Source organism: Catharus ustulatus, chromosome Z (genome assembly GCF_009819885.2).
Source record: "Catharus ustulatus isolate bCatUst1 chromosome Z, bCatUst1.pri.v2, whole genome shotgun sequence".
Taxonomy (NCBI): domain Eukaryota; kingdom Metazoa; phylum Chordata; class Aves; order Passeriformes; family Turdidae; genus Catharus; species Catharus ustulatus.
In genome coordinates, this window is record NC_046262.2 from 25,959,813 (window position 1) to 26,103,991 (window position 144,179).

Sequence of the window (144,179 nt, forward strand, 5' to 3'; positions counted from 1 at the left end):
CAAACTCACAATTCTACCAGTATAAACATTCAGTCAACATTCAAGAACTGTCAAGACTACACCACAAGAATTAAGATGCTTTTTATATATCCCATGATGCAATAATTCTCTTTTAAATATTAATGCTGTTTCAGAACTTCTCTCCTCACATTGCACCCTAAAAGGCTTCTGCAAATCTCTGCGCTATATTATGCATTAGGAATATGGTTTATTTGCTTTAAAATATACCATGAGAGAACTCACTGATACAAAAGACTATTTTGTTTATTCCTGTACTGGTTATTCCTGCCCTTTTAAATTATTTTCCTTGCTGTCATACCAGATCAGTTCACATCTGTAAAAAATATGTATTAAAACAAATATATACAAAAGTGGCATCCTAAGCTAGTCCAAGGTGAGGTGGAGTGGTTTTATTTGGTTAAAGGGGCTTTCTGTAATTTAAGAAGTTTAGTTAGACCCAGATTTTAGTTGTTATGCTACAGTATCATTTGGGTAGGTTTTCTAGTCTACAAACTTTTACATGTCATTTCTCTGAAACTCTTCCTTAATGTTCAAACACACTTAAAATTAAAGCAAGTTTGGGTTTAAAATAATATCCCACCTTGCTAAATGTTGGTCAAGGATGTTCCCTTTCAAAATTAAAGTTTTTAAATTGAATTTTACTAATTTATATCAGAGTTATTAGTTGAGAAGGTATTTTTGGTTTGCTATGGAAGAAATGTAACATGAAAGCAAGTTATCACATGCAATTTTGATCAAATTGAATAAATGCTATGTACTGGCATTATCAAATGTATTTAACACAGTACATGTCCAAACTATGCCTCACACCTAACCCACTAAAATTTGCAAAGCCAAAAAAGGGGGAGGGGAACAGAAAACATGCATGTGATCATGCATTGAAAAAAAAAAAAAGTCTAAACTCTATAAACAGCATTTATAAGTTCACACTCACACAGTTCAAACTTCAGTGCAATGGCTAAATCATTCAACAGTCAAAGAACAGAACCATGCAAAGAAGAGCAAGTTCTTAAAAAAGTCCCAACTAAAAAACCCAAAACAAACAAACCCAAAACCAAACCAAACCAAAAATAACAAAAAATTCCCCCAAAACCCCAAACCAAAACCAAAAAACAAACAAAAACCCCCACAACGTCCTCCAAGACCCCCCAAAATACCCAAAACTAAAAACCAAAAACCAATCAACCAAAGGAAAAAAAAAAAGAAAACCAACGAAAAAACAAACCAGAAAACACCAACTAAACCAAAAACCGTTATCCAGTATCCATTCTGCAATGCAAAGGTGAGAAACTAAATCTACAAAAAGGCTGTTATGGCTTAATTATATTTTGCAGATTAATAATGCAGCAGTTGAAAAATGGAAAGGTGTGGCTTCACCTCTGACCAGCAGAGTTAAAAGTCTCTCCATTTTCCTTTATCATCATGGGATACTCTTTAGGCAATCTAAATTAATAAAGACTTGCCACTTTCAGATGGACACAAGATCAAGTGTACCAGTTAGGATTTCACATTCACAGTACATAAGAAAATACACATGGAAGGAAAAGTAAAGCGTTAACTTAACAAGGATTTATTCACAGGAATACATGTAAGTAGAGAAAAAAAAAACACAACAGAAAAGCTAAACAAATGAAATGAAGAGGATCCAAACCAACTTTCACTCTGTAGCTTTAAACTTGCACCCTTGTGCATTTAACTACATCACAAAGGGCCACCAACATGCGCCAATACAGTGTAGATACCCTGCATTACATCCATTAACTTAAACATCTCTTTAAGATCATGCTTTGAACAAAAAGAAAGCGTAGAAGGTAATACGTTGAGTGGGAATAAACACAAATATAGCAATCTTGTCATCAACTTCTACAATTGTCTTTACGTGCCAACTAACATTTATGCAGCCTTTAACGGGTCTTACCATGTAACTCATTTTAGAGATTCTGATAAAATCACTAGTATATAACCATGCAGAAAGCACATCACACTGACAGCACAGAGGCAAATATTTTGCACAGCTATATCAGCTTTCCACATTGTGCAGGTTACACACAATACAATATCAATCTTATTCTTAACAGATCCTAAAAAGGTATTTCAAGGCCTAATTGTTAACTACAGTACTTTATATCTATATTCTTAATAAAAATAAATTCCACTGAATCTTAGAAAGGAATTTAAAATGCAGGGTTATATTGAATTGGTAAACTGCAACACAAAACTGGCGCAACATAGGTAAAATGTATACCAATTTCACTCTATGTGATGCAAGCATGCTACTTCCCACTAATTAAAATTACTTCTGATCACTATGAGCCAGAACGCATGCCTGAACCTTAAAACTGCAAGTTAAGATAATGCCTTACTCTAGAAATCAAAACTAACAAAGTACAATAATAAAATCATATCCACTACCTTGGTTGTTTTTCTTAATGTAAAAATTAAGATGTCAATCTTTCCTTTGCAGTGTCCCTCTCCTTTACCCCAAAAATGAAAGGAGTGACTTATTTGGCAGCTTGAAGGTTGCTTCATTTTGTCCAAGTTAACCTTTATTATTTTACGATGGGGTTTCTATACTGTACACTGCAAGTGCCTGTTCCTAATACAGACACAAACTGCATTTTAACTGTACTAACTTCGTTTGTGTAGTTCTTCATTAACATGCAAATACCTAGGAATCCCACCAAGCAGGATGAAATAATGTAGAAAACCCTTACTTAAAAAAACAGAAAACAAAAAAGAAAGCCTTTTACTGTTTGTGACCCCCATTCTTAGGTTTCCTTTATTGTGCGCAAAATATTTTTCCTCTTTACGTATCCCTATGGTTCAATTATATGGTTTCTTATTTTGGTATAAATCCCCACAATATTCCAGAATGTGCTGTTTTGTGACTAGATTCTTTTTTTTTTTTCTTCTTCACATCCAGTGCAGAGGTGTAATAGGAGACAGATTTCCACCCACAAAGGCTCCAGATGTTAAAACATTTCCCAACATCGACTTAATACAGTGACGGCAACACCTCCCTCCCGCCCCTCCCAGTAGGGTTGGGATTGTACTGTATTCCCTACTGGTTTACCCTTCCCCCCAGTAAAGGGTAACATTTTCCCTGGGTGCAGAGGCTCCCTCATAGTCTCCCAGACTGAAGGACCTGTAAAAGGAAAAGATAACAGTATAATTAAATCTTTGAACCTCTGGCATATAGGTAAAGATCTTTTTCAAGCACTAAGTGCAAACCCCTAACTTAAAATTGGATTTATGCCTAATGCTCCCTTTTAAGTCTGTTAAGAAACCAGACCATTTGTATCAGATAAATTATTATTCATGAAACAACAATATATGCTTTGAAGCTACACTGACAGTTCCACTATTATGCTAAACTTAGATTTAAGATAAAAGCATCCTATATATTCTAATCAGTTTTTCCATTTTTAGCACAAAATTATGAGACAGTCATGATGTTGAGAAAGAGTATTAAACATATCTGCAACTTGCCTAGAAGCTTCCCTTTTGAGTGGATTAAACAAGATTGCTATATCTTCTCTGCAGTTGAAACTGGATTTTATCCATTTATTTTATTTTTTACTTTGGTTTGCTTTTCATCAAGAGGAGAAAACACCCTCATGTCAGAACTAAAATGCCCTAATTGATAAACATGTAGCTGCTTTATTTTTAATCCATGTTCCGAACAAGCATAAAATGCAAAAAGGATTTTTTTATGACACTGACTTTGAAAAAGTCTTAGGCTGCCTTTTAAATAGTTGTCCATTCCAACACTAAACAGAACTGCATGACTCACTCTCATAATTTCAGTACACAAATTCTACTAGAAGTACTAAATTTGTATAAAGACTAATAGAATAAACTCAATTTACTCTCTTTTTTGCATAATACAATAATCTCTTCACACAGTATCACACATGGGAAATTTGCTCTCTACAGCATATACAGGCAGCACACAAAGCAAGATGGTATAATAATAGAGATACTCTGGAATGAGCTTTCACTGCTCTTTGTCAAAACTGAATCATTCTCCACATGGAAGTATCTAATAATTCTGAGTTGGCACACAAAATGGAACATGGCAATAATAAATATATCAGCCTCCCCCAAACATAAAACTTTACAGTTACTGCAGTTAGTAGCATAGCATTCTTTATTCAGAGGAAAGATAATTTAGTATGTAGTTATGAGGCCATTAGATTTCTCATTGCTACTGTGTTAGCAAACCTGCTTTCTTATCCTAGAAGAGTATTTCCACTCTGACCACATCTGCCATCTGTTAATTCATAACATAGAAGCTAGTCTGTGTCTTTTGTACGATGACTTGAGGATCATATTCATCACTTTGCTTATTAAACTTGAACAGTTTTGCTATACCCCTACACTTTCAACTTTCTTCATAAACTAATGTGTGTATCATAGACTCACTTTCTCTCTCTGTAACAATAAAAAAACCCATAGCTGAAGCTTTTGCTACAGTCACCATAATTTAGGTATACTGTCATCCCTTCTTTCTTTCCTTCATATACTAAGGAAAGATACCTCCTCCAGCGTAGCTCAGCAATTCTAGACTGATGAATTAATTATGCTTCCTATGATGCAAATAGGGAGAAAGTCCCAGTTCTCCTTGGCAAGCAAGACTCATGTGCTTACCTCTAATTATGGGACTGCAGCTACAGTGCATGAGGTTAAACTCCATAGTAAGCTGCAAGGCGCTCTTTTAAGGGAAGAGGAAACTGGTCAGAGAAACGCCTCCAATTCTCATCCCCAACTTGATTTTTAAATCCATGAAGAATCTACAAATGAGAAAGCGGAAGCCAAAATAAGCAAAAACCAGAGGGTACATTATTTACTAGCCTCATACACAGTAAGCCACAAACTGCTGCATTGTACATCTGGCAATCTGAATTCATCAATATCATACTGTAATGCTACAAAGAAGCAAAGGAAGTAGTGTTTCTTTAAAGGTGACATAAAGAATATAGCTACCCAAAGAAACTAGCATATGCATACGTATTTACATATATTTTTAATAGGCAACTTAAAACCTAGGGTTAAGCCATTTCAGAATGTTTGTTTATAATTCATTTTTCATCCATCTGTTCATCCATCCAACCATTCATCCATCCATCCAATCGAGTTCATATATTTTAAGACTACTGTGTTTGTATTTATTTTTTAATAAATGGGAAGCATGTTGTAGGAAGTTGAGTTAAATGGTAGCCACTTCTTGAATGAATTAATACCTGTCAATTTCTAGCAAAAATATAAAATCTTTGACAACTCTGTTTTCTGCATGGAACCTGTAAGACAACTTCGCTAAAAATGAAGCTCTTAAAACTTTCTTTGTTTTGAAAGAACAGGGATCCACAGTCAATGGCAATCAAAATCCAATGAAAGAGGAAAACAAATAATCCACAAGTTCAGTCTGGACCTTCTGATGTAATAAACTAACTGAAAATGAAATTGCAGTATCAGAAAAAATCTTAATATGCTATCTCTTAAAACAGCAAGTAAAAGCTAACCATTAGAAAGGACAAAAGCAGACAAAATTACCATTGTGCATAGAAAATAATACCAAGAAAATCTAAATTGTTTTGCCTTTTTACACTCAGTGTAACTGAACTGTGGAACATATCCTCAATGTCCTGGTTTAGGGGAAACTTGGTAGGAAATTTGGTAGGAAAATTTGGGAGGAAATTTTGGAGAAAATTTAAGCTCATGGTAACAAGTTCACGCTCAACACATCACTGTCAAGCAGAGCTGTTTTTAAACAGATGTAGTGTTAATGACTTTACATGCAACCAGTTAATTTATTGCTTCTCCCTCTCACAAGCAGGCTCTTTTCTAAACCCAAAGAGTCACATTGACCAGCTGCTAAGAAACTACTTAAAATTTAAGAATGCTCAAGTAAGACAAAAGATTATGAGTCAGATTTTAACACTGGCAGTTCATCTATTCATGCTCTTGAAAGTATTTTCTCTTCCAGTTCTAGTACTAAAAATGAATAAATAAAAAGTCTTGTTTCTTTCCCTTTTTCCTTAAAGTCATAATTACTGCATGAAGAAGTAGTCTAAAAACCCTGCATGCCATCACTGAAGAAAGCTTTTTCTCCTTCCCTAAAACGCAAAACCCACAAAATGACTTTAAAATTATTTGCTTAAAAAAGCAGGGATGTCTTTATGCCAAGTGACAAGAACCACTCTGTTTAATTTGAATGCATTATATCCTAAATGGATAACCTGGAAAGAATCTGAAAAAGAGGAGTTTACCCTGCTGAAGGACTAGTGCAAAAACATGCAGTGAGACTGCTTTGGGTAATCATCACAGACTCTATCCAGGACCTCCCTTTGAGTTGTAATTCCTGTTTCATTCTGCAGATGAATACTCATAGATGTATGATCTTTTCTAGAACTAATTTTCCTTGGAAGGAGGCCAGTTATCTGAGAGACTAACTAGGACAGTCAGATTTCTGTTGTTGCTCTTAAAGATGGGATAGAAAAGTTCTAGCTTCTGATTTGATGCTCACATATGTCACTGAATGAAGAAAAAGTGACAATACCAACCCATGATCCTAATAAGCACTTAAGAATATGCTCCATTTTTTACTTTAAGAATATAACGAACCTTACTTTTGACACAGAACTTCTAAAAATGGGGATTTCACTTCAGAACTTGTGAGGTAAACCACTTCTCTGTCTCTCTCACTTTTTTAAAAGCTGAAGACGCTAGAGCTAAAATACAATATATCAAATTCTAGGTGGGGCTTTTTTGTTTTTTACTTACTTAATACAAGGCAAAGAGTCCTTTTTTTTAAAATTCTACTGATGGTTTGGTAGAGTGTAACCGTATGTTAGTTTCCTGAAACTTATTCAACCAAGAGGGATTCTGAGGAGGATTAAGAAATTTATAATTTTCAGTGGAAATTAGGAGAAACAAAAAAGATATCACTGGGATATTTTAGATTTGAAACTTATGTATGTCTCCAAAATAAAGTAGCCATCTTTGTGGCAAAAAATAGTCCTGAACCATATAACTCTCATTTTCTGAAAAGAAGTCTTACATGTAGTATAATCTCCCCTGTCCTTCTAAATGCAGGAGAAACAGAGTAGGCTGGACATTATGAAAAGCTGTCTGAGAATCATTATCCCTTCAAAAAACACCTCAAGTAAAATTCTCAACTATTTCAAAAAGTTTGCAATAATCCAAATGCATACAAGAAGATACAGATTAAAAAAAGAAGTCAGGATTGCTTTGTCTGACAATTTATGACCTTGCATGAACCACAGAGGGCAGAGAAACCTCCATGACCACAAACACAGAGCTGGCTGCAAAACAGAAAGAAAGAAACCAGAGGATGTAAAACAACCTTCACTAGAATATACTGTTATCTTAGCAACCTTACCTTACAGAACATGTCTCGAAGATCATCTTTTGGGCTAATCCATGATGCAACAGCATCACAAAAAAAAATAAAGTCCTACAAGATTAAACAATCATATAGGTTAGAAATCTCAATTTATATATCTGAAAACAATGCTTAATGTTCATTCTGTGAACTATGGCTGGTCTTTGATCCTAATTTACAACTGCCTTTGTTTTTATGTATTTATTTTCCACTTAATTCAGACAATGGTAAATTATTGTATGCCTAAATGTTCAGCAACAGAAATTGCTGAGTGTCTTAAATTAAACCACAGTGAAAACAACCCCAAGTCTCCTCTCTGCACCATACTAGTACAACTTTAATTCTTTCAGTACATGTACAACACATGTAAATGCAAGATCTACTTACTTCAGTCACAAACAACAAATGCATTTCTCACAATTTCCAGTTAGGGAAAAAACCTATTTTATTTCTTTAAGTAGTTTTTTACTGGGACACAGACAACATTTCTCATATAGGTTCAAAACTAAAGCCACCTCAGAATCCCTATACTCCATTCATCTGCTGTCATGCATTACCTCCTCCTACACCAAGAGAACACCAGTCTTAAAAAATAATTTTGCTAATGCATATACAATAGGAACTGAGGATGATGACTAGAAAGATGAGTTAATGAAATGGGCCCTTATTTAACCCCTCTCTGTAAACTACATGAATGAACAGACAGTAGAAGACTGAAATGTAAAGTACAGAATGAGGCCTAAATGAAATCAACTGAAAATTTCAAAACAAGGTAAACTTGTGTTTCAGGAAAAAGAATTCCAGGCAGAGAAAAGGGAAAGATCAGTTTTGTTTTCCTCTTAGAAGATATTACATGGATACAGCTTTACTTCAAAGGCATGAAGACTAAAGATAAAGTCATATATTATTCTTCAATCGTACCATTTATTTTAGAGATGCATGTTCATTGTCACATTGACTATTTGAAAAGTTTATCCAAAGTTGAAACAGAATCTTCCCTACACAAGGAACAAAGGGGTGGTTACTGGTTTTGCTGTTTCTTGTTTTAAAAACCTACATCTGGAAAACCTACATCTGGAAAATGGGTGTAAGAATGTCAACTTTTACCTTATATTTGCATATAGATCCTGACCACAACCTGACAGAAGTATCAAAATACAGTTATTTTAATCAAAGTTCATTATTTACATATGCATTGCCAGTAAAAGACAAAAACTGATTTTAACAATACTTCTCCCCTTTCCTTTTTAGATGACAATTACTGAAGCATCGTGACACAGATCATTCACAATATAAACATTTTTGGCTCCTTGACCTCAAAATAAAGCTACATCATGTACTGCAAGGAATCTCCTCAAGGTTAACCTTTTCATACTCAACATACAGCTTTCCCTAAATTTCACACAAGTAAAGAAAAGTTAGCATCTATTCATATGTCTTACTTGGACTACTCCACTGGGGTTGACCGTAATCATGGTACATATCCCACGGAATGCTGAATCCTTTTCCTCATTGTCTCTTATGTTTCGCAGAGAGGTGCACCTAACGAATTGGAAAGCAAAACTTAGATAAGTCTATTACTTTTCTTCAATCAAGTCAAAGCTAGATGACAGTATCTGATGGAATAAGTCACACTGATAAAACGATCTGAAACACAGTTTTGAACACTTAGAAAAACACTTATTGCAGACAGTTTTTACTAGCATAATCCCATTAGGCATCACCTCCAGAATCTGGCTCTTTTGTTATACTATAGTCAGAAAGTGTGACCTCTATTCCATTAAATACAAAAGAAACATATATCTGAAATACTTACAGAAAATATCATTATTAGAAGCAGAACATAAAATACTGTCACAGTATGAATTATGTCAGATACCACTTACAGAACAGTTATTGAACTTTAACAGCAGCAAGCAAGCTATTTTATACGTAACAAATCTATAAACATATATTCCTTACAGCATTTCAAGCCTCAGACTGAGTTTTAGGTAATGCACAGTTTAAATTTTACAATATTTGCATGCACTGTATTATCATTCTGGTGGATTTTAAAATGCTCTTTCATAGTCAAGCTTTAACACAGCAAGCATGTGACAATCTTATCCCATGCATAAATTAGTCGTTAGCCACAACATAAAGAATACATGACGGTGCTACTAAAAACTCACAAACCTGATAGGACAAGATTAGTCACATGGTTGGCAATGATTAAGGATTGAGATTTTGTAACCAACTGAAAATATATCTAAAAGTGAGATAGAGAGAAGAAAGAAAGAAAGAAAGAAAGAGAGTGAAGAAAAATGAATTAAAAAAAAAAGATTGAATAATACACACCAGGGTCTTATAAACTGCTGTAGCATGGGGGCCACCTCTTGAGGACAAACGTAACCAAGACGACCAATTGTTATTGCTAAGGTAACGCAATCACGGTTATACACCACCAAACGCCAACCAAGACATGAGCAAATGAGGGGGGAGGAGAAAAAATAAAGAAAAAACAACAAATAACTCAGAAACAGAAACCAACAGAATCTGTGTATGATAATAAACATAAGATTTCACCAGTGCTGTTTATTACCACCCCCTAAATAAGAGGCAGCAACATATATGGTATACTCTCCAAGGTAAAAGAAAAAATTAAAGAAGTGTGAGAGAACACCAAAAACACAATTATAAATCCAAAGGCTTTCTGATGCAGCTGTCATTCTGTCCCTCTTTAGAGTAATCATTTATAATAAATTTATCTCTACACATCCAAAGTTTTTATTGAAATGTACTAGAATGGATTTTTTTTAAAAAGGAAATTAATAATTTTCAGTTTTAGTATCAAGTATTCTAAAAATGTTATTTTATCCATAGAATTCAAGATTTTTATAGACCTAATCGACCAGTAAAAATACGTTTCCAAACAGGAAATACACGGAATTATAAATGGAATATATTGTGATCTGCCTGAAAATCCTAAATTGCTGGAACACTTTCCAAAGATTAACAAATGTTTGACTTCTTCATAATCTCATAGAGAATTTAATTTAAAATGGTTGCTAACTCAAAGCAACTGACTGAAGAACATTAATTATTTAATCCTAGTATTTCTCCTGCTCATGGAAGTTTTACTCATTAAACGTACAAGAGTCTGATTTCTGATACCAAAACATGAGGACACATGAAAAGCAAAATTGCTTCACCACGATTAGGTAGTTTGATTCTTTGTTCCGAGAGACAGACCAAAGAAAGTATCATTATGCAAATGTGTTTTAATGGTGTTTGCTCAACTCACGAAAGATTAATCTTTAGAAAAAGGAGAGGGTGGGAAATAATGTATCAGAATTACTTGAAGCAAAATACATGAATAATACTAAAATCCAGCAGATTTGTATGAAGCAGAAAAAGGAAACCTATGTTCAAGGGACATACTATGCAACACTCTAACTAACAGGCATTTGTGAACAGTTTCATGAAACATGCAATAAAGCAGATGATGCTTTTTCAAATAAAAGTTTGGTGTAGGATATACTAGCAGTCTGAAACATATTACTTCCATGTGATGCAGTTCACTGTTAATGTACTGGTGTTACTCAATTTCCACATACAGTGTCTAAAATTTTTTAGTATCTTACAAAACTTCACTGAAGTTCAAATGAAAATACAGTTTTAAGTTTAATCTGTAAATTCTTACAGCTACAGCCTGAGCAAGGAACAGAAATCTCAGTCAAAGTGTGCTTTCACAACTGTTTTCACAATTAATTACACAGCAAGCTACAGCAAAACCAGTAATATTCTTGCACATACTAGCGGCACACAGCAAAATATCCCACAACAAACTTATAGTAAGTACACCACACTCAACATTTATTTGCAGTTATCCATTCACATTTAAAATAACTATTAAGAGAATTAAAAAAAACCAAAACAGTGTTCAGATGCTTCCAAAAATTCTCTTAACAATGATGGAAGCATACAATTAACTATTGAATGCCTCTCAGTTACAGGTATTACACATCCATCAGTGCAGAGGGAGGGGAGTCAGGGCAGGGGTACTAAAAAGCTTTATTGTTTTACTATTATAGTATTACACTATTACACTATTCCATGGTGTATTTCACAACTAGGTATTTGACTCAAAATTTTCTTTTCAAAAAGTAGTACCAATAAGATGCATAAAACTAGGTAAATTTTCCTTCAAGTTCACCTTCCATACTAAATGAGATAGAGGGGCAGACAAAGTGCAGCTTTTAAGTTTAGAGAATACTGAAGGAAAAATATGCTTTGAAAAATCTCTCTCCAAATTATCTCTTGCTTTGCTCAGAAAGTATAACCGTATCATTGTATTTGCATCATATTCAATCACGTCAGATACAGCAACTAAACTGTTGTAATTGTAAGATGTTGTGATTGTAATTTTCTTACAAGACAATTTTCAAACAGAAGGAAAAAAAATCCTCAATTAGTAAACCAGCAAACAATAAACCCTTTGCATTATCATAAATTTTTGCTCAAGTATGGAAGGTGCTTTTTATACCGGAACATGCCCTCTATAAATGCAAAAGAAACAAGCCTCAGAAATTCCAATTCAGTAAGGCATTTGGGAATTAATCCCAATTTAGAATGCAAAGACAGAACATAAAAAATGCATGCCATTATTAGAATTCTTTTCAGGAATTTGTTATTAAGTGACCAGGTAACAGAAATTAAACAATTTCAGTTATGTCATGGTAAAACTGCCATCACAGATCTAGATTTTTGTGCATGATAATGTAAGTGTATCTTAAAAAAAGGGCACTTTTTAATAAATTCAATGAATTCATTGTTTTCGATATGCCAATTACATGTTTTCCAACACTAGACATATATATACAGTACACATGTAAGGACATGCACACATCAAAATCACTGAGAAATTAAGTCTTAAGTGTTACTGCATACATTTGTCATACTTAATACATAAATAAATCCAGAAGAATTATAAAATAGCTAATAAATATATATAATGAATGTTATAAAAGGAGAAAGCAATTAGAATCTAGATATATGATTTGCTGCAAGACTGAGACTTGTAAGAGCTTGTGCAAAACAGAGCTGCTTTTGCTTATAACAGCCAAGTACATAACAAAATCAGTTTTGGTGTAGTTCTATGTAATTTCAAAAAACAATTATTAAAAAAAATCTTCTAATTCCCTTCACCATGTACAGGTTGTTTTTTGGGTACCTGTGTTCTCTAACAACGTCTTTGGTGTGTTGGGTCTGTTAATTATTTCTACAAGCTGGTGCAAGACCATTGGAATATAAGGCTGCATTTCTATACCTGAAACAACAATTTTAAAAAATCAGAAGAAAATGACCATTAATATGCATAATGTACACAGAACATGTACACTTAACTTACTAACAAGGACAAGGATCACAAATGTAATATAAATGTTAACACAAAGGTATCACTTAAAAAAAAATTCACCCCAAACACCCAGACAAATAATTCTAAATGTGCAGAGATTTAAAGAAAAAATGATATCTTACCCATCTGGATAGAGATTTCTCCAATTGCCCAGGTGGCATTGTTACACACAGAAATGAATTCAGGGTTTAGGTTGGTTCCCAAAATTGGCATGAAATCAGCTAGAAAGAACAACATTTTAAAAACTCATCACACAATATAACCATCTTGTCCCATTACTTTAGGACTGTGAGGGGAAGAAAAATGGGATGTTTAAGAAAAAGATAATGTAAGCCTACTTAAATACTTGGAAAGTGCTACATTCAAATTAACAAGAGCTATATTCCAGCTTTATATCAGATTAACCTGGAATTTAGAACATAAGCAGATAAATGTAAATATTTTCAAATTATGCTTTTAAAATCGTCCTAATAGTGTTTATCTTTACATAATTTTTATGTAGAAATCTTCTTCTCTCCCTCCCTTGCTCAGGTGAGAGAAGAGAGGAAGAGAACAAAAAAAGAGTTTTATCATATGGCTGAACATTTCTAAAATATCACCTGGAAAACCATTTAGCTACTCTTGAAAATACATCAAAGACTAGAAGGCAATCACATCTTTGATTAAATTTAATATTTGATCAAATTTTAAGAAAAGTGAGTCAAAAAGGTCATTATAACATCTGCCAAATTAATTTTAAATTCCAAGCCTATCCAAGCATTCATTTGGCAAGTGCATCTCAACAGTATCTGTAGGAAGAAAGAGCTAATATTGTGGAAACGTATCACTGATGTTACTTCCCACAGAAACAAAAAACAAAGTGGAACCCATGTTCTAGCCCATTTTTTGATTTATGTATTGCATATATTTTTACTTTAAATAAATTCTAGTAGAACAGAAAGAGCCATAAAAATAAAGAAGAAAAATAAACTTCTACACTGTCCACAAAAATAGGAACATGTTTTCTTAACATACAATTCAAAGGACTAAAGACTACAGACTCTTCTTGATAAAGGAAAATTACTATGTACCACACCATAAAAGGGCAACCCACAGAACAGGGAGCATAACAATGGCTAATACAACCTCTTAGACATTTACAAAACAAGTTATTAAACATGTAAAAGAAACATACCGATGCAAGGTTTAACATGCTGAAAACATGCCTTTGTCAGATCACCTAACAATGCAAAAGAACTCTGCCGTACCTCAGGCATTTTGTCCTAAAGGAAGGAAGAAAAAATTTACAATTTTAGAAGAGTCTCTGATTCTCTGAATAAAGAAAACGTGTGGATCAAATACCTTACTCATCTCACCTGCATGCACTGATACATTAGTGTCAGGATATTGCTGCGAGCCACTAGCTGTTCAATGTTGCCTCCAAGTCCTTCAGCTAAACCACTGAGTAAATCAAGAGCCACAATCATGAAATCTTTATCTGGAGCCTCATATTGGTCTGGCTGAGCATTATGCAACTGCAAAGTACAAAATAAGTACACATTTTCAAAATTACACTAGATTTTCTCAGGAGTATGCATAAAGATGTTGCAGAACTGCACCTTCATTTAGATATTCAATTTCCCTCCACACCTCTAATTTTATAGTTAACACTTCGGTTTAGCACAGTAACATTGGAAGTTATAGCAAAATACCATGGCTTGTGCAAGTGTCTTCTGCACCAAATTTACACAACGCTGGTACACAGGTTCACAGTATGGAAGAAAGCCAGATTGCAAGGCAGTAGCAACTGACGACAGGCACTGGAATTAAAAAAAAAAAGAGGAGAGAGAGAAAGCAGTCACTACTTTTCCTCACATCCCTGAAGAGTCTTTTACTTGGGAGAGGCACTTCGGAAGGTATTAGGATTTTAGGTACACCAACATGTAATTGATTATGTAAACATAACCTAGAAAGGCGGTACCGATTTAGCTGACCCAAGGCAACTATCAGCAAGTTGTTATTCACTCCTGCATATGCCAGTTGAGAAAATCTCAGCAGCAGCATCTTCTTAGAGGTAGCCAAGAAAATGCATACAAAACCAGTTACAATAACTCAGACAACACTTACACTAAGCTGCTGTATCTTGACCATGAACAAGCCCTAAGAGTTACAAAACTAATTTTTCTAGAGGTGTTTTCCTCTAGAGGTGCTTCACACTCGGCAAGTACAGAGCATTAGACTACATGGCCTGGTTCATACCTTCAGCTTGTCTGACAACAGTTTTAATGGAGGGATGAAGAGAAAGCAAGGAGAGAGAAGACAAAAATAAAAGGAGGATTGAACCCTTTTTTTTCTAAAAGAATCCTATTAAAGAAAACACTCCAAAATGGCAGAAAAAAATCTAAAGGACTTCTGCTAAATCTAAGGACATTAATTCAGTCATAGAATTTTCTTACCATGGTCAGAGTAGTTTTTCCCTAATGGAAAATAGCTAAAAATGTCAGCTTTTATAGTCATATTTACTAGGAGGAACACCTTAAGTAAAAAACATAATTTCTAAATAAGTTGATAAAAAATATTCACATTTAAACATTTACCTCTAATAAAGGGAAGAGATCTTTATCTTCATCCTTCAGCATGTTCCACTTCTGGATTAATGGAGGCATTAGCATCTGAATATATTCCTGTTTAAGATGAAAATGCATCAGCTGCTAAACATTTTACTGTATACCTCTTTATTTCAAAATTAAAAACTAACTGAGATATATTCGACTTTTTCAAAAAAAAGGGAACAAACAGCTATACTGTAATTCAATCACTGTGGCAATTCACAGAAATATTTTAATACTAGAATTTACAATTTGTGTTTGATATTTTTTCGTAAAGCACATAAGTAACTTTACAAAGGGAATCTCTTCCTCCAGGTTTGGTTTCAGCATAGTTGTCTGGGTTATCCATCTGACTGTCACAAGGTGTACAGAAAGCATTTCTATATTTACATCGTAGATCTACACTACACCTGCCAACTACTTTTCTCAACCATCTTTGACTGCCCTGATGCTACAACCCTATCTCCATGACCACAAGTTCTGAAACGTGTTCCTAAAACTAGCTATCCACAAAGAAAGTAATTTCCTACCCCTTCAGAAGGAAGCACTTAGCTCTTCTATATGAAGCTGGCTTTCTTGCCACTGCACATCCACAGTCACAAGGACATTAAGCAAGGCAGCTCTAGAGTGCTGTTGCTTGCAGAAGGTACCCAAAAGCCAATAGATTTTTCTATGTCCAAAGGTACAAAATTCTAACTGACTAAAGAAAGTCCCACCCTTATCAGTAGCTGCCATTTAGCTTCCCCCTAGTACTCTGAAATGTCAAGGTGGCCAGGCTCAGAGAGAGACTGAAAGACAGGTCCTTTGATGGTGTGGGGTCCAGATGGCAAGTAAAATACCATGGAAATGACTAAAATATTTTTTTTCTAGGGCACCTGTGTCATTTGAAGTGCTATAGAGAAATAAAAGAAGTTTCAATAACCATCATAAGATGTAAATATATGACATGTACATCTAATACATGTACTCTGAAAAAAAATCCCACCACATTTGCCTGTGTATTTATTATCTGTGCTTTGTCCAATGGAGTATCTAACTGATATCTCCTCTGAACTAAAGAACTTGAAGCACAAATTAAAAAACCATGATGAATAGCTCATTTCACAAAACTCCACACATTTTTGCTTTACTCAAGATGGCAAATATTTATGTAGTGGGAAAATTACATATTGTATCTGTAAGCATGTAGCACTAATAAAAGGTACACTGAAATATCAGCATCTCTAGTTTATAACATGTAAAGCACACAACAAAAAACACTGAACAAGCTTGTCAAATATGTTAAGTCCTTCTACAGAACATAAGGTATACTCACTGGTTTATTTAGATGATGACCTACAGAATCTGCAAGGGTTCCTATAGCATCATAAAGAATGAGCAGGTTTTTATGCTGGTATTTACTAAATGCGAAGACCAAAGTGTCAAGTATATATGCAAGGTAAGGAACAAGCTCTGTACAAGCCTCCTCTTCTAGAGTAGCAAAGGCACTGAAGGACAATAAAACAAGTTAGTACCTTGGAAATAACAAAACAAAACAATCCCAAAGTGCCCTATTTAACCTATTTCTATTTAAAGGCAGAGCTATATTTAAGTCCTCAAATTCATGTAAGACGTGCTTCCAAAGAGGTAATACTTAAATAACTTTGATATTTTTTGACTGAATACAGAATCACCCATAAGGATGCAGCTCTCTTATTGTCAAGAACAAAATTTTAAAATATTGCCATAAAACTCATTAGGGATACATGGAAGCCCCCACCCAGAAAAAAAAATCATTAGCAGGAAAGCTACAATATACTAAGTAAAACAGAAGAAACCACAACAAAACTGATTATTTAAGTTAAAAATCGACCACTATTTTTAAAGTACACGGTAGCTGCACATAGAGATTTTGGTAATGCTGTGCCAGTACAGTGCAAACATCACACCTATTAGCTGTTCACTACATAGAAAAAGATATATAAAGACATATAAAAGATATATAAAAACTAAGAGCAAATACAGAGGATGAACAGTTTTAGCTGCTCATGGTCAAAGTACACATCATGACATCATGGAAATTTTTCAGCTTGCCTATGCAGTGTTTCAATGGCAGCATCAAGAAAACCCATCCAAAATGAAACAAAACCAAAAAAGTACCCCCACACCAGAGACACTCCTTCAGAGAAACATTAACGAAAGGAAAAAATTATGGAGCTATTGAAGATTTACTAGCCTGGCATTGTCAACAAGATTATTATTAGCTTGTCTCTGCACTAAAATGCATGCATCACTGCATGAGGTGAACAATTCCTGTGTGCTACCAAATACAGAAATGCAGTTTAACACAAGAGAACTGTGAATTCCAAATGGCTAGAATTCCTACTTTATTTATTTAACTATTTATTTTTTATTTTATTACGAAGTATTCTTTCAGAAAGGCATACAACTTGAGCAAGAAAATGTATTTAAGTAAAATATCATTCTGTCTGTCACCAACTAAAAAAGTAGTTTCTTGAAAGTACTGAAGTGAATGTTAGACATCTGCTACCACACAAAAGTTAGGAACAAAACCATACAATATTCTGTGACCAATCTTCAATTTGGTAGACATAAATGATATATGCAACTATTCAGTGTTGGGATTAAGCTGTTTGTTGTGGTCCAAGAAGGTTCACTGTATTTCCTTACAATTTAAAAAGCTAGTAAATATGTTTTGACTTGTAACAACTCTACATTTTCCTTATAGTGAAGTCTCCCAGTTTATTTTTAGCCACAACAATAATTCTAGCGAATCCCTGCTCTAAAGAAAGTATCTCAGAACATGGTCTAAGTCTCATATTGGACTTATAATTAAAAACCAAAAAAATCAGGTGTACTGTAATTTTTAATATTTCCATTCTAGATTTCCTGTTTTCCATGGCCGATTGCACATCCATTGCAAGCACCATTGCATGGTGAGGTTATTTAACTGCACCACAACACAGCTGTGTTCAACTAAATGCAGATTTTCACCCATATTTTGGAAAAGGAAGGCTTGAAGAGAAGCGGAATATATTCCTTTGGGGATGTTTTTGGTTGCTTCTTTGTTTTGTTTGGTTTTTGGGCTTTGCATTTCAGTTGTTTTGGTTTTTTTTAGTAGAATAAATAGAGAAGATGTTAACGCTACCCAAACTTGCTGCAAGGATATATATTCCTTCTGAGCAAAGCTTAGCCCAAGAACGCTGAACTAATCACTGTCCTTAGGCACTACTGATAATTGGGAGAGGCTATTATTACTATTACTATTACTATTACAGTTATTACTATTATTATTATTATTATTATTATTATTATTATTATTATTATTATTATTATTCTTACATGTTTCAGGTGTTCACAGGCATATGTAACTGTTTCTTGAAGAAACATTGAAAGCTTGCTGTGTACATTTCAATCTGACAAAAACTAATTTGTAAATTTTTTTGATGCACAAGGGGATACACACATTCCCATTCAATTATGTTGTGTCCGCTAATTAAGCAATAATTTTTTTTTTTTTTTAATAAGAAGTAGACAAGGGCAAGAGGGCAATGTTACCTCCCAACATCTCGTTTCAAGAGAAAGATAATATTCCTTGAAATAATCATCACCAAAAAGTTTTGGTAATACTGAGCTAAGTATAAACAGTTTCAGTAATCCAATGAAAGGACAGCTTTCCACTGTAATCAGTACTGTGTTCATTTTTCAAAAATTCCAAATTACTGGTCAATGAAATAGCATATATTGAAAATAAGTGTTGCAAACAGCTAATTTAGCACAATAAATTATTTAGGTTGGTGTTTTGCATACTCTGTAAACAAAGTGCACAAGAGAAATAGATGTTAATTTTTTAATGCTATTACAATTTGGCCGAAAATTACATCTACTCCAATTTAAGAGAAAGAATACATTAAGAGCTAGAAATGGAGTCACACGTTCACTGGTAAGGGCATGAAATAGCTTCCCATGGGAAAAAAAACTAGTGTCATGGATAGTGATGTTTGCTTAAGCTTTGGCTTACCTGCAGGCAGCTTCTTGTACTCTCTTGTTGCTATCCAAGATACGCTTTAGCAACTCAGTCATTAATGGCTTCAAGTATGTGTCTGGGGGTTGACTAACTACCCAGTGTGCATAGCGACTAAGAGTCCAGCATGTAATGGAGCGCACAAGAGCCTTTTTGTCAGAGAGGCACTGAATAAGGTGAGGGATTAGCTCTGGAAGATATGGAATCATACCCTGCATGCAGCCTGGAAAGAAAAATATAGCTATTGCAGTACCAGAATTAATGAAAAATTCCATATTTTCCTTCTCTATCACACAGGAACAAAACATGCAAAGTTTAAAATTTTATAAATCATTTTACAAGTATTTTAACAAAGCAAGTCTACCTAATTTATATAAAGTTCTAAAAAAACTCCTTACAAAAATAGTATTATAATATTGTATAATAATTAAATTTAAATTATTAGATAATAATTAAATTTTCAGTTACAATTACATTATTTTCAATTACGTTTCCACTTCAGTACTTTCCCAGTCTCCAGATATTCTGCCTTATTGAATGTAGTATACTAACTACATCCAAATAAATTTTCTAAAGTTTAAAGTTGCTATTTCAGTCTACTCAGAGTAAGCAAGAAAACGCTAAGCAGAGAAAGATAGTCTTGACAATAAATCATCACATGTAAAAGGATTCCTTAAGAAATTCAAATTTCTTGGTTTATCCTAAAATCATACCAATATTGACCACAAATAAAAGCTGTACCCTTTAAGTCAGCAAGGGCAGTAAGACATTGAGATTTGCCAGAAATACATAACTTCCATCTTGCTGGACTTCAAGCTAGAAGCAACTAAAACTTTTCCAGTAACAGCAAAAAAACTACGTTCATTAGACAGTGAGGGAAAAAAAAGATAATCCAGGCATGAACCCACATCTACTTCTTCAGCTTGCAAAAGGAACAGAGATGCTGGAACTTCAGACAAAAAGCCAAGCAAGACTGTGAGTAAGTAAAAAAGAATGGAAATGAGCCTATTTTAATTGGAGGACCATCCAATTAAAATTTAATTGGAGGACCATCTATCTTAGTGTACCAAAATCACAGGAGTGGTCTCCATTTCTGAAAACACTTAAATCTAAGGCTAAATTTTATTAAATATTTATTTTCTATGAAATCAAGGCAGTATTTTGAGAGACATCAACACCTCTATACAGCAAAGTTTAGAAAAGGAGAAATAAAAGCAATTATGTAATCTGTTTAGCCTCCCAAATGTGTATAAGTTTGAAAATGAAAAATAAAGTAACTGCAGTCACCTATCAGTAGATGAAGAGATTAATCAACAAAAGCGAACCAGCTAAGAACATATACTTGCTTGCATTAGTAAGTCCACCCAAGCTACTTTAGAAACAATTTAAAAATCAGCAACGTGATATGAACTGTTGCCTTACCTTCAGCAATTGCACCAAGAACAAGGATACCAGATTCTTTCACTACCCACTCAGGGTGGAAGAGCAATTCCTTCAACAGTGGCAAGATGTGTGGCAGAAGCTCATCACGAAATACATTAGCTAGGACATCTAGAGCAGCAGCAGAACATTTCCCTAAAGGGAATTAACAGTGATAATCTCTGCTTATTAAACAAACAGTTATAGTTAGGCAATATAATCCCATTTTTAACTCTGATTTTCAGTGTATTTTCAGTGCACTAGGAGGGAACATAGTTTCACTCCATTACAATACAGAGGGATCCACTATGCTCCTGTGCAAAACCACAGCTCTTAGAAAGCCTTTTTTATTATCCTTCTTAATCTGCCATAAAGAATTGCACTGGTCTCATTAGTAAGCAATGCTGCTAATTGTCAAGCTATGCTGGTGCCTCCTCTCTGTTCAAATTGGAAGTCAAATATAGAACACTGGATACAAAATAGGGCACAAAATTCTGATTTTCAGATAATACAAATTGTCTCAAATCGAGATAATATATGTCATTATAGATTTCTGAATTATTCTACTCTTTCTCCTTTAGGTCATCATTCTTGAACAACTTCAGCTTTCTCACAGTTTTAATCAAAACCGTGCATCACAGGGCATCTTATATCATTTGAGCTTTCTCAGAAAATGCATATTTAATTCTGCAATGTCTACACAGAGCAGTGACAAAACAGTATTAACAATAAAAAGCTTTTTTTCCAAGATGCAACTTTACAGAAACAAGTGTATTTGCACTCATATTTTCAACAACAATAATTCTTCAGATATGTCTCAAAATTGTTTAACCGTAAGCCTGAAGTTACATTCACCTGTTGTGAAAACTTGTGGCCTTGGAGAAAAAGACCCTATGTGTCTATGCCCACATCTCAAAGCATTATTCCACAAGGAGTTTTTTTGCAAAGCAAATTTAAATCAGATTTTTCAGAATTTCACCATTTTCTGACACTGAACTTAAAACACAATTTGTGGTGTTTTCTTTCCTCATTAACATAGCCTACTACTGTACTATGACCCCCACAAGAGGTAACCCAAACTCTGGTTTCCTCAGAGCCATCTCCTACCTTCACAACTAAAGTACTGTATGAGAAGCAAATTCCTCAGAAAAAGAAATATCTGTAATGACCAGAGGTAGTAGAACATTCACATGGGAATAAAAAACAACCCAAACCAAACACAATCCAATTTTAGAGGGAAGACTGAAATTAAAAAAATATTACTAAGCTTGCCCCAGTTATAAATGTGCAAAGCTTTTTTTCCCTCTCTTTTTAAACTGAATTTAAACAAGTGATACAGCATTTTTATTACTTCATAGAATTAAAATTTTAAGTCTCATAGCTCCATTAAATTGCATCAAAAAAATATTTGCATCTTGATCTGCCACATTCAAAATAAACTTACAGATGGATAGCTTTTGCCAATACAGTTACAAAGTCAAAATGTCATCTCTAATGCTCCCCCCCAAAATATCCACCAACTATGTCAGCAGGTAGTTATTTTTGTTGTCAAAAACAAAGCCTTGGCATTCCTTATATACAAACTCCTCTTTTTACTCTGGTTCTTGTATTATGCAAGCAGCTGTAGTTCAAAGTATTTCACAAATTACTTCAACCTACTTAAATTCCAGTCAGAAATAGTATCATCATCATCAAGTTCATCATCATCATCGTCATCATCTTCAATACCATCTTCTTCATGTTGCTGAGCCACTGTCTTCGACCGATGAAAACGAGGCCTTATATCCTGTTCACTATCTGGAATAGCTTCGTCTTCTTCAACATCCCCCTGTCATCAAATTGTTTTATTAGATAAACTAGTCCAGTTGTATTGCTTAAGGAAGTTAACAATGTAGTTTTAGTTCAAGATTTTTTAAGTGTATAAAAGATTCAAATGCCACCTGAGCTGCTCAGCTAAAAAATGCTGCTGTTTCTGTGTTCCACTGCTGCATTTATCAGAAAAGCAATAAGAAGATACAAGCAAGAGGTATGCTCACTCCCAAAGTAAATTTGTTGTTAAGAAATTACTCAACGGGAATGAAATAGAAAGAAAAGATTGAGAAATTTTGATACACAAGACATATGCAGTGATGGAAAAAGCCATGTGTTCAACCTAGAAGCATTATAATTAGTTCTGAACATTTTTAGTGCTGCTTTCTTGCAGCAGTTCATGGTAATAGTATCACAGCTCTGCCTAAATTGTGTAGGAGGGGACTGGGGCTAAGCAGGAGAGCCACAGATTATTTTCCAACATGGCACCAGTTGCATTTAGTACTTGGAACAGCATACCTTGCCCCAGAAAGCTAATTTTCCATGCTTGACATGGTAGGCTAGGTCTGCCCATTCTCATCTGAGTCATTCTGATTTACAGATCAGAACCTAATCAACTATTCCAACAGAGTAAAAGAAACCGATGCTCACCTTCAACAGAATAATATCAATCTCTGAATATTTCATACCATTTACCAGCACAGGTATCAGCCTACAAAGAAATATTTATAAATATTAAAGTAACACATAAAAAAGCAAACCAGTTTTAAGTTATATGGGCCATAATTTTGGCTGCAACCCTCATCTCCCAACACAGAAATAATGTAGCCTGGTAAAAAGAGGTATTACCTAAACCAAGTTCCATATCATAATATTCATCAATACTTTCTAATGAGAAAAAAGTGTTATTTCAAACAACAAACTTTTAAATAGAAGTAGCCGAATGGCACAACTGATAAACTTATTCAGAAGCACCTTTCAGAAGCTACATCTATAGGTTTTCAGTAAGAATTCTAACTCCCATAATATGCATGGTAAGTGGACTCTCACCAAGAGTACTTATCACTTTTTACTTGTCAATGAAGACTCTACCTCACTACTGTAAAAGATGGAGGCCTAACTTCATTAAGCTCTCCTATCACCTCATGATCACTTCAGTAAGATAATTCCTCAACATTGCAGAAATCTTGACTAATCCATAATAGGATTTACTTAACTATGAAACAGGTTATGGTTTTGGGGCTCCAACGGTAAGATGTATAGCTAAAAAAGTCAAATACTTCCCATCAAATCATGTTCACCACAACAACAACAACAACAAAAAAATCGTAAGAATATATAAGCCAAATGAAACTAATAATAACCATAGATGATGCAGCAACAGTGACAGACTCAATCTTCTATATTCTGCTATATTCTGCAGGTGAGTATTGTTTTTGAAGGTATCAGGCTTGCTGTAATATTCACACACTGCAATGCCCCATTACGTTCTAAGAATAGCAAGTATAAACATTATCACCATTGCACTGGTATTTCTGCAGCATGCTTTGTGAAGCATACATTTTATGAGAAAGCCTGAAGGTATAAAATGGAACAGATGTTAGAAACCACATGAGTAAGTTTTAAGAAGATCTTGTCCCACTGTTAATTTAATATACAAAATTTTAACAAGCTTAAAAATTTTGACAAGCTATATAAATAGCTCCCTAGTCAAACAGGACTCACCAACAAATAAGCTGCTTTAAACACACATGACATTGAAAGATCATGGGGGAAATGTGACGTGACTTTTATAAATTTATTTGTCTAGCAATCTAAAAGCTTTTTTTAAAAAAATGAGTATGATGCTGTTGCAGTGTCAAGGCTCATGTAGGCCAAAAGAGATTTAATACTAGTAGCTATTAATTATGTGGTGTGTGTTGGGAACTTGTACTACGTATTATCATTCTTTTGCTTTTTTAACTACAAAAGGAATTAAATCAGACCATTTTGAAATTTAAAAATAATTTCTCATAACACTTATTCTCCTAGTTTTAACTCCTAGTCTTTCTCTGCAACAGTACACATTTTAATCAACTTTTTAATTGGATAGGAAAACCAAAATTTTGTCTTCTTTTTTTAATTACTTCACATCTACAATGCCTATTTTTGCTGAGAAGGTGTGTCTCTTCTGTCACTCTGTTCTTCCACTCAAAATCTTGAGACAGCTCTCTCCTTATTTAAAAAATCTCCAATGCATATATGAAAAGAAAGAGTATTCACATGCTGGCCACACTGAAAAACTAATTTCCTATTGCAAAAGATTTCAAATTAGTCTGGAGGAAGTTGCAAGCACTGCTGCAGACAAAAGGATATTTACATTACACATATGGATATTTACTCCCATTCAATCAAAGATTTATGTCTTGAGGAACTGGAAAACTTTCTGAAACTTTGAAAAAGTATGCTTCAAAACTTAAAGTGCTATCAGGCTGCAGAAGTATGAAGGAACAAATTGTACAGGGTTTCTTCAAATTTAACTTGTAACAGTAATTGACACAAGATCGATTTCTAAAGCCAAGTCTTGTCATTTTGTTTTATGCTCTTTATAAAATGACGAACCCTTTGCATGGCTACGCACATTGAAGCACTGCAGAGATGCCTATATAAGCAGTAGTCAAGAAGACATGTTTATGGTACACTAGATATTATGGATAATGTCACATGGAACTGTTCACCGAAGTGCATTTTAACATATCTTTGCATTAATGTGAAGTGTAAGAGCTTGTTAAATTTGATGTAAGCAATACAGTAACACAGTTACAGTAATTTCACGAATACAAGCTGCACGGACTATAAGCCGCATCTCTGGGTGTTGGCAAACATTTTGTTCTTTGTCCATAAATAAGCCGCACCTGAGTATAAGCTGCTCTGTTGTTCACAGCGAGGACCCGCACGCAACAAAGTTGCCAATTAGTAACAGAACCGCGGCAGGGCAGGGTTTACTGGTTCGGCTTGGGCTGTGCAGGCTCGGCCTGCTCGGGGCTGCTGACGGGGCCAGGTGGCCAGCCCGGCACTGCCGCTCAGCGGGGCCACTCGGGGCCGGCCACCGCCTCTGGGTTTGCTCGCCCTGGCCTGGCGCTGTCCCATGGTGGCAGGCAGGGACGGAGCCCCCGGCTCCCGTGGTGGCGGAGGCGGGTGGGGACAGAGCTCCCCGCCTCCTCCCCAGGCCACGGCAATGGCGGCACGGGGCCCCCGCCTCCTCCCTGAGCCGCAGTAATGGCGGCACGGGGCCCCCCCGTCTCTCCCCCGGGCTGCGGCAGAGGAGGGAAGGAGAGAGCTCTCCCGCCTCTCTCCCCGCCCCCCGTGCTGCCTGCAGGGTGCCAGGCTCCACCCGTGGTGCAACAGAGTAACAATTTGTAACAATCGCAAAATGCCGGCTTTTACTAGCAGGTGCTCAGCTCGGCACCCTGGCTGGCACTTCTGAGGTTGTAAATGTCAGAAAATTATTCACATATTAGCTGCTCCTGAGTATAAGCCACATTTTCGGTGTGGGAGCAAAATTTTAGTCAAAATGGTGCGGCTTGTATTCGTGAAATTACTGTAAATTGTTTCTGGAGTTTATTGGGTCTGAAACCCTCAGCAGTCTTTTCAATTTTACTGTGCACAAGAACTCGCTATGGAATTCTTCTAAGTATACTGCAAACCATATACAGTGTCTCTAAGAGTATCCATAAACAAATCAACTGAAATTTTAAGAGGTCTGTCTCAAAATAAATATGAGTTTATACTTATTACTTCTCAATTAATAAGAAGTAATCAGGTACTACTAAGTAATTCTTAATACTTACTTAGTAAGATGCCGACATAATACCTCTTTACAAATCGGCTGTTCAGCCAAAGTGAGCCAAAATTCACATGCCTCCAAAGCCACATTTTCATCTTGGTCCTGGGTCCTTTGAAGCATGTACTACACAAAATAAAAACAAATTACTTGTAAAAAATAGAACACTTATGTTAGAACTTTCTCATGAGTAGCTCAAAGTGCATCTCAGCAATGTAAAATAATATGCTTTACCCTGGTTATGGTCAACACACCTTAAAAAGTAACAGCTTCAATTTGTGTAAACTGGGGCAGTTTCAGTGCTAGTGCTAGATTTTTGACATAATCTTCGCACTTAAGGTCAAGCAATGCCTGGCTTGATCTCAGCCATTTTGGGATAACTGATTTAATGAACAATAAACAACTGCAATACGCACTGCCTGTCCAACCCAATGTCAAGTTGCAATTAGGTAACAATAATGTTTTGCAATCTAAGTCTTAAAGGGAAACAAAGAGCCAGCAAGTGCAAGAGCAACACGCCTGTTCTGAGGAATGCTTTTTATTTATTATTTCTGCAATGTCAAACAGAGGGATCTGCAGAACATGTAAGAAATGAGACTCACCTCAACTATACTAATCATATGAGGAAGCAGGCGATCCATCCGAACTTCCAGCAACATTACCAGAGCACGGCAAACATTTTTGCGTACTTCAGGTTCCTCATCACCAGCCAGCGCAAAAAGATTCTGTTGGAAAGTAGTAACAGCTGAAAAACCTCAATTCATCAAGTTCAACTTGTATTAGAATTGACATTACCAGCTGACTAAAGAGATGTACTTCTGTACATGCCCAATGCACACCTCAGAATACTATTTTATTTTTTAAAGACATATGGGTTAGCAAATTAACTCTTCAGTCTCTCAGTGTATATTTTATACATAAATATGACACTGTGTATTAACAAAAACAATGACACTGTGACACAAGAACAGTACTTCTGGATTATTTTTTCTCCTAAACATAAATTGTACCAATATGTAAAAGAAGCAAATCAAATACCCTACAAAACCCAGAACTTTCTCATCCACGTTCACTATTCACTATTCAGTAATACTACTCAGACAGGCAGACAGGCAGGCCCAGTGCCATACACTTCTCAGGACAGGTAAGAGACAGACTGCTGCCATTACTTTTGCACCTTTACTCAGTAAGAGCTTTCCCTACTTAGGAAAAGGAAACATCTTTTGAAATACACCTACTTCTTTCACTTACAAAGTGGTTAGCTCTGAGCACAAGCATACAGTGAACTTCAATCCATGGGGACTGAAGCTAAGAGTGGCCAACGAGAAATAGGGAGTTTAGGGGCTATTTATCTTGATAAATCAGATAGGTGATTTGACTTAAACTCCAAACAAGAATACACACCCACCTCAATAAAAGAATCTATGTGCAACATAAGAGCTTGAGTTCTGCTGATGATAAATTGATTGACGCATGCCACTGCATGAGAACTACAAGAAAAACAGTTAAAATATACGTTTCACGAGTTAAAAACATTTTTTAAAGTGCATACAGTCATCAAAAGCATAACCCAAACATCTTCATAGGCAAGAGAGAACAAATCTCTGCATCTGTAGCATTACCAAGCAAAATTATTAAACTACATTTTAAGTACTGCCTTATACTCTGATATACCTAATATTTGAAAATAAAGTACTCAGTAAAGAAGCTAAGATGACTACAGCTGGAATATTTGTTCTGAATAGCATGTATGCTCTTTATGAGCATATTATGACTGTGATCTTCTCAGACAGTAATAATTCCATATAAGTCAACATGGCAATATTTTAGGCTGGTCTTCGTCGTTGTGAAATATGCAACCATTTTTGTAATAAGTTTAGAAATCACTGAGACCAGAATGTGTTCACAATATAGACGTAGCTTAGAACAAAAACACACTAATAGCTGGATACATACCAAAACACTTTTGAAAGAAACATCCTAAGAAATAAAGCACTACTCATCTATTCCATTTCATGCAAAGTCATTACTTATAGGTCCTTCTCATTCTCAGACGAAAGTCATTCTCAAGGCAGAGGCACAAGGAAAAACTTTGAATACTCATTACAGTATTCTTACTACTATATCTTCAAATTTCTATTCTGTTTAGACATTTCTTGGAAATAAAACATAAAACATAAAACACTGAAAGTTGTCTTTTGATAGATTTAAAGTATTGCACTACTAGTTCTTTTCATACCTCAGCACTATGTACTGAAACTAGGCTGTGGGTGGGCAGGTAGTCTGCTTTAAACTTGAAAGTTGTTTAAGTGTCAAAGCCATGAACATAGCAGCACAGGAAAAAAGTGAAAGACTGCATAGTGTAAGGTAAAAAACACGTTTTTCTGCCTCTCTCACAACTCCAGAGAATTATTAAGTTCATCTTTTCACAAGATCAAATTCACTCTTTGTTTCATAATTTTGTTAGTGAGCATCTTTTATAGACAACTTTCTAAATTATATTAGAATCTTATAATTAGTCTTAGTCTTCACTATCTACTACTTTCAGCAATAAAGAAATGCCACCTTAAAGCTGTCAAATATAATTTTCAGAGAAGATAAAACACATTTCACAGAATCATGAAGAAGCATAGAATAGTTGAGGTTGGAAAACGCATCTGAAAGTCATCTGGTCGATGCCTGGGCTCAAGCAGGGCCACCTACAGCTAGCAGCCCAGGCCTATATACAGCTGGCAACTGAGTACAGTAATTTCACGAATACAAGCCGCAGCAATTTGACAAAAATTTTGGTGGAAACCTGGAAGTGCGGCTAATACTCAGGGGCGGCTAATATGTGAATAATTTTCTGACATTTTCAACCCCAGACGTGCCAGCCAGGGCGTCAAGCCAAGCACCTGCCAGTAAAAGCCGGCATTTCACGATTGTTACGAAGTGTTACTCTGTTGCCCTGGCTCCCTGCAGGCAGCACGGGGGGTGGGGAGAGAGGCGGGAGAGTTCTCTCCTTCCCTCCTCTGCCACAGCCTGGGGGAGAGATGGGGGGGCCCCGCGCCGCCATTGCCGCGGCCCGGGGAGCCGGCGGGGGCCCTGCACCACCATTGCCGTGGCTCGGGGAGGAGGGGGGGAGCCCATGCCGCCATTGCCGCAGCTTGGGGAGGAGGGGGGGAGCCCACGCCGTCATTGCCGTGGCTCAGGGAGGAGGGGAGGGGGCCCGTGCCGCCATTGCCGCGGCTCGGGGAGGAGAGGGGGAGCCTGCGTCGCCATTGCCGCGGCTCAAGGAGCCGACGGGGGCCCCACGCCGCCATTGCCGCGGCTCAGGTGGGGGGGGGGGCCCCGCACCGCCATTGCCGCGGTTTGGGGAGGGGGGGGGCTATGCTCCCACCCTCTGCTGCCGTGGCGGGAGCAGGGGGTGCTCCGTGCCCAGCCGGCGCCGCGGCGGGAGCGGGGCGCACTCTCCGTGCCCGGCCGGCGCCGCGGCGGGAGTGGGGCCAGGGCGAGCGAACCCAGAGGTGGCGGCCAGCCCCGAGCGGCAGTGCTGGGCTGGGCCACCTGGCCCCGTCAGCAGCCCCGAGCAGGCCGAGCCTGCACAGCCTTAGTTGAGCCAGTAAACCCCTCGCCATGCCACCGTTCTGTTAGTATTTGGTAACTTTGTTGCACGCAGGTCCTCGCTGCGAACGACAGAGCGGCTTATATTCAGGTGCGGCTTATTTATGGACAAAGAACGAAATATTTGCCAACACCCAGAGATGTGGTTTATACTCAGTGCGGCTTGTATTCGTGAATTTACTGTATCTCCAAGGATGGAGACTCCATCACCTCTTTGGCTAACCTGTGCCAGTGACTGGTCATCCTCCCAGTCAAAAAGCTGTTTTTTGACATTCAGAAGGAACATTCTGAGTTTCTATTTGTGGCCACTGCCTCTGGTTCTGCTACACGGCACCACTGGAAAAAGCCTGGGCATTTTTCTTTTTCCCTCCCTCTCTTCAAGTTTTTACATATGTTGACAAGTCCCAACTGTCTTGGCCTTTCCCGATATGACCTTTTTCTGAAGTCTTTCCATTCTATCCATGCCTCTTTTGCACTGAACAGTCCAGAACTGGACACAGTACTTTAGGTGTGATCCCACCTGGAAGATGAAGGGAAGGACCACCTCCTTTAAATTAGCTGGCAATACTCAAGCCCAAGATACCATTAACTTTCTTTGTGGTAGGGGCACTCTGTTGGCTCAGTTCAGGGTAAAAGCTTTGTTCTTTGCAATGAATACTAGCAATAACAATTTAATTCTGGAATTTTTCTTCTCTACTATTATTTTGGAGGGATTAATACAGTTTTACAGTGAAGGGATGATGAATCCATTTAATTCCAGTTGGAAGTTCAGTTAAATGCAGAATTATTTCTTCTGTCAGAACTCAGAAACTTTTGTTAGCAAAAGAATTTACATTCTTCCATTGTTGAAGCCATTATGAAAGGAATGTAAAATTGTTATTTCTTATCAGAATATCAGAGTTCTAAGCACAGCACTGAATTTTCTGTAATAATATGCAAAAACTTAAAGAAGCTACAGCAATTTCACGATTATAAGCCACAGCAGATTGTAAGCCACACTTCCGGGTGTCGGCAACTTTTCGTTCTTTGTCCATACATAAGCCGCACTGCATTGTAAGCCGCACTTTTGCTTGCAGTGAAGTAACCAATTTGTAACAATCACACGATCGCGGGTTTTACTGGTAGATGCTCAATTTGCGAGCTCCGCTCCCCACGTGGTGCCGGCAGGAGCCCCAGCTTTTGCTCACGTCATGCCGCCGGGCTCTCCCCCGCGCTGCACTGCCGGCGGGAACCCTGGCTTTACCACGCGCCATGGTGCCGGCGGGAGCCCGCTCCCCCCGCCACGCAACAGAGTAACCAATTTGTAACAATTGCGCGATTGCAGGTTTTACTGGCAGGTGTTCAATTCACGAGCTCAGCTCGGCCTGCAGTTCGCACTTCTGGGTTGGCAAAATTCATAACTTTGTCCGTAAGCCGCACTTATGGGTTGGGAGCAAAATTTTAGCCAAAAGTGTGCAGCTTATATTCGTGAAATGACTGTATTTGATTTTCAGAATCATTGACCAATTATATAAAGCAGTGAGATTCTTGTATTATGGAAAAAAACATGAAAATTACAGATACATGGAATTCCTGTGGGTCTCTGCAGGATCATTTTAAAAAGCTAAGCAGGTTTAAAAATGATGTAGAAAATAGCAGCCTTGCTGCTAAGGTAAGTAAAATTTTAACAGGCAACCATAAATACAACTCATAAACCTACCGTATTTTTGGACTGCTGTGCTTGAAGAACTGCAAGAATTTAGGTATCATGATATTGAGTGGCCGGTCCAACACATCACTATCTAAAATTTCAGCAGAATCTTCACATATCTTCTGAAGAGCACCAAAAGCGCCCTGTTTAAAAAGGAATAAACAAATAAATATCTTTTGCATTCTGAAGAAAACAAAATTTTAGATTTCATATAGTATGGTAATTTCAGCACAACAAAGTAAATGCAGCTAGTTAATATTGTAAATGCAGTTAACAAACTAATGAATAAATCAAAATACTCTTAAAGGCATTTTATTTAAACCAGCATCTGAGCATCTGTCAGCTCTCAAGGTGGAAGATTCAGCAGTAACTAAGTGATAATTTTAGTTTGATTTGATGCTCATCTATCCAAATATATTTCAAAGAATGCTTAAAAGCTAATTTTTATTTGAGAAGTAAGTAGAACGAGACAGAAGTATCCAAATCAATTGCATATATAATTATATTTCCTTTGATAATTCACGATGGGGCAAAACAGAGATGATGGTCTATTTGAGTTTCAAATGTGGGTTTTTATTCTGAGAGAAAGAAGCACCAAAACACCACACAACGACATGGTATCTTGGATCATTAGTCACCACTGAGGTTCACTTTATACAAAAATGTTTCACACTTTCATGGGGACATTATCAAGTACAGTAATTTCACGACCATAAGGTGCACCCAACTATAAGGCGCACCCCCAGGAGTTGGCAAAATTCGCAACTTTGTAGATCAGATAAGGTGCACCGGACTATAGGGCGCACTTTTTTTTTGCAGCGAGGCTCCACCCCCAGCTGCCCCTGCGCGGTTGCTGGACGAGGCCCTGCCTCAACCCGGCAGCCATTGGCCCCTGGGCCCGCCTGTACCCGGCAGGGTCAGGGCATGCCGGCCGCTGCTCCGTGCCGCCTCTCTGGGGCCGGGGCTACGGCTGCCGCCCCTCTGTGCCACCTCTCCGGGGCCAGGGCATGTCCGCTGCCCCTCCGTGTCCCCTCCACGGGGCAGGGGGGTGCGTGTAGAGGGGCTCTCCCGCCTGCACGGGGCTGGGGTGTGCCTCTGGAGGGGCGGCTCTGCCTGCATGGGGCCGGGGCGTGCCTCTGGAGGGGCCATCCTGCCTCCACGTGGCTGGGGCGTGCCCCTGGAGGGGCCATCCTGCCTCCACGTGGCCGGGGCATGCCCGTCCCTGCTCCACCCCGCCTCCACCTGGCAGCCATGGCCCTGCCGGCTCGCCCCGCGGCTCACGGCTCTCACTTCCGGGTAGGCAAATTTCTGAACTTTGTCCATCAGATAAGGCGCACTGGACTATAAGGCGCACTTCCGGGTTTTGGGGAAAATTTTAATCAAAAGGGTGTGCCTTATAGTCGTGAAATTACTGTAATTCAAATGGTGGGATCACAAACTTCATTTTTTTATCAGACATTGCTTTATATGTTTTCTCATAGTTTAAAACTGTTACTTAGTTATTTCCCTTCATACAGACTATACAAAACAGTTCATTTCACCTTGATATAGCAATTGATCACTTTTCCAGTTTAAGTTACAAGAACAATGAACTACTTTTATGTAAGACAAAATTCAACATCAACTTAATGATGCTATAGGTGCCTCAAAGATTAGGCATCACGGAGCAGTAATTTCAGGAGACTTCTCAGCTGAGATATTATGATTATCCATCTACAATCTTATTCCACTTTCATTATAATCTTCTAGTTTTTGTAAATCTCCTTACCTCACAGGTATTGTAATCTTCAGAATCCAACAGGCTGCAAAGCTTTGGCAAGAGTTCAGGCCAATTCTGTAACTCCCCTTTTGAGGCAATGGTTGTTATCAGAATGCCTAAAAGAAACAGAAGAACGGAGAAAATGAGATCTAACATGCTTTCATTTGCTTCCTATCATTTTTTTCCCTCTCAAATATCTATAGAGCTAAGAAAGTTATGGTTTTGTAAAGGACTGGCATGAATAAAAAGAGGAAGTACATTTAGCTGCAAATGTTACTTGTGGGGTTTTCAAAAGCCCAAAGCTGGGTTGCTCTGTCCTGCTGCCATGAAGGGCTCAAACATTAGAAATCAAGCACCAACTAACTTCACTTAAGAAAATCATAATTTATAGCAGTTATATATCTGTACAATTTATAATAAATAACACAGCAGGGCAGCTTTGGCTCTAAACTTACTAAACACTGTACAAATCTGGACTTTTAATAAATACAGAGTATCCACCTCAAATCACCTCTTTTTTACTATGATACAAAAATATGCGTGTGGGAATCTGTCATTCAAGAAACTTACAACCTAGTGATAAATTACATGTTCACAGCTTCACTGTATTTACACAAAACATTAAGGACACATTCTAAGACCAAGATACCTACTAAGAGCTTAAACATTATGGTAGGTCATCCAGTCAGGAGCTGTGAGAGCCAGTAAACAGACAGGCCAAACCAAAGAGTCACTAATTCTGTTTCCAGCACATACAGAAATCCTGGGGAAAACTAATTAGGTGACAGGAACAGAGAAGGCTACTTATAAACTAGGACTGAATTTGTATGAGTCCATTTTGCCTCAATGCAAAATGTAACAGCTAGCACAACCCTTTATCCTACCAGCAGTTGCTTTGAATGAATATGAACTCTACTACAACTAGTAATCTCCCAAGCAAAAAGTGATGAGCTACTCACAATATCTCATTTTTCCTTGGAATAAATGCTAAAATTCTTGTTAAATACACAAGAACAGAGGGTAACATTACAGAGCAAAGGACATTCTGGACAGGACAAATAGTAACTAATAGATATTTTGCATTATTCCTTTGATGCAATATGCTGGCTCTTTTCAAGGTCCTAAAACTGATTGCACAGGATTAAATGATCTAGCATGCAATTCAGACCATATATGTCATTATAAACTTTCTGTAGATGGTGCCTTGCCTCTGTAACTCCTGAACCTAATTTTGAACTCCTTAACTTTAAAAATCTGAACCTGCTAACAAAATTCCTCCTTAGAGAGAATTGTTAGCTTTCAATCTCCACCTGCAGTGAAGTTCTCCAGTTCCTCAACTGCTTTCAAATACAGTAATTTCACGAATACAAGCCGCATAATTTTGACTAAAATTTTGCTCCCACACCGGAAATGCGGCTTATACTCAGGAGTGGCTAATATGTGAATAATCTTCTGACATTTACAACCCCAGAAGTGCCAGCCAGGGTGCCGAGCCAAACACCTGCCAGTAAAACCCAGGATTTCGCGATTGTTACAAATTGGTTACTGTGTTGCGCGGTGGGTGGGGCCAGCTCAGCGTCACTGTGCGGGGGGAGGGAGGGAGGCAGGGGAGCTCCCTGCTTCAGGTGGGGGAGAGGCAAGGGGCTCTGTGCTGACATCCCCACGGCTTGGGGAAGAGGAGGGGGCTCCGTGTTGCCATCCCCGCGGCCCGTGGGGTAAGCGAGGGGCTCCTGCCCCCGCCTGCTGCGGCAGGAGCAGGCAGGCTCTGCCCCCGCCCTCCGCTGCTGTGGCGGGAGTAGGGGGTGCTCCGTCCCTGCCCACCGCGGGAGCAGGGGTGCTCCATCCCCGCCTGCCACCGTGGGGCAGTGCCGGGCCGGGGCGAGCGAGCCCAGAGGCGGCGGCCTCGCCGAGCTGGGCCACCTGGCCCCGTCAGCAGCCCCGAGCAGGCCGAGCCTGCACAGCCTTAGCTGAGCCAGTAAACCCCGCCATGTCGCAGTTCTGTTACTATTTGGCAACTTTGTTGCATGCGGGTCCTCGCTGCGAACGACAGAGCGGCTTATACTCAGGTGTGGCTTATTTATGGACAAAGAACGAAATGTTTGCCAACACCCAGAGATGCGGCTTATAGTCCGTGCGGCTTGTATTCGTCAAATTACCGTACTTAAACTACTTTCCCTGCTTGCTTTCAATCACGAGCTACATTAACGTCCTGCCTAGACTAGAGTTCCCAGAAAGTTTCAAGAACAGTTGCAGACACTTTCTAAAGAGATGTATTTATATCCTGGTAGATATGTGAGTCCCTAACAAATGCAGCTTCAATCTATATTTCAAAATTAGCACATGGGGTTTTAAAACTTGTACCACAGGTTAACAGCACAGAGAAAATACACTCTGTTACTCATTTGGGGACTAGAATAAGACTAAGCTACGTAAGGATAAAACAATGTGCAGTTTGGTCTCAAGTCACATGCTCATTCTCCTCAGCTAGGTGACTTCTGAAGACAGGATTAATCAGTTTGCCTCCATCAAGGTACCACCTTTTGTCTGATCAGCACTAGATGCTAGAAACCACAAAGGAGAGTGAATTCTACATTAAATCTTCTGTGATGCCATTTTGATGTACTTGCTCATCTTGCTCTCAGAATTCCTGAGATGTTATTTGCAATTGACTCATTAAATTGATGGTGCTTGACCCACAAAAACATGTACTCATCAGAAGGAGTAGCTCTAATCTCCACCTGTCAAATCATGCTAAGAAGGCAGTCTAGGTAGGTTAGTAACATCTTTACACCTCACTAGTACCAAGAATCCAGTGGGTACCGAACCAAGGTCAGACACCTACAAGGATCCAACAATTCAAAGAGAAGGGTGCCAAACACATGTGAAACAGCAACACTTATGCAAGTATGCAGTTCATCAGCTGCTACTCATCTTCAGAGTTGATAATGATCCTAGTAATCCCTGCAAGTATCACTTAAAGGTGAACAATAATTGAGCTACTCATCCACAAGCATTTCCTATCAGGAAAAATTAAAGAGTAACTGTTAACAAGCAACTCCTACCTCTCTAAAAAAGAACAGACAGAAAAGCAACTTCACCTTGAACTAAGCAAAAAGAAAAAACAAAAACATATTTTATGAAAGATATATATCAAAATTAAGTATTTACAAAATCAAAATTTCATGTAAAAATAAAACTTCTCACTGGAACAAGATCATCTTTAAGATCTCTTCTGAGACCATTTCATTATTTTATGACACTATGAAGCTCTGTACACCACACTTTACTGTTTTCTGACAGAAGCACTTTACATGACTGCCTTATGCATAGTTTGATGACTCCCTGAAGGGATGTGCATATGTCTGCATATAGGGGGTGGGGTGTAGAAAATCAGCTAACAGAAGCATTTCACTGATGCAATCAGAGTACTGCAATAGTTCTTAAGTCAGACCTTCATCGTGTTCCTTTTTTAGGTACATAAGCTGGCAGCAAGCTCAATTTAAGCAGATTCAAATAAACTTATTCAGTTACATTTCAAGAAATATGAACTGAATTGCTATATCACTCCTAAGATAACAGGAATCTAAAGTATGACACCTTTATACTCACAATAAAGAAAAATTTAATTGAAACACGGTAAGGTTGTGACAATTATGAGAAACAAAACACTTTACTAATTTACTGACTCCTTATGTCCCTAGTACAGCTCTCACTCTTATCAGAAACATTTTCAGTATGCAGAGGATCGCATAAGAACAAACTTACCTACAGTAGCTCTAATTAAGGGGGAGGAATCACCAATGTTGTTCAGACATTCACTTTTAATGAAGTCAGTTACCCCATTTGGAAAGTTGTGAAAATGCGCTTTTACATTATTCTTCAAGATAAGACCACTCAAAGAACGTGTTGGCTCATCTGCAACAGAAAGCAATTACAGTCAATCTTCAGTGAGCTCACAGAAATAAAGCAGATTTCCAGAATAATGCCACAAGATCAAAGCTTAATATATATAGATATTAATCTTCATTTCCTTATCTCTCCTTCCAGCTACACTCATCAATTCTCCTAGCAAACCTTTTCAGGTTCAGAGTACACAAATTGGTCACCAACCATAAAAAGTTCAATAAAGGTAGTGCCTAATTCTGCATTGGGGATGGGGCAACCTTGGATGTGCAGACAGACTGGGGAATGAGATGTGCCACTGGGAAACTGGGAAAGCAGTGCCACAGAAAGGGAAGTGGAGGTCCTGGTTGATTGCAAGTTAAACATGAGTCAGCAGTGCCCTGGCAGCCAGGAGGGTCCTCTGTGTCTTGGGGGACATCAGGGACAGCACCACCAGCAGGGCAGGGGAGAGGATTGTCCTGCTCTGCTCTGCACTGGGGCAGCCTCACCTCGAGTGCTGGGGGCAGCTCTGGGTGCCACAACAGCCTAATGTAAGGCTACAGAGGGTCAGAGGAGGGCCATGAGGATGGTGAAGGGCCTTGAGGGGAAGCTGTATGAGGAACAGCTGAGGTCACTTGGTCTGTTCAGACTGGAGGACACTGAAGGGAGACCTCACTGAAGTCTACATCCTCTCCTTGTGAGGGAAGGGGAGGGGCAGGCACTGATCTCTTCTCTGTGGTGACAGTGACAGGACCTGAGGGAATAGACTGAATTTGTGTCAGGGGAGGTTTAGGTTGGATGTCAGGAAAAGACTCTTCACCCAGAGGGTGTTTGGGCACTGGAACAGGCTCCCCAGAGAAGCAGTCACAGCACCAAGCCTGAGAGAATTCAAGGAGCATTTGGATAATCTTGTCAGCCACATGGTGTGATTCTTGGGGTGTCCAGTGCAGGGCCAGAAGCTGGACTTGGTGATCCCTTCCAACTCAGGCATATTGTGTTATTCTGTGATACACTATTTCTGTTTATTCAAAATTAGAATATTGGATTACAAGCTCTACATTTTAAGACAAAGTTTGGAGTAGGCATATAGACAAAGAATAGATCTGAAGTCACATAATACAGGAAACTCATTCAAGACGTTTGTCAGCCAAAGACATTCAGACATTCTGACTATACTGATAGACTTGCTGCAATACTGACACTGCAAGGAGCTGGTGACAAACCCAGTTTCACACAGTAGTATATGGAAATAATGTAAGGACTGTGCAGTAAAATCACTACCCCTACTCCCACATTAATATAGTGTTTGATTTTAATACGAAGTACAGTACTTTAATCCCTTTAAAAATTAAAAATGCTGATCTATTAAATTAATAATAAGAGGAGGCAGGAAGAAAATCTTTAGACAATGTTAACAGCAAAGTGTTACACAGTATGAGCTATAAAATAAATACAATCAGAATTGACCTGAATTGAGTAAGATTTTAAGTTCAGGCAACAGTTTGAGTTCTGTTCACCAAGTTTTCTCTAAGTTACTGGGCCAAGTAGAGGAATGCAAAAAGAACAGTCTAGATTTTTCATTTATAGTGGGATAGATTCATGTTTTCTTCTTAAACAAGGACACGAGTAACTTGGCATTTCAACTGAGATATGATAAAAATGAAGGACCTAAATGTTTTATGTAGAAAGGGTTAGTTTACAGTATAAGCAAGTGTAAATTTACAGTCCACAGCAACCCTAATAGCACTGGAAAGCTAATTTTAATCAGCATTTTAGCCACTTGTTGAATTTTTTCCATTAAGTGCTCATTTGGGCAAAATAAGGAATTCATTTGTGCCAAGAATTAGTCTACACATGGATCTACTACAGCTCTTCAAAACTATTCCTAACCCAACAGAAATAAAGATAAGCAAAATAAGAGATACAGCTTTCAAATATAAAGCACTTTCAAACTAAAGCTACTGCACCACAACACCAAGACTCTCACAACACTGCAATGTCTAACTGATAGCTGACTGATGGACATTGGACACCTTATACCAGTTAGAAGAGAAACAGAGCTTTTCACAAGAAACTGGATTGTTTGGCTGATCAGAAATTAAAATCCTTTTTAATCAACTGATTTTTGGTGCCAAAAGCAGAATGCCTTCACACATTTTTTAATCTTGTCTTCTATATCCATATTTCAGTTCTTTTAGAGAAGCATTAGCTAGAATGGTCTGGAACTACAAAGGTATTGATATAGGAACAAACACACCCTTTAGAATTCAGGAAGCCACTCAATGAATATACATTTGAGACAATTCTACTACTTTACCTACACTATATGATTCAAATACCAACTTTTAAACAACATGAAAAATATACTCATTTCATGTGCACAGCACTGCATTTGCCAGTATGGGATAAGGAGGGAAAACAGGGTTTAGTACTTTAAATACAAAATTAAAGATTGTACGCATGGACAAACTTCTCTCCATCTCACAACTTAGCTGTGAGCTGTCACAAGTATTACTATAGTTACCTGGCAAGTCAAATCAAGTAATTTTGAGATAGTCTCTGAATTAAAAGTACAGTAATTTCACGAATACAAGCCGCACCAATTTGACCAAAATTTTGGTGGAAACCCGGAAGTGCGGCTAATATTCCGGGGCGGCTAATCTATTAACAAAATTCTAAAAGCTGCCAACACGGAAGTGAGAGCCCGCGGCAGCCCCAAGCCAAGCTGGAGCCCGGCCGGCCCCGGCAGAGGTGGGAAAGCCTGGCAGAGGTGGGGCCAGCAGTGTGGGGGGCGGGCGGCAGAGCCTGAGCCAGCAGGGCGGGGCAGGGAGGGCGGCAGAGCCTGAGCCAGCATGGCGGGGGAGCCCGGGAGAACTGGGGCTAGCAGTGCAGGGGAGCATGGCAGAAGCAGGAAGGCCGGCGGGTGGGGCTGCCTGGCAGCGGGGGAAGCCCAGCAGAATCGGGGCCAGCAGCGTGGGGGAGCCCGGCGGTGCGGGGGCCTGCAGTGCCGGCCAGGGCGAGGAAACGCGGCGGCGGTGCAGACGGGAGGGGGCGGCCGGCGAGCCTGGTGGCGGCGGCGGCAGCCCGCCGGCAGGGCGAGCGAAAGCGGCGCTCGCGAAAGCGCCGCTCGGCGAGCGAAAGCGCCGCTCGCGAAAGCGCCGCTCGGCGAGCGCCAGCGCCGCCCGGCGAGCGCAAGCGCCGCTCGGCGAGCGCGCCGCTCGCGAAAGCGCCGCTCGCGAAAGCGCCGCGGGGCGGGGCGGGCGCGGGGCGGGGCGGGCGCGGCGCGGGGCGGGTGCGGCGCTCGCGAGGCGCGGCGCTCGCGAGGCGCGGCGCAGGGCGAGCGAAAGCGGCAGCGGGGCGAGCGAAAGCGGCAGCGGGGCGGGCGGCGAGCCCGGTGGCGGCAGCCCTGCCAGCCGGGCGAGCGAACGCGGCAGCGGGGCGGTGCTGACGGGAGAGGGGGGCCAACGAGCCCGGCGGCGGCGGCAGCACCACCCGGCCAGCCCCGCCGAGCCCTGGTGCTGAGCTGGGCTACCCGGCCCCGTCGGCAACCATGAGTGGGCCGAGCCTTCCTGGCCCCGCCCCGAGCCAGTAAAGCCCGCTATGCCGCGATCCTGTTACTAATTGGCCAATTTGTGAAAGCTGCGCACGGATTCTCGCGACGAACGAAAGTGCGGCTACTATTCGGGGTGCGGCTTATCTATTGACAAAGACAGCAACATTGTCGAGGCACCGGGGGTGCGGCTTATAATCCGTGCGGCTTGTATTCGTGAAACTACTGTAAAATCTTCACATCAATTCTTGCACCAATAAGGTATGTCAAACTCTGATTGCTTTACATAATCATCATCCATTGATCAGTACACACACCTTCAAGAAATTCAGTCATTGGTAAATTATTATGATGATTTAAATCTGTGCCTGGGGAGAAGAGAAGCCAAAGGAGTCCTCCTTTAACTTCCATTTAAAATTTCTGCAAATCATAAAAAACCACTGTCTTTAGCAGCCACAGACACGAAATACAATAATTACTGTAATTCTTTATCATCTAGCACTATCTTCTTGGTGTCAAAGAAATCAGCGACAACCAAAGCTGATTAGAATATAGTAGGCTAGTCACTACCAGGATAAACTCTAGAATGAAAATATTAAAGACTGCATTATGGAAAAACATTAATCCATTAGAATGTCTGGCTACAGCTACAAAAGGGACAAGGCAACAGCTTCATTTCAATCAAGTAGAGATACACACATTATTAAGCTAATTTTGTCAAAAACAGATACATTAGTCAACCAGTTTAGACAAAAATGAAGGTCACATGAAGATGAAACTTCAGGACCATTTTTTTTCTTCACTAACTATTCTATGGTATGTAGCAGTATGAACTATCATTAAATCTATTCCTTTAGCCAAGATAATAGAAAAACTACTCTCCATAGAAAGTGATTATCCCACGTATCTGCAACAAAGATTCCACAGGACTCGTAAAGAAAGTGGATCTTTGACAAATGAAAAAGAAGCTACAAAATGAGAAAAAGAAGAAAAATTTTTAAAAAAAGCAAAATCAATTATCAACAGGTTGAGAGGTGACAAGCAGAAATCACAAAGAACTTTGTCTCAACCACTTGAGACAGAGAAGTAGCCCAGAATCTGATATCCAAGCATTAAAAAAAAAAAAAAAGAAATAATGCTGCATCTTAAAATTTTAGTTTGAGGAAAAAAAATCAGATATGACTGGACAAGGCTATTTATGAAATCCAGGATGTTCAACCACTTAACAGCTACACCATCAGAAGATAGCAATATTGATCTGGATGGAATTCTTGCTTTAACACCAAAATTACTGAGTAACACACTCCTCTGTCTTCATAGGTTTTGTGATTAGTTCTGTCAGCCATATGCTTCTCCTATCAGAAAAGCTCACAGTCTAGTCTCCTTTTGTCTCAGTCAACTTGGAAGTATAGAGCTGACAAGAACGTATAGTACAAGAAAAAGAAGGAATGTAAAGCAGACCTCTGGCATTTGGTATCATCTTCGGTGCCAAATCAGTTCATCAGTTGAAGATTCCTCTCTCACATTGCCTCAATTTAAAATAAAACCATATAACAATTATTGTTTGTTTCTCAGTAAATTTTCAATTATGTTTAAAATTCTTATACTAGTTTCAAATTTTAATAACAGACAAAGCAAATGGATGCATAGCCACATTACACAAATTATTTTAGGGTTTCTGCGGTGCTTTTAAGAACCAAAGTGCGTCCTCAAACAGCCACATTTCCTCTATTGAGAGTTTGTATGACAAAGGTTGCATATGTGAAAGCAACAAGGTTTTTACAGACCACCTGCAAGCCCAGGTAAGCATATGTTTCATCACGCCTTTTACAATCATAGAATAATTCGGGTTGGAAGGCACCTTAAAAAGGTTATCTCATCCATGGGCAAAAACATGTACAGTAAATTCACGAATACAAGCCGCACTGAGTATAAGCCGCATCTCTGGGTGTTGGCAAATATTTCGGTTTTTGTCCATAGATAAGCCGCACCCAAATATAAGCCGTTCTGTCGTTCACAGTGAGGACCCGCGTGCAATTAGTAACAGAACCGCGGGAGGGCGGGGTTTACTGGCTGAGCTAAGGCTGTGCAGGCTCGGCCCGCTAGGGGCTGCCGACGGGGCCACGTGGTCCAGCCCGGTGCTGCCGCTCGGGGCCGGCCGCCGCTGCCACTGGGCTCGGTCACCCCGGGTCGGCGCTGCCCCGCGGTGGCAGGCAGGGACGGAGCTTTCCCCGCTCCTACGGCAGCGGCGGTGGGCGGGGATGGAGCTTTCCCACGCCCGTGGCGCCGGCGGCGGGCGCGGACAAAGCACCCCGCCTCCTCCCCGAGCCGCGGCAATGGCTGCGCGGGGCTCCCGTCGGCTCCTCGAGACGCGGCAATGGCGGCGCGCACTTCCCCCCCATCCTCCCCGGGCCGCGGCAATGGCTGCACGGGGCTCCCATTGGCTCCCGGAGCTGCGGCAATGGCGGCGCCCCACCCCCCCGTTCTCCCCGGGCCGTGGCAATGGCGGCGCCCCCCCCCGCCCCCGTCCTCCCCTGGGCTGCGGCAGAGGAGGGAAGAAGAGAGCTCTCCCACCTCTCTCCCCGCCCCCCGTGCTGCCTGCAGGGAGCCAGGGCAACACAGTAACACTGTAACAATCGCGGAATGCCGGCTTTTACTGGCAGGTGCTTGGCTCGGCACTCTGGCTGGCACGTCTGGGGTTGTAAATGTCAGAAAATTATTCACATATTAGCCGCCCCCGACTATTAGCCGTACTTCCGGGTTTCCACCAAAATTTTTGTCAAATTGCTGCGGCTTGTATTTGTGAAATTACTGTAATCAGGTTTCTCAGAGTCCTATCCAATCTCATTTGGAATGCTTAAAGGGATGAGGTATTGACTACTTTCTAGGCAACTTGTTCCACCCACATTGTAAAATACTTCTTCCTGACATCTAATCTAAACCAAGCTTATTTTTAAAAAAATCATTACATCTTGTCCACAATAAACCTGGCTAAGAAGTTTGTCCCTGTCTTTCCTATAGGCCCTCTTTCAGGTACTGAAAAGCTGCAATAAGATCTCCTCAAAGCTTTATTTCTTCCATGCTGGATCACAGCAGCTCTGTCAGCTTTCCTTATTGTAGCGGTGTTACAATCCTCTGATGGTCTTTGTGGCCTTCCTCTAGAACTGTTCCATGTCTTTCCTGTGCAGTGTCCCTGCTTTCACTGTCTGTCCATTTCCTTGCTTGCTAAGAGTTCTTGCAAACTCTTTAGTTTGAAGAGTAGGTCAAACATAACTTACTAGATTGCTAAAATAACTGAGTGACTGGGATAAGAACATTTGTCCATTCACAAGCTGTGACATAACGCTTTATGAGTACTGTTATATTTTGCTGTGATATCTTGTGATATTGGCAACATTAGATGTGAGGGTGACATTTTTCCTAAGGGAAAACTGCCTGTCTGTCAATCTCCACCTTGAAGCTGTAAAATCTTTTTTCAGAAATAAACTGTCATTCAGTGTTTTAATTATCAGTATGGATTCACTATATACAAACTTAAAATGTGAATTGACAATGACTAATGTCACTGTTACACATCAAGATTAATGATATGTTAATAAGACTGACAATTACAAGAGATAAAACCAAAAAAGTGAGAATCCCACCAGAACTGTGTAATATGAGAAGCAGAAAATGAACAATTTCTTCTGGCCTAATATATAAGACTACAGCACAAAAACAGCTTCACAAGCTTCCTAGCAGAAAAAAAAAAAAATCCTGCTTCTTTTTTTTGATACTGGACTATGCCTTAAGTGTAAAACTTTTGACTTAATATGGTTACTATCACGTCAGGAGTGGAGTGATGGTATTTCAAAACATTCAGTGTATGTCAACACATAAATGACCTTGAAATGTAGTGACTAGACTGAAGTTAATCAGTGCTCTCCATTGACTTCTGTGAGTCATGGAAAATAATTTAACTCAAATGCCTAAGCCTAGGAATGTCTGTAAGGCACCAAAATAAAGCTGGAAATGTTCTGTTAATACTGAGTTTTGCATATTTATTGAATAGTAAATTCAGTAATTTCACTATTACAAGCTGCACCTGACTATAAGCCGCAGCTCTGGGTGTTGGCAACATTTCGTTCTTTGTCCATATATAAGCGGTGGTGGATTATTAGCTGCACTTTTGTTCGCAGCGAGGATCCGCGTGCAACTTTCACTAAATTGCCAATTAGTAACAGAATTGTGTGATTACGGGGTTTACTGGCTCGGTCTCGCTTGGGGCGGCTGTCAGGGAGTGGCCCCGGCCCCGCCTGCCGCTGCCACTGGGAGCAGGGGTGCGGCATGCCCGGCTGGTGCCACCGGGAAGAGGGGCATCCCCGGCCGCCGCTGCTGGGAAGCCTGGGGCTGGGCAGCGCTGATGCTGTATTGCCACTGCCCCGCTGCCTGTGGCCGGGCGGGCCTCGGCTCGGGGCTGCTGTGGGCTCGGACTTCCGGGTTGGGAAATTTCCAAAATTTGTTCATATATTGGCCGCTCCCGAATGTAAGCCGCACTTCCGGTTTGGGAGCAAAATTTTAGTCAAAATGGTGCAGCTTATAATCGTGAAATTACTGTAAGTTATGCTTCTTAAGATGATGCTGTAAATAAAATTGACCCGTGGAGGAGTATTGAACTGCTGACCAAAAAGAAACTTGTTGGTTAGAACATTTGAATCTATGTGGCAAAATTTTGGTAGCAGAGTGGGACCTGGAGAGGTGACTTCTCCGAGAAGTTTCATGAAGTGTCCCCCAAGTTCAACAGAATGAGTGCCAAATGGCTCCAAGATGGACCTGCTGCAGGCCAAGGCTGAGTGGCGGGAAAACAGCAGAGGAGGAAGCGCCCATTTCTTCACTCTCAAGACAGGACTTGAGGAAATGGCATCAAGCTGAGTCAGGTGAGGTTTAGGCTGGATATCAGGAAAAGGTTCATCACCCTGAGGGTGGCTGAGCACTGAAAGAGCCTCCCCAGGGAAGAGGTCACAGCATCAAGCCTGAGAGAGCTCAAGAAGCATTTAGGTTACAGTTTCAGGCACATGGTGTGATTCTTGGGATGTTGTCCTGTGCAGGGCTAGACTCGCTGATCCTGATGGGCCCATTCCAGCACAGCATATTCTATGATCCTCTGATTTAAGAAAGAAAAAAATCAATATGCAAGAACAATTACAGCCAGAGTAGAGAGAGAATATGCAAGAAAAACAGCCCCACAGATATTAAGGTAACTGAAGGAGAGGCAGGACATGCTCTAACTGCTGGAGCAGAGATTCCCCTGCAGCCTGTGGTGAAGGTCATAATGAGGCAGGCTACCCCACTGCAGCCCACGCAGGTTCATGGCAGAGGAGATAGCCACCTGCGGCCCATGCAGGATCCCACACTAGAGTAGATGGATGCCTAAAGGAGGCTGTGACCCTATGGGAAGCCTGCACTGGAGCAGTCTGTTCCTGGAGGACTGCACTCCACAGAAGGGATCCACATCAGAAGAGTTTGTGAAGAACTGCAGTCTGTGGAAAGGACTCATGTAGTAAAAGCTTGTGGAGAATTGTCTTCTGTGGGAGAGAAGCTCTCACTGGAGCAGGGGGAAAGTGTGAGTGCTCCCCCTGAGGAGGAACAAGTGGCAGAGAGAATATGTGGTGAACAAACAACAGACGCCATTTCCTGTCCCCCTGCTTCACTGGGGGAGAGGAGGTAGGGAAAAGTGGGAGTTAAGTTAGGTCCTGGTGGAAAGGAGGTGTTTTTAAGATTTGGCTTTATTTGTCATAACCTTAATTTGATCTGATTGGTCATAGAGTTCCCCAAGCCTGTGACAGTAATCGGTGAATGAGCTCTCTCTGTCTTTATCTCAATCCAGGGACTTTTATTATATTCTCCCATGACCAGATGAGGAGGGGAATTATTGAGCAGCTTTGGCAGGGATCTGGCATCCAGCCATGTCAACGAACCACAATTAATTTTGGGAGGTTTTGTATTCTAACTAATAACTACCACATGTCAATCAGAATGCCAAATTCTGTGTATCTCTACAGACTTGAAAAACCAAGAAAAGGTTAAAGAACTAATCTTCTGGTTTCACTTCTACTTTCAGCTTCTCTATCAAATCTCCACAACCTGGTTGTCCCAGCACTTTTCCTCTCTCTTGTAGTCTCATGTGTTGTCTCCTGATTCAGCAGCTAAATCAGGCCTAGAATTCTATTGAGAGCAGAATAATTTTTAATAGGAAATAGGGATTTAGCATGATGAAAACATGATTCACTGCAAGGCCTCAAATTATACAACAAATGTGGGACAGTGCTATAGTTTGAGAACATTTTTAAAATAATGTCATGTCTCTGGCATTTACTTTTTGAGGGTGGGAAGGAGGATGACAACATGGACTTTTGCACTTAGTCAAGTGCATAGGAAAAGGAAATTACGACGTTTCCAATGGAACTTGCTTACACAGCATCTGGCAGTGAATGAATACGGATTTAGAGTCATTAATCTATCTGAAGAAAGTGCCTCGTCAGATGAGTAGAGGTTTTGTCACTATCTGAATATATCAAAGGTGAATCTTACATATTAAAATGTGTGATAATCTGTCATTTGAATAACTGTTGGTACACAAGGATTACTTGAATGAGTAAATTAAGGCTGCGTTATCAAAATGAGCAGTTCAGAATCCTATTCAAATTGCTGAGAATTGGGAAACACAAAATACAGGATACAACATTGGTGTTGAACAAGGCGCTGCACAGTGGAAATTTTGATTAGTTTTCCTTCTGTCTATATCCTATAGGTATAGCTTAATGAAATTGTGTGCTAGTATACAAGTGTAAATGTTGGTCTAAGACAGGACTGCTTTGTTTCTCTGATACCCTTACCAGCCAATAAAGCTTCTCCTACAATGACCACTTTATGAAAGGAAAACCTCCTCCTTTTCATTTCCTAAGTCTGTACTCAGTGTGCTTCCTTGTTTTGCTTTTTTATTCCCTTAATTCTGGCTGACTTTTCTGAACAATATCATCAGACTTTTAATTAGCAATATTAGGATGCACTCTAATCAGAATATAGTTTTGGCACTACTGGAGGTGTTCTTCCTAAGCAGACGTGTATCTAGGTAAAATAGGAAATAAAGAGCACAGACCTGCTTTTAATTCAATATACTTTCATATATTTAGTATTTCATTATTGTTATTTTTTTAGGACCTTAAGATTTTCACTCTTTTTAAAATTTTGTGACACAACAGTTCTTACCAGGAAGGTTAAGAGTACCAGTGAAAACTAGAGTTATCAGAGATGCTTTGCTGAGTGACCATGCTGCTCTTCTGAGCAATTATAAGTCCATTTTCAGTCTTTTTAGTTTCCAGTTTCTACCTATGACTTCATCAGTCTTCTTTAGTTATAGGGGAATGAATGAGGAAAACTGGGAGGTCTTATAATTTTGCAATGTTCAAAGCTCCTGAGATTTACAGCTTGTCTGTCCTGTTGAATCTACACTTGCTTGAACTGCCAGTATGTGACACTTTAGATGAAGCAGACAACTGTTGTAGGGCAAAGAGGTTACAAACTCCCTATACAGTCTGAGTGCAGACTGCAGTCATTGTCACCTGGGATTGAGTGCCTCCTTAGCAGATTTGCAGGTGACACAAATCTAAGCAGTGAAGTTGACACAACAGAAGGAAGGGATGCCATCCACAGGGACCTGGACAAGATTGAGAAATGAGTCCATAAGAATCTCTTAAGGTTCAACAAGGGCTGGGCAGTCCCAGATATGAGTACAGACTGGGAGAAGAAGCCAGTGAGAGCAACCCTGTGGAGAAGGACTAGAGAATGAAAAGTTGGACATGAGCCAACAGTGTGTGCTTACAGCCCACAAAGCCAAGATCCTGGGCTGCATCTAAAGCAGTATGGCCAACAGTGAGAGGGAGAGGATTCTCTCTATTTGCTCTGTGTTAGTGAGACCCCATCTGCAGTGCTGCATCCAGCTCTGCTGTCTCCAACACAGGAAGGACAATAACCTGTTGGAGCAAGTCCAGAGGAGGGCCACAAACATGATTAGAGGGCTGGAATACCTCTCCTGTGAAGACAGCCCGATACCTGGGATTGTAAGGGGTGGAGAAGACAACACTTTGGGGGAGACCTTAATTGCTGCTTCTCAGTACTTAAAAGAGGGAGAGCGACTTTTTTCATTGACAGATAGTGGTAAGACAAGGGAGAAAATTTTTAAAAGAAACGAGGAAAGACTTAGATTAGATGTTAGGAAGAAATTCTTTAATCAGAGGATGTTGAGGCACAAGAACAGAGAAATAGTGGATGCCTCATCCCCGAAATTGTTCTAGGGGTAGATAGGGCCCTGAGTGATATAGTGGGTGGCATCCCTGCCCATGGCAGGGGACTTGGAACCAATCTTTACTGTCCCTTTTCTACCCAAACCACTCTATATTTGATGATTACGTAACTCTGTCATGGCACAGTTGCTCCTGAATGCGTGTTGAAAGCCGAAGGCCTGAGCTTGGGAGATACTGAAGAGTTTGTATTATGTTATTATAAAAGAAGAAGAAAGGAGTTTAAAGCACTTTGCAAAAGCAGTAGTAATGCTTATCCTATTACTGGCATTAGCACGAAACTGTGGAGTTAAGATGTGCCTTTCCTATGGACAGTAAAGATACTCAATTCTGATGCTGGTTAAACATACTGTGGATATTATTATTTTTAGAATTAAAAGTATTTGGGTTTTTTCTTCTAGGTTTCACTCATTTGTGACATTAAAGGAAAGACGTTTTAACTTGTACATGAGCAGTGGTAATAGGCATTCCTTTATTAATGCAGATTTGGCTTTATAAAAATGTCTGGCTAGTCAATTGCATCTGGTCCGGCACCACAAGATAGCATACTGAAAAGCTTTATCATCTCAATGTTTCATGGTAAGTATGCTTTCTGAAAATCTAGAAAGAAGTGCCGATACTGCTTCCTAGGAGCCTAAATCAGACACCAGCCTACAGCCTTCCGAATAGGAGGCACCTCTGAACTACATTGAATCAAATACTGCTTGGTGAACAGAATCCATTTAAAAACACCAGCAACACTTTTGCTTTCTGTAGGGAAACACCCCATAGGAATGTTTGATACTGGCATTTTAAGTACATTTAGGTGTGATGTAAAAAACAAGCAAACATCACTATGTATGAGTTTGCTTTTCAAAAAAGCATACAAAGAAAAATACCCATTGCAGTAGACTACATTCAGCTTGTAAAGAAACATTAAGGAAAGGCTTAAACAGCTGATTAAATACCTCCACCTTACACTTAAAGATTTATTCTAAGGCAAAACAGATCTTATTCAAGACTACTTGAACTTCAGACAATGACATAGCAATTCTTTCCTTGTATGAGGTCACTTGGTCTGTTCAGCCTGGAGACACTGAGGGGAGACCTCACTGAAGTCTACATCCTCTCCTTGTGAGGGAAGGGGAGGGGCAGGCACTGATCTCTTCTCTGCGGTGACAGTGACAGGACCTGAGGGAATGGACTGAATTTGTATCAGGGGAGGTTTAGGTTGGATGTCAGGAAAAGGCTCTTCACCCAGAGGGTGGCTGAAGAGGTAGAGGCTCCCCAGGTAAGTGGTCATAGCACCAAACTGACAGAGTTCAAGAAGTGTTTGGACAATGCTGTCAGCCACATGGTGTGATTTGTGAGGGTATCCTGTGCAGAGCCTAGAGCTGGACTTGATAAAATTTGTGAATGAGTCCCTTCAGAATATTCCATTATTCTATTCTATCCCTTAACACATTTAGGTAACTCAACTATTAGATTTATGCATTGATCAGTAGAAGTCAGTCTCTTTGTAATTTTTCTTGTATCTGAACTTCTGAGAAAATGCTTTGCTGTTGTAAAGTAGGACACTATTTAGGGTATGGAGCATTTTAAACTGCTAGGCACATTAATCTGACTTGATTTCTGAATGGTAATGCAATCAGCTTCACTGTTTGACAATTATTTTTGTACATTTAATAATGATGTGGAGGGGGACTGCACTGGGGTAGCCTTTGTTTTAACAATTACAACTCCTGACTCACTTTTCTGGATTAATCCTTCTCATCAAAGATGTCTTCTTGAAATGGGTAGCTGGCAAATTGACATGTAATCTCACATCATGGCCTTTTTCTTGCTCAGCTTCAATTATCTTTCAACACTGACATGCCAAGAAAGATCCTAATGGAATGTATTCATGAAAACTGCTCTCTGGATCAAGTTGAAATTTCAAGACTTATCAGAAAACATTCACATCAAACCCACATGACCATTATGGATTTCAATAATATTTCATAAAAAGGTGTTTTGAATTATATGTGCAAAACTAGATTAATTATTAATGTCATGATTACCAGAACATGAATTACCACCTGTGAAAAGTTCTGTTGAAACAAAACCTTGGAAGAGGAGGGAGGGGAAGGAGTGGGGACAGCACCTGTCTTCATGGTAATGTTCCAGATCAAAGTAAAATGCCCTGAATGACTAGATCATCACATGAACAAGTCCAAGAACTGCAGAAACCATGTTCATCTACCTTCAACTGGTTTGTAAAATTCCAAAGTATTTTGGAAATAAGTTCAAAAGACCATCCTTAAAGCCTGTGACAAAACCAGTACTAAAGCAGTGTTCTCAGTTTCAGCTCATTCACCTTCAGAGTAAAAGATCATTTTAAGGACTCTGATCCTTGACTGCAATAGACTTACACCACTGACTGTGACCAATCAATCCACTGAGATAACACTCTGTGGAGAATAAATACCAAGTTTGGATGGGGTGAAGAGTCAGCCACTAAAGCACCTTCACAAGATCACAATTATGTAACTGCAACAGAATAGACAACTGCAGTTACACAAGCCAGCAGAAAGTACCAGGACCATTATGCACTTCTCTCAATATTTTTCCATGAGCATAAGGACCTGCTGAGAGCCCAGCAAACAAGGAGGGGGGGTGGAGGGTGGGGAGATGAACACGAACTTTAAAGAAATTATGCAAAACTAACTATATCCCCTTGAATAACAATGGGCATCATTTGATAATTTACTGCAAGTCACATCCGTCTCCCATCACAAAGTTCATGATCCTGTTTGAAATAAAAGTGTGGTGTAATTCTGGACTAAAACTAAGCAGAAAACACCAGGAAATTGATTAAGTTGTCCTACAACAGGACAATGCAAATTAAGAAGTATGCTATTTCTGTCTTTTTTAGAGTAGAGGGAGAAAGAAATATCTTACATACACTGATTTACAGAAGACATGAACAAAACAAGTTTTCATACAGGCAACTTTGGAAATTTCATCATTACACTCAACAAGGCCTCAAACAAACTCAGTACTTCTGCTTGCAGTATGAAATGTCCATATTATGAAATCTAGAGGCTCTGACCTGCCTCAGGCTTCATATACCTTGGAGAACTGCCTCAATATACCTTAAGTAGAGATTAAAATGGGTCTTAGCGAGACAGTAAATAGGCTGAAATGAGGAAAATAAATTCTTCTACTTTCTTTCAAAGAAACATACTTGGACTAGGGATGCAATAATGCAAACCAGGAAAGGGGGATTTAGATGCATGGCTTGGATCAAAGAAGGGAGGCCGTAGTTCAATGAAAAAAACAACAGAAGCAGGACTGATGCTTTCATGTAGCAAGTAGGCTGTTTCAGTCAACCACACAAAATCCAAAAATTAGAATCTGAGAAGCAACATGCATACAAGACTCAAGAAAACAAATTAAAAGAGAATACAGAAGACTACAGGATTCTGAGCTCACTCAGGGAACACTGGAAGAACAAAACCACAAACCCAACACTAAGGATAAGGCAGTGTCACTACATTATCTGTGATGTTTTTTACTTTCCAATCCAAGAAGGAACAACTACACTAACAGTGCCTACAAGTAATATTTTCATCTACAGATAAATTACCAAGACAACTCTTTTTTCATTCAGATTATTCTTCAGTTAATCTGGACTCCATCTTACCTATCTAAGGAGGGTATCTAAGCACTGTACTTTGTGGGAAGTACACTAGAGATCTATATCCTAAACTTTAATGGCTTGAGATCTTACTTTATTTCATCAGCCTGCCTACTGTCTAACTGAATGCTGTTTCCTTAACAAGTTTTATACCGTGATTATTTTTAACACTGGGGTTCATCCAGATTCCCAACCCTATCTTTAGAAATGCACATTAATTTTAAAATAATCAAACCTCAACAAACAAAACTAAAACCTGAAACAAACAACAACAAAAATCAAACAAAATCCAAACAAATAAAAACCCCACAAAGAAACAAAAAGAAATCAAGCAAGAACAAAAACCAACCAAACCCCAAAAAAACCAAGAAAGAAATGAAGTACTTAAAGCACAGGCATACACATGCTGTAGCAGTAAAGCAGGCCATATAATTTCACTGATGAAATGGCAGCAGGGCATTCCTGCTTCCAGGAAGACCCAAGCTTAACAAGCTTTGACAGGGTCCAGAAAAATTTAAAAACAAACTCAAGAAAACCCCTACTTACACAGAGGGTTATCACAATAGGTCTTAAACCATTAAGTCACAAGCATTCAGAATCAGAAGCCTGATGGAACTAAGACTAGAGGAAAAGAAGGTAGCAGTTTTTTCAACTGAATAATAATGGTGCTAGAACAAAGCATATTTCCTACACATAAGGTTTACCTAAGTGTCTTAAAGGCAGGGCTCAGTGAAAGACAGTTTTGTAAATGAAGGGTTTTCCTGAAAAGTTAATTGTCCACGGTGGTGTAAGACAGATCAAAGATAACTTGGTGCAATCCTCACTGCAGTAGAATGATACTATTTAACATACATTTTAACCAACCAAATGACAGGAGTTGTCACCTAAATGTATCCTTAAGACTCATTTTCTCAGCAAAAGTTTCAACAGTAGCAGAACCTGAAACAAAGCTTAGTTCCATCTGCATCCAACCCAAAATCCTTTTCTCCTCGACTACGAAAACACCTTAATTTTTATTGAATAAGCTATCAGAGTTGTTTTAAGCCTCTTTTCACTATTCGTTCTGCTGGAATAGTACGGACATAATAAAAACATGAACTTCTAACAGTATGAATATCTACGCTTTGGTCTGTGGCAAGGCTGTAAAGAGAGCCAGCCAACAGGACCTGCTTCAGGAGGGGAAAATAAATGAGAATGCTTTCTCAATAGTACTAAAGACAGGTATCTTCTGGGATGAGTCCATCCAAGTATTGTAACTGCTGATCAGCAGTTCTAACAGTCTCATTACCTTACTTGAGCATGAGGAAAGTGAAGGGCTGTTAACTGGATTCAAAGCAAATCCAAACAACAGTCTTCTGCCATTTTTCATTAGTTCTACCTAAGCAAGGCAACAGATTTTGAATATTTAGAATTTAGAAATTTGGCAAACATTTTGAAAAATACCAGCACCAGACTTCGTTATGGTACCTCCAATATTTTGCAAATTCTAGAAATAGAAATACAAAGTTAAAAAATAGTTGCTTTGGACAAAATGTTATGACTCAAAAAATGTCATGATGCAGGACAACAGCATCACCAAAGTAACAGATGCTTTTAAACAATCTCATAAAACACCTGATGTATTTATGAGAGGTATCAGTGCAATTTGATCCAAAACATCTCTCCCTGGAAGGTAGTTTGCTACTTCTTCCCAACTTGCTTGGCCCCTCAACCTGCTGGAACCATCAGAGAAAACAGCTTTACACAACCATTTTGTAACAGCTAGCATCTCCTACTCTTTATCAGATTCTACACCGGTCGATGTTGTTAAACATAAGGAAGGGAAAAGATGACTACTGAATAACTGAAATAGTTGTGTTAAGAAGATAGATCTTCACACACCACTAAACACCAAACATCTATGACAATCTGGAACCTCAGGCTCAAATGGTGAATGAAGAATGAGAAATTAGGAAGTTATGTAAGTGTCAGAAAACAAATTCGTGGACAAAAATTAAAATTGAAACATCCTTCTTGTCACACCTTTTGTACAGATTCCATATCGAACTACTGGAATTGCTTTGCTTTACATTTTTCTGGTAATAGTATAAAGGACATGGTATCTACCCTACCCAAAAATTCAGTATCCTGGCTGACCCAAGTCTTTAAAATGCTCTCAGACTTAAGGTACTCCACCAAGACTTTATAGATTATTAGGTGACTTCCTACACAGAGCACACAAAAGCATTAAGATATACTCTAGCCTTCAAACAGGAAAATATACTTTCATACTCCTGTTTCCCTCCTCCTGAAGTAAGCTGATACAACCAAAACAGTACATAAAACGTAGACAAACGTTCTTGACAATTCTTTGAACATTACATGGCCACACATAAGTAAAATCTTATTCAAAGGGAAAAAGCAAGCATTCACAAACAAAGACATGAAACATCAAATGGCAGAAAAAGCACTATCAGCAGAACACTAAAGGAAAAAAACCTAGAAAATGACCCAACCAACCAAACACGATTACAAACAAGCGTGAAGAAACAGACATGCTAAAGCAGATCTTGAAACAAATTTCCTTTCTCTATCAAAGATGCCTCAAAACAATAGCTGTAGTACACTGAGAAGACAATCTTTCACACGCCCTGGTCACAAAGGAATTGGATACATTTACCAGCTGGTAGAGGCTATACACTATGCCATATACAGTCTGCACTGTAACGTCCATAACAATAGAACAACATGATTGATTTCTAACTGTATTTTACTACAATTAAATCTTCAGAATTAAGATTATGACAGACATCTTTGGGCAACTCTAAATATGTAGTCTTCAAAATATTTAGCAGTCTCATTACTATGGAGATAATTATCATAATTGAACTCAGCAGTATGTTTTATAATGTATATAGTCATGATTCATCACAGTTATGCCACAACTTTACTGCAATCCAATACAGGTATGATGCGCTAACATTTCTCAAAGGTGTCATAGGCCGTTTAGAATGGATTCCATTTTAAGGCTGATACTGCAAGTACCAATAAGTTATCAAATTCTTTTCCCCCACAAAAACCACTGAGTGCATAAGTGAATTCTACATGACTATGGACAGCTCAACCAATCAGCAATGTGACTAGAGTCAGCTTTCTATTTCTGTGAAGTGAAATAATACTTTTTGTTTTTAAGGAAGAAGAAAAGAAAAATACAACTGTCATTATCTCAAGAGCTTACCTTCAGACTTCAACTTTGTAAGAACAAAAATCAGGTAGTTGTTGAAATCTGGATACTGATTAAGTTGTTCTAGTTTCTGAAGAGAGAAACTGTCAAGGAAAGTTGAATCTTTACATACAACATTTAGAGCTTTCTGGATAACAGATCGTTTTATTTGTTATGCACAAACATCACTCAAAGCAGTTGTGACTGTAAGCTCACGAAATACAGAGCGTGAGCAATCTAAAAACAGTTTCTGTCATTTTCTTACTGAAGCAATAGCTTTTAGTTATGGGGAAGTCTAAAAAATAATCCATAGACAGACATAAAAATTAACACATCCTTAAAAATATCTGTAAAGCCGTATCACTGGAACAGACAGCTGAACATTACCAACAACTGTGTAATCAAATGGATCAAAAAGCATCAAATATTCGAAGAAAGAACAGAAAGAGCAATATTTAACAGAAACTTAATGGGAAAAAATTGGTCTAAGGAATGAAAACTAGCTCTTAGACCACTTTTCTTAACAACTTCTTCACCCACTTAACTTTCCCTTTCATATTCCATGAAACATACAATAAATTAGTTTGAAAAATATCTGAAACCGTGTCAATTCATAACTTTACTAACAAAGGGTTTTAACTAACCTGTACTTACCACTTAACTATATTTGACATCTAAACACCCAAGCGTGCTAAAACAGCATCATAAAGAAGCAGCATTACAGAATAAAAACACAGCTTTTTTGATTTTTCTGTGAGAAATTATGGACTAAGTACTTTAAATTTGAAACCATGCTTGGACATTCTATTAAACAGCATCCTAGAATACAACCAACATCACAATTTTGTGTGTGTGTATAAACAAACAGTCTCAAAGGACATGCATAATATTTTTTTTTCATTATAGGGCATGGCCTGTCAAGTTGTATTAGACCATTTTCCCAAACTGATGTATAATACACTACTAAAACTATCCCACTTCTTTAACCTATACCAGCCAACATATAAGGACCTACTGAAAAGCACATGGCAGAGAGTTTTTGCTATCACTTAAAAAGAATTTCAAGTATCAGCTGAAAGGACTTTTATTCAAGTTCTATGCATCATCAAGACAGACAGCATCATTTATACTGCACATCCTGCATATATATTGCTACAGCTCAATAAGCAAACCAGATGTAATTAGTAAAGCTTTAAAATGTAATTTTACACTAAAGCTACACTATAAACACTGTTCCTATAAACATGTTGATATTTTATACACTAAGGAGCATCGGTTTAAGCTGGGGGCATTATCAGAACACTAGTTCTTTAGACTCTTCTGTACAGGATTTTTCAAAGAAAGCAATCATATTTTTAAAATTTAGTACACAGCTGAAAGAACAAGATGATCAAGATGAAATCAACCTTCACCTTTCAGACAAGAGTAGAGGCCTTCCTGATATTCACTGCATTTGCTACAGAAGTCTAGAAGTGGAGCAAATTTGACTTAAAGTTGAACACTTAATAAAAATACATATAGGCACATATGTTCTCACCTATTTAAATAAATTCTGTTGCCTTCTATGGAGACCTTCAAGAAAATGCCTTAAATAAAAAGAGATCCAGATAACAAACTCATATCCTTCACAGAATTTCAGCACTTCTATAAATTTCAAAGCACTTATGGCTAGCTCGAGGAGCAGGAAACAAAAGATGAGGCCTTTATTTTTTAAGGCCTATGCTTCTATTAGTCTTAATTTAAAGTTTTGCTTTCTCAGTCTTTTCTCCTTAAAACCTCGCTATTCATTACTTCTACAATGAAGAGTGACTGGAGAGGTGGGGGGGGGGAGAAAGGGGAAGAGGAGGGGCGAGGGTGAAAAAACCATCAATCCGTAACACCAACACCAAATATACTGCAAAGCAGTACAAGAAGCCACATGCTGTAGAGCTCCCATTTTTCGTGAATTTTGACGAGCCGAGTTTCAGGATCAGGCTTCCAGGCAATAAAAACATCCCCACCACGTACCAAAATGCGCAGTGTCAGAGCCAGCAGGCCCACGAGGTCGCGCCGGCAGCGGCTCTGCCAGTGGCACTACCCCCACCAGCTACGGCTTTCACCTCGAATCCCGGCGCCAGATTACTTCGAGAGGTCCCTGCTCGCCGCCTCTCTGCCGCGGGGACGGCAGGCACACAGCGCGGGGCACCCCGGCCCCCTCGGCGGGACCCGCTGGGCCGAGGGCCCCGTTCCCGCCCGGCCGCCCTGGGGGCTGGGCGGGGGAACCCGAAAGAACGGCGGATATCGGCGGAGAGGCGCCAGATCACAGGCTTTGAAATTAAATATATTTTAAAATTTAAAAAAGCCCTCTACGGCCAAACCCAACGCGGCCCTTGTCTAAGGGATCGCAACAGGTGCCCAGTGCCCGCCGGCTGAAGGCGGCCCCGCGGCCCACAGGCCACCTCGGCGGTTCAAACGCCGCGCCACGGCTGCCCGCTCCGGCCAGGGCTCGGCCCCCGCGCTGCGGCGGCTCCGCGGCCGGGCCGAGCAGGGCAGGCCCGGCTGCCGCAGCGCCGGCCCCGCGGCCGCGTAGGCCACGCTACCCCCGCCCGCCCTCGGCCGCCCCCGGCCCACTCTCGGGGCTCCGCAAGCCTCCGCCAAGGATACTTGTTGCACGGCTCTCTGCGTGGTGGTGTCCGGGGACTGGGACTCCTTGAGAAGCTGCAGGATCTGCTGGAGCCCCTGCTCGTCAGGCTTCCACTCGTACTCCATCTTGGCTGTCTGGAAAACAGCAGACAACAGGCGGCCGCGGTTGGCGGCACGGCAGGGCCCGGGCGGGGGCGGGCGGAGATGAAGGAAGGCCGGGCCAGGGAAGGGGCGCGGCAGGGACCGCTTCGCTCCGGCTCTCGTGCCCCCACGCACCCCAGCAGTCGCCGGATAGACGCAGGACACCGACCTGCTCCCGCTGCCTCCGCGCCGAGCAGAGACTGAGTCACGACGAATTTGTGATCCGGCCCGAAGAGCCGCCTTGCGTCCTGCTGGGTCCTAGCGCCGGGCACGGCTCCGCCCGCCCGGGCCGCCTCGGGGCCGCCGGCGCCGCCGTCCGCCTTTCCCCGGTGCGTCCCACACTGCCAGGAGCCTGCGGGCGACAGAACGCGAGCACATCAATCCTGGCCGACGGGAAACGGGGAGCCCACGCCGCCCACCCGATAACAGACAGAAACCTCCAGCGAAATCGACAGGCGAGGGGCGAAGGGGCGGCCAGGGCCCGGCCCGGCCCTCTGGGATAGCGCCCGGCAGCGAGTGCCGAGGCTCCCGCCTCCCCCACGGAAGAGAAGTGCGGGCGCGAAACCAGACCCCTATGTCAGGAACCTGCTGCACCTCTACGTTATCTGGCTGAGTGCTGAGCAGATCTCAGAAGTTCAAAATTCCACGCGTAAAGAGGGAACAGGACGAAGTACGCAGGGAAGTAGGGGAAAGCTGGGGCATGCAAACTCCAAGGAAACTGCTTTGAATACCTACTCTCTCTTAAACTTAGCCCCAAAATATATAATATATCACGGGATCACGGGAGATCTCGAGTTAAAACTGACTCGCTATATATACATACATATATATATAAATAATATGCATTACAGACATATGCATGTATGTATATATGCAAAATATGCATAACACCTGTATGCATGTATGTATATAGTTATTTTCATATATTATACTAACAGAACAAAGAATACATGCATAAGAAAATGAAAGCCAGTATTTCCCTGGTTTTTTATAGCCTTTCTTTTAGCCACTGTAAGCACTTTACTTGACATGAAAACTATTGCTTCTGCTGCAGCACAGAACTCAGTTAAAACATTGCACATCTCAACTGTTCAGAGGCACTGAGGACAGGGAACAATACTGATTCCTAAGGGTGCATCCCAGATAATTTGCTATATGGCTCTTTGTCTCACCTCCCCAACATGGACTGTCCAGTCCAAGGTGCCAAGAAGTGTCCTTAGTGTCCTAACTGTTCGTCAATTACTATGCAATGCTGTTCTTGAAGGAGACAAATCAGTATTGTATTGTCTCCAACAAATCAGCAAAATGAGCCATCATAGGCAAGAAGATGGGTAGTGTACTTATACTACACATGTGGGTAACAGTGAAAGAGACTTTTTGATGAACCAGGAAACAATGCACATTAGAACAAGAAGTAGAGAAATATGCAGAGAAGTATGCTGCATAATAATAACAAGATAAAATCAAGGGAGATAACAAAAACAGCTTATAAAAATACAAAACCAAAACCCAGAAATTAGATGTATTTATTAAGGTCTTCTATTTTAGAGACTGCTGTAGTTATCATAGAACGTTTTGGAACACTACAAAAGCTGAGCACCTCTTGAGAGTTTACAGCACCCAAACAACATGAAGTCAGCAAGGTTAAAAAAAAAAAAAAGTCATAAAGACATGCCACTACTTAGAAGGAAAGAATAGGCACAAGAGATTTTTCTGATTAGGGTGAATTTCAACTCATTTCCCTCTAGTACAGGAACATGTCAAAAGAAAAGGATTTTGATCCAGACCATTAAAACTGGATGTTAATGGCTCACACTGTATGGGCAGGAGAAATCTTTCTGGCATGCATGCATAGCTGGAACAGATGAAAGCTGAAGTCCAACAAATCAGAGAAGAGCTAATGTGGGCCTCATTCACCTAACCATGCCTTGGCAGTAAGTTTGTAGAAATTTGGTATTTCTCTGAGACTTCTGTCTGATATCTGTCAAGTTTGTTTGAACTTTATTAGAGCTTCAAAAATTACTATTCAGAAATTATGGCACAAGGATATATCTGTCTAATATTATCTGGAAACCAAGTGTGCTAAAGAAGAACAATATTAAAGATGGGAAACAAGGAAAGAGATTAGAAAGGAGGACTGAGAGACAGAACAGGAAAGAGCAGGCAGAGAAGCATGCCACGGATCCATAACTAAGAAGAATGTAGGTTTCCTTTCCAATAATGTAACTAGAATTCAACCCTGCTAAGAATTTCCACTTCTGCAGTGGAAAGGACAGAAAGAAGCCTTCAAATTTAAGTATGAATGGGAGCCTCTACAGAAGACCTCTAGAGCAGATGTCTAAGTGCTTTACATGATCATCCTCCAAGCCAGGTAAGAATAATTTATGAGACATTCTGCAAGATAAGGTGTCTCCTTCAGTATCTATATATGAAATCTGTATGAAACCTGAGAAGCAACTTCTCTCTAGTCCTCCAAATTATGTAAGGAAGCAGAAGTCAAAATAATTCAACTGAGACAAGAAAAAAACCTTCATGTTGAAAGCATTACAGAAAAAATGCTTTACATTTACATATCTATATGCTTTGTCTTTTTTGTTTTCTGCTACCTGTTTTCCCCAAGCAAGACTCTTCTTGTATAGAAGGGAAATCAGAATGAATGTCAAACAAAGTACCCAAAGCATGAATGCTACCTTCCACAACAATGCAGCCTGGTTCATCCCACTGGATTAGCAAAATGCACCAGAACTAAATTTGACACAGTTCATCTACATATGTTAAGATTACAGAAGTTCTCTAAGAGAGAAGCCTTGCACAAATGCTGAGGAATATTTGATTAATCTGTTTTCCAGACTTCAGATGTCATGCACTAACCACAGTCCACTGTTATCACAATGTGTAATATTGAAAACAGACAAAACAATTACATGTCCAAACACTAACCTATACCTTGAAGATATTTCTGTCTTCACAGACCTTGCACTTCTCTACTTAAGTGTCCACACGAAGGCTATAAAAATCTGTTTTCTTGACCTCTTCCATTTCTCTCCCAGAATTCCCCATTAATTCAGGGTGAAATGACACATACCTAGCATACAAGAAAACAGAAGAAATAGCTACAGTATCTACTGCTGCTAAATGGTTCAAAATCCAGTTTTTTAGAGTAGTAGCTGAATGTATGAGACAGGCTTCTTGCTTCTTCCCAAAGTGATCAACCCAACGTCTTTTCTGCAGTGTCCTTACCATCACATTAGAGTGCATTTGGTGCTAGGTGTTTTAATCCCTCCTGTTGCTTTTCGTTATATTATAAACACATACTAACAGGAACTTGGACTGGAATCTGGTTTCTGATGAGCAACATGTATTAATTGACAGTTGATACTCAAAACACATATAAAGAGAACGAACAGGAGATTCATAATAGAATACCCATCCCACCACAGTCTCAGTGGACTTACACCTACAAAAGAAACACAGAACTGGTGCAAATCCCTCCCAACAATCAACCAGAAAAGAGACTGAGATCTGCACTGCTAAGAAGATGTCCCATCCCTCAAATGCCAGACTCCAACCTGTGCATTTGGAAACAACAACTTGTAACTGCCAGTGTTTTTGCAACTAGTTTCAAATAATTACTCTCTAATAAAAATTAATTCTCAAAATTGTCCTAATTTCAGAACTGTTAGACAGCTTCAGCCACTTTACCCTTTAGAGGATCTTTCCCATTATTTAGTTTTATTCCATTAGTAATATTGGAATTTTAATTTTAAGAGAATTCTAATAGCAATTCTAATACCTTCTTGTCATAAAATCCAGGCATCTTAACTGGTAATACTGGTATTTAATGGCAAGCATTCAAAAAATTGCTAAAATCCAGCCTTCTGAATTTCCACACAAACTGCTTACACAGTTTCTCGGCATAAGATTGTATGCTCAGAGGAAATAACACATATTCCATAATAGCTTTCTGTGTAAACCCTTTTAGGTCAAGCTAAGAGTGATGTAGATTAAGCAAAGCAGAAAAAAAAGCTCTTATAGCACAGAATAAATGTGTTTGTGTGAAGGAGATCATGCAGAATAGCTACTGCTATACTCTTTTGCAACGCCTTGTGCCTGGAGACATGCCTTAAGCTTTCACTTTAAAAAATTACTGGTAGTCCTTACATCCCACCTATCAAATAAGCATCCATTCTAAAACATTTGGTGAAGTCTGAGTTCAGCCATAGGATACAAGATTACACAATTTATTACACAATTAACTTGAATAGTCTTGTTTGTTTTTAGTTTGACACTGTGAAGCACCAGAGAGGTTACTAAGGAGATTATATGAACAGTTTGAAAGGATTTTGTGTTCCTGACTGAAACGTCTACGAAATTAATTTTCCACTTTTCCAGAGCTGATTAGCTGATTTATGATATAAAGATTATTTTAAACAGAAGCCCAAGCAAACTTTAGAACATATTTTTAAGATGGAATCTCAACATTATTTTGTATTTGTTTTGAGTTGCATAAAAACAGGAGACAGAAGAGGCTGTAAGCTTACCGTTTTCTAACGCAACACTAACCAATTCCACTTTTGCAAGTGTATTTCTATTGACGGTAGAACTGCGGTTAAGACTGGCATAAAGGATATTAAGTTGCCAAATGGAGTGGAATCTTTTCTTAGTAACTAGGGTTGCAAAAAACCCCTCATTTTTTAGCAGTTCTTCAATGACACACTGGATGACAAAAGGCCAAGACAACCTAGCAGAAGATAAACCAAATTTAAAATGATCCATCATATAGTCATAAGCCTTGGACTAAAGAAAAAAGTTTTGTGGAATGTACCAAACTAAGAAAATGCTTCATAGGTAGGGTTAGGACTATCTTAATAACTTTTTTCCTATCTAGAGACAGAATTTATTCTACCTCTGAGGAGCAATTTGACAACTACATTCAAAGCAGCATATGTATGGGCTTTCAGGTAATATAATTTCAGATTCATGTACCATTAACTGACCTTTGTTTCCTACTGCTATTCATTTTCTCTGGTCAGTAGGTCTAGGAGCAGAATAAGAAACTGAAGAAACTGAGAGAAATGTTAGCTTTCTACCCTCCTGATACAATTCTAGCTAGAATTTCTTTTGTTTTATGTTGTGTATGAAACTAGGAATTGCGTATGTGTACAAATATTCCCATCATAAAACACCTCGTAATGAAGCCAAACTCAAATTTCCTAGAGCACTGTCATTTCAATATTCAAGGCAAATCTGTGATGTGATTTGCTGTTGGTGGAACTCCCATCAATTTGATTATAGACTTTTCCAGAGCATATCTACAGTTACAATAACATATCTGCTCATGAAATCTGTTACACTGTCGCCTGCGGGAAAAGGAGAGTTGTTCTGGCTCATTGTTGTTGCAGTCACCATCCATGATTTCATGGCTTCTCTCAAAGGTGAGAAGCAGTATTTCTTTTTGCAGATAACGTCTGTAAAAGCCTGCACTGTGGAATCCCACTGAACAGGTGAAATAGTATTCAGGAAAACTGACAGCCTGTAATTCCACCCTACTGACAGAAGCAGATTCCCTCTTTATTTAATGAATACCTCTGCTTCTCATGCATCAAATGACCATAGAGGAAGGAGCACAGCAGTACAGTTCCATATATATGAAGGTACAAAACCATGACACCATTGCAGATAAAATGGATGACTGGCCTCAGCACACACTAATATTTCTTGTTTTGCAAAACAATTAAGAATTAATTCACATTAGGATAAGAAACACCAACGTACAGCACAGGCTTATGTACAGGAGTCAAACTCAGATCTCTTACTGTTCAAGGGTTAAATTAGACACATAACATTTTTGCAGAGACAAAAACCTGCCAAGCTTTCACCAACTAGAACATCATCACAAGCATTTTGTTTTCAAATTTTGTTTTACCGGGATGGAACACCATTCTTATAATTCATGAAATGTCCAGCTGAATGAAATAGTAGACAGTGCAAAAATTGCAAAGATGTCCATATTTAAAATGCCTTTGATCAACTAATCTAGACAAGGACAACACACCATCTCTTCAAATGTACCAGTATGAATGGACAAGAGGAAATGTCCTTAAACTGACATGGGCAAGATTCTGATATTAGAAAAAAACTTTCAGTGTTAGGGTGGTCAAACATCGTAACAGGTTGCCCAAGGAGGTGGTGGAGTTGCCACCCTTGGAGGTGTTCAACAGGCATGTAGACCTGGCACTGGGTGATGTAATTTCGTGTTTTAGGAGTGACAGCGGTAGTGCTGGATGGATGGCTGGACTGGACAATCTTTTAGGTCCCTTCCAGTCTTGATGATTCTAAGATTCTATGATCATTCCATTTCCACACGTAGAGACACTAAGTGGAAAAATAGTGTGTGGCAAATGATTTGCCCCACTGTAATCACACATTGGATACTAAAATGGCAGTACATGCTTTTAATGCTGGCAGTCAGAAAGCAATCTAAAACTCAATGGAGAGCTGTTTGAGAAAAACATCACCTCATGAATTTGTGACAGAAAATACCAGATCAATCAGCTGAAATCTTAAATGGTAAAGGGAGTAAGTCAGTGTACAAAAGATGAAAGGCATCACTCTTGAGAGTCCAGTCTTACTTAACCTCTACTGTCAAATTTCATGTCTGAAATCCAGCATGAGCTTTTTGCCTGCTTAAAACTTTTTAAAGCATGATTAGTGTCAAGTGCATATGAACCCTATTCTACGCCCTCCTTAAAGTATAAAGCAAGACTTCTTTCTCTGAGCTGTGGGAGGCAAAGCAACTGGTATCTGCTGGAGGATTTTTGTTGACCTTCAGTTTTTCTAATTGGCAATTCAGGCTTTCCCAGGATGCAGATAAAATCAAAATGATATACAGCTTTTGAATCTGTTCTTCGTGATAGATCAGAACACAGACTTTCGAAGAGATCTGAGGAAAGTAGCAGATATAACTTAAAAAATAAGTTATGGCTGAAAAAAACCCATATACATGGATGGGTAAAAGGCTGTGAAAAAGAGACATGCAGTCCCTCAAATTCTAGCACTTTTTTTCAATTATACATTCACGTCTATCAACTAACAGAGATTAACAAAAACAAAGACACTAAAAGATGCATGATTCCTGTTTTGACTTATTGCATGGCTGAAAAGGTGGTCCTAGCCCCTGCAAATCTTGGAAGCCATACAATGAGAGACTCCATGCTCTTGTTCCTCTCACAATGGCTCAGCCAAGACAGACAGGGCCTTTGTGTGAGGCCTGGTGGCATAGGTATGTGATAAACATCTGTTGCTCTTCTTTTACAAAAATGTTTGCAGAAAAATCATTCCTGCTACTAAAACCAGCAAATGTAAAGGAGATTACACCTCATCATGGGACAGTGCTGAATTTGGGGCAGTTCTTGGCCCTGAAAAGAATACATTTTTATTTAAAATTAAGCTATTCACCATTATTAAAAAGAATTAATCTAAGTAAGTGGTGATGTGTTTTTAATTTTGACAAAATCTGCACCATGATGAACCAAGAATACATCATAGTTCTCCAACAGTTGTCAATATGTAGGCACTTATAAACCAACCAACAACACTGTCTTAACACCATAAACAATAATTATACATTAGAGGGTAAAAATTAGGAATCTCATTGAATATGAAAGAGAACTTGTAAAGGTGCTGAAGACCTTTTGCTAGTAGAAAGAAGTAGCAAATACAAGTCAAACAGCATACTTATTAATAAGTATGTTTTGATGCACAAATGAGGTAAAAATGATCTATCACAGAAAAGAAAAGCTAAATTAAAACCAAATGCAAACATTTAAATAATTTGGCCTCCCAATTTAAATCATTAAAATTAGGTATTTTACACTGTTTAAATCATACCACTGTCTTTTCATAGTATGCACCCACTCTAAAGAAAACTCAAAATACTGACAAGTCTCCTCTGGAAAGCCCATCAGGCATAATTAGGAATTCAGTACAGGGTTCAAGGCAAAAATGATACTGGGAGCCTTAAGACCTGATTAATCAGGATTAGGTTTTATTTTTATTTCTTAGTAAAATACCTTGCATCCCAGGATACACAGAATTCAGCACCATACACTCACCTACTTTCCTCCCAGTCTTTATGTGAAAACTTTATGTGTTTTAAAACCTTTACACACAGAACATGCACTAAGACATGCACCTGTCAGTGACACTACAGTGACACTGTCTGATCTGTTAGTGGTGTCAACACTGGTGGTTTGGTGATACTTGCAATACTGACAGCAACAGTGCTGGCTAAACTATCATCACTGGTCATTGTAATAGAATACCAGTGTATTTTTCCCTGCATAGCTGATGAATTTCCTCACTGCAGTGAGTGGCTTATCTAAGGTTCTTAAGATGCTGTTGCCTCAAGGAAATGGCAGTATTTCAGTTTTTCTTAGTCCCTGTGTGTCTCCAGTGAGCAGCTACCTGTCCTGCAGAGGGATTAATGGGGAGAGTCATCCATGAGCTGGCAAGTACACAAGCGGAAGATCTACAAACCTTCAGAAAGAAACTGGAATTCTTATCCAGTGAGTCTGAGTATAGGGTGTTCTCTAATCTCTAATGTCAGATAAATATTCCGAAATGACATCCTTGTGGAAAAGAGTGAGGAAATAATTAACGATTTGGAAAGGAGCTCCTTCCAAAAGAGAATGTGTTCATCAGTGAGAGCAGTCAACTGCTTCAATCATACATATAAACAAAAGGATAATACACTACCCACCCTGATCAAAGAAGCAAAACTTTTAGGTAAATAAGCAAATAGGACTTACTGATCTTAATGAGAATGCTAAAGAATGACTGCACACCGCTTTTCAAGCCTCAGGTGAAGAAGGGAGTAAAAAACAATGATGGATAAAGGCACCCCCAAACTGCATCTATATACATAATGGAATTTGCTGACATGCCAAAAACAATGTTTTTGCGTTCTCTGAATATCAGTATTTTCAGATGATAAATAATTATATGAGTTGAATGTATGATTCTTTAATACAACAAACAGCGATGATCCAAGTGCTTCAAGATTAACTTGGCAAAGATTTTGTGAGACAACTACAAAAGAACAGAGAAATGTCTGTCTTATTAAAGACAGATTATTAATACAAATTTAAACAGTATTACAAATTCCTAAAGAAAATTTCCATGTTTTATCTGACCAAAGCAATAACACTGACTGGATGTTGTGGCAAGTAAAGCAGTATAATCTTAGGAGTGAAGACTATTTCAACTAATAAATGCACAGGGAATATCTAACAGAAATCACCAGCGGAAGAATGCTTCAGCTTTTTCAGTTTAAGCATATCCAGTCCTATTCTAAATGCTCTTGGATATAACATCTGAAGATGAGGTTTTAGAGAGGTCTCAGACGTCCAATTAAACAAGATATTCAAGTTGCTCTATCTTGAAGCCAACTGACATTAAAGAAGAAAACTTTAAGAGTTCTTCTACACAGATCTTCATGGCCTTTTCCAGCAATGAGTGTTATGAGATCACTGACTAATTACAGGTAGACAGTGGATTTATACTGTCTAGTAAAAAAATAGTACAAATACTGGAAGCAATTTAAAAACAAAAGTAAAAGAGTTTAATTCTTACTGTATTCCCTCATTTCTAGCCTTGTTTTTTTAAAAAGTATTCTTGCAACCATAGCTGTGAGATCAGTTTTGAAGCAATGTCAAACCACCGTAAAGGAAATTGCAAGGCAGTCTGAATGCAAGCAATTTACCTTACCTACAGCTTCTGTACAAAAGTGGCTACATAGCTGTTTCTGCACAAATATTGTTATTTTACAGATGAATGATCCCATAAAATTCTTTGGGCAGTTTAATGCAGCCTTAATCAACTTGGTACCAGCCTCCTTAGCAATTCTTTTACCTTTCTGGTTAAAATGCAGTGTTTCAAGAAAGAAGAAACATTAGAAACCAAAAATGAAATTGAAAGTACATTATGCATTCAGATTAGAAAAGTGACATAAAGAATCTGAACATATAAAAATGTACAGTAATTTCACGATTATAAGGCGCACCCTTTTGATTAAAATTTTCCCCCAAACCCGGAAGTGCGCCTTATAGTCCGGTGCGCCTTATCTGATGGACAAAGTTCAGAAATTTGCCTACCCGGAAGTGAGAGCTGCGAGCCGCGGGGGGAGCTGGCAGGGCTGCGGCTGCCAGGTGGAGGCGGGGTGGAGCAGTGGCAGGCACGCCCCAGCCCCGTGGCGGCGGGACAGCCCCTCCACAGACACGCCCCGGCCCCATGGAGGCGGGATGGCCCCTCCAGAGGCACGCCCCGGCCCCGTAGAGGCAGTATGGCCCCTCCACAGGCATAGTCTGGCCACGTGGAGGTGGGACAGTCCCTCCAGGGGCACGCCCCGGCCCCGTGCAGGCGGGACGGCCCCTCCAGAGGCACCCTCTGGCCCTGTGCAGGTAGGACAGCTCCTCTACAGGCACGCCCTGGCCCCGTGGAGGGAGCACGGAGGGGCGGCGGCCATAGCCCAGCCCCGGAGAGGCGACACGGAGTAGCGGCGGGCATGCCTCGGCCCCGGAGAGGCGGCACGGAGCAGCAGTGGGCATGCCCTGGCCCCGCTGGGTACAGGCAGGCCTGGGGGCCCACGGCACCGCCCCTGCCAGGTACAGGTGAGCCCACGGGCCAATGGCTGCCGGGTTGAGGCGGGGCCTCGGCCAGCAACCGTGTGGGGGGAGCTGGGGGCGGAGCCTCGCTGCAAAAAAAAAGTGCGCCTTATAGTCCAGTGCGCCTTATCTGATGTACAAAGTTGTGAATTTTGCCAACTCCCCGGGGGTGCACCTTATAGTCCGGTGTGCCTTATCGTCGTGAAATTACTGTAATTACATGAGGAATTTGATTGTAATTCTTTCTTAAGTTGTAAATTTTTAATATTTTAGTAATTTAAATACTTATATGTTGATTTGTGAAGGATATAAGAATGTATTTGAATCAGAGACTAGTTGCTGTGATCAGTTCCTTAGTCTAAATGATACATAGGTAAATTAATTCCCTTAAAATGCTACTAACAAAATAACCAATACAAAACAAAAAATTCAAGGTTTTCAAAAGTTTGGTTTTCTTTTCCCCTTGTCCAAAGATAAAATAAACTTATTTAATGGAGAAACTGTAATTTAAAATAATTCAATGTGCATTAAATGCACAGGTCATTTAAAAAACTGAAGGCCACTTAAATACATTTTTAATGAAAACCAGTTGCAAGTCACTTCACGAACTCACTAAATAAACTTGTTGGCATTCTACATATCATCTAGGTCTTAAAAAAGTAATGCAATCAGTGAAACATAAAGCTATGAAGAGTTTAAACTATAGTCACAGGTGTAACTGCCTATAGCCAAGAGAATAAATTAACATCTCTCCCCAGTATAACAGTTCTTATACATGATCACAATGCAGAACATGGGCTTTTATTCCTGCTAGTGATTTTATGATCCTCACCTTGAGGATCAATTTATTGATCTGCAGCATGCTTTCTCATGTGATGCCCTTTAAAACGTATAATGCAAAAGGTATTCCAAGATACCTTCTGCCCTTTTTCACATTTTATGTGGAAATTTTCCTTGGGTGAAATGTTCACAGTAGTCTTAAGTTTCTCTCATACTTCCCAGTCTCCCTGTAGTTCCCTACTGTAAAACATTTATATTCTGTTTTGCAACTCAGCTATAAATCATACATGGCAAAAGGCTGTTTTGTTACACACCTGACATGTTAGAACCTCATATGTAGAGCTTTAGGGCACTACCATAAGTAAAAATTAAATATAAAATTTTATATTAAATTGAAAAAAAAAAGGAAAAATTTAAAAAAGAAAAAAAAAGAAAAAAAAGAAAAAACAAAAAAGGTGGGAAAAAAAGAGCTATTTTCTACATAATAAATAATTTTGTCTATTTAACACTTACAGAAATGTGAACAGGACAGCCAAACTTCACTCAGGTAAAAATTTGTTTGCCTCCTTTCAGGCTACCTGTAACAGGGCTGATGTAATTAATCTGCATACTACTGTTGCAATGGAGTAATGACTTTTATTATCTTATATTGATAGCATCTTCTGGAGAACCCAAAGACTAAATTGCAATGAAAATGTTAACTACATCTAACCCCTCTGAACTTGAGGTACCTCTTTGTAAGCTCACAGAAGATACTCAAAGGGATGTTGCAGAGCTCAGAACCATGATGCTCTTTAGGTTAGAGAACATAATGAAACATTAAGTTTTTTTAAATCAACCATTTTCTGTCAACAGTTGATCTACTTCCATTCCTTTTCCAAGAGGCTCCAAAAGCATCTCTGCTTCAGACATGTATGTGGTGTCTGTTTTCTCACACACAAGCAAAGAATGCAATTAAGTGAGTCTTGTGTTCTTGTTAATGCAATTCCCATTTGTCCAAAAGCTTCCATTCAAAGCTCATCTTGCTTAGTTTTAACTACTTTTCATGGACCAGATTCAACAACTGAAGCTTCCGTCTCTTATGCAAAATTCATCTATTTGCATTACACTTAATGGACTGCAGTCACTCCTGATTTCCAAAGACATGGCTCGGGGCTTGCCTGCACAAGAAAGAATAATTTATTATAATTTAATGTTTTTTTCCCCTTGATAAATTGACTCAAGCAAAACTAATGTAAAACAGACTGAAATATCTGTGTGTATTTTTGCACTGATTTAGCTTTTCTATTAGAAGAAGCAGATGTGTGCTTTTTAGCCTCTGATGAAAATTACAGTAATTTCACGAATACAAGCCGCACGGACTATAAGCCGCATCTCTGGGTGTTGGCAAACATTTCGTTCTTTGTCCATAAATAAGCCACACCTGAGTATAAGCCGCTCTGTAGTTTGCAGCAAGGACTCGCGTGCAACAAAGTTGCCAAATAGTAACAGAACCACAGCATGGCGGGGTTTACTGGCTCAGCTAAGGCTGTACAGGCTCAGCCCGCTTGGGGCTGCTGACGGGGCCAGGTGGGCCAGCTCAGTGGGGCCGCTTGGGGCTGGTCGCCGCCTCTGGGCTCGCTTGCCCCGGCCCGGTGCTGCCCGGCCGCAGTGGGCAGGGACGGAGCACCCCCCGCTCCCGCCGTGGTGGCAGCGGGCAGGGGCAGAGCCTGCCTGCTCCTGCCACGGCAGGCGGGGGCAGGAGCCCCCCGCTTACCCCACGGGCAGCGGGGATGGCAGCATGGAGCCCCCTGCCTCTCCCCCACCTGAAGGAGGGAACTCCCCTGCCTCGCTCCCTCCCCCCACACCGCGCTGCCAGCACTGAGCTGGCCCCACCCGTGGTGCAACACAGTAACCAATTTGTAACAATCATGAAATCCTGGGTTTTACTGGCAGGTGCTCGGCTCAGCACCCTGGCTGGCACTACTGGGGTTGGAAATGTCAGAAAATTATTCACATATTAGCCGCTCCTGAGTATAAGCTGCATTTCTGGTGTGGGAGCAAAATTTTAGTCAAAATGGTGCGGCTTGTATTCGTGAAATTACTGTACTCTTGCCTTTCCATGCCTAGCTACTACTGACCTTTTTTCGTCATCTATAAAAGAGGTGGCCAAAGTGCAGTGCAGATGCCACTTATGCCTGCTTCCACACCGCATTCAAAACTTAACTGAGCCACAGCTTCTGAGTCTCACTGCTCCTATACAGCCAGCACAGCAATGGCCCCCTGGCTTCCTTAAAACCTGTGGGAAAAGTTAGGAACTACTGCAGCCACCACCCACATTCAACATAATGAATGTTTGTAACATTCAACATAACGCTGTCCCCACCAAGACTGCACTTCTGGTTCAGGAAAGAAAAGAGGACCAAGACATGGTGAAGTAGGAAGAACAAGATGAAGGAGGTACATGCATGCAGGGGAAGCCAACGTTCCCCATTTCCCCTTCTGGAAGGCGTTGATATGGGTATATGGAAGAGAAATGATGTGACTGAAGTCTGAAATAATATAGAATAAACTTTTATGGGTGCAAGAATGGATAGGAAAGCTTAAATGTGAGCACTGGACTGTAATCCTAGATTGAATGATAGGAACATGCAGTAGGGAAGGTGGGAGAAGAGCCATAGATGAGGCTCTGATTTGTCATGGTTGAAAAAGCATGTGACACTGGATGCCAGAAGTGGCTGATGATGATCATATACCTACTGAGTTTGGGAACTTCTGGTCTGTACTTTCATACCATCATTCCTGCAAGTGTGTTCTTTCTGAACTCTAAGACAGTAAGTTTTCTTGCATTTTTGTACCACCTAATACTTATTTTCTATTCTCTGCTGAAAACATCTTGTCTTGCCTATCCTTCTTTCATGCGTAGCACTGACCTAATACTTAAACTAACGCACTTAGTGGCAGACTCACTATAAGCAGCACATTTTCAGTGTTTAGGGGTTTCTCCCAATGATTTATAGAAAATGCTCTACAAAATTACTTAATAGGAAAATAATTTAAGAATAATTTTCTGTTCTATAGTCAAGGTTTAAAACTAAAAAATTTATTTTAAACACAAATTCTATTTGATTTCCTGCCTAGAGATTTGACTTACATAGACAAGGACATACACACTAGATGTAGACATATACACAAACTCAAAATTTCAAATGCATTCAGTACACAGGAAATTAACAAACAATTGTTTTTAAATTGTTTAATTTTAAATTTAATTGGAGGTTCATTTTATATAGTTACTAGAAAATGCCATATTCAAAGGCATCCATGTATACACACATAAATATGTACAGTGTTTGATCATGTACATGACAGATCACATACATAAACCAAACAGTGGATCTACACAACTATATCTCTTTCAATGAGAAATTAAAAATAATTTCAGTATGAATTCAGTATGTATGTACGATACAGCTATATTAGTATCTTTCTGTATATTATTATTATATATATATATATATACAAAGCATGCAATAAAAACATTGTATAGTATATATTTGAAATCTATCAATGTATGTAGAAAACCTACCTCAACTATCCAAATCAATACTATAAAACAGTGAGTGGAAAGTAGTGGATTCAATGATTGAAACATCGTACTGTTTCTGTACTTAAATGCTTGCAGAGTTTGGAACCAAATTAATGGGTAAAATTAATTTCTGTGATCAAAATTGATCACAACTACAACATATCAAGGCATGAAAGTAATGGAAAAGCAGTCCTACCCTTTCAAAAACAAAGCAATGAAAAAATCCTCCCTGTTCATGTTACCAGCACAACTTGATAGTAATGCGTTGATCAGGGCACATCAAGTTCACAAACCTGTTGAAAATTTTTCATGACAAAAACCTGTTTTGTGACACTGACAACATCAGGTCCATGAAAGAGGATCTTTATTATGAAGCCATTTCAAAGATAAAATGTCAGCCTCTATTTCAGCTCCAGTCTTTAACTGGAAAGATTCTGAACATCAGCTTTGATGGAGGAGGATTGTACTTGGCCTTCCCTCCATCATAGCATCATGGTGTGCCTGAAGAATGAACAGGATATATTCTACCGCAGCTCTGCCAATCTGCTGAACAGTTCTGTGCATACCTATCACCTAACTATAAAAGGTTTCAAACTCCATCCCTGAAGCTAAAAATTAAGCACACATACCTGCTTTATTGAATACCCACATACAAGGACTCCTAAACTTGGTTCTAAATAAATATAACAGAAAAGTGTGTCAGATAATCCAGTAAAAGTCTACATTCATAAAGCCATTATTATGTTGTTTTAACCTCCCCATCACAAGACATAGCTCAGTTTAACAGCTGTGCTTGCACCTATATTAGTCAAGGAAATGTGTCATTGCCTGTATCCAAAGGTAATCATGGTCCTTAGTCAATACTCATTCTACCCAGCGCTCTCCTCCTTTAATACAGTCAATAAACTGCTTTTGTAACCCTGCTTTTAGAGTATCATAACTATTCTTTTGTCTTATCCCGCTTTGAGTATAAGCTAACTAAATTTGGAAAAATGCATTCTGAAGTAATTTCGATCATACAGAAACTTCCCAACTGTAGGCACCTTTCCTCCATCCTCCCACATATCACTTAAAAATAACTACACTTCACACAGCAGATGTAGAATGAAGACTTATGGGCTCAGCTTCCAATTCCATCAAAGGTTCATTTTAAGAGTTCAGGCATACGACTATTTTTTGTGCTCAATTACTCATTCACAGAAGGAACACAAGTCAACTTTTTGTTCAATGTGTGCTGTAAGGATTTAATCACACCTTCGATATATTTGAATGCCACATTAAAGACCACTTAACTATGCAAGAGAAGAAGCAAACAGGCTAAGCAGCTGTGGTGGCCTGAATACATTGCAGAACAATCCTCACAGTAGGAGGATTTCTCAGGTCTTGAGCAGAAAGTCAAGTGAGAGGAATTATAACCTTTACAGCAAGGAGATAAATATCTTGCAGACTAATTAAGCCACTTGTACCAACCCAGAAAGCATTTCTGTCCTTTTACAGTCACCCCACAGAAGGTTCACAAGTTCCACTGTCAATTTCCACTGTCAATGTACCTAAATTAATAATCTTCCTATGCAAACGAATGCACTAGATAAACACGAGATTTCTCGCTTCTCTACTATTTCGGAATAAAAATTTAAAGCCCCACCTATGCAAATCTGTACAGGAGGGACCCCACGCACGCCAGAAACCACGGTGGGAAATAGGGCCACGTTCCTCTATCCTGAAGCGACTTTCACTTTCCGCTACAATGCTGCAGAGACGGCGCCAGCCAGGACACCGGGAGGAGCCGGGGGAAACGAGGGGCGGGAAGGGGTATCTCGGGGGTCTGCCCGGTCCTCGGGTTCCAGCCGCTGCCTGCCCCGTCCGTCCGTCCGTCCGTCCGTCCATCCATCCATCCATGCATCCATCCATCCATCCATCCATGCATCCATCCATCCATCCACGCATCCATCCAGGTAGGAGCGGAAGAGGCAGCCCACGGCCGGGACCCCACGGCTCCCCGCCCAACAGTGGCACGGAGGCCCCCGACATCGGCCGGGGCATGCGGCGGCGACTGCCGGGCATGGGATGCCCCAGCCCGCCCCTCCCAGCCCGGACACGTACCCACACCATCCCAGAGCCCGGCGGCAGGGGAGTGGCGAGGGGGCGGCCCGACCTCTCCCTGCACAGCTCCTCGCGGCGCCGCTCCAGCCCCTGAAATGGCTGAACAAAGGGAACCTCGCTCGGCCGCCGCCGCCCCTCGATTGGCCGCGGGGCGGGGCCGGGGGCGGGGGCGCCGCTGCCCCGGTCCCCCCGGCAACGGCGGGCGCGATGGAGGCGGCGGTGAAATGGCCGCCCGGCCCCGCCCGGTCTCTCGCGGTCTCGGCCGCTGCGCCCCGCGCCTGGGCTGCTCACAGGAATCCTTTCCCCTGGGCCCCGCCAGGGTCCCCAGGCCGGCCTCCCGCACCCGCTCTACAGCAGGTGTCTGACGCGTGCCAAAAATCATAGACAATAAAAAATGAGGCTAAGGGCTAGTCGGCAAAGGTACAGCACTTTGGATCTCATCTTAGGCAGTGCAAGTTCACACGTAGGTCTTCCCAATGGATTGTCTGAATGGACTGAGAGCAGCCCTGTGAAGAAGGACTTGGTGGTTCTGGTATATGAAAAGCGGGACATGATCTGGCGAAAGTGCGTTTGCAGCCCAGAAAGACAATTGCACGCTGGGCTGCATAAAAAACATATGAGCTCAGCAAGCTGAGGAAGGTGATTCTTCTCTGGCTTCTATACCCAGCTCTGGGCCCCTCACCACAGGAAAGGCATGGACCTTGGAACAGGTCCAGGGGAGAGAACTTCCAACCCAACCATTTTATTCTATTATTCAATGATGTGTGGCCAACTGTGGTGGCAAGAAGACCACTGCATATTCATTCATGGCTATGGGCATCCCAACTAGTTGCAGTAGCAATCTCTAATTGTGCTTCAATCCTATCTCCTTGACTGTAAGCACTAGCTACCTTTTTATTAAACAATGAAAACTGATGATTTTCACCCAATTTCTAAAGCTTATAGACCATTTAGAAGAGCATGTCCTTGAGACAAACTCAGCTGGTAACTTTGCTTATGGTCCCATTGAGTGTCTTCTGCTCTTGGAAATACATGGGCTTATCTCAGTCCTTGTTTAAACAATCCTCTCAGTCTGCCTCTGAAAGGATACTACTAGGATTTCACAACAACCAAAAGCTTTTGACCATGTCTTCCATAAAGGGGGCTGCTCTCCCAGCCACTTGTCTAAGTCAGCAGTCAAATGTTCTTGTGTAAGTTCATTGTTGCAGAGCAAAACTTGAAAACACATCTGGTCAGAACACCAGAATTTTATACTCATTATACATTCATTGTCTATTACCTAAATTTGTTTATTTTCATGGGATTTGTCTGGTAATCTTGTAAATACCAACACTTCAGTACTATGTCTGGATCTCCTCATCCAGGAAGATCTGATATGTGCATATTCAAAAGGCTTCTTCCATCTGTTGAAACTCCTGCCCACAGTCAAATTAAATACTAGTTATTTTCCTTGAGTCTTATTTTACTCTGTATTGTTCTGAGCAGATTGTAATACAGTTATACGCTGAATTGTAATTTATATCTTAATCCTTACACCTGCAACAATCACTGTAAATTCATTATCTCATAATAAAATCTCTCAGCTAACAGGAAAGTGGGTATGTGGGGCTGTATCTTCCAGTTCACCCTTCCTGAGTACAGAACATATATCCTATAGCTTTCTTCCTCCTTTGCCAGCAATCTGCTGGCGAAGTCCTGGCCTGCTTTCCTCCTGAAAACATTATGTGTGATCTGTGTGATCTTCCTAGATGCCCAATCCTCTGTTATTCTCTTCCTGATAGTTTTCAACCTGTTGGTCAGCTGCAGTCAAATCTAATTGATGCATGAGGGTCTCCAAAAGATAACAAAGTTCAAGTCTTGAGATAAACAGGAGGGATACAGATATAAGAGAGGGACTGTGCTAATGAGGAAATGTTAGAACTAATCAAAGGAAGGGATAGTTTGTGCCTGTTTGATATCCTGCCAGTTCGTCAGTACCAACATACTGGTTGGTCCAGCCCACACACGTAATTTAAAATGAGAGTTGTAATACTGTTTCTGGCCCAGCTGTCTGCCCAGAGATGTGGGAGTGAGCTCGTGCTAGCAGGGTTTATTGGGTATGGAAAGGGGAGCTACAAATACTACAAATACTGGTACCTGATATAGGTATTTTAAACCAGTTCATAGGACAAGAAAGCTACAAAAGCAGCATAGTCCACTACTCAGGTATTACTCTACAGGGGACAGAGAAGCCATTATGGCCACACTGCCATTGTGCATCACGCTCTCCAACAGCTGAACTGCTTTTTTGGTGGCATAATTGAAATGATCCAGGCCCAGTGTGTCCTTCCACTGGCTAGAGATCAAGAGATGGAAGAATGAAAGATAAGATCTACCTTTGCCTGACTTTACCCAGATAAATTCAGGTTACTAACTTCCTGACAGCTTTGTGATTTCTTTATTTAAATAAAAGGAAATATTAGAAACAAACAATGCATTTTCAGTTAGCTAGACTTCATTGAAATACACTTTCAGACCCGATGCACTAGTCTGCTGTATTTAAACAAGGCAAATAAAACTATAAGTTATGTATCCATTTCACTCTAGTGATAGATTATGGCAGAGTATGTTTAAATAGTTTTGTGTTCCATGCACACTTGGTATCATCTGTGAAAGGCATGTTCCATACAAATGAAGGTCCTGGTCCATTTCAACTGCTGATTATGTTCTATCAACAAAATGTGAAGGAAACAGGTTATTGCAAAATTAGCATTGTCTCCATGTTTACATATGTGAGCTGAAGTCTTTTGGGATGGTGAGGTACCTAGGTATTAGACACAGCCTAGTTACAATAGCACATAGTAAGCCAGAGCTAACTTATCTCTTTTCTGAGTAAAATAATTTTGACTGAGAAAGCCAAAGGTCTGTGCTAAACAATTCCTAAATTTATTTGAAACCAGCTTAGTCATGTCTGCATTGCACTGATGATGCATTATACAGCCATACCTTTAATTTTTTTAAATTTTAGGCTGCCATTCTGTCTTTGTGATTGCAGATTGTTTTTAGGAACAGACTTGGCTATTTTCGCTATAATTTGTTTTCATTTTATGATTTTTAAGCACCTGATTTTTCTTGATAGGATCAAGCATGGCAATTTATTATCTATAGGCATGGAGATGCACCATCTGAAACTGCAAGGGTAGTTTTCTTAGTAAGAAAGGAAGCTGTGCAGTTCCCATGAAAATTTGCCCTCCAGCTTACAAAGCATGACTTAATTGAATTTTTGGGTTGCTATACAGAGGAATCAGAAACAACCCGAGGTACTCTACAGATGCTCTAAATGTGTCCTGTAATTTTTCTAATTTTGTCTTCTATTTATAAGTAAGTGTAAAGTTAGGATTGAATAAAATCTAGAAATTAATGTAAAGGTGTTTTGATATTTGCATGAGTTTGCAATTTTGAAAGCAGCGAGTGGAAGAGGTATTGCTGGCCAATACATATCAGAGATATCATTTTACATACTCATTGACCATGTTTCAATGCTAATATCACTGTTTTGTTGATTGTTAAAGCCAAGAGGATGTGTTTTAATCTTTTAACATGCATGAAGTTATGAGTGCAGGATTGTGATCCTTATTCAGGTCAGAGGTGGACAAGAACTTGGCTTTGGGCAGTGTGATTGAATTTGGTGTCACAATGAAGATCTGTAACATGGAAATTGACAAAGTATCCATCAGGATTTTTAGTGGTTTCCCAAAATGGCCATTTGACAGCAGTGTTACCTGCAGTTTTAGATCTGCTTAGATTGGAAAATAAATCCAGCATTTGTTCTGGTCTTTCTTGGTTATCTTGCTCAACTAAGTATGTTCTTGGGCTCTGACGTCTGATTAATGTACTGTAGTACATTCCTTGAAATTCCTTAATATGTTTACAGGTGAAGGCTGGGCATCTAATGGTGTAAAATGTGTGACTCTTCCCAAAATATGAAGAGAAGGCATTTGTGCATATTCTTCCCGGTAAAGTGATGTTTCTTACCTTTCTTACCCATCTGATAATAGAGCTACTTCTTCTGGATGCCTGATATTCTATCTCAAGATTAATTTGAAAGGAGGAAAAGAGTATGAATTTATCTTCTATTTTTTTTTCTTTTTTTTTTTCCTCCCCCAATCAGCTTCTGTATACTTTTTGTGCTTTGGTTTCTTTTTCTATCCACTTTTTCCAAGGAACCCAGTTACTGTGCTACAGCTGAAGTTCTGTGGGCACTTTTATAGAGGCCCTTTCTGAGAGCAAATGAAGAAATGCTACCTAGTGGTGCACCTGTGTTTTACTGCTGCTAGACTATAGAGACAAAAAACTGTAGGGAAATCTCTACTCCATAGCAGTGTGAATGTTGCTAAATTGTGTTTTCAAGGCTTTTTTACAGCCTAAGTGTGGGAGGGTGAGAGAGAATGAGAGAATAAGAGAGGAAAAGGAGGGAGGGATGGAGGGAGGGAGGGAGGGAGGGAGGGAGGAAGGAAGGAAGGAAGGAAGGAAGGAAGGAAGGAAGGAAGGAAGGAAGGAAGGAAGGAAGGAAGGAAGGAAGGAAGGAAGGAAGGAAGGAAGGAAGGAAGGAAGGAAGGAAGGAAGGAAGGAAGGAAGATTTAAGTAGTAAATTAATATCTATATATTCATGTGTAGTTAATTACTATCGAAAATAAGACAGGATTTGTTCAACAATATGCAATTTACATATTTTGGAAGCATTGTAAGATGATAATCTTGTCCAAGACAATGTCACTAAATGTGAGAAATACATGATCTGCTGGTCGGAGAGAAATAACACAAATTACTTAATTGATTTCATAGGCATGATTAATTGATATCACAAACAAAATTTGGAATAGATTTTCAGTATGTGCAAAGTTATAAACATAACTATTTCCTGGTTTGCAAGAGACTGAAAATATCACTGCTATTTTGCCTATTCAAACAGTATTTCTTTTAGCGAAGTTCATGAACTATCTCCATTTATATAGGGAGTCACTGTTAAGAGAAATTACATATTGATTTTTTGTGTTTTGTCATTGCTTGTAAAAATTTGATTCACTTATTTTTAGCTAAAAATATACTTTCAACCACATACTGGCAAGATGGTGTTTAATGTTAGCTGTTGAGATCTTTTCCAATGTAGTTTCTATTTTGTATCACTACAAAGGAATAAGCAGCTTTCCTAAAGGTTTTGATTCATAATTAAAGATAAATTTAGCAGTAGCAACTAAAGCTGTTATTGCCTGAAGCAACCTACACCAGCCATTTCTCAGAGATTAATCATAGCATGCCAAGTACATTTTAAGAGGAATTTAAAACATAAATGTTCTGGAATAAATGTCAAATTGTATTGATTATAATGTGTTTAAACTTTAAAACAAATTAATTATATGCTTTAAGCATGTAGTTTCACTGGGCTGGCTGAAGGTCAGAAAGGTTAGAAGCTGGCATGTTAAATAAATGAATGGGAAAAACTTGTAAAGCAGGCCATCAACATGTAAATCAAGGTCAGTAGCAGTTTCAGACATAAAAAAACTGTTATCATCAATCTAGGTATCATTTTTAACAGAAAATTGTTTATGAACATGTTCAGAAATCATCATATTGTTCTTGGTTGGCCACTGAGGTTTTTTCAGTGGAACTCTGAAATCTGTTTGAAATTTTATGTTTCATAAATTAGTTTGTCCATCTGGAAATAGCAGGAATTCTGAGAAGAAATCTTTGGAGATATCTGAAGGAGTTGAATGAGCTGCATGATGAATGTAATCTGTTGTCACTATGACTGCATTATTTTCCAACTCCTTTGCCATGAGCTTAGACTACTAGACCAGCAGAAAAGATATAAGTGCTTACCAGTCAAAGATTTGTTTGTGGGCATGACAGAATTTACGGAGTTGTGTATAGACACAGGCATAGTCCTCTTGCTTCTCTCCTCCAGGAAATGGAGGCAACAGCAGTAAAAGGGTGCTGAAAATACCTTTTCCTCTTTTCAGGAGCAGCACCAGCGACTATATTAACCAATGGTGAAGGTCTGTATGTGGGTTATCTCCAAGATAGTTGTGCTGGAGATTTTAAGAAAATATTATGAGAGGTTAAAAATTGGCTAACCTGAGAAAGATGGAAAAAAAAAAAGAAGAAAATAACTAGAATTAATTAGTGAGGATGTCAGGTGGGTATCTAAGATTTGTGAGCAGTGAAACTTGGACTAACAAGGACTCAGAGAAAGAAAACACAAGTATTGCCCGGTCTGTCATTTTCCTTTTACTTTGCCTAGTTCTTTCTTATGAAAAAGTGTTCTATAACTTAATTTGATACTTCTTGATTAACATTTTTGTGAATTGTTAGAACCTCTGATTTCAACGGAGTTCAGCAACAAGACTATTAATCTTCAGTGGTTTTGTTTGGGTAGGATCAAGTTTCAGGTTAGGATTTTCTCATGTTCTCAGTTACTTGCTTCTGATGATTAAAGTATTGCATTCAGAATTATGATGCATGACAACTAATAATTCAGAAATATTTAAATTACCAAGTTTTGCAATTCCATGTCATCTTAATGGAAAACTGTATAGAAAATGGAGATCTTCCATGAGATTTTGAAAGGCAGGTTATTTTATTGCCCATTTCTATAATTATTCAAGAGAATGGCTGTGGTAACAACAGGAACCAAAAATTATTATGCCTCACTTAAGTTTAGTTGAAAGATCCTCCTGCTCATTGCAGGAGTGTTGGACAAGATGACTTTTAAAGACTTTTGGACTTCCAATCGAAACCATTCTGTGATAATATGAAAGTACCACTTTCCAAATGATGAAGTATGGAGTGTACTTGGTGAAGCTATTTTGGCCTGGAGAAGCAGCCTGGGTGTTGCATTGTGCTCCTTGGAGAGGTGTGCTGGGAGCCAGGATGCTTCCTGCCTGCCTGGTCAGCCTGGCTGGGTGAGAGTTCTTGTAGCACCAGCAGTACAGCTGACAGGGAAAAGGAGAGGAGGAATGGGATGCTGAATGAGAACTCTGCAACACGACTAAGCTTTTGAAGAGTGTCCCTGGCTAAAAAGATTTTGGGGAAGAGTGGCCTAGAAATTGCAGAGGTTATTGGTTTGTGTGATAACTGGAACTCCCACACACAGTGCATTGTCTTTGGCATCTAGAGTGAATACCAAATACTTAAAAAAATTATCAGGGGTATTTTCAAGGTTCTGGATACAAGAGATATCCAAGGACACACCTGTATGTTCTCCTAAATGTTCTACTAAAAATACAGACTTGCCGTATTTTTCTCAGGTAACATAATAATTGTATTTCTTTCTCAGAACTCTGCTTAATAAATCTTCATTTCATAAATCAAAAAAAAACCCAAACCATAACATTCCATCTGTAGACAGGCCAGCTAGATTTGTGCCAGTTTTGCTGTCATTTGTGTGCCCTTTTATATATTATGCTGCATTAAGAAGAAATACAATTACTGAACCATTAGGATACATGATCCCAAGTACTTAGCCATGATGACATAAAAATAGAGGAATCAATTATCTGCATTCCAGTGTGTCATGTTTGTAAATAACTTAGTATTGAAAGTTACATGGCAAATGTTACTTTCAAAAAGTGTAAGAACTATATTATCAAATATGTCAGTATTACAAACTTAGATTGCTATTTTTCTGTTTAAATTGTTGGAGGTTTTTTCTTGTGTTTACAAATATAAAGAAGAAATTATACGTGTTTCACAATTGCAATTGAAAATATATTACAGTGTTCGAGTCATGGTTGGGTCTAGATAGTCAGGAAAGTTGTATAGTAAATATAAATTTATGACATAGTCCTTAAAAAATTCTGACTTCATCAAAGGCATTGGCAGCATTCCCACATTTTATGGACTGCCAGGATTTCACTCAGTGCTCAGTGTAGACCAAAAGGCCGAAGAATTTAATTTCTCGAGGGCATCAAGTTTTAAACATGGGAATATCCACCTGCATATAATCATGAGGCCAAATATTTAATAAAATGTGTATGTTTAAGTCAGAAAAATAATTCCAAAAGAACTCTGTGTTATCACAGTACTGCTGTGGCAACCACCTTTGATAAGTCTAATAGCATCTCTTTAACAAGACACAATCACTGTAATTTAAAAAGCATCACTTTCTTTTCTTCCCAGTAAAAATGACTATTGCAACAGGGAATTAAAATCTGATTTAAAAAAAGAAGACAGAATTATGAACATGTTAGGCATGAGAGAAAAAAAATATCTCCCTCTCCCTAAGTCTCCAAAAGAAACAAGGAGTCATTTGACATAAGTTTACTTGAATATTGGAGATTTGTCAATGGACAAGCATCCCTGGAAAGCATTCCACTAAAAGCTATCAACTTTCTTGCTAAGGAAACATGTTTGGAAATACATTTACTGACCTTTCTCTTGCAAAATATCCTTTGAAAAAAATCAGAGATGAGCCTGAAAAAAAAAAATCATGGTTCTTAACAGATGTTAACCAAGCTAAGTTACGTAGTTTGCAATATATGAGGCATTAAGTTTGGTTGAATGGTAGCAGAGCTCTTGATTTGACATGTATTTCATCATGATTTCCAGAGGTATTCTGACTGCTACCCAGAACCATTCCAGAGATTACTAAGGACATTTATTGCACAATCTGCTTTGAACTCACTGCTGAAGTTTGAAAGCACTGTTTGTGAGCAAATTGTGCACGATCATATTGTAGATACAAGAGGAGGGGTGGAGGTTACTTGATAGCCTTTCATTCCCTTTACCTATTTTTGGACATGTAACATGGTTGGCTTTCACCTCCATCTCAGAGGTAAAGGAGTGAGGAGGACACATCAGCTGTGGTCCTACCCCACATACCTTTCCAATGCCTCTGAGAGCCTGGACTTTGGATTCTTACAGGAAGACATGCAAACACCCTCAGGGTGGTATTTCATTCTGTACCAGGCACACTTCCCTTGGAGATGTGGGAGCTGAGGAAAGGAATATGCCTTATCAGAGATGAAAGTCAGCTGTCTGTATCTTTCAGTCTTTGTAACACTGTTATTAGAGAATGTTTTCATTTACAACAGAGAAAATCTGTATGCTTAACCAATTTTTATGCAGTATCTGTGGCTCTCTTTCACTGGCCAACAGTAAAAGGCTCACATGATCTTCATCCAGTGCTATTTTCTAATTTTGGTTGTTGAAAGGAAGAGCTGCCACAGTGGGAAAAAATTTAGAATATTGGATTTTTTGTTTCTGTTAAAAGATCAATAAAAGCAAAAAAATTTAAGCACTAACATTTCTAGTTTGAAATCTTTATAGCTATGAAAACCTATTTTTCTTTTCCAAGTTACTAACAAGGTAGTTATAAATCCCAAGCAGTTCTCTGTTCTTTTAGAAAATTCTTTAGGTGTCTTAAGTAATCTTTAAGTGTCTCACCTCTTATCATATTCAAATAGTGAATTTAGTTTATATGTAGATCCTCTTATCATAAGGGGAGCTTGTAATAATTTTGCCGACCTCAGACTATCAATTTCTTGGCATTACTGCAAACTCTTTTCTACAGACTTTGAGTTGTGACCTCTCTAATTTTCATGTGGCCTTTTCCCCCTTTTTTTTGCACAGTTTAACATCACATTTTTTAATGCCACATCTTTGTTTTTGCTGCCTTACATTGTTCCTTCCCTATATGTCTGTGACCAATTATCATGACCACATGATAATCAGTGACCACATGGATTATCAGTGGTTTCATGTTGGAAATCATTTCCCTAGACATCAGCTTGCTGCAGAGCTCAACAGCCAGCTTACTCCATAGGAAATACTGTATGCTAGTAAACTTCTCCACGGGGAAGTGAGTATCCTTTCCACCTGTCATCTTAAAATAGAATTTATAGTCATCAAATACAAATATATTCACGTCCCAGCAATTAAAAATGAAATAATTACTGAAGTTTCTTGTTACAAGATTTGAATTACTGCCCAGTTGGAGAAGGGTTTCTTTTTCTTTTTTTAAAACATATGCTAATTATTTTCTTCATAGATATAATTCTTCAAGACTGATTTCCTGTGTTTGTAACTTTGTGCTATCTCCTTTCTGAAAAATAATTTTAAAATTCCATTAACATACTGATTAAAAAAAAAGTTATGAACCAGAAAATGTGTTTAGGTACAATAAATCAATTTAATATGTTTCATTCATTCCTTTGGCATGCTTAATTTCAGAACTGATGAAGTAAATAATTTGCTGTCAAGAGAAGAAGCATATGGCTATTGCAGTTCTAAGTGAGAAAAATTTAATTTCTGAATACATAACAGCATATGATTCCAAATGGATTTATTTTCTTTTGGATACATTTTTCAAATCCTAATGTATTTAATACAAAGAATAGCTGATGTTACAAGGCAGTTCGGGAAGTCATCTGATACAACCTCTGTGCTCAAGCAGGATCATCTGGAGCTGTTTCCCTGGGACCATGTCCAGATGGCTTTTGACAGTCTCCAAGGATGGAGATTACACTACTTCTCTGGGCAACCTGTGCCACTGCTCAGTCACTCTCACAGTAAAAGGAGTTGTTCCTTACATTCACGAGGAAACTTCTCTGGTTCTGCCTCTGGTCCTGTCACTGGGCATCACTAGGAAGAGCCTGGATACTTCTTCCCTTCCTTGATGTATTTATATACATTGATGACATTCCCCTTGAGCATTCTTTTCTCCCCTCATAATTTTCACATCCCTTCTCTGGCAATACTTCTTATACAGCCCAGTATCATTAGCCTTCCTTTTAGCAAGATCATTACATAAGAAATCACCTTTTTGTATTGTTTTGCATTTTTCTAAAGATAGTTGCTTGTAGAAACTTCGCTTTCCCCTCCCACCCCCCAACTTTAAGACATTCCTTTTGTTATTTCTGTGCTTTTCTCAGGGACAATGTAATGATAGTAATTTTTCTAAAAACAACTATAAACAGGATTTACTTCACTCTGTAATCTGTAGTTAGAGAGAGTTTTCAAGTAATATCCCATCTCTAGTGCATCAGTTTTGTAGTTCAGCACAGCTAACAATTTCCCAGAACAAAATCTGTAAATGAATTATTATTGACATGCAGAATTTAGTGTTGAAATTCATATAGTGCTTTGGAAACTTGTGCCATGGCAAAACTGACTTTAATCTATCAGAACTGAGACTTGCACTTTAAAACTACAAAACTGAGAATGCTTCATTCGTATCTGTCACCAGGTTTCAACCACTGTCTTTACTTGTTCCAGTATTTTCTTTTACTTAAGAATTACAATATAACACCTAGCAGATGCTATTTGAGTTTATATTTTTGTTCTTTGCCTCTACCACTGACAGCAGTAAGAGTCTTAGCATTTGCATGCCATTTGTTCTTCAACGAAGGCAGCTGATGTATATTCTTCCCCCACTTAGATAAAGAGCACTTTAATGAGATTTACGTGCTGTTTCTGGTAAGAGGCCAGTGGCTGATTAGTGAACTAGCAGTATACTGACCTCTTCCTTTAACCTGCTTTATATTCACTACATGTTGACCTACCAGTGTAGAGCTTAGAGCCAAATATTTAACTATGTGTCAATTATTCCACGCCCAAATTTTCACTCACAAGTACTTTTATGCATGCAGCAGACTTACCGAATGTTATTTGATATTCTCAGTTCATCGCTGAATCAGAACAGAAAAAGTAAACAAAAATGCTAGTTGCATAGAGATTCTGTGCCTCACATTCTAGATTTTACATCTTTTGAAATACCTTTAAAAATACTCTGATAATTGAGATTTCTTAAACCATTTTTTCTCTAAGTACTTAAGCATGACTTGAAAAAAATGTAGTGCATTTGGATTATTTTTCACATGGTGAATCATACCTGTGCAATTTCTTAATACTTGCAAGATAAAATTTCAGAGGAATACCAGAATCATTAAACTAATGTTTTGACTTGGCTTGCATTAAGTAATGGGTAGAAAAAGATTACCGTGGAATACATCTAAAAAAATTCTGCTCTAAATCAAACTATGCTGGAATGTAACAGTTGCTGCCTTCGTGTCAATGCTATTTGCTGATGCAGCTCAGTGCAGTTGAATCACCACAAGGGAGACATTTCAAGAGCTTGGTATTCAAACATCTCTTGGATGAAATCCATAAAAGAGCAGGCATGAGCTGAGTAATAAATCCTGCATACATGTATGCTGGTGCCATGAAATGCTATCAGTAATCCTATCCAGAGTAGCAATTAAAATATCACAGCGGCAGCCTACCAATACTTTTCCTTTTAATAAAAATTCTAATAATGAAAATAACAAAGTAAGAGATTATATAACAATAATGTTCTCTTTCCAGTTAATAATATATTACAATAGTGAAATATATGACTGACTTTCTCCCTGTAAAAGCTAAAATATAAATGTATGGCAGTAAAGTCCAGGCCATTAAGCTTTTTATGCACAGAGGCAAGCATGAAAGATTCTGCATATATCCACTGAAGTGCTGGCATTCTCAAATTCCATAGTAGCGTCTAACAGCTGTAATACACACTGCAGATTGAAGGCTTGTAACTTACTGAAGGTCACATAAGATTATCAAGTTAGAACAGATAAAAAATTGCAGTCCGATTTTTGCAAGGCTATGAGCCAAAAAATTTTGGTTTTCAGCCCTGATCATAATGGACAAATAATTCAGAATTTCATGACCAGTATTAACAGGCTCTTATAGAAGCAAATCCTGAATCACCTGTGACCCTCTTGGCCTCTCCCAAGACTTCTGAGGTTGCTCTGACAGCTGTTGTCTTTGATGAAGTGCTTCCTAAAGATAACATCTGAGGATATCAAAATTATTTTGCCAAAAACATAGGTAACATGCAAATTAAAACAAATAGTAAAAAAAATTTCACTGGTAGATATGCAAATAGTAATTAAATTGCATTAAAAACAGTGAAATAATGAATAAATCACACATAGGTAAACTACAAATAGCAAGTAGTTTTTAAGCATATGCAGAAGAGCTTTCAAGTTGACCCCATCCTGATCCATTTATGTGTTTCTCTATTAACCTTGCTAATCCACAGACTTTGGGCCCAATAATTTGGGCATGAGAAAAAAACTGTCTTCACATGGAGTATTTAATGATTAAGAACAAAAAGATATTATTTTCATATATTTTCATGTCATTAAACTGTCTCTTCTGAGTGGTTCCATTGATTTCACATTTGTTTCATTGTAAATTTGACTGAACTAAATTTGACCTCCATATATAAATCAGTATTTTCAGGTAGTTCCTTTAGCTGGCTGAGGTCCCATACTGCACAGTCAGAGCAGCATTAACTGTCTCTGTGTTTACATTATCAATACATGACCTATTTAAAGAAGTGATGTTAGCAATGCCATTGTAACATGGATTGTTTTCCTAGTGAAGAGTGCAAGGAAATTTTACACTTAATTTTGAAGGTGTGTTTTGATTTATTTTCCAGTCCCTTATTAAAAGGATAACTTCTGTTATATGATAGGTACAGAAAGGGTTTCAGTGTCTGTATGTATAAATGTTAAGCTATGTGCACAGTGAAGAACTCTCTTCCTCCCAAGAAGAGGGATCAGTGAATTTTGCACTCAGCTGCTGCTGAATAGAGTGTTTTTATGAGCCAGGCTTCTTGGAGAATCCCTTAAAATGGATTTGCTTTGTTGGTCAGAGCATGACATCTATGGAAGGGACATTTTGGTTCACAAGAACTCCAAAGGAGTTACTTCCCTTCACAATATTTTTGATCCATTACACTGAATTTCACATAGCTGGGGAAATGCCTTTTTCTGCTCTGTATTCCAAAGGGAATCAAATCTCCAACTTGCCAAGAAAAAATGAAGTTGGCTTTGTTAAAATTGTTGGAAGAATGTTGTAGGAGGGGAAAATGGTCAAGATAAAGACATATTTAAAATTCACTTGGGAATGGAAAGGGTAATAATAGCAAAACCCTATACCAAGACTACTCAGTATAGTCAGTGCAAGACTTTTTAAAAATTTGAGCTTTCTTTTTGGGCTTCAGTGTATTATTGATCAAATCCACCTTAAAATACATCATGACTTAAATACATATAGGCCAACAGTTGTTATCTTGACTTAGTAATAGTTTTTGTAAAAATCTGATTAATTTTTAATTTGTAACACACCTACATTTCACAGGGGTAATCACGTAATCCTGATAATCTGGGGATAATCTGTTCACGACCCTAACCCAGACTGCACTGTGTTACACTCTGTGCTCCTGTCCATTCATGAAGCTATTTTTAACAATGTAATTAAGAGAACAGTCTTTACTATATATAAAAAGGCACAGCTCCACACCACAATTTAAAAAAAAAATAATATACTGACAATAAATTAATGAAATAAAGGCTGAAAATAGCCTATCAGGAAAGACAGATGACAGAAACATAACAGTATTGATGCCTTTTATTTATGACAGAGCACCTTGTCCCCTTTCATCATTAAAAAAAAATGCCTGTTCATGTATCTTTTTCTTACTTAATAGTTCTTCTAATTTTTGAGTCAAAAAAAGAGGATGTTTGGCCATGGGATAAGAAATAGCTCCACTTTCTAGAGATTAACTTGTTTTAGCACATACAAACACATTGACCTAATTGCTTGGATACGTTTCAGCCCCTAATAATAGAATGAATGACATTTACATTCTAAAAGTAACTTTTTATACTGTACTTATAGACATTGTAATGGACATGAAAGTGTAAAGAAAGAGGAGAACCACCATTTGTTTAATATAAGAAATTGCATTATTTTATGGCTAAAGAAATTGCAATTAAATAACCGATTTGTCTTTCTGAGTACTCTGCTGTTTGCCTGCAAGTAAATATCTGATTTGTCTCATCACATCTAACAAGTTTATTCTGTGATTTGTTTCTTAGGTCAATAGTTCGGCAAATTTTTCAACAAATCTGAGACACTAAAAATAATGTTTGGATTTGCAAATTCCTAAATATATTTTGGAAATCAATATAATAAAAATACAATAAAAATGTAGGACACAGTTTACCTGAATACTGGCATAATTTTGTGACATAACATAGCATACAATTCCAGTTATTAATTTGAGGGTATAAAATTACAGTGCTGATAACATCATGAAGTGTTTGCTGAAATGGTAAATGCTTTTAAGAGCATTATTTTCCTAATTCTTAGCTATCTGGTAATTAATGTGGCAACCAAAGCAAGCTGGTATACTAAAATGACATAGTAATAATTAAAATTATAATGTAGTATCTTCTGCAGGAGTTTCTCTGGAGTATAAAAAGGAAAAAAAAAACACTTTTAGACAAATTGGCAATATTTTTTTGTCCAGTTACTTTGCTTAATAAGTTTACATTGGCTCTGTGCTAGGGAATTATTTGAGGCTTTGGAGCAATCAAGAATGATGAGGTTTTGAACGAAACCAGAGTGAAAGTTTTAAAGTTATGGACCATTCAACTGTGGAAAGTTCCATCTGAAAAGAAATTGTCGGGAATAATATTAGACAGACTGTGACGCAGGCGTACATAATTACATCAACTCAACAGAACAAAAAGATAGGTATTTGCATTATTGGGAATATGCAGGGACTGACTAAGGCTACAGATATAGTTAGTTTCCTAAAAAATTACAGTAATTTCACGACCATAAGGCGCACCGGACTATAAGGCGCACTTTTTTTTTGCCGCGAAGATCCGTGCCGCGCGCAACAAAATAACGAATTAGTAACGAAAACCCGCGATCGTGGAGTTTACTGGCAGGGGCTCAATTTGGAAACATTTTTCACATCGGTGTAGGCTTTCAAAGGCAGCCCCAGGCGTCCTCCCCGTGCAGTGGGCCCTGGCACTCCCGCCTGCCCCCAGTGCCGGCTGGCACAGCTCGGCGCAATCGCGGGGCCGCCTCCCCCCTGCGGCTCCATTCTGCCATGGTGCTGTTCCCCCTCATGGCTCCGCAAAGCTGCCGTGCCGTTCCCTCGCTCGGTTCGGCGCTCCTGCCATGCCGTCTGTCCCTCACTGGGCTCGGTGCCACCACCATGCCGCCTGTCCCCTTGCTCGGCTCGGTGGCGCGGCCGCCCTGCTGCCCGTCACTCGCTCGGCTCGGCGGCGCCGCCGCCATGCCGCCCGTCCCTCGCTCGACTTGGTGCTCCTGCTTGTGCCGCCTGTCCCTTGCTCAGCTCAGTGGCACGGCCGCCCTGCTGCCCGTCCCTCGCTTGGCTCGGCGGCGCCGCCACCATGCCGCCCGACCCTCGCTCGGCTTGGCGCTCCTGCCGTGCCGCCCGTCTCGGCGGCGCGGCCACCATGCCACCCGTCCCTTGTTTCGGCTCGGCGGCACCGCCGCCCTGCCACCTGTCCCTCACTCAGATCGGCTCCGCTGCCATGCCGTTCCGCCTCACGGTTCCATTGTGGCACCATGCTGTTCCCCCTCGCGGCTCCGCAGAGCAGCCCTGCCGCCCGTCCCTCGCTCGGCTCGCCGGCGCCAACTGCCCTGCCTCCCATCCCTCGCTCGGCTCGGTGCACTGCGGCCCCGTCGTCCCCCATCGGGCTGTGTCCCCGCTGCCTCCAGCACCACAGCCCCGCTGGCCGCGCCTGCCTCTATCAGCTGTGGCGCCGCTGCCCCCAGCACTGCGGTCCCGTCGGCCCCTATCGGGCTGTGGCTCCTCAGCTCAGGCCGCCGCGCACAACAAAGTAACAAAGTAGTAACGCCTCCCTGCCCACACTGCACCGGTGCCTGGGGCACGCAGGGCTGCCCCCTGCCTTCCTGCCCTTGCTGCTCCCTGTGCCTAGGGCCGCCTGGGGCCGCCCCTCGCCTTCCAGCCCGCGCTGCTCCCCATGCCTGGGGCTGCCCGGGGCCGCCCCCCGCCTTCCAGCCCGCGCTGCTCCCTGTGCCTAGGGCCGCCTGGGGACGCCCCCCCTGCCTTCCTGCCCTTGCTGCTCCCTGTGCCTAAGGCCGCCTGGGGACGCCCCCCCTGCCTTCCTGCCCTTGCTGCTCCCTGTGCCTAGGGCCGCCTGGGGCTGCCCCCTGCCTTCCAGCCCGCACTGCTCCCCGTGACTGGGGCTGCCCGGGGCCGCCCTCTGCCCTCCAGCCCGTGCTGCTCCCTGTGCCTGGGGCTGCCCGCGGCTGCCCCACCATGGCTACTCAGCACTCCCGCCCCCCCTCGCGGCTCTCACTTCCGGGGTGGCAAATTTCGCAACTTTGTAGATCAGATAAGGCGCACCGGACTATAAGGCGCACTTCTGGGTTTAGGGAAAAATTTTAGTCATAAGGGTGCGCCTTATAGTCATGAAATTACTGTATTTCAGCTTCTTTTCCTTTTCCCCATGCATTTCTATGCCCTTTTTACCTCCTCCATGTATCCCCTACTTTCTCTCTGTCCTTTGGAACTTTAAGAGGTCAATTCTGAGGCAGCCTGTATACAGCATCATGCTGGGGAAACCATCCTCCAAAAGGGTTCCCAAAATATCCTAAAAAATCATAAATAAAAGTGCTGAAGAACACAAAAAGTCTGGTTTGTGAAAGAGAAGGAGGTACTGCTTCAAATGGTGAGTATTTAGGGAGGTGGCTTCCAATAGAGATCTCTATTTGCCGTAACCAGAATAGCAAATCCAAATTTTATTTCCTTACAGCTGACACACCCAAGAAGGCAAAATCAATTCTCTGGGAATGTCAACAATGACACATTGATGGTGTATGAGATTTCCAGTGGTGTGAACTTTTACTTCCTCTTCATGTACATTGCATTACGTAAGATGCCTAGAAGAGGAAGACTTACTTTTCAGCCTTCACTCCATTCTCAGCACTAAATTATCTTTGTTAGACTCTATTAATAAATCATAAGACTTCTTTGGGTTTACTAGCCTTCTCCTTGACAGAGCAACCTGAGCATTTATAGGACAAATAACCTTTATCTATTCAAATTAAGGAAGTAAGAATCAGCCTAACCCTGGCTATAGCTGTTTAAGTCATTTGTCAGGCAAGTCTGCCTCATGCTGGGTAAATGCAATTCTGATCCCAGAAATTGTTCTGATGTAGATTTGCTCTGCTCCTTTGAGGAGAGTCAGTGAAGGCAAAATTCATATGGCTCTGGTCTCTTACACCCACTGTAACAAAATGCTTCAAGAATTATATTCACTGTATTTCAATGTATTCACTACTTTAAGAATTCACAGCACAATGGACAAGGATAATTAAGTGAGGGAGAACAGAGAGCAGGTAAAATGAAAAGATCTATCATTTGGCATGCAAGATTGCCTTCAAAAACTTCTTGGAAGCTAATTTTGTTCTAGAGACCCTGCAAAACTGTGCTCTTAGCCAAGTGAAAGCCTGCTTGCTCACTTGGAGCCAGAATTACCACCCTTATCTCCTTTTCTCACTCTGTTAGTCTCTTTCTCACCAGAAATGTGTGAAACGTTTGAAAAGACAGTGAAGAGTAGTAGCTGCTGCAGCAATAAGGGATCTGCTTCTCCTACCGTTTTTGGGATTTTGATTGTTGATGGTGATGAAAGGTATCTCACTTCCACTCTTGATGAGTATGGAGGTGTATTATAAAACATGTTTATTCAGACAATTCCATGGCCTGTCAAAAATCACATTTAATTTCACATTGTGTCTCATGCCCCACCAGTTGACTCCTATGGCTACACTGAGCTGAAAGTTTATGTAAGAAAAAGGAACGAGTGAAAGCACTCACTACAGACAGCATTTTCAGCATTTCATTTTCAGCACAGAAAATATAACACTATTGCCTGCTTGTTGTTGCAAGGTAGTATTTATTTTGATATGGGCAGATGTGAGAAAAGATCGCTCACTTTAAAATTTTCAAAGATTAATTAAACCTAAACAAATACAACAAAGGACTGAATAAGGAAAGAAGCACAGCACCGGGGGCATATGACCATCTGCCATGTGCTCACCTACAAAAAGGCTGCTCTATCTTTTGTACCCCTGGAGTTGCATCAGCCAACCCTGGCGCCTCCCAAAGTCCATCAGTCAACTCCTCTTCACTGTCCATTAGTGGAGGGTGTTTTCTCACACCTTGATTGGGGGTCAGGTGCTGTCATGCCACAAATCCTAGTAACAAGCCTGCCCTCCTCCCAGTTGTCCATGCAAGGGTACAGGTACACACCTCCCTCCACATGTTCTGGACAACCCAGGCTGTCTGGTGGCACCTATACAGGGGTGGGGCAAGGGGACTACGGGGAGAACAGAGGACAACTAAACAACAAACTACAATAACATAACTATACATCAATAAAGCTTCTCTTAACATACACATACTAATCAACCATTAACTGCGAGAGCCAACCATGTCATTGCCAGTCTATAATAGCAGACATGGCTAGTGACAAGTGACATGCTCAGTAGGACAAGAGATCTCCAGAAGCCAGTAAGTAAAGAAATTGAGAAATTTGCAGTTTTCCAAGAATTTGTGCAGGAGCTGTGTCAGAGGTAAGGCTGAAGGTCAGGCAGCTACAAAGCTGATGTGCAGAACAGGCTCCATGATGAAAGACATCAGTGAAGTCAGGAAGACATAAGGAGATACCAAGGCTAATGAAATAGAAAAAGGAGGAGAAGGTCAGCAATACCCAAATAACACTATATGGGAGAAGATAATGCCAGCATTTTCTTTCTCATGGCCAGCATCTTTTTCCTCTTCATGCAGGTCTGGGTTTTCAGGTCTTATTCAATGCATATAATGGGGGTAGCTACCTGTCAGTTGCCCAGGCAGATGTATTAATATGCAGTTAAATAAAACAACCTAATATGCAGAGCTGGTACTAAAGATTTTTACAGACAAATGAAGCTCTGTCTAAAACATGAAAAGTATGTGTCAATTTTTGGAATTGGTACACTGAAGGAACCTTCCCTCCCATAAAATCCCAAACCAAACCAAGCCAAACCAAACCAGAAACACACCAGAAACAAAGAAAAACCCACCAAACTGTAAACCTCAGGAAAACAGACTTTAGAAAGTTTATTTTACAGGGGCTTGCCTGAGGTGTGCAGAGAGGCATCTCTCAAGTAAACATGCTCTCTTGTCCTCTGAAATTACCACCTGCGAGGTAGGAAACTCCATGATCCCACAGAAACTGCACAGGTGTTTCATCTGCTGAGATGGAAAAGCTTACCTGTACTTTACTGTGAGAATGAGTTCTCACATACCCATGTTTGTCTCAGCTGGTTTTTTTCTAAGAAGGAATGGGCTGTGTGTACCTTTGAGTTAGACTTGTCACAACAGTCTATGGACTATGTGTGTTGGAATGTATAGACTGCAAGATGTTTGTACTGTACTCTTTTATGTTGTTTTTTTTTTTTAAAATAAGTTACTTTTTAGTAATTTATTTCCACTTGATGCATTGAAAGTATGTGTGCTTTGGGAATAAGGAAAACCCACTAATTTAAGTATCTCATAAAAAGGATTAATTGTCAAATACCAGCTTGAAGGAAGAGTCTACGCTTAGATTTTGGTGAGTGGTTAATTCCTGGATGCATTTTTGTTTTGTTTGTTTAAGCTGTTGCTTAAGTTGGCCATACTCTGTAGAATTCTTATGTATGTATCATGTTTGCTCTGTCCCTTAATAGATTTCCCAGATTTCCCAAAGAAATAAAGTGTAGTCATCTGTAATTCTCAAGAGTCCGTGAGTTCAGTACTTTCTGAAGTACATAATATCACATGAATATTCACAGCTACAATCAAAGCCACGGTACATCACTGTGGCATTAGTACCAAACAGAAGGGACTTCCCACTGGAAAGCTGGTGCAAGTAGGCTTAGGCAGACTGTGCATCTATCCATTCATTTACTGTCACGTGTGTCATGCAAAACTGGCACAACAACTTGTTAACAGGCATAATATCACTGCAACATGTCACTACAACCATCACTACAGAAGCACATATGTACACCAGATTGTAGGAAATACAGCAGGTAGACATGTTAGGAACAAAATTCTCGGCCAACATGGTTTATCTTAAACTCACATGTTTAAATATAAAATAATACTTATGAAGTATCAATTAATAATTTTACTTACTTCATCTAGCTCTCTTATGTCTTTAAATATCAAACATTATCACAAGTATTACTTTCAATACTACTGGAGGGAAACTGACAGAGAGATAAATTTAGGTTGCACTCTTCACAGTAGCACAAAACAGTGTCACCACAGACAGGAGGTTCATACTACCTGAATGTGTGAAAGTGAGGGACAAAATCCTTTTCTGAACTTTCTCTGAACTTCCATCAAAACCACAGCTAAATGATGTTGGAGAAGAGATTCACTTTGGATTTTCAGATATTTCTTCCCACACTTTCAAGCTCTAACTATGAATTTAGAAAAGCTGAATAGTAAAATGCTGTAAAGATAGCATGACAAAAAGAAAAGCATTTAATTTCTATGCAGTTGACTTCCTGTGACAGGGGAGTGATACCAAATTTATGCTTCTGCAAAATGTGAAAAAAATATTTCACAAGCTAAACTCATCAGTGCCAAATGTCACAGTCCTGTGAGATACTGTCCTGGTTTTGGCCAGGCTGAACTTAATTTTTCTACATTATCTGTGAGAGGGTGTAGCCCGCAGCCATGTGGCTGTGTCTGGGTTGTTATTCCATTCCATGAACACAGTGCTGGGGGTGGAGCTGAGGGACTCTGCCTTCCAAGAAGGAGGGGTGTGTCCATTGCAGTTGGAGAGAAAAACGTTGGTGGGGAGGGATTGGTTCACTATTTTGTGCATAGTCTCGGGGTTGTGCTACAGTGGGTCAGGGTGAGCATATTTTGCATGTAAATCACCCTCTCTTTGTACACCTTTTTTTAAAATTTTTGTTAATATTGTTGCCGTTCCAGTTCATTTTCTTATCTCATCGTTGATTTCAGTAAATTGTTCTTATCTCAAGCCTTAATCTCTGCCTTTTGTCTGTCTCATGGGGCAGGGATGGGGGGAAGAGGAAGGACAGCTGTAGTGCTCTTTCTAAACCATGATAGATGTACTGAACTTCGGGGGGTCTGGCTGCTGCAGCAGTCCAACATGAAGGTATGTAACAATGAGTCCTTGAGAGCCTGTTCTTGCCCGGCTCTGATCATCTGTGATAGCCATAAGTCAATGGGACTCAATGAGATGCATCAGGGTCCTGGGGAAGCTGGCTGATATTTTTTCCAAGCCAGTCTTCATCGTACTTGAAAAGTCATAGTGGTCAGACGAAGTCCCTGATGACTGGAAAAAGGGAAATAGCTTTCCCATATTTAAAAAGAGAGGAAAGGAAGATCCAAGAAACTACAGCCTCTCCTCGATGCTTGCAGAGATCATGGAGCAGATCCTCCTAGAAGATATATTAAGGCACATAAAAGGCGGGCGTGGTCTGAGGCAGGCAGCCACTTGTCCAGTCTGGTGGTCTTCTGTGAGGGAATGGCTCCAACATTTGACAAGAGAAGACTCACCAGCATCACTTATGCCTCTGAAGGCCTTTGATGCAGTCCCACTGGACGTCTTTATCTCCAAATTGGAGAGGCATGGCTATGATGGATGTATTATTCAGTGAATAAGGAATTTGCTGGATGGACACAGCCAGAGAGTTGTGGTCAATGGCTCTTGTGGACCCTCCTGGTGGAGGCTGATGAGGAGACAGAGGTGTGGGGACTGGTGCTCTTCAGTACCTTCACCAATGACATCAAGAGTGACATTAGGTGCACTCTCAGCAGGTTTATAGAGGACACGAAGCTGAAACACTGAAAAGACAGGATCCTTTCCAGAGGGACCTGGACAAGCTTGAGCAGTGGGCCCATGGGAATCTCAGGAGGTTCAACAAGTCCAAGTGTGAAGTGCTGCCCTCTTGGTCAGGGCAGTCCCAGATATGAGTACAGACACAGACTGGGAGAAGAACTCGTTGAGAGCAGCCCTGTGGAGAAGGGCTTGGGGGTTCTCCTGGATGAAAAGCTGGACACGACCCAGCAGTGTGTGCTCACAGCCCAAAAGCCAATTTTGTCCTGGGCTGCACCATAAGGGAGGTGGCCAGCAGGGTGAGGGAGGGGATTCTCTGCCTCTACTCTGCTCTCATGAGACCAAACCTGGAAGTCATACCCGCTGTGTCCAGGTGTAGGGTCCTCAGCAGAAGAAGACATGGACCAGTTGCAGTAGGTCCAGAAGATGGCGAGAAAGATGATCCAAAGGATCGAACACATCTCCTATGAAGACAGGCTGAGAATCTCAGAGTTGTTCCACCTGGAGAAGGCTTTAGGGAGGCATCAGTTGTAGCCTTTCAGTACCTTAGGGGGCCATACAATAGCAGGGTAGAGGGACTTTTTATATGAACAGATTGTGACAGGACAAGGGGTAATGTTTTGAAACTGAAATATGGCTTGTTTAGATTAGACGTTAGGAAGAAATTCTTTACTCAGAGGGTGATAAAAGACTGGAAGAAGTTGCCCACAGAAGACATGGATGCCCCTTCCCAGAATTGTTCGAGGCCAGTTTGGATGGGACTTTGGCCAATCTAATCTAGTGAATGGCATTCCTGCCCATGGCAGGGCCTTGAAACCTTTAATATCTTTTCCAACTCAAACCATTCTATGATGCTATTCTGGTCGACCCTGGCCTTCTCCATTTTTCTGCCTAAAACCCAGGCTTTTATGGTCTGTTGTTTTCACAAAGAGTAGTTTCAAAAGTAGAATTTCCATACTCTAAACTATCAGAACTCAGTTTCTTTTTCTCCTTCCCTTTCTGCAGGTAAAAATGTGTTGTTACAAACTTATCTTTCTGTAGAACTTACTGCATTCTTTTCTACAAAAAATAACTTCTGATTATTCTCTTGGCTCTGGCTTTTAAACAAATAAATTGCATCGTTCCATGTTTAGATGACTAAAATAATGTTTCAGTTATTTATTAATAATAGACACATCAAGTCAGCTCAACAAACTTCTTTTTAACAATAAAGGCTTTCTCCTTCTGAATGAATAATGCATATTGGAGAAATAACATCACTTCTGCATTTTCTGCGTAGGCTGGTAATGTCCTATCTTTCTTTCAGCAAATGCATTAGGCAAACGAGAACACTTTGGGAAAACAGCCATATCCCAGAATAGAACATGGTCTTCTTGCTATGGCAAAAAGTAAGTTACCACGTTAGCAACTTCATGGTTGAAAACTCTGCGTGGCTTGTCTTTGCAGTCATAACTGGAGCTGTGCAGCAGGAGGAGTTGCATATTGGTGCTCCTCCTTACTATCAGAAGGAGCAACTGGCTCCAAAGGGCTCATGCTATCCCCAGCAGTAAGAAAGCAGAGTGATGCTTGATACTGATGAAACAATGAAATAAAGTTGCAGGGAAGTGCAGAATGTGTCACAAATATATTCTCACGCCTGTATTTGGTTATTTCACTGATAGTACTCTTCCAAGTGGGTCCTTACAACTGTGATAATGTTCTCTGGAAAAAGACAAGTTATGCTCCCATTCACTGGAGAGGTTTTCTATGATTTGCTGGCTTTGAATGCACAGAGGTCCTCAGAATCCTTAAGGGCTTAGATGAGGGACTTGCTGCCTCAACCAGCTCAGCATATGTTATTTCCCAGAAAAATCTTCTTAGACTAGCATTAAAACAATGGATTTTATGTGTATTGATAAAGAAATAACAGAAAAATACGCATCCATAAGCCTCACACTATAAACTCTCTAAGGCAGGGACTTTCATGACAAGAATTCCTTTGTATGTTCACAGGATGTAAATATTCTGTGCAACATATATAAATGCAGCACCCATGCTGCATAGAGCACACAAATTTTTAGACTGTATTGTTCTTAAATACATAGTAATTACAGTAATTTGACGACTATAAGACGCACCCTTTTGACTAAAATTTTCCCTCAAACCTGGAAATGCGCCTTATAGTCCGATGCGCCTTATCTGATGTACAAAGTTGTGAAATTTGCCAAACCGGAAGTGTGAGTTGTGAGCCGTGGGAAGAGCCAGCAGTGCCACGGCAGCCGGCTGAAGGCGGGCCCAGGGATCCGCGGCACCACCCCTGCCGGGTGAATGTGGGCCAGGGGACCCACGGCACTGCCCCTCCCGGGTCCAGGCAGTCCCGGGGGCCCATGGCTGCTGGGTTCAGGCGGGGCCTCGGCCAGCAACTGCGCGGAGGGAGCTGGGGGCGAAGCCTCGCTGCAAAAAAACCCGTGTGCCTTATAGTCCGGTGCGCCTTATATGATCTACAAAGTTGCGAATTTTGCCGATTCCCGGGGGGTGCGCCTTATAGTCCGGTGTGCCTTATGGTCGTGAAATTACTGTAAATTATTATTATTATTATTATATATTTTTAAAATTACTTGTGTATTAAAAAACCCCTACAAACAACACAAAACCAAACACCAAACCAAACCCAAGTGTCTCTGTCTGAGCTATTTAGGAAATAAATGCAGACAAGTTAGAATGTTCTGACACTCCCTTAGAAAATGTCACCATTTTTCTTTTCACTTTCTTTATCTTAAATAGGTGGGTGGTGAAGACAGCTGATCACTGTGTCTGTGAGATCATAAATAAACTGGGTCTCTGAAAAAGATCTAAATAGAAAGAAGGCAAGAAGGCAGTATGAGCAGAGACAAAATCAAAAAACTGGAGAGGAAATAAGCTGATGCTACACTGCCATATTTAACAGTTCTGTATTGAGTCTGGGGGGGATTGAATGCAACACAAGATGGGGCTGAATGGAAGATTAAATGTTCAAATGTAGTTTGGAAAATACCTTAATGCATTAGAAAGTTAATCCAAAGCTATGTTTTATCTGTGGGATGGTATGTTATATATATGATGTATGTGGTATAAAAAAAACAAATAATTTGGTCATTTAGAACCATTTCCCCATGGGAATATAGTGAAAGGTATACCCACGCAGAAAACACCAGGTGTTATTAGTGCCCACTGGAAATCTGCATCATGTGTTGGTGCAATCACCTCCTGTAAATTTTGCTTACACACTTGCAAAGATACAGTGTCCCTTACGCCTCTGGAACAGAGACTCCTGTCTGGAGCCATTTGCTCAGTGCCCTGGTCTGTATCTAGTCTAGTGATCTGCTGGAGTTGTGCTGGGGTCTTGAACTGGACTGCAGCATTGCCTAGCGATGTTTTCTTGGATCACTGCCTAGACTGAAGATTTGTTAAGTATTTTATGAGTATTTAAAGGAGATTCTTTAAAAGAAAAATACCTCAGAAGTTTTGACTATGATTTACGGTTTTTGAAACTCAAGAGTCAGACTGAGGAAGTGATTTAGAACATACCAGGGATAATTCTTCCTTCTTGTTTCTCACTTCATCTAGGAGGAAAGCAAAACGGACCCTCTGTTGCCACAATTTGATTACAGTAAATTCACGAATACAAGCCGCACTGAGTATAAGCCGCATCTCTGGGTGTTGGCAAATATTTCGTTTTTTGTCCATAAATAAGCCGCACCTGAGTATAAGCCGCTCTGTCGTTCGCAGCGAGGACCCGCGTGCAACAAAGTTGCCAAATAGTAACAGAATGGCGGCAGGGCGGGGTTTACTGGCTCAGCTAAGGCTGTGCAGGCTCAGCCCGCTAGGGGCTGCTGACGGGGCCAGGTAGCCCAGTCCGGCGCTGCCGCTCGGCGGGACCACTGGGGGCCAGCCACCGTTGCCACTGGGCTCGGTCACCACGGCCCGGCGCTGCCCTGTGGTGGCAGGCAGGGACGGAGCCCCCCCCGCTCCCACGGCGGCGGCGGTGGGTGGGGATGGAGCCCCCCGAGCCGCGGCAGGGGCAGCCTGGGTCCCCCCTCTCCTCCCCGAGCTGCGGCAATGGCGGCGCGGGGCCCCCCCTGTCTCTTCCCCAGGCTGCGGCAGAGGAGGGAAGAAAAGAGCTCTCACGCCTCTCTCTCCACCCCCCATGCTGCCTGCAGGCAGCCAGGCTCCACCCGCGGTGCAACAGAGTAACAATTTGTAACAATCGCAAAATGCCGACTTTGCAGCTGCTCGGCTCGGCACTCTGGTTGGCACTTCTGAGGTTGTAAATGTCAGAAAATTATTCACATATTAGCCGCTCCTGAGTATTAGCCGCATTCCTGGTTTAGGAGCAAAATCTTAGTCAAATTGGTGCGGCTTGTATTCGTGAAATTACTGTATTTTCTTTGTGTCACTGATGAACATGATTTTCATCCTTACTCTGGATGCAGTTAGGCATCTGACCAGCACATAAAAACTTCCTGAGTGTTGTGTCATGCTTACTCCTGAAACACAGACAGAAAAGATAGTGCAGCTGCTATCGATTATCTTGTCAATTTGTGTTGCTACAATGTTTAAAGTTTCAACCAAAGCAGTTCCACATATGCACAGTCAGCCAGCTAAAAACTGGACATGAAAACCTGTGTGTGGCCATCTTTGTGCTCCAGTCCCACAGTTTTACAGGATTTCTCCAGCTGAATTCACTTTGTTTTGGTTTATTTCATGACAGTACTCATGAGGATCAAAACAGAAATATAAAATTCTCCAAATATAAGCTAATAATAAATACAAGAAGAACCACTGTATGGCCCCAGTATTTTGAATGGATTAGAATTTTTTAGTATTGTACATGTCTTCAGCAAAAAGAAGAATTATACAAGAATATAAGAGTATGCCTTCATACTCATCAGAAATTTTACACTTTCATACCTCAAGCTTCTCTGCTAAAACTAGAAACTAAGTTCAGTCTTTCAGTGTAAGTGATGAAGTTCCCTGCTATTTTGCTTATTAAATGTTTTGTTAATGTCACTTTAAAAATCTGATTTCCTGCAGTTAAGTCAACTGCAATTAAGTCAACAGCAGGTCAGTTAATAGCATATTAAGTTGGCATTATTTAATCTAAAAATACATAACACAGGTTTATTTTACACAAAGAAATAAAATCTGTGAAATAAATCCTCTGCTAAAGGGCTTTCTGGAAGGGCTGAGAAAGTTGTCACTCTGCTCAAAGTTAAGCAACAAAACAACTGCCCTCCCTGTCACAGCTTATGTATTTTCCTTTTGTGATTGCTCTTACAAACCATGAAATTACAGTAATTTCACGATTACAAGCCACACTGACTATAACCCGCATCCTCCGGGTGTCAGTAACATTTTGTTCTTTGTTCATACACAAGCCATACCCAATTATAAGCTGCTCTGTCGCTCGCAGCAAGGATCCCCGTGCAACTTTCACAAAGTGGCCAATTAGTAACAGAATTGCGGGAACACGGCGTTTACTGGTTTGGGGCCGTGCGGGCTTGGCCCAGCTCCCCCCTCCCCCACCACAGAGCTGCCCTGGCCCAGCTTGGCTCCCCCTCCCCCCCGTGGAGCTGCCCTGGCTCGGGGCTGCTGCATGCTCGCATTTCTGCTTGGCAAATTTCTGAATTTTTTTTCATACATCAGCCGCTCCCAAATACAAGCCGCACTGCTGGGTATGGAGCAAAACTTAAGTCAAAATGGTGCGGCTTGTAATTGTGAAATTACTGTACAGTAGTAGTACTTTATGCGGAGATACAGAGAACTGTTTAGGAGACAGTTTTTGAGAGCAGAGAAACATATGAAACACTTTCAATTTGTAGAATACCTGTTCAATTTCAGTTGAAGCTGATGAACAGTATAAATACAAATTGAAACCTTGATTTGAAACCTTCCATATGATAGATGATAGATACACATGAATGTTATGTATAGTACTATAACATCAACCAGTAAGGGAAAAATCTTTAGGGATTGGGAGAAAGCCAGTCTGAGAATTGGGACTGATTTGGCATTCTGGGCAGAAGGACAAATTTCACTGTATGTCTGTCAAAACTGGTTCAAGAAGCAGCTGACTAAAGTAACCCACAAAATACACGTGGTAATTTTCTCTAAAGATGAAGTTTTAGAATGCCCTTGGGTAATATTCTTGTACAAAATACCTCTTTTGTGATGAACAGAGTTCTTAGATAGTTAGGGTATTAAGAGAGAATTTTCTCTATCACTGCATTAATTTCTGTAAAAAAGTTCTGTTAAAGTTCTGTAAAATCCACACAGTCATATTGAAACTGTCTACAAAATGTCCACATGATTTTAGCAGGAGTGATCCCTAAAGCTGCATAACACCACTGAGAGCAAAGCCCCAAACTGCACTGCTATTAGTCATCCTCAATAGTAGTTACTCCTTGAGTAGATCCTTAAAAACATTAGAAGTATTTTAGAAAAAACTGCTGCTTAGCTGAGTAATGTGTGAGTAAAAGGAATGAAAGGTTTGTGTTGTTGATCCCAATCGTTTTAACAAGTGCACAGCAGTGCAATAGTTGTAGAGACATAGCGTTTTTGGCAACAGTTCAACAGCTCCAGTGCTATAATCAGCTTGCAGCCTTGGCATTTACAGGGGCTTATGCTGCACTGATCAGCATGCCTTGCCAACAGTAGTAAATCACGAGAACATGCAACCTAGTACATGTTTGAGGTTGGAGATGTACCACATTTCATTCAGAGGAGAAAGGTACAGCTGTGACCAATTCTTCATTTAATCAACAGGCACTTTGTGCTCTGAAAGACCCCTTTATCATACAAAGTGCTGTAGAGGGGCAACCTTCTTTTAATTGTGTATGAAAAATGTCATGGAAGGTTATCTAACTAACCTGATGCAGATTGTGCTCATCATATTTCAGCTAGAGGCTCCTAGGGTGGAGTCAGAGACTATGGCATACCTGTCGAAGGAGCTGGCTTTCTGCCCACTTGGAAGAGTGGCTTGAAAAGCCAGTTACGTGTATCATAAGTTATGAGTCATTTATCTGGTAATGCAATGGCAGTGAAGAATCATTACAACTGACAGTAAATAACTTAAAACACCCAATTGTCTCAGTTGATTCATTCTGTCACTGTCATAGACAACAGCTATGTTCACTTTTTGTAGGTACAGAGAACTTTGGTCTGTCTAAATCTGCCTTAATATCTTGCCCACCCAGCCTATGTTTAATTCCCTTTTCCAGGTGTTTCCCAATGCCTAACTGTTCATTTAGGGTCTCTGAGCTTCTGAGGCCAATAGAATATTCACTGCATGGCTCAGACCTGGAAATTTATGTATCAGTTTTATTAACTTCTGGCCTGAGCTTATGGTATGGAGTTCAATGTATCATCTAGGTGAGCTTCTCAAAGAAAGCTTATGGTGTTGTAGACAAGAATATAGAAATAGAAACATTTTTTAATACTTGAACCCATCAGCACACCCTTTGAACACTCATGGGTGTGCTCAGAGCCACCCGTGTAAGGCACACCTTGCAGTACAATTTTCATGCAGGATAACCTCTGCAGAATGAAAACAACTGGAGTAGTATCTTGGTGGGAAGCAATGCTCTATAGCATCATGTAGAAATGTAGAAACATAGAAAAATGCCTCGCACTGGGGCAGTGGCACATGACCAGTGTTCTGGTTGGAGGCCAGAATCCTGACTAGATACCAGTTCACACAACTTCCCAGGGACTCTACAGACAGAAGCACCTTTCAACCTTGCCATGGTGTTAACAAGCAGACAGACTTGTGCTAGTGCTCTGCATTACTTGAAATTGTGAATGTAACAAATGTTTCTTGTTAGGTGGCAAACAGACAGTACGAGGAATGGGTTTATGTATCTCCAGCCAGATAAGGTATTATGGGCAAAGAAGAAGAAGAAATATTTGTCAGGTTGTTAAGTGCAGTGATGATAACTTTTGGATTTACATAGTAATAGTAGAGAAGGATGTGAGAGAGGACTCCTGTTAGAGAAACATGTGGGACAATTTCCTTTATTATTCCTTCTGCTTCTTCCTGAAAGCATAGTCATTGGCTTTGTCTACAAAAATGCATTTCTTTTTGAGGAAGTCTGGCAATCTTAGCTTTCCAAGCCCTCACCGAATTCACAAAACCATAAACTTAAGCTGTCTTCAACATTTTGTGAAACATTCTTGTTTTTCAGAGAGAAAACCCATGCAAAGAGCTAATGTAAACACAAACTGCTTGAATCCTGATTTGCAGACAACATGTTAAACCTGATTAATGAAATGACTACACAGATGTAGATACCTTCACTTAAGCTTATTTTTCAAACTATCATGGCTGTTAATTCTTGGAAAGGTTAGGGTACTTTTTCCATGCATCTGAAAAACAAGACAAATACAGTAAATTCACGAATACAAGCCGCACTGAGTATAAGCTGCATCTCTGGGTGTTGGCAAATATTTCGTTTTTTGTCCATAAATAAGCCGCACCTGAGTATAAGCCGCTCTGTCGTTCGCAGCGAGGACCCGCGTGCAAAAAAGTTGCCAAATAGTAACAGAAAGGTGGCAGGGCGGGGTTTACTGGCTCGGCTCGGGCTGTGCAGGCTCAGCCCGCTAGGGGCTGCTGACGGGGCCAGGTAGCCCAGCCCGGCGCTGCCGTTCGGAGGGGCCACTGGGGGCCAGCCACCGTTGCCACTGGGCTCGGTCACCATGGCCCGGCTCTGCCCTGTGGTGGCAGGCAGGGACGGAGCCCCCTGCCGCCTCCCCGATCCGTGGCACTGGCGGCCTGGGTCCCCCGCTGCCTCCCGGAGCCGTGGCAATGGCGGCGTGGGGCCCCCCCCGTCTCTTCCCCAGGCTGCGGCAGAGGAGGGAAGGAAAGAGCTCTCCCGCCTCTCTTCCCGCCCCCCGTGCTGCCTGCAGGCAGCCAGGCTCCACCTGCGGTGCAACAGAGTAACAATTTGTAACAATCGCGAAATGCCGACTTTGCAGCTGCTCGGCTCAGCACTCTGGCAGGCACTTCTGAGGTTGTAAATGTCAGAAAATTATTCACATATTAGCCGCTCCTGATTATTAGCCGCATTTCCGGTTTAGGAGCAAAATCTTAGTCAAATTGGTGCGGCTTGTATTCGTGAAATTACTGTAGTTCTTCAAGTCACCAATTACACATCTGGATTTTGATTTTAAACAGTCTGCTGTTTGAAGTGCTGAACATCTCTTTTACAATACCTTTCACCAACTTGAAGATGTTTCCTGAGGACGATCGAGTGTTTACTACCATTATCTCAAGTTAGACTCGGAGAGCCAGGAAGATCAGGAAGATCCAGCCACAGAAGAATTCCTATTGCCTTATTTTTTCCTCATTCCATCAGCTAAATTTATTTTGTTCCTTTTTATTCAGTCTGCTACTTAATCTCATTGCCTTGTTTAGCCTTCCAAATGTCCTGTTAAGGGGCAACAAGCACTTTCAAACAGAATTTCTCTTCATTATTAATTCAGAAAATGGAATTCACAAGGCCCAGAAATCTGTTCAGGTTTTCAATTTTGTCTTTATCATTACGTGTGCTAAAACCAATAGGAGAAATAACATTTATATAAAAGCTGCATTTCATTAAAATTTTAACCTGGTATGATGACCCCCATTCTATTTGCCATCATTTCTCATCATTACTCTGTGACATCCTCCAGCTGCTCCTGCTGAATGTTTTGTAAAACAAAATAGGTAAAGTTATATCCATAGACACTGGATGAAATAACCTGTTCTACAGTGCCACCAAAATCCATTGCCTGAGGAATGAGCTTGGCCAGCTGTTCAATCCTTGCTGTCACTTGCCATCCAGAGATCCAAATTTCCATTGCTAAATCATGGCATCATAAATCAGCCTGTTTTGGAAGAGAACTTAGTTGTTCATTTACTTGAACCTTTCTCAGCACCCAAGCAGTCCTGCAAGGATCCAGAATTTGACATAAGGTTAAATTCAGGTGGTGTAATGCAGCTCAGCTGCGAAATATCCAGGAGAGTGTGACATCCAGTTATTGAAAATGCACTTGTACTTATGAAGATAACTACTATTTGGGATCCCTCAGAGTAAAGTGTTCTGTAGCTATGCAGCAAGCTCTGACAAGAGCTTGGGACTTATGTTAGTATCTATACAGAAAACATTGAAGAAAACACAATGACTTTTGAAACACCTTGTAGCAGGTCTGTGAATGTGAAACTGTTATTCCAATTTGTTTTCTAGGACTTCATCTCCCACATAAGCTCATCGATATAAACAGATGAAGCTAACATCTTGTCACATGAAAATTCTACGTGTACTTTGTATGTGTGTGTCTATGTGTGTGTGTGGAGGTATGCAGACACAAACCTACGTATTTCATACAAATATTTTCAAGCTTTTTTGTTTAGATGAGTTGTTTTGCCCATAAGCTTTGACTTTATGAGAAACACAAATATATTTACTATCTCCTTTCAGGATAAATTGTGAGGTTTTTTTAATCCTTCTACTTCTTGTTTCTTCTATTTCTTATTTACTGCTTCAGTAAGTTCACTTGTCTTTTTGTTGTCTATAAAATAGTAAAGAAAAAAGAAATCTAAACAACAGCACCTCAAGGGCAAGCTTGGTGCCATCACATAGCTGTGTTTTTGTCTTACCTTGTTCTCAGTTTTTTTCAACTATGTTACACAGGCTCAAACCACTATACTACGATTATTTACACAAAGTGAGGTTACTTCACTGCCCTTGCCACGATACGCAGACATGTGAATACCTGAACTACTATATTAGTACTTTTAAAAATGGTAAAGAAATCAGGTATCTATTTGCATGTTTGGACAATATATGCCTTAAAATACAATTATGAAATATCACTACATAAAACACAATATATATAATTTGACAATTCATATATGCAGTTGTTTACATTAGGGGATCAATGTCTAACGTTCTAAAAACTGTAACTGGGACAGTCAGCATAGAAACTTCACATCTGTCCTGATGCAAGTACTTATGTCATCCTCAGTTATGGGTGTTCAAGCCATCACTGCAGATCTGTTTGATGTGTGATGATAGGAAAACTATTTTCATGTTTTTGAAAGGATAACTACATTCTTGATCCTCTTCCATCTTCTCTCTCTCATCTCAGCTTCTCACCCCACCTCTCATCCTCCAGCTGAGCCTGAGCAAAGGTGGATTTGCACATACTGGTTCTGAAGGGCCCACTAATGAGGGCCCACTACAGATACTAATGAGCTGAAAGGACATAGACTCCCTCAGCTACAGAGCATGTTTGTTCACCATTCAATATGATGCTCTATTAGGTGTTTAAGCATGTACCTAATCTCCAATTACTGTATCATCCCCAATATGAGACCAAGGGCCCACATTTTTAGAGGTCTTACTCTTCTCCAAGTAACTTTGACATCTTCATTCCTTTTCCAGAGAGATGTTTAGAAGCAGGATTCCTCCAGCTGTGGTCTACCACAAAAATCTCCAGAAAAATTTCAGAATTTTCTGCCCTGAGCCCTGTAACCTGTCCCTGCACCAGAGACTTGCCACCTGCAGTACCTTCAGCAGGGATTCAGGTTTGTATGGCTCCCTACCACTGATGGCAACCAACAATCTACCAGGCTGTGAGAGAGCTGGCCCAGGTCTATCAAATAACAACAAAGTACAGCTTCCCAGCACAAAACATAGCAATGACCATGAAACTCTGCAGCATCATGCAGAACTACACTTTTCTGCATTTCTTTGCCACCTGTTTGAAGACAAGAATTCCTACAGCAATTTCTTGTCGTTGTTTTGGGGGCAGAAATTGCATAGTGATTAAGTTCAGTATCTATTCTTATGGCAAATTACTGTCATGCACGAGTTGTGAGAAGAATTATGTTTGACACCTCATCATATTCTGCAGCTGACAAAAAATGAAAGACCTGTGAGGCTTTTTGAAGCAATAGCAAATGACCATAAATAATTAAAATAGGCAGTAATTAAAATTACTCCAGGTGTAAAAGCTGAGTTTGACTATCACACCCAGATAAACACATGCTCCAAAGGCCATGTTCCAGCTCCTCAAGGAGTGGAGATTTGGACTGAAATAGTACTGTAGTGGTGCTCCTGCTATTTAGATTTAGTGGGTGTGACTTAACACCACATGGTTTATGACTTATGTGACTTTTGGCTGATGCCTCCTGCTTTTGAGATACCGCTGCTTTCTGTGTCTGAGAGGTCTGTTCTTCTGAGACAAGTAGGCCTTTTACAAGGGGCTGTTAAAATTTGCAGCAGAAGATACACACTGTGTTGATCCAGTGAAAATGGAAGTTGCTTATTGTAGAGAAACATTTTGACTCTGAGCAGTGATCTAGATACAGGTGTATATGAATTCAGTATATTTCCAGCTAAAGTAGATTCAGATATCAGTATTACATCTTGTGCTTAGAAGGAATGTTGCTGTTTCTTGTGCTGTCATTCTCTTCCCAGATTTAGAAAACATTAGCAGGAAGTGTTAATTAGCTTAGCCATCTGAGAATTTTACGTCAAAATTATGTTTTTCAGAAAATGTCAGCAATCTTTCATGCTTTTTTTTTTCATGAAAAAATACATTTTTTTCTGAGTTACATTAAAATTTCATTTTAATACAAAGGGATTATTTTCTGGTGATCCATACCAGGTGATGCTTAATTTAATTTAAATTTTATTTTGACACAGCTTCATCAAAAAATAACTGGTTCATAACTGGGAATGACACTAGAAATGGACATTAAAATATCAAACAAAAAAACCAGAAAGACAATTTTAATGACACTTTAAAATTACTAGCTTAAACAAAAAAAACCCCAAACCCACTGCATACGTAGAGGAAAAACATATTTTCTACTAAGCTGTTGTTATCAGGAGTTACAGTGATGGATTACAGAGCTTCCCTTCCTAAGTCTGAGAAATATATGTTAAGTTCTTTTGCTGTTGAAGCAAAACACTATCAAATTCCAGGATGGTAATAATAGAAAAAATTTGGTTTGAAAAGCTTTAATAGACAGAGAGTTTAAGAATGCAACCACTTGTGGTGTCCATTTTGCAGATACAAAAGCTGAACATTTAGAAAGAGAATGAGTATTTAGACTTCTTATTACGTACTTTTTAGCAGGAAACTGTTCACATTTTTACCTTGTAGATCTCTAACCAAGGACAAGCTGGACTGAGGATGAAACAGCTCTGAAAGTACAGTAATTTCATGATTATAAGCCGCACCTGATTGTAAGCCGCATGTCCAGGTGTTGGCAATGTTTAGGTCTTCATCAATATATAAGCTACACCTGATTATAAGCCACACTTTTGTTCGCAGCGAACTTTCACAAAGTTACCAATTAGTAACAGAATTAAGCCGCACTTTTGTTCACAGCGAACTTTCACAAAGTTGCCAATTAGTAACAGAATCGCGGGATTGCAGGGTTTGCTGGCAGGTGCTGACCTTGGAAACATTATTTCCAAGTGAAAAAAGATACAGACAATAGCTGCGGCAGCGTACCCTGCAAGTTTTATTAACAAGCGGAAAAAGATACGAACAATAGTGTGGTCATTTTACAAGCATTTCCAACGAATCCACATTGCCTTTAAATAGCCACTCAGCTGAGCAACGGCACAGCCGCTTGGGCGGGTGGAGAGCAGGGCAGCCGCTCAGACGAGTAGGGAGCAGGGCAGCCACTCAGCCGCACAAGACTGAAAAAACCGAAAAAATACAGAGAACTATCACGGGCTAAGATCGGCAGCGCTGCCCCGTCACCGGGGCCGTGTGGGCTCTGGCTCGGCTTGGGGCTGCTGTGGGCTCTCACTTCCGGTTTTGAAAATTTCTGAAAATCGTTCATCTATAAGCCGTTCTGGAATACAAGCCGCACTTCCAGGTACAGACCAAAACTTTAGTCAAAATGGTGCGACTTTTAATCGTGAAATTACTGTACATGGGAACTAAATACAGTAAATTAAAGTGTTAAAGACAGTGCTATAGGTCAACTGTAATGCAATTACCAGTCAAATGAGATGATAATACTAATATACTTTTTCTTTATATATTATAGCTTCTTTCCACAAAACCTCTTTAAAAATTTTATAATATTAAGCACTTAACATTGCCTGTTGGTTCCTGTGTTTTGTTAGTAATATATCAGCCTGAGACTATGCTGTCTGCCTATCTGACTGTTCACTACCTCAAACAGACTTGCTGTTATCATATTTTCCCATCTCAGGTCTGTGGGACTAGAAGTGAATATACTGGTGACTTCAGTGAAACTGAATAAAGGTTGGGGGGAACACACAAGTCAGTGCCCAGGAAGGTTGTGGATTCTCCCTCTCTGGATAAACACAAATCCAAACTCTGCATGGCCCCAGCAGGCTCCTCTTGGTGAGCCTGCTTTGAGCAGAAGGCCCCTTCCAATCCCAATAATTTTGTGACTCAGCAGAGATGCCTTGGCTTTCACAGCTCCGAAGGGAATTGAGTGACTTTGGAAATAAGTGCCAGCATCTCGATTGTCTCTCACTGAGGTGAATTAATCAGAAAGGCACCAACAGGCAGAAAGCACAGATCGTATGTAATGGCCCATAGTTTTCAAAATAGGTGAGTGTACAATTGTGGACAACAGATCAGGAAGCTGGCTGGTATTTTGTCAAATCCCTTCCGTGTCAATGGCTTGTCTTAACTTTCATGTCCTAGATTTCTTATCAGGACCTTAAAAAGGCAGCATTTTTCTTTCTTGACTCTGATTGCAAATGTGTGTGTATACATATATATTTGTATGTGTGGGTGTGTGTGTAACTATACGTCATGTTGTCCATACTTGCTGTAATGTAATGGGCCCTAATAGGCAACTCCTGTGGTGCTACAACAGTTCTTTTTAAATGAGGATTTTAAGTGGCAGTACAGTATAGTGTATAGTAAAAAAGAACATCAAGATGCTTAGGTTGTATTTGTGGTGACTACTTAGTTAAAGGATTTCATCTGAGTTATGATTTAAAACACCATGGTTCCCAAGTACATGGCTTCATAGCACAGTTTTCTCCTCTGATCTTAAAAAATATAAGGATGTAATAAAGTCTTTCCATGTACAGTAATTTTACAATTATAAGCCGCACCATTTTGACTAAAATTTTGGTCTGAACCCAAAGTGCGGCTTATAATCAGGTGCAGCTTATATACGGACAAAGAACAAAAAGTTACTGTTTTGGTTTGGAGGACAGGTGTCTGCTGAGAAAGGCAGGAACTTCTCTTTGAAATGGAGAATGTAAACCCCCTCCCTCCAAATTATTATCATTTGGAAATCAAGGGGTTTTCAGGCAAAAATATGGGAATTAGGAATAACAGTTCTTTACTAGGGAAATTAAAATAGAAATACAATACTACAAAGAAACAAACTCCAAACCCTGACAAAGTCAGAGTACAACCTGACATTCTGTCAGGCAGGGTGTTGGTAGCAGTCCCATTAAATGGTGGCTGCATCCTCCTGCAGTGACAGATGTAATTCAGTTGGAGCAGTGCTCCTGCAGAAGGTGCAGTTTCCCTCTGGAGGTCCAGTGGTGATGTGGAGAAATCCGGTTTCCCTCTGGAGGTCCAGTGGTGATGTGGAGAAATCCGGTTTTCCTCTGTAGTCCAGTGGAGAAAGGGGCTCCCTCAGTGTCCCAAAACCTCTGTTTTTATTTTGGTAAGCAATGTTGGGCTCTTCCCCCTGGCTGGAGCAACTTCCAATGGGATGCAGTAATTTTATCAGTCACACAGTGGGACTCAATGGGCCATTAGCAGAAAATGACTCGCTGGAGGAAGGATGGGTTGTGAAAAGATAAAGAACAATACCCCACCTGGTTTCAATGGATGGCCCATTAGCAGAATATCTGCCGTTGAGATAAGGATCACTGTCCCCACCCTCAACAGATGGTGATAGAATAGATACCTTTTATCACACTCTGTATTGTAACATGCGGCTTATAATCAGGTGCAGCTTATGTATAGACAAAGAACAAAAAGTTGCTGGCACCCATAAATGCAGCTTATACTCAGTGCGGCTTATAATCGTGAAATGTTACATTACAACGGTTTGACTATTTTCTTTTTTAAAACAGCTAATGCACAGATCTGATTTGAAGTGAATAGTACTTTGCACATTGAATCAGAGACTTTGCATTGCATGAAGAAACAAAAATAATAAAAAAAGTCTTTCTTAGTCATGAAAGGTGAACATTTAAGTCTTTAACAGCTACTGTGAGTTCTCCTGCATAACAACCTTTGCATACATCGCATATCATAGCCTCAGAGTTCTCTAACTGCAAGACATAGGCATTTCACAAGGCACATATTGTGCTTCTAGTTTAAGGGAGTTGTCAGGAAATCAGTGACTTATAAGTATAGTTTTGGTGTAAAATTAAATTCTAATTAAGGTTGACTTCGCATCAGCAGAGGTTTTTTTAAATTTATGAAAACAGTGAAATAAGAGTAGAAAAATCTGTCTTACTCCTAAGATAATAAACAACCCAATAAATACTTAAAAACAATAGGCTGTCCTCTCAAACCGTATTTGTCAGATCTCAATAACCCAAAGAAAAGCACAGATGGTGTTGAACGCTATTCTGTGAAAGGAGCCTTATCTACTGCCTACTCCAGGCTCTAGTGACTCTAAGTCTGAAAGTGAATACATTTCAAGCTCTGCCAAGATTTTGCAGCAAATTAAAATGGAATAACTGAATATATTTGTCAGTATCAGAACATTCAAGCACTTGGATGATCTCTGTGTTGTGCGAATTTTCTAACTGGTATGGAATTTGGCTGCTGTTACATGGAGTGGTTTAAGAGTTGTTTTCTGGATTTGGTCCAGTGACAGGCAAGGCTGCTGCTGCTGCTGCTGCTGCTATCTTGGAGTGTTATGAAAGAATATCTGCTAGGCTGACTATACCAGCAGGGAAGAATGAAGAGCTTTAATTATGAAAGCTCTTCTCCAGCTAAAGAGCAGAAGCAATGATACAAACAGCTGTAGCAGCCGTGACAAAGGTGCTACTGAATTGTCTTCACATTCCCATTAACCCCATGCCCTCCAGTCACTCCATTCTCCTGTCTTGCTAACGCTCATAAATATCACAACACTCCCATCTTTCCAGTATTCAGGCAATGTACATGCATGAAAATCAAAGGCCAGTAGTAGTTTTGTCATTGCTATCCACCAGGACCCCAGTGGTGATGATGTTTAATTCAGTTTGGGATGAATCTGGCACAGAAGCAGGTGCACAGCCTAGTGCCCAGCCACTCATGTCTCAGAGCCTTACCAGCAAGACGGTTACAGAGCAGATCCTAATGTGAAAGGCACTGTGCCATGGCCCTGTGCACAACAACGGCAGGCAGGATGGGAACATAACTATGCCACCTGCTTCAAAGCCAGAGCTCCTTCAAAGCTGCCCAGAGGTGGCTGGGATTCTAAGTTCCCCACCCACTTTGTGGATCACCCACTGGCAAAGCTTTCAGATCAAGAGAACACCATTGTGCAGAATCCTGCCCATCTCCTCTTGGTTATCCTCCCCATCCTCAGCTCCTGTGTTAGCTTGCACGGCTGTAAGGCTCAGTCTGGTGCCTTGCTAAGGAAAAGAGCCCAGACTGATTGTAGATGAGTAGCTTCTGTGCTCCTCTTGTGGCCACGTTTATACTTCACTTAAAGCTTCACCTTTATATGGTTAACTCGCTCTGCCAAAGTGGGCTGGAAATCACTGTGTCTTCTCAAGACTAGCAAGTTTTCTGGACAAGCTCTCTGTATGAAGCACATAAAGGTGGAGGGTGTGGAGATCTAACTAACCTCACCAGACACAAACTCTAGCATGAGTAACCAGAGGAAATATTTTCTTTGCAGATTAGTATATAGTGGATTAGCCAGAGTTGGTACATTTTGTTAAGGTAGTTCATAGCCTAAAACAAAATCTACAAATAAAATTATTTATTGGAAATTCAGAGTTGTAGGTACTTTACAACCATTCAAGTATTCTTATGGCAACACAAATCACTTATAGATAAACTGAAACTCTGAAAAAAAATTCTAAAACTTTCTAGGACTTAAAGCTGTCCTAGATTCTGCTGTGCAAAACATAACTCTTTGGAACCTTTTTTCTGGGATCACCACAACTTAAACAAATGCCTCCCAAGGTTTAGAGTTGGGGTAGAATTTTTCTTCTGTGATGGCCGCCTGATATGGGATGGTGGTCAGGCTGATTCCCACAAGACTTTTCACTGTGCATATAAACAGAAAAATGAATTCTCCCTCCTCTACTTGAAACATTTTTTTTGTTTTCCATCTATTTTCCCAACAGAACAATAAATTTATCACTTTTAAAATACTTTGTTTTAATAAAGTGCCTCTCTAATGGGATCTAGTGCATGTAATATAATATCAGAAATATTCCTCTGTATGTGATATTCAGATGAAATAGTTGTTGATCTCACACATATTTGTATGAATTCAGTGTTTTGTAAACTATCTATATGACTGAACACACTTCCATTATATCAGATTAGATTATGGGGATTCATTTCTTGGAGGTACTCATGTTTTGTAAAATGCAAAGGACAAAAACAGTAAGTGTCTCCAGGGACTGGAATGAGTGGAGAACCTGATGCTACTGTTCCTATGTCATTCACTTATCATGTAGCCAGTAATATGCATGTGATATTACTTTAAATGCTGACAAAATTTTCTTTCACATAATAATACATATTTTTTTAAACTGAATAAAACCACCTTAGACAAATTCTACAAACACAATTAGGGATTCACAATGACTGTAATAAAAATACACTAGAATGATAGTTATTCTATTTAAAGGAAATTTTCTAGGAACACATAGTTATTATATATTGTAATAGTATTTATAGATACAATTATGTATTATAAAATAGATACTAATTATTATATACTCATAAAAATGAGGCTTTTGGGAAGGAGTGTATAACTTAATATTTCTCTGTGTCAAAATATGAGTGGTGTGGACTTCTCTTTCTCTTTCACGATTGAAAAAAAAAAAGAGTATAGCAAGAAAACATTTGAAAAATAATATCAATGAAGTTGTAGCACCAGGGCATAAGCTTTACACAGATCTTTCTGTGCATGACAGAATGCTCTTAAAATGATTACTCTAAAAACATCACATTTTCTGGTGACTGATCCCATCCCTTGACACTGGGAAAATCCCGTGTTTTGGAAAAGTGCTTAAGATGAAATAATACTCTTCTTAAAAATCTGATGAAGTACTTCAAGAAGCTTAAAAAAAATCTGGCAATGATGCATTGTCAACAGGAATGTACAAGGGTTTTTGTGTTCCTACGGAGGTTAAAACCATTCTTTCCTCTCTATTTAAAAAGAAAGGAAGAAGAAAAAAGGAAAGTAAAACAGAAATTGAACCAGCCCCCAACTTTCTAGTCACTGCATCACAGTCATGCTCATGCTGAGCAAACATGAACACAGCTGTTACAGCTCTGCAGTGTAAGAGGGGAAAAAAACAAAAATCTGTAGATTTGTTTACACAGTTTCTGACATTTGGCCAGGCCATGCAACTCCCAACTGAAGTGAAATACAAAACCCACATGCTGCTGGCACGCTGGGCATGAGAGACTGTGAGCTGGCGTCACTGTGCCTCATGAGTGAGCAGAGAACGGAGACCTCATTACCAGGATGGAGACCCCATTACTGGAATGGAGACCCCATTACTGGATGGAGATCCCATTGCCAGAAAGGAGACCCCATTAGCCACCATGGTCTCAGTGCACAGCAGCTGAGCCCTCTGCTCTCTGGGGTGCTGCTGATGAGGGAGGCACTTGGGAAGTCACAGCCACCTCAGAGCTGCCTGCAGAAGGGGCTTGGGACCCTGGGAAAGAAGCCAGGGACCCAGGAGATGCCCTCATCTGCATCGTGGGGGCTGACAGGGGTCCCAGCAGGATCCTCAGGGAAAGAACTTACCACGCTGCCTACAAGCAGGAATACTGGTATCCCTGGATACTTCGGTGTATTCTGCTGCTGTACAAACCTAATCAGAGTTGCCCCTTAAAGAAAGGGGCCTCCAGCAATTCAAACTTTGAATTATTTCATTATTTATTTCTAATGCCTCATCTGAGATTCCCTAATTTTGAAGTAGCATAGAAGGAGACTTATGGTTTCACTAGGCACAATTTCAGGATCCCTCAAACTTTTCCAGAAAATGTTGGGAGTAGATAAACCTATTGTCTGCAGAGATTACATCCTTGCTTCCCTTTTCTGGGCAACCGTCGAAATTGTCTGCAGGTCCCCAGGGTTCACAAGCATGGATTGTAAATGTTGCTAAAACACAATAGCAAATATATTTCTGCAAATTATTAGTATCTTCTCATTCATTTTAATTTGGATCTATATGTTAGAAAAAGTGTGAAAACATACTTGATTATAAATAGATCTAAGAAGTTTCAGCTACTTGTTATAACCTCATGGTTCAGTTATTTACAGTAAATTCACGAATACAAGCCGCACTGAGTATAAGCCGCGTCTCTGGGTGTTGGCAAATATTTTGGTTTTTGTCCATAAATAAGCCGCACCTGAATATAAGCCGCTCTGTCGTTCGCAGCGAGGACCCACGTGCAATTGGTAACAGAACCGCGGGACGGCGGGGTTTACTGGTTGAGCTAAGGCTGTGCAGGCTCGGCCCGCTAGTGGCCGCTGACGGGGCCAGGTGGCCCAGCCCGGTGCTGCCGCTTGGGGCCGGCCGCCGCTGCCACTGGGCTCGGTCACCCCGGGTCGGCGCTGCCCCGTGGTGGCAGGCAGGGACGGAGCTTCCCCCGCCCCTACGGCAGCGGCGGCGGGCGGGGATGGAGCTTTCCCGCGCCCGTGGCGCCGGCGGCGGGCGCGGACAAAGCACCCCGCCTCCTCCATGAGCCGCGGCAATGGCGGCGCGCACTTTCCCCCCCCTCCCCGGGCCGCGGCAATGGCTGCACGGGGCTCCCGTCGGCTCCCGGAACCGTGGCAATGGCGGCGCCCCCCCCACCCCCGTCCTCCCCAGGCCGCGGCAATGGTGGCGCAGGGCCCCTGTCGGCTCCCCGGGCCGCGGCAATGACGGCGTGGCCCCCCCCATCCTCCCCGGGCCGCGGCAATGACGGCGCGCCCCCCCCACCCGTCCTCCCCTGGGTTGCAGCAGAGGAGGGAAGAAGAGAGCTCTCCCGCCTCTCTCCCCGCCACCCGTGCTGCCTGCAGGGAGCCAGGGCAACACAGTAACACTGTAACAATCCCGGAATGCCGGCTTTTACTGGCAGGTGCTTGGCTCGGCGCCCTGGCTGGCACGTCTGGGGTTGTAAATGTCAGAAAATTATTCACAGATTAGCTGCCCCCGACTATTAGCCGCACTTCCGGGTTTCCACCAAAATTTTTGTCAAATTGCTGCGGCTTGTATTCGTGAAATTACTGTAATTCCTGGACACTGTTCAGAGAGAGGTAAAATCAACATCCACTTGGTAGAATTTGTTTGCTTTTTTGTTCATCCCTCCATTGTTTTTCCAGTCCATCTAGATTTCTACAGGAAAACAGTATTTATTTTTTTTTGGAAGTTGACAGAAAGTACAACATGTTACCCATTAAATAAGTGGAGGCCTTATGTGTTGCTGTTTTCCTTAGCTTCATGACAATTAACTGTGAGTAGGTTGGACCTATATACTGTTTGCACATGGGAACCACATCTCCCTCCCTCTTCAAATAAACTAAATGTAGAAATAATAATGAAAAAATCTTAACAAAAATCGTCCATTTTTAATTTCTTTTTCCTTTCAGATATGTTTCTGATCCTGTAGGCTTTGATCTAACTTGCAGGAAAAGGAATGTAGAGATCAAAGCAAAATCTGCAATGACATTCTAATAATAGAATGTGTCTACAGGTCACATTAGACATATGAGCAAGAGTATTCAATTTGAATATAACTTTAAAACTTGTTACAAGAATATGTAAAAATATGCTTACATTAACATGTTTTCACTCAATTCCAAGCCACTTCGAGCTAATTTAGAATTACTCTGGAGACTCTGCAGTTCAGTAGATCAGATTCTAGTTTAAATGACATCATGGTGACCAAGTGATGGCAGCAATTAATATCTAAATTGAATTAAACAAAAATTTGAAGCTGCGATGCCCAGCATGTAAAACCCTTGAAAAGAAACAATCCAAAATCTTGTGATTTCACAACCCCTGGGTCAGAGCCTGCAAATAGTTACATACAGATGTAGAAATCTGTTCATAGCTATATGACAAAGCACTCATCTGACCACAGACAAGTTCAGACTTAGTATAAGGGAGTACAGAATTAATTTAACCAAGTGGAGGTACACCAAGGATGCAGAAAGGTCCGTGGTGAATACAATCCAGCTAGTAAAGCTGTGATCACTCAGAGGCAACTTTTGCTGATCTCACTCTTGCTCTTTAGGACCCTGGCATCTCACCAGATTTGATGAATAAAGTAGAAGTGTCACACTGAGAGCAGGCTTGTGAATGGACTGGTTTTCCAGTGGTTGAGTCTGGGAAAAGGTACACCCCAGAGCATAGCCTAGGAGAGAGGCACAGCAATGATGCAGTCTGTTTAAGCCTGTGATAAAATCATCTGACAGAATGTAAATATGCAGGTAGATCTCAGGGCAATAAACTTATGTTCTTTGTAATTGAAATAAATTTACAAAAACCTTGTTAATGCTGGTTTTCATTTTATTTAGTGTATTTTGCAACATAAACATCCTACTTCAGTGCTCAATAAGGGAATTAATAAGATGTGAATATGAATGTGAATGTGATGTGAAAATGATAGAAAAATCTGAAATAGTTTGTTGATTGTGCTTGTCATTCTTGACTTGGTGTATGTTGAGGAAAACACATGATATCAATATTCTGAGATTATTAAAAATCTCAGAATTTGCTGAGCATACACACAGTATATGCAAGCATTACATTTGTTATTCTAGTTCAGAACTCAGAGGTAAAAGCCTCCATCACCTGGACACAGATTACCAAGGCAGGAGCTATGTGGCTTTGATTCTGCTGTTAACCTCTGAGAGTTGTTCTAAGTGCACTAAGAATGAGAAAGGGAGATTTATATAATTCTTGTTTCCTTTGTTCAGAGAAAGAGCTAGCAGCTCCCCATGGAAGTGACTCACTCTGACATTGTATCCTGCCATATCCTCACTGGGACGGGGGTCTCCTGCAGGGTGGGCTGTGTGTTAGAGCCTTCCTACTCTCTGCAAAGAAATAAAAAGCAAAATATGGGGAAATTGTTCTGCAAAGTATCATCTGTAGTGACTTCCAACAACTCTTCAATTGTACCATGTTGACATAGGGCTGAACAGAGATATGCGCTGTTCTTTCTGTCTGGGCCCTGACTGTGTTCCCCCAGCAGAGACCAAAAGCCACTCCACCAGATGTTGGCTGTACTCCTTTAACGCTTCATAGTTTCAGAGTCTGGCTTAGATGTCCTTTTTAGCAGTGATGTCCCATCGAGATCTGGTAAAGAGAAACAAACAAACAAAAAAATACTGCGGAAAAAAGACAATAACCACTAAGCAAACCAAGGACCTTAACTGTCCAAAACTGTCAAACAGTGAAAATTCAATTATATATAGTGTACATATATAAAATATATAGTGTACATTCTATTTCCCTTATGGAGACCGCGGTCCTGAGAGTTATGGTTTTGTATCTTCTCCGCAAGTTTGAAGTATCTAAAATCTGTTATTTGCCTGTGGTATGCATTCTGAGAAAACATTAATTCCCACAACTGTTAACACACTTCCAAATTTAGTACTTATACCTGCAGTACTAAGGACGTAATGATAATTGATGGAATATGAGGAATGTAAAACATTTTTGCTTCTTTGAGGTTAATGGCAGAAGGATAGACTGATAGGCAGATCAAGATGATTGAAGTTGTTGAAGAGAAATGAAAGTTCCAGCTCATCACAGAGTGATCTTGCTCACAAACACACTTGGAACCATAGAGTGCTCCTTTAGCGTAATTTTCTTTTATCTTTTAAACCTGTGGCCCTTTGCTTTTCCACTTAGAGAAGAACAATGTAAACACCTTGCTTTTTAAGTTATATGCCCCTGATGAAGCAAGTATGTAATTGTTTAACTTTCAAAATTGCTATTTCAGATCTTAGTTATGGAACTTCATTGAAATGAATGAGGATACTTCCATAGATAAGCAATTTTTTCCTCTTCCTGTAAAGAATTTAATTCACTTAATCAATTTAATTCATTTAATCAAACTCACTACATCAAAAATATTTCAGTAGCAACACCTGATTTTATGAATACAATATTAAGTTTCTGCTGTTAGAATGTGTAAGTGCAACTCAGCTAAATGGAGCTGTGCAGTCTTTTTCAACAGTGGGTTTGACCCCAAGGCTTCATTATTTATATTGTGAACTCCTCATGTGAGGAACTGTCAGTCTGTTTGTTTGAGAGATCCTTGAGTGTCTTTATAAATAATAAAATAATAACTTAAAGCCTCAGGAAAGAGGAATACTGACTGTGAGAGAGAGGGGCTTTTTAGAAATACAGAAAACCTTCACTTCAGCTTCCTTACAGGGGCTTAGAAATTAAAAAATAGTTGAAGCAGTTATTATGTATATTGGTCTTCAAGTAAAGCTTTGAACAATGTGTATTTAGATCTCTGGAGATACTTCAGCATGTGTGCCCCATACAGCTGAGTTCACTGATGGATGGTCTTGCAGATGTGAATGTATTTATCATGTTTGGGGGGGAATATGATGAAGGAAATAAAGTATGGGAAGAAATTTATGGTCCATTTTTCAGATGCGCTGGGGAGAGGATTTACTGTGAAGGGTCTGGGAAGATAGGAGTTTCACTGCTACCTTCTGGCAGTGTGTCTCACCATGATGTGATGCAAATAAAACCATCACCTCTTGGAGTACCATGACTATCCTGGTACCTTCCCACCTGAGACAGCTCACCCACATGCAAGCCTACCTTACAAAGAGAAACAAATGGCCAAAAAGTTGGTTTGGCTCATCAATACCAAACAGGCAGTGCAGCTCTGAAGAATTAAGTATCGTTGGTCACATTTGCAAGTAATTGGTGGGATTTTTACTCTAAATTTAAGTAAAATGTAATGAGAAAAACAATATCAAGTCTTTATCAAGAAAACAAGGCTTAGATTCTTGAACAAGAACACAAGCATTTGATGAGTAACCTAGCCAAAAAGTCTTTGTGCCATTTGTAGTACATCATTGTACCAATTTCAAGATATTAGCAGTCTAAGCAATCTCTCTCTCTTGAAGGAACCTGAAAATATGGCTAAACATGAGCTCCAGTAGAGTGAATACAAGCAGATCACAAAGTAATGACTTTACAGGACTGAACTAGTCTGAATACTCATTAAATAAATGTATAAATGTTACTATACACTCAAATTATTGGTGGGAATTTACAAGAGCCCTCCTGCTGCAGAAATTATCAGAAGATGGTAATCATGGTATCTCTTTTTCAACGTAGACCCACACAATGCTAAGAATTACATACAGGGGAAATCCCTCACAGCCAGATGTAATTCTAATTTATTCCCACAGAAAACACTAAGAAAAAATGTGTTTCCTTTAAGGACCACTGGAGTTATGTATAGCGTTAATTGCTTTTAGGCAGATAGAAAAGTAGATGCATTTGCAACTAAGATACGGACTACTATGGGATTTCAGGTCTTTCCATGAGTTTTTTAAATCTTTGAAATTATATGTTAATTTAGAAAATATGTCAATTATCTTATTGCAATTTTCTAATCTCAAGAAAGCTCTGAAAGCCACCAAATTTTGTGTAAATATACTTCTACTGCCAAAAGTGTTACTTCGGGCTCTCTGCACAGTAACGTATTGTAGAGCTGTGCTAAGAGCAACACAGGACCTCCTTTCAGGTTATCTCATCTGATACTGCTTTTCTGCATGAGTGTTTTATAGATTCACTTTCAAAGGCCTGGGGAAAAAAAGAGTTCTGTGTTTTAGGGTACGTCATGAAAGATTGCATGAATCAGGGAAAAAAATGAGTACTTAGATGTACAATGATGCATGAAATACGTTCTTCATTACTATTGGAAAGAAATTGTCAATGAATCATCAGTAATGATGGTGATTTTACTACGGAACAGAGTCAGTTGTGTATTGTCAGGCAGGTAATAACTGTAACTGCTTCTTTTCTAATAATTCAAAAATAGTAACTGTTGGTCTAAGTGAAAAAACAACTGCAGACAAATACCCCCCAACTTGCTCATAATATGTGTTACTCTTCATCAAAAAATCTGTGTTCCAAGTGCTTGTAATATTTGTTGAGAAAAAGCAGCCTTTTCCAGAACACTGCAGGACAGACAAGGGTTAAAAAACCCCATCCTTCTGTTAAAAGAGATGCTTCAACAGAGCAAACATTTTTTTCTTTGTATAGATAATCTCAGAGAAGAATGGAATGTACATTGTTGAAAGTGAAATTAAGAATTGTGTGCTTCCCAAAAATTGAAGGAACATCTCGAATACATTATTAGTAAAATGACAAAGACCACCGCAGCCCAGGCTAGCTCTTTAGAGGCACACCAGCATTGTGCCAGGTGTGGGGAACTGCCCCAGGGGGAAATTTCCTGGAGGCAGAACCTCTACAGCTTGTAGCTCTTCAGTGTGACCCACATCCAGGGTTGGGTAAAGGAGGCAAGGGAGACTTTCAGCATCCAAGTTTCCAAAGGCCTTATTACACTCCGTGGGATTCTGAGGCAAAAAAGGCCCAAGCTCTGCTGTGCTCAGGATTAAATAAGGGGACAGGTCAGGGGGTGGGTACAAATCATTGACCAGCAAAGGATCCTTAGGGGAGGAGTGGAGCACAGGGTTTTACAGGGTTGCAACCAATGAGGGAAGCAGGGGAGGAGAAAGGGTCACAGGAGCCAATGGGATGTCGAGTAACAGGGGATTTCTGAAGGGGTGGAACAACTAGGGATTGGCCCAGGGTAAGACTGACAAGGAAGGTGCTGGAACAAGGGCCAGGGTTACAATGATGGACAAGCAGTGGGGAATGCCAAAAAAGGTAGCTTCAGGGGTTGATACCACTTGGGGACAAACCAACTGGGGAAAACATAGGGGCACATAGGAACAAACCATTATAACAATAAACTGAATGAAATAAACATACATCGCAACAGTAAAAGATCAACAAGACCAAATAATTTAATCAGAGAGAATTTAGTTCCTTTTGCTAAAATGTCCAAGAATGGATTTTTTTCCAAATTTATTTAGCCAATTTCAGTTTGTGCTGTTTACTTTAAGGATTACACATAATTAAGTTAAATCTTATCAATTTTACTCAGTTGTTATGACACAGTGAAATTATATAAGTAGCATTGTTTCTGTTCCCAAATGTGACAGCATTTCTGATAGCAATTATAAAATTCAATTTTTGGTTAAGTGTGCAAAAAGGCAGTCTTACTTATGAACTATAATGGGAGCAAATCATATAAAGAGAATTGAAAAGACAATATGAAATCAACATATTACAGAATTTTTTATTTCAGATAGAAGGGAGCATGTATGTGAATTATCTGGTTTTGTTTAGAGGGGTGGAAGCAAATTAATTCTGTAGCAGTTACAACAGCATTTTGGAACCCAACTTGGCCAAAATATGAATTTATGTTATTTGATTGACAGATACGTACTTCCACAGGTGTTCATATTTCAAATAATCATCTACAGAAGTCAGCTCTATATTTCAGTATTTTAAGCTGAATTATTATCTTTTACTCTTCCATGTTATTTGTTGAAAATTCTCTTTACTTCCATTTGGTCAAAGAGTACAAAAATAAAAAAAACCCAACAAAACTCAAGCCACCAACCTGAGCCTTTCAGATCAAGACTGCATTGTTCCTGCAGGAAGACAGAGTGAAATAATGCAGTTTATTCAATTCCCCAGGGTGCAGCACTTCTAGTTGATTTTGTACTCGTATTGCCAGGCAATATGGAGTTCACTGAGTGTCTCCAAACTTACCAATGTCACTGCACTCCAGGCTCAAAGGAAGAGGTTTATGACCAAAATATATAGGCACTGAAGTCTTTGTGTGCATGATACTTGGAGAAATCTGGGAATGAGAAGCTGACACAGAACATTTGTTAGAGTAATAATAAGATATCCTACTGTGTTTTTGTGGTCTGGTGCAGGCAGAGTGTTTTCTGTGAATTTCACAATGTTCCTCCTTCATTTTCCCTGTATTTGAAATGGAAGCAAAGTCTCACTGTTTTAAGCAGAATGGAAAAGTTAGCTGGGTGTTTGTATAGCAATGCAGAAGAAATGCAGACAGCTAATAGAAAGCCTAATTAAAGAGATGTACTGAAAATGAAATAGAAATTTTTAGGAAGAAGTCCAAGAAAAAACATCTGGCAAAGGAAGCAAGGGAGGCCTGACAGAAGGAACAGAAAAGCAGGATTATTGGTCTGTTTTTCCCTTTGTAGATCAAACCAACATGTCAGATGCAGTGCAATCTGTTGTTTGTACAGGGAAAATTGGGGGAAGAAAGACTGGGAGCATCCAAACTAAGAAACTAAGAGAGTGTCATAAAAATTAGCTGTGCTATGCCAAGAAGTAGATTGAATGTGTGGATGGAAGCACAGGGGTACATGGGAGGATTTGGCATTGAGCTCCACCAGTCTCCTAGGACAGGGCTACTGTGGGAGAGGATCCAGGCTGGGCTGCCATGCTCATGGACAGATGGAAATAGCTATTTGAGTCTCTACGGGGAAGTGAAAAAATGTGGCAAAATGTCTAACATCCATCAGCTCAACTTGATAATATAAAAGTGGTACATCAGTGAAATGAGTTTCCAGAGATTGCAGAGACTGATTTTTTTTTTCATATTGCCTTTCCCCTGGGCTCCCTGTTGTTCTTATTTCAGTTTCAGCTTTGCTCTTTCTTTTTGTCCCCTATTTTTTAATTTTTTCTGTACTGTATTTGTCTTCTTCTGTCCTATTCCTATTTCTCTCTTTTCTCCATTCACTTGTTTATTTCTTTGCATTCCACAGTGTAACTATGCACTGATTTTCCCAAAGCCTTGCTGTGTGTTGTTTCTTCAGTAAATAATAGCAGTGATAGCTGTTCAGCTGTGGTACTCTTCTCCAGTTCTCTTACCTGGAGGTAGTGTTCCTGTTTAGAGAACCGAAACCAAACTGATGCCCCAAAACTTGTAGCTACATACAAATAGAGACTTTATTAACAAAAAATTGACAAACAAAACAATTAATATTAACAAAATTGACAATTAACAAAAATATAAGACAAACAAATTTATCTTGTCAGACGGTGAACTACAAGGCAGAAGATCCTACCTGATAACCCAATGACTTAGTAACTTAACTCTAAGAAAGATACAGTCTTTTGTAGGTGTCAGGAAGGTGAGTGATGAGACTGATCTGAGGCAGAGCAGGAGAACCCCTAGGAGATGTAAAGAGCAACCAAATGTGGAGCAGTGTCCAAGTCCTGGGCATAGAGTTAATTTTCATCATGGTGGCTAGTGTGGGGCCATGCTTTGGACTTGTGCTGAAACAGTGTTGATAACACAGGGATATTTTGGTTATTCCTGAGCAGCCATTGCACATTATCAAGGCTCTTTCTGCTCCTCACACCACTCTTGCAGCAAGAAGGCTGGGTGTGCATGGAGTTGGGAGGGAACACAGCCAAGCCAGCTGAGCCCGACTCAGCACAGGGATTTCCTATATTATATGACATATATCATGTTCAGCAAATAAAGCTGGGGGAAGAGGGAGGAAGGATGGCACATTTGGAATGATGCCATTTCCCAAATCACCACTGTGTATGCTTAAGCTCTGCTTTCCTCGAAATGGGTGAACAACTGCCTGCCCATTGAAAGTGGTGACTGAAGCAAAGTGTCTTTGTTTCTACCCATGAGTTTTCTCAGTTTTATTTTTCTAATTCTCCTCCTAGTCCTGCTAGTGAGGGAGTGAGAGGGCAGATGAGTTGGTCTTAATTGCCAACTGGGTTTAAATGATAACCAGAACATGAAGAAAAGGGCTTGTGTTGAAAATCTGTCATGGAGCTCTGTAGGATCATTGTGAGTGATCAGATCTGGGACTTGATCTTGTCATACTGAATGGGAGGCAGAGAAGCCTATGAAAAGGAAGATTTTCTCCTTCTTCACTCTTAAAAATTTCTCTCCTATGTGTTAGAGAGGGAGGAGACAGCAGAGTGACAGGTCTGAAAAGATTTAACTAGGTGGATAGCTCATTTCAGGCTTTTTTCTTACAGTTTAAGCAACTTTTAAAAAGGGTAAAAATAGAACAATCTATGACTTGAACTTGAGATATAGTCATTTTCTCAGAGCAATAAAAAGTAATGAAACAGGTTCAATAATTATCAATAAAATGATCAGCTTAAAATCTGGTAATTCTCTGTTAGTCTAAAATGTACACATGCACACCCAAGTACAGGTACACACTTCCTCATGTGGTGAATTTTGTAACATTCACATTTAGGTTTTTTGATGGATAGTTTCAGGCCTGTCATATTTTGTGATTACAGGAGACCTGATCTGAAAGATGAAGATGTTTCCCTCAGCAAGCACTCATTCTGTCACACTGGGAGTGAGATCTCAGTTTTTGTGCCTGGAGTATTCTGTCTTAATATGGGCCTGAAGAAGCTCTAAGGATTCAAGTAAGGTCAAGCAACTGAGGAGAACAGTAGAGAGTCATAAAGAAAAGAAGAGAAAAACACAGAGGCAAAGGAAACATGGGAAATTTCCCCTCTTTTGGTCACAAACCAGTAAATCCAGGAAAAGTGATGACTTATACGGACTTATGCTAAACATGCTCCAGTCAACAGAAGGATGCTTTCAGCAAAATAATTTTATCCTTTTGATCAGTGATATTTTCATCTGAGAGGGAAAATATTAATTCTCCTCTATACTCATCTTCACTTGTTTTTGCAATTTTATGCAGAGATTCTTTGATCAAAGTATTCTGTAACATCCAGGTGAGAAAGGGTAACTTTATGGTGGCCTACCTGAAAACAATTGTGGATGGTAGGACCACTTCTGGGATCTGGGACAGGAAGAGCAGTAGCCTCTGATTCCTCAGAGATTGTTTTTTTACTTCCACTGCTTATTGCATGTTGTGACCTGATGGGAAATGTTGCTGCCTTGGAGTACTTGAGCTCCTTTCCCTCTTTTTAAATTTCCTGAGTCTCTCTGTGTAGTTATATCTCCATCACTTTTATATGCAGGTGCCTGCTGGGCTCAGAGCCAGGTTTGACACTATCTCAGAAGCTTTACCACAAAGCCCTCAGACTCCTAAGATCTGAATTTGTCCTGTTTCCAGGCTGGACACTACACACAGACATAAGTAATGCGTACCAATGAAGTTCTACACTGTTTGTGAAATGCACAGGCTCAGGATCTTGTTTGATGGAAAACATTACACTGAACTTCTGACTGAATGCAATGCTGCTGTAATGTCTTTCTCATTTGTATTGCTCAAGGAAATCCTGTTCTCTTTTATCTGTGCCATCAATCTCTAGCAGAAAGACATACAGAAGCTCTGCTTAGGATGAAAATTCTGTTTTTATTATTATTAATGCTGAGCATAACCACTTCATCTTTGTAGTTCATTATTTTCAGAATTCATCTGTTCATTTTTCTGGAACTTGAGAAAAATGTAGTTTTTATGTCTTATTTAACGAACTGTGGTTCACACCATAATGGAATAGCAAATGACTGTCAGATCACAGATAATATGCCATCTGTGATGTTATACTAAGTTGTTGGGCCAAATATTCTGGTATAAGTCAGCACAGCTTAATTTATATGAGCAGAGCCTTTCAATCAAACTTAAAATAAAGAATCCATCCACTCAAGTAATCTTTTCATTCTTCTAATTACAGGGCCAAAGAGCAGATTTCAGAAGTTGTATTAAAACCTCTGGGAGTGTGAAAGCCCTACAGCAGGAAAGCAAGCAAATGAACAAATAAAACCAAATATCTTTAAAGAAGTTCAGATATACCTTCAATATTTTTTGTGCTATGTTTTTTGTGGGTTTTTTTGTGTTATATTTTTTGTGTTTTGTCTACCTCTAAACATTAAATAATTCAGTCTGTAGCAGAATTTTCATCTTCAGTCCTCATAATTTAATGCATGAACTGAGTTTTCATTTTTGAATGTGCTAAAAATTCTCATGGACAGGCAGGGAGATTGCTGTGGACAGCAGGTTGCTGAGACAACCCAGAGACCTCAAAACCCCTCCAACGACGGAGATATAGTGTGGCCAGATTCTCACCAGACACATGATGACAGAAACAAAATTTTGGTAAATGTTAGAGGCACTTCCAGTCATTGGACATTAGAGAACTTGGCTTTGCAGTGCCAGCATGGGATGTTATATGACCTGTCTCTGCTATAGCATTTTCCACCCTGCCTTGAAATCATGTGGAGTCACAATTATCAGGCATTGACAAGGGTAAGCATAATGTGAATGCTGTGACTGAACTGCCTGTGTCTTAGTGAGGGAAGAACCTCACAGCAGCTCAGCATGTGGCCCAGGGCACAGGCAGATAAGAGAGCAGCGCAGGTGTGTTTAAAACTTTCCCAAATTTTACACTTTACAGCAAACTGAAAAAGATCAAAATCTCTTCAGTAATTCTATGGGGGTGTGGGGGAAGCTAATGTAGGACATTTGAAAAGACCCAACAATAATTGCAGTAGTTACAGGTACACCCACAGTCTGTTTAACACTTGTCAGCCGTAGAAGTTCTGGACTGAGAAGGTGAGAACTGAAACTCTGCAATTTTTATCCTCTGAAAAGAAAAAATAGTCTTCACCTTGCAGTACATCAGCACAAACAGGTCTGCTCACATCCAAGCACTCAGAAACATACTGCCAGCAGACAATCACTGTTTGGAAAACAGGCAGTTTTGGGGAAAAAAAAGGATAGGAAAATTTTTCCACAATGTTTGGGAATGCTTGGCATGCAGAAAACCCCTACCGGCTTCCTGCTGCTCTGCCTGGGAGACAGAGTACAGAACTGCAGATTCTGCTGATAGCATCCTAATGTGTTCATTCTGCTGCTACTTTCAGTGTTTTTCATCATCCTTGGTCAAAGCAAGAGAAAGACAGGAGGAACCTTTTACTGCTCCCTTTGAAGCCCACAGCAGGTTTTCCTTCAATAGCAAAGTGTCAGAACCTGTGCTTGACCAAACAATTTTGTGTTTCTGCAGCAGACCGCATTTCCCTGAAAGTTCTTATCTGAATCATAGGTCCCAACCATAATCTCATAAAGTTGGCCTTGGAGCTGGCACCCCATGCAGATGATGCTCCTCACTTAATGTGACCCATCATGGTGAACCCTGGATGTCCTATTGATGGCAATGCTCCCCATTCTCTGTGGCTCTGTGCCTTCCCCTAAAGTCGTATCTTGGCCCTTCTTGTTTTTCACTTTCACACTTACGCTCACACTGGGGTGCCACGATTATCTGTATCAGAACCAGATCAGGGAAGGAGAGATCATCTGGGCAGGTTGGTTATCTTCTTTGCTGACCCTTTGGTTCTGGTCCTGCAGCAAAATGTTTCCTTGCAGGGAAAGCCACAAATGATGTCCTTGGTGACAAATCCCTGCTCTGACTCTGGTGCCAGAGGCTGTCTGACAGATGTGACCCTTGAGCTGAATGCTGTAAGGAAGCAAAAGCTTCTCACACTGTGTGCACCCAGAATAAGTTTTATCCTCAGACAGAAAGGACATTGGTTATGTTTACTGGAAAAATAAACTCCAGCCTTGAATACCATGCTGACCCTGGCTGTTAGCACAAACTGGTTCACATCTATATGCAAGGTATGTCTTGCATCTGTATCTAAGGGACCCCATTTGTGGCAAGAGGGCTCAAGGAAAAAGCTGTAAGGAAGAAAGCCTTTACAACATCCACCACCAACTTTTCAAAGCAACAGTTTGTATTTGTTTCCTATCTCACTGACATAGGCAAGTAAGATGGGAGCACTCCAGTATTAAGCTCAAAAGCATTACGAGGTGTATGGCACTGAAATAAAAAAAAAAAAAAAAAGATTTCCTCCCCCAGGAGATGCATGCTTTCCTACCAGGGATATCAAATTTAAACAGGTACAAATAAACGTTTACATAACAACAAAGTGTGCTGCTTCTTACAAGACTGTAAGAAACAGCATATTGTAAAAGGGATCTATAGGCCACAGCTGGAGTGACATCGATCTTCCTGGTGGTAACAATAAGCAAATAAAACACAGGGCTTTGAGAGCACATCCAAGATATGCATTACTGCTTGAGGCACTTAGATGAGATGGGAAGCAAGCCTGCTGGAGCTATTCCATATCTGAACAAATGCAAAGTAGTAGAGTTTGCAAGACGCTTGTGTGCACAGAGCTAACAAACACCATCAGGAAGCAGGAGGCTCTATTACATGTTTTCACAATACATGTCATAAATATTCCTCTCTATCATGATGTGATAAACTGTTTGTATCCACAGACTCACATACTGTAAAACAATCAGCAAAGGACTGCATTGCAGAGCAAGTTTTACTACTGATTCTCTAAACTTTCAGTGACCTCTCTTTTTGCTATGCTGTTGCTGTTTGTCCTTCTGAAAAACATGTGGCGATATCACAAGTATCGGAGCAGGAAGACAGAAACATCGGTAAAGCAGAAGTTTAACTGTGTCAATCCTTACTCAAAGCAGAGCAGGTGTTAGACATCTGCAGCCTGGACATTGAAGCACTGTGCTTTTCCCCTTCCTCCCTTAACATCATGCAAATCACAGTGTTGTCTACTGGCCTTGTACTCTTCTGCAACCTATGTTGGTCCCATGTTGCATCTCAGATTGTGTAAAGCAAATAGAATATATGTAGCTTCTCTCAACCTTTTCCTATAATTAAAAACAAAACAAAACAAAACAAAAACCCACCAAAACTGGATCAGCAGTCAATTTTATTTTGCTTTTTATCCAAATTTCAAGCAACTTTACAGAAAATCTTTAAACCTCACAAACCTTATGCAAGAAAATGTGTCTGCACATTTTGTCATGATGAAAACACAAGGACACAGAAGTTAAATAACCAAATGAAAAACATACTGGAAAATCAGCAGCAGCACCAAGAGCAAAACAAAAAATAAAGAAGCCCTTTCTCAGCAACCATCTTGTACCAGCCATTGTACCATGGAGTCTTTATCATTGTCCTTAAATGCAATGCCTAGAAGTGTACAACTACTTCCACTGATGCTCTACCATTATTTTTCCATGCAGATGGGAATATAATTTTTCAACATAGATTATTCCCAGTTTTTAACAACTGTTTCTATAACTTTCAAGTGAGTCTCCAGTATTTTGTGCTTTGAAAGCACTATCTTCAACAAATTTTGCTTTATGATCAGGAATAATTTAGTGATTTTTTTTTTCAGGTAAGATATTGGGATAACCACAAAAGATTACCCTCTTCTTAAGGGAAGTCTAGTAAGGGCTAAAATTTTCTTAAATTATTGTCATGCAAGTTGAACACTAGAGGTCATATTTAGATAACCACTGACATACTGCAGAGCACATCCAGGAGAAAAACAACCACTCACTCATCAGTGACCTGTGAATTTTAAACAATTTCCTGAGGAACAGCAGTGATTTTCATAGTATACAGGGCAATAGTTAGTTTGCTGTGAAGTGCTAGGTTGACTCCTGTATTTCTGGACAGGAGCTGGGAAACAAAATGGGAAGGCTCAAACAGGCTCACAGCAAGGGACTGCCTCTGTGCAGGTATTTTGGTCTTACCCTTTTGTATTTTCAGTACCAGAACAGTCCTAGTTCAGGAAGATGGGGGCACAAAATTTTTGTTGTTGAGGCAAAGTGCTCTGGGGAAAGCTGCAAAGTTCATTTAGGAGTCAGAATCAGAGGCAGCAGCACCACTGATATTTTTATCAGTTTTATTAAGTTTTTGTACACTTACACATTTCCTGTAGTTAACTTTCACCACCAGAGAACTGGCTCTAAGCAGAGTACCTTGATGTTAGTTTTTCACCATTCTCACAGCAGTTGGAGAAGACAGCAAGGAGATACATGCTCTACCAATGTTGAGACACAGATGTGTTCCCATTCCTTCAGCAAGAAAGGTGAGAAGTGGCCTGGTGCGTGTCTTTGCATTCCCACTGTCCCCAGCTGTGCCGTGGTTCCCCAATGGCTGCAGAAGGCTTGTGTCCTTGTGCTGTTATGGGTTGTCATAATTCTGGGTAGACCTCAAACTGTAGCATTGTGCTGCTGCAGTTCCACATGATGAAATGCAGATACAGAATACAAGAGTCATGTCAGGTGTAACGCCTTTCTGCCCTCAGGGCTTGCTTGTTTCCTGTGTTTTAACTTCCACTACACAATTGTCCTTAAAATCCTAAGTGCTGGAGTTTCCAGCTTTTCCTTTTGAAGACTATTTCAAAGTTCGAAATGTCTTTCTGTCACAGAGGTATTCCTAACATCCATCCTAAAATTTCCTTCTCTTAATTTAATCTCATTATTCCTAGTTAAACACCCATGTAAAAAATTCCTTCCCACAACTAGAGGCAGACTATAGCTGATCTTTCATGCACATGCAAGCTGAAGAAGAAACAGAGAACCTGAATTTCCCCATAAGAAAAATGCAAAACTAGCACCAAGAAAGTCTCTAAACAATATTCTTTCAAATTTGAAGTGATGAGTATGTTAATATATACAGTTATTTTGAGCTCAGATGCTGTGGAAAACATGAAACGTAACTGCACATAAATAAGCAATTCACGACAAATAGAAGGTCTGAGGTTTTTAAAAAGCCTTTACTGCTCTTTCATGCTAAACATATAATGTCACAAACATATCTTTCAATCTCTTTTTCAAAATGTATTGCCACACTTAAATATCCCCACTATTTTGTGGAGCTTCTTGTGAAACTCCCTGATCAGTGCAACTTTCTGAAGTGGTTAACAAGTTATTCCAAAGCCTTCTTGATGATAACTTAGTAGTAACATTATTTGTTGAAGCAAGCTTTTGGTGGTAAAAAATCCTGGATTCAGAGCTTTGACTAAAAGTCATCAGCACTTTGTCCAACAATAAGAGATTATTCCATGTTTTCCTGGTTAAATTCTGATTTACCTGTGTTGTGTTAACTTTCAATTTTCCAGTAGTTTTAAATTGAAAGGGCTGGTTTTTAATACCCCTTCCCAAAAATGGCTGCACTGCATTTCTAGCACACAGCAGCGGGTTTGATTGCACATATCACAGACACTGAGCCTCAACACCAAGTGGAATCATGGATGAGATACTTCAGCCTCTAAATACCTTGTGGGAAATCAAAAAGATTTATTCATATGGAAATTTACCAGTATAGACACTTTTTGTTAAAATACGTAGTTGTTCACAGTTTGCTCTTCAGAAACCCATGTTATTCCATGTATCGTGCTTATCTCTGATTCAATTGCCAAAAAGTCAGTATAGTATTAACTGAGACTCAAAAGGACTAAACTAACAACAGTCAAAATCCTACAGAAGTAAAAAGAACCTTTAAACATGCTCCAATTCAAATGAAATGACAAACATTTAAAATAGCCTTGTTTTCTTTAAGATCTCTGGGAAGAGATCAGTCTTATAAAATTGAATGATTTTAAAAAGCATACCAAACAAAAACGATTGAGTTCTATGTGTATTAACTGAAATACCAAACAAAATTATGTTATTTTAATTCTTTTTTGCACCTTGGGACAGAGAAACTCCACACAACTAATTGCTGAAACATGTTTTTTCTTACATCCTGCATAGTTGGATTTGTGGATTTGTTTCCAACTCTAAGTCATGCCAAAGAGCATTGGGTAATTATTCCTCTCCCAAGTTATCTTGACAGGTGGATTTTATCTGGGGACAGTCAGTAACGTGTGTCTGACCCTGATACCTGGGTGGATGAGGAGACCACATGTCTGGATCATGGCCACTGTGGATGAATCTCTGGATTTCAGGGGGAAAGCCTGTTCTCTGTTCTGCCATTTGGAAAGGGCTTTGTCTGGAGTAAAACCAACAAAGCAGTGAAATTAAAAAAAAAAAAAAAAATAGGGGCGTACAGACACTTTGTGTGCAAAACAGGTGTAGTAATAGCATAATTATATATCAAAATAGTTTTTTCCCTTGGGTGAGATGTGGCAACATAAACATGTAAGGCTGAGGCTGGTAGCTGATTTTTCACAAAGCTTAACTGATAGTATTTTCATGGTGGTTGTTTTTAAACAATACGTTGCAGTCTATCATTGTGACCCATTTCAAATCCCAAGGAGTGCCCTATCAATTCTGGAAAATGTCATCTCAAAAAAGAGAAGATGTTACAGACTTTTGAAAGCTCAGTGTTTTGCTACATCTCAGCCTCAAAATTTTAAACAGTAGTATCTCCACTCTGTACTCCATAGAAAATTATTTTATTGAGCGTTTATTTATCAAAATCCGTTCCTATGATCAGATAAGAACTGTAAGAGGAGGATAAATATTAAACCACACAGTTTCTAGCCAGTAGCAGTAGAACGCTATTTTTATCAAATGTGTCACTCTGGGGCAAAATGAACACTGATGTATTAAAGTAAGGCAGATGGGGCAACTCAGCAAAGGCAGGTCGGAGGTTGGAAGAATTAGCACAGGACTTTTTTGCCAGACTCTTAGACTCATCTCTACTTGATATGTTTTTGAATTCCAGTAAGAAATCACATAAACAAAACCTGTGCACTTAAATATTGAATTTAGAATTTCAAATCACAGGTTGGACACTGTGTAGAAACTGGTGAGAAAATTTAGCTTGGAAACAGATTATGCAAAACACTGAAGCATGGACATTTGCTGTGACAATGAAGAGAGTGACTCATCTTTGGACTTACAGCTTCACTATTTGACTCTTCAAATCACAGTTTCCCTGGTGGGAATAAAAGAGGCCCCTAACAAGCCTGGGGCTGAACATCCTCACTTCTTCTTTTTAATGAGGATTGGTGAATTCAGCACCTTGCAAGAATTGGGCTATGTTTGAGGAACTACAGTGCTATGTTTTGCTGCAATTTGTTGTAAGGCTAAGAACATCTTCCCTCAGTAAATTGTGGTTGGAGAATTATTTGCACACTGAAAGTAAAATTTTAATACTCTAAGAACCTATATGCTGCAATCTACTTATCTAGGGTTTTATCCAAACCACATAAATAAAATCTACTGATTCTTTGGGGAATACCCTACGAGTACATCTAGACCAAACACTATTTTTCTGCTGTAGCAAAAAAGGATATAAAAATAGGAAGTCTGTCTCTATGGGCTGCCCCAAGACACATAGCAGCAAACCAGCAAGACAGCTCAAGAAATGGAGAACTAAAGACCACTTGACTACTAAGCCTTGCCCAAAGGAGAGGGTGGGAGTCCCTGGCTGTCCCAGGAGCTCTCTTTGCTGTAGATGCAGGGCTGATGATCCAAGAATTTTGCAAGACTGAGAGGTGGTCTTGGGATGAGAGGCTAAAAAGGCACCTTTCCCCTTTCTTCCTCATGGACCTTTCAGAAGGTGATTGATTCATGCATCTGTGGCTTCATGACATGACATTTAGGTGGCAGAACCTGCTGAAGATGTTGCAGTCCTGCACATGCAGCCCTGCACATGCATCCTGTGTGGCATTGCTGCAGTTTCTAAGTGACCTGGCAAACAGAGACTATTGCTTTCGTTTGGGAGGGATGAATCATTGTTCCAGGCATGACTTTTAAGCACACAGTCTCTGCACCTCAGCCATTCCTACCCAAAGCACTGCAGGTCTCTCTTACATTTTCATTTCCTCTGTCACCAGTACCTCTTTGCTGCCTCACTGCAGCCCAGCTGGAAGAACGACTGCTAGCATTGGGGAGCTTGCTAGGGAGGTCACAGACATATAGCAGGCTCTCTCATGCTCTTCTTCGTATTCCAACAGGTCCCAGGGCATAAAGACATTTTAGGGCTAGATGGAGAGAGAAGTGAGACAACCATAAAAAAAAGCGAGGGTTCTTGTGTATTCAATTTCTCCTTTGAGCAGTGAGCAACTCCTAGGAAGCTTCATAAGACAATTAGAGCTTATCTAACTTAAACTCCCTAGAGATGTGTTCACACTGTCTAATTTTAGACATCTAATATATGTGCTCCGGCTAGTCTTCTGCACAGTTCTGCACAGTCTTTCTCCATTAACTCTGTGGTAGCTCAGACACCCAGGCTCTCCCCAGGGTCTCACCAGGCTCTTCTACATTGTCTCCTGCAGTCACAAGTCCAAGTGGTACAAAATATCGAGACCATTTGCAGAAGCTCCTCTCTCTTGAACTCCAGCAGCAGGGGCTGTGAGCTGATGCCGTGAGCAAAAATTCCCCAGCATTTCTTCTCCTGACAGACCAGCTCCTGTGGGAGGATATGGCTGGGCATCAGGAGGTATCCCTGTTAGCAAGCACTGCCGTGTGTTTGCACACACGTGTTCTTTGTGGTACTCTCTGAAGAGACCCCTTTGACATAAATGACCGTGCCTGATCTTCTCCTGTCTCCCAAGTGAATGGCAAAGGGATTAATGAGGCTAGGATTGTTGTGTGAAAGATATACAGGATGCAATAAAAAGCCAACGAAATGAACATTTTTTTTTGTCTTTTCTAAGAGTGAGTGATACTTTTATAAAATGTTTATCCCCCACTTTATTCTTGAATAGGTTGTGATCTGTCTTGCAATTGCAAGGTGCTTAAAAACTTATCCTTCAGGGACATTGTATTGATGTGAAAATGAGAAGCACCAGAGACTGAAAACTGTTTGTTTAGTTGGTTATAGAAGCAAATGGTTATTGATAACACACAGATCATCTTTGTGTGATTATCTCTTCATGTATCTGATTCAGTGACAGTTGTTGGCAAGGAAGATAAAAAGGAAATCTATAAAATTTCAAGCAGACGTGGGAGAATTAAAAGATCTTCATAATCTATGAGCTGTTTTTTAATTATTACATTAAAGATGGACAGCTTCTTCAGGAATATTCAGGAACCCTGCAACACTGTTGCGTGAGTGGTAACTTCTCAGAAGGGGTGTTCTGGTAGTATGCTCATACAGAATGATAACTAGCAGAGTGGTATCAGGGTATGCTTATGGTGTATGAGCCAAAGCAAGCAGCCTTGATGAACCAAAGGTGAATGTAGAGCTGACTAAAGCTGAGACTTCTAGAGTAGTCTGAGGTTTTTCCTGTAAGTGATTTTTTTCCCCCTGTGCTTTAAATTATAACCAAATGCTTTTCTGCAAAACAATAGCAATCTCAGCAAAAATATTTTGTCAAAATAAAAAAGAGTAAGGTATGAGAAGAAAACCCATTTAAACTTTTGGAAGAAGAGGGGAAATCTAACAAAATTAAGAGGTCTGCTTTTCTTTTCCCCTAATTATTCCTGGCTACATATTGTAACATTGCCTTTTAACTTATTGGTAACAGTTTTGGAGTACTGTAACCTCGTGTGTCAATCCATATGCTCTATCACAGTCAATTAATTTTTATTGTGACTACTGGCTGTAGTCTTTAATACATACGTGGGGCCAACACAATTATCTCCAGTTATGGGGAAGTCTTACAGAAGTCAATAGGAGCATCAAATGAGTGAGGACTTCAGGAGTGTTTGCTCTGCCTAAAATTTTGAGGAACAAAACAAACCATGAAATACAAGAAAATCCATACCCAAAATAAGGAAACAAACGATCCCAAACCCCAACTTCCTTCCTTCCTTCCTTCCTTCCTTCCTTCCTTCCTTCCTTCCTTCCTTCCTTCCTTCCTTCCTTCCTTCCTTCCTTCCTTCCTTCCTTCCTTCCTTCCTTCCTTCCTTCCTTCCTTCCTTCCTTCCTTCCTTCCTTCCTTCCTTCCTTCCTTCCTTCCTTCCTTCCTTCCTTCCTTCCTTCCTTCCTTCCTTCCTTCCTTCCTTCCTTCCTTCCTTCCTTCCTTCCTTCCTTCCTTCCTTCCTTCCTTCCTTCCTTCCTTCCTTCCTTCCTTCCTTCCTTCCTTCCTTCCTTCCTTCCTTCCTTCCTTCCTTCCTTCCTTCCTTCCTTCCTTCCTTCCTTCCTTCCTTCCTTCCCTCCTTCCTTCCTTCCCTCCTTCCTTCCCTCCCTCCTTCCTTCCCTCCCTCCTTCCTTCCCTCCCTCCTTCCTTCCCTCCCTCCTTCCTTCCCTCCTTCCTTCCTTCCTTCCTTCCTTCCTTCCTTCCTTCCTTCCTTCCTTCCTTCCTTCCTTCCTTCCTTCCTTCCTTCCTTCCTTCCTTCCTTCCTTCCTTCCTTCCTTCCTTCCTTCCTTCCTTCCTTCCTTCCTTCCTTCCCTCCTCCCTTCCTTCCCTCCTCCCTTCCTCCCTCCCTCCCTCCATCCCTCCCTCCTTTTCCTCTCTTATTCTCTCATTCTCTCTCACCCTCCCACACTTAGGCTGTAAAAAAGCCTTGAAAACACAATTTAGCAACATTCACACTGCTATGGAGTAGAGATTTCCCTACAGTTTTTTGTCTCTATAGTCTAGCAGCAGTAAAACACAGGTGCACCACTAGGTAGCATTTCTTCATTTGCTCTCAGAAAGGGCCTCTATAAAAGTGCCCACAGAACTCCAGCTGTAGCACAGTAACTGGGTTCCTTGGAAAAAGTGGATAGAAAAAGAAACCAAAGCGCAAAAAGTATACAGCAGCTGATTAAAAAAAATATATATAGAAGATAAATTCATACTCTTTTCAAATTAATCTTGAGATAGAATATCAAGCATCCAGAAGAGGTAGTTCTATTTAGAGCTAACAAGGTAAGAAACATCAATATACAGGGAAGACACATGCCTTCTCTTCATATTTTGGGAAGAGTCACACATTTTACACCATTAGATGCCCAGCCTTCACCTGTAAACATATTAAGGAATTTCAAGGAATGTACTACAGTACATTAATCAGACATCAGAGCCCATGAACATACTTAATTGAGCAAGATAACCAAGAAAGACCAGAACAAATGCTGGATTTATTTTCCAATCTAAGCAGATCTAAAACTGCAGGTAACACTGCTGTCAAATGGCCATTTTGGGAAACCACTAAAATCCTGATGGATACTTTGTCAATTTCCATGTTACAGATCTTCATTGTGACACCAAATTCAATCACACTGCCCAAAGCCAAGTTCTTGTCCACCTCTGACCTGAATAAGGCTCACAATCCTACTCTCATAACTTCATGCATGTTAAAAGATTAGAACACATCCTCTTAACCAGACCATCAAATTGTAAAGTAGCTTTTGATCGTATTGTTTAGTAAAGGTAGTTGTGATGATTACATTCAGGGTACAGGAAAAGCATGTCTTTAAAAGACTGCAGCCAATGTCATTTACCAGAAATTGCCTTGGCCCAGGATAAATTGTAAAGGCCACTTTAAATTACAGTATTTATTGCCAAGAGCACTACACTCTTTGATACAAATCTCCACATTTCTCTCCCCAAAACAGCTGACATATACATGGTTGGTCCAGAGATTATAGTCTGCAAATGTTAATTGTTCTTTAAAGTGGTGATTGAGTGCTACCTGTCTCAAAAGTAAGAAATAGATTGATAAAACAGTAGTAAATTTGGCTATGCAAACACATACTCATGAGAATATTCTGGTCATACTATAAACGTGAAAGATAAGCAATAGTGTAAAATCTTTGTAATATCTCCTAGCATTCTAATATACTATAAGCTGAGAAACTAAATGAAATACCTACCAGTTATGCAGGTTTATTTTGTCACAATACAATAAATTGCAAAACATTACCTAATAGTGGTAATCAGAGTTATGTCCTCCACATGCTGCAACACAGTTCTTTAGACTCAGCCTGTACCTGTCTCTGGTCCCATTAGTGTTCTACCAGATTATTTCTGAACAATTTGTGTTGAAGATGCAATGCAGAAAAGAGACTAGGGAAGCACAGAAGAGAGGGATTTATGCAAAACATTTGGATGTCCTTCAGTACTTTTGTCTCTGAATGAGAAATGAATTTTTTACTCAGCTAAAATGCCACAGGTACACTTTATACTGGGAGGAAGATATTAATCTTTTTTTTTTGGCAATTCAGATATATACAATTATTGTCTTAAAACAATGAAGAAAACCGGTAAATTTGTCCGGGCTTTGACTCTAGTTTCATTTTCTCAGGATGAAGTGGGAAATCATTACTGGTGCAGTTACCTCTGTGTTCTCTCCTATTATGCTGGATAGAGACTGAACTTGTTTATTCTTGTTTTTCACATATAGGAAAGTATCCCTGCTGTCACTGGAAAGAGACTGTGAAGCACAATTTATTCCTCAATGAAGCAAAAAAGAAAAAAAAAAAAAAAGGGTCTTAACTTCATATATGTTAATCAAATTAAAAGTCTAGTCTAATCATGCAGACTGGTACTAGAGGAATCTTCCTGGTCTTCATCTTGACCATGTTCACAATACTGGCTTTTTTTCATGATCACACCTTACATTATGTACTGGACCCAGGAAGTATTTACACTCAATAGTGTTCATCTAACTGCATTGAAGCTGACACTGTATCTCTCTGAATTTGTATCAGTGCCTTCATTTCGATAACAGGAGAGTGAGAAAAAGTCAAAATAAAAACAAAAAAACAGGCAAAAATTTCTCCCGGAAGTGTTCTGAAAACCACACAACTTGTCTCTTAAAACTTGGTTAAATATCATAGCATCATGCCTTGTTCCTAGATTTGCATATGATGCTAATGATTTTGTATGTGCTTTTTTTCTCCACAGTCAGTAATTGTACATTGACCTGGCATACAAAAGACATGCATTGCAAAAGATATGACCTTGCAAGGTGTTTTTCAGGCATGAAAATCAGTTTTAGTGCCTTTACCTCATTGGGTTGTGATTTCTGGCAGCAGTTGGGAGAAATTGGCAAAAGTAAGGGCAGGTCAAGTACATCAGTGGCTGCATGCTGGGACTTGGTTGGGGCAACTAAGTCCTGACCTCTTGGATGATGGAAGATCTGCTGACAATGGAATGTGAGGTAGAGTTAAGTGAAGGAATACCTTATATTGCCCGCTGTCCTTGCTGAAGTAGGGGTCTCTCACAGTCCCCTTTAATCAGGATAGCAAAGCCTCATAACCTGTCAAAGGTACTTAGTAGGTATTTGTGTCCAGCTCCTTGGCTTTGTAGTCCTCAAGAAAAGGGAAGCTGCTCTTGAAGAAGTACAGGATAGCTGCGACAATTAAGTCCTTCACAGAGGACTACACAGACTATCACTTATGCTCGGAGACTTACAGTAATTTCACGAATACAAGCCGCACCAATTTGACCAAAATTTTGGTGGAAACCCGGAAGTGCGGCTAATATTCCGGGGCGGC

General features: G+C 40.2%; 1 protein-coding gene across 3 annotated transcripts; it reads right to left on the reverse strand.

The window, feature by feature from the left end:
• Positions 1 to 1,568: 1,568 nt before the first annotated feature.
• Positions 1,569 to 76,155, reverse strand: TNPO1 (transportin 1). Of its 3 annotated transcripts, XM_033085340.1 has the most exons (26): positions 76,049 to 76,154; positions 59,103 to 59,285; positions 58,814 to 58,927; positions 56,186 to 56,261; positions 37,305 to 37,454; positions 33,549 to 33,655; positions 31,790 to 31,923; positions 27,896 to 27,977; positions 27,090 to 27,212; positions 26,495 to 26,613; positions 23,316 to 23,376; positions 22,515 to 22,683; positions 20,859 to 21,011; positions 19,434 to 19,659; positions 16,728 to 16,899; positions 15,401 to 15,487; positions 14,516 to 14,623; positions 14,180 to 14,338; positions 13,999 to 14,086; positions 12,947 to 13,045; positions 12,639 to 12,734; positions 9,764 to 9,839; positions 8,869 to 8,968; positions 7,424 to 7,498; positions 4,672 to 4,814; positions 1,569 to 3,166 (listed from the first exon to the last, which is right to left on the reverse strand). In XM_033085340.1, the coding sequence occupies exons 3-25, from the start codon at positions 58,916 to 58,918 to the stop codon at positions 4,707 to 4,709; spliced, it is 2,673 nt and encodes an 890-aa protein (XP_032941231.1). In that variant the 5' UTR covers positions 58,919 to 58,927; positions 59,103 to 59,285; positions 76,049 to 76,154; the 3' UTR covers positions 1,569 to 3,166; positions 4,672 to 4,706. The 3 variants fall into 3 exon arrangements, with proteins under 3 accessions (XP_032941231.1, XP_032941233.1, XP_032941232.1); XM_033085341.1 differs by lacking the exons at positions 1,569 to 3,166; positions 4,672 to 4,814; positions 7,424 to 7,498; positions 9,764 to 9,839 and adding an exon at positions 9,602 to 9,674 and having other exon boundaries at positions 8,882 to 8,968; positions 76,049 to 76,155; XM_033085342.1 differs by lacking the exons at positions 1,569 to 3,166; positions 4,672 to 4,814; positions 7,424 to 7,498; positions 9,764 to 9,839 and having other exon boundaries at positions 8,872 to 8,968; positions 76,049 to 76,155.
• Positions 76,156 to 144,179: the final 68,024 nt, after the last annotated feature.

Bases quoted from the DNA above. Each gene is read 5' to 3' on its own strand.
- TNPO1 (XM_033085340.1), bottom strand. From the start codon at position 58,918: ATGGAGTACGAGTGGAAGCCTGACGAGCAGGGGCTCCAGCAGATCCTG. The intron at 27,213-27,895 runs GTGGGTGTGTAT...ACTTTCCAACAG, and splicing joins ACATAGATTCTTTTATTGAG to AATCTTTTTGCGCTGGCTGG. The intron at 9,840-12,638 runs GTACCCAAAAAA...GCGTTACCTTAG, and splicing joins GACGTTGTTAGAGAACACAG to CAATAACAATTGGTCGTCTT.